Source organism: Glycine soja, chromosome 3 (genome assembly GCF_004193775.1).
Source record: "Glycine soja cultivar W05 chromosome 3, ASM419377v2, whole genome shotgun sequence".
Classification (NCBI taxonomy): domain Eukaryota; kingdom Viridiplantae; phylum Streptophyta; class Magnoliopsida; order Fabales; family Fabaceae; genus Glycine; species Glycine soja.
In genome coordinates, this window is record NC_041004.1 from 30,750,812 (window position 1) to 30,894,527 (window position 143,716).

The 143,716-nt window shown below is 35.6% G+C and overlaps 9 protein-coding genes, 1 long non-coding RNA gene, 4 other non-coding genes and 2 pseudogenes across 22 annotated transcripts; 12 read left to right on the plus strand and 4 right to left on the minus strand.

Moving 5' to 3' along the window:
- The first annotated feature begins 17,807 nt into the window (after positions 1 to 17,807).
- Positions 17,808 to 21,624, plus strand: LOC114406429. Of its 2 annotated transcripts, XR_003665419.1 has the most exons (9): positions 17,808 to 18,105; positions 18,203 to 18,415; positions 18,510 to 19,613; positions 19,712 to 19,965; positions 20,055 to 20,222; positions 20,300 to 20,403; positions 20,501 to 20,573; positions 20,659 to 20,754; positions 20,852 to 21,624. It is a non-coding gene; the product is annotated as an uncharacterized LOC114406429 (long non-coding RNA). The 2 variants fall into 2 exon arrangements; XR_003665420.1 differs by lacking the exon at positions 20,300 to 20,403.
- A 10,169-nt stretch (positions 21,625 to 31,793) lies between these two features.
- Positions 31,794 to 34,033, plus strand: LOC114405119 (aspartic proteinase-like). Its single transcript, XM_028367780.1, has 6 exons — positions 31,794 to 31,812; positions 32,463 to 32,557; positions 32,655 to 32,737; positions 32,924 to 33,092; positions 33,647 to 33,760; positions 33,950 to 34,033. Exons 1-6 carry the CDS (start codon positions 31,794 to 31,796, stop codon positions 34,031 to 34,033), a joined length of 564 nt encoding a protein of 187 aa, XP_028223581.1.
- A 3,782-nt stretch (positions 34,034 to 37,815) lies between these two features.
- On the plus strand, positions 37,816 to 41,314 carry LOC114406430 (protein qua-1-like). Of its 2 annotated transcripts, XM_028369130.1 has the most exons (3): positions 37,816 to 39,959; positions 41,080 to 41,138; positions 41,241 to 41,314. In XM_028369130.1, exon 1 carries the CDS (start codon positions 38,121 to 38,123, stop codon positions 39,897 to 39,899), a length of 1,779 nt encoding a protein of 592 aa, XP_028224931.1. In that variant the 5' UTR covers positions 37,816 to 38,120; the 3' UTR covers positions 39,900 to 39,959; positions 41,080 to 41,138; positions 41,241 to 41,314. The 2 variants fall into 2 exon arrangements, with proteins under 2 accessions (XP_028224931.1, XP_028224930.1); XM_028369129.1 differs by lacking the exon at positions 41,241 to 41,314 and having other exon boundaries at positions 41,073 to 41,138.
- Positions 40,648 to 42,955, plus strand: LOC114405120 (microtubule-associated protein 70-1-like). Its single transcript, XM_028367781.1, has 8 exons — positions 40,648 to 40,665; positions 41,073 to 41,138; positions 41,241 to 41,411; positions 41,571 to 41,741; positions 41,864 to 42,019; positions 42,129 to 42,275; positions 42,675 to 42,769; positions 42,874 to 42,955. The coding sequence occupies exons 1-8, from the start codon at positions 40,648 to 40,650 to the stop codon at positions 42,953 to 42,955; spliced, it is 906 nt and encodes a 301-aa protein (XP_028223582.1).
- A 3,119-nt stretch (positions 42,956 to 46,074) lies between these two features.
- On the plus strand, positions 46,075 to 46,976 carry LOC114405121. Its single transcript, XM_028367782.1, has 3 exons — positions 46,075 to 46,429; positions 46,514 to 46,632; positions 46,755 to 46,976. The coding sequence occupies exons 1-3, from the start codon at positions 46,075 to 46,077 to the stop codon at positions 46,974 to 46,976; spliced, it is 696 nt and encodes a 231-aa protein (XP_028223583.1).
- Positions 46,977 to 55,292: 8,316 nt separating this feature from the next.
- LOC114405122 lies at positions 55,293 to 66,511 on the minus strand (annotated as a pseudogene).
- On the plus strand, positions 59,210 to 59,370 carry LOC114407978. Its single transcript, XR_003665781.1, has one exon. It is a non-coding gene; the product is annotated as a U1 spliceosomal RNA (small nuclear RNA).
- On the plus strand, positions 60,309 to 60,504 carry LOC114407896. Its single transcript, XR_003665708.1, has one exon. It is a non-coding gene; the product is annotated as a U2 spliceosomal RNA (small nuclear RNA).
- On the plus strand, positions 65,418 to 65,524 carry LOC114407958 (annotated as a pseudogene).
- Positions 66,512 to 67,050: 539 nt separating the features above from the next.
- LOC114407956 lies at positions 67,051 to 67,201 on the plus strand. The gene has a single exon (XR_003665762.1). It is a non-coding gene; the product is annotated as a U4 spliceosomal RNA (small nuclear RNA).
- A 35-nt stretch (positions 67,202 to 67,236) lies between these two features.
- On the minus strand, positions 67,237 to 71,132 carry LOC114406431 (glycine-rich protein A3-like). 3 transcript variants are annotated; one of them, XM_028369132.1, is made up of 3 exons: positions 71,025 to 71,132; positions 68,732 to 69,067; positions 67,237 to 67,600 (listed from the first exon to the last, which is right to left on the minus strand). In XM_028369132.1, the coding sequence occupies exons 2-3, from the start codon at positions 69,054 to 69,056 to the stop codon at positions 67,386 to 67,388; spliced, it is 540 nt and encodes a 179-aa protein (XP_028224933.1). In that variant the 5' UTR covers positions 69,057 to 69,067; positions 71,025 to 71,132; the 3' UTR covers positions 67,237 to 67,385. The 3 variants fall into 3 exon arrangements, with proteins under 3 accessions (XP_028224933.1, XP_028224932.1, XP_028224934.1); XM_028369131.1 differs by lacking the exon at positions 71,025 to 71,132 and adding an exon at positions 70,922 to 71,017; XM_028369133.1 differs by lacking the exon at positions 71,025 to 71,132 and adding an exon at positions 70,792 to 70,813.
- LOC114407884 lies at positions 68,287 to 68,447 on the plus strand. The gene has a single exon (XR_003665697.1). It is a non-coding gene; the product is annotated as a U1 spliceosomal RNA (small nuclear RNA).
- Positions 71,133 to 73,152: 2,020 nt separating the features above from the next.
- LOC114406432 (tRNA (guanine-N(7)-)-methyltransferase-like) lies at positions 73,153 to 78,082 on the minus strand. The gene is made up of 8 exons (XM_028369134.1): positions 77,778 to 78,082; positions 76,913 to 76,969; positions 76,051 to 76,126; positions 75,643 to 75,722; positions 75,439 to 75,488; positions 75,254 to 75,338; positions 74,877 to 74,975; positions 73,153 to 73,729 (listed from the first exon to the last, which is right to left on the minus strand). Exons 1-8 carry the CDS (start codon positions 78,018 to 78,020, stop codon positions 73,508 to 73,510), a joined length of 912 nt encoding a protein of 303 aa, XP_028224935.1. The 5' UTR covers positions 78,021 to 78,082; the 3' UTR covers positions 73,153 to 73,507.
- A 1,870-nt stretch (positions 78,083 to 79,952) lies between these two features.
- LOC114406433 (NADH dehydrogenase [ubiquinone] 1 alpha subcomplex assembly factor 3) lies at positions 79,953 to 90,189 on the plus strand. Its single transcript, XM_028369135.1, has 5 exons — positions 79,953 to 80,227; positions 80,736 to 80,852; positions 82,154 to 82,188; positions 88,772 to 88,872; positions 89,816 to 90,189. Exons 1-5 carry the CDS (start codon positions 80,043 to 80,045, stop codon positions 89,900 to 89,902), a joined length of 525 nt encoding a protein of 174 aa, XP_028224936.1. The 5' UTR covers positions 79,953 to 80,042; the 3' UTR covers positions 89,903 to 90,189.
- Positions 90,190 to 93,185: 2,996 nt separating this feature from the next.
- On the plus strand, positions 93,186 to 102,547 carry LOC114406434 (ribose-phosphate pyrophosphokinase 1-like). 3 transcript variants are annotated; one of them, XM_028369136.1, is made up of 9 exons: positions 93,186 to 93,328; positions 93,437 to 93,628; positions 95,084 to 95,332; positions 96,728 to 96,871; positions 98,016 to 98,183; positions 98,796 to 98,865; positions 99,925 to 100,006; positions 100,455 to 100,614; positions 102,236 to 102,547. In XM_028369136.1, exons 1-9 carry the CDS (start codon positions 93,218 to 93,220, stop codon positions 102,476 to 102,478), a joined length of 1,419 nt encoding a protein of 472 aa, XP_028224937.1. In that variant the 5' UTR covers positions 93,186 to 93,217; the 3' UTR covers positions 102,479 to 102,547. The 3 variants fall into 3 exon arrangements, with proteins under 3 accessions (XP_028224937.1, XP_028224938.1, XP_028224939.1); XM_028369137.1 differs by lacking the exon at positions 102,236 to 102,547 and adding an exon at positions 100,993 to 101,392; XM_028369138.1 differs by lacking the exon at positions 102,236 to 102,547 and adding an exon at positions 101,063 to 101,392.
- Positions 102,548 to 105,550: 3,003 nt separating this feature from the next.
- On the minus strand, positions 105,551 to 118,393 carry LOC114406436 (putative ABC transporter C family member 15). Of its 3 annotated transcripts, none has more exons than XM_028369141.1 (12): positions 118,370 to 118,393; positions 116,693 to 116,772; positions 110,689 to 113,039; positions 110,496 to 110,582; positions 109,572 to 110,225; positions 108,990 to 109,154; positions 108,367 to 108,661; positions 107,998 to 108,212; positions 107,313 to 107,618; positions 106,830 to 106,893; positions 106,496 to 106,735; positions 105,551 to 106,201 (listed from the first exon to the last, which is right to left on the minus strand). In XM_028369141.1, the coding sequence occupies exons 2-12, from the start codon at positions 116,730 to 116,732 to the stop codon at positions 106,056 to 106,058; spliced, it is 4,563 nt and encodes a 1,520-aa protein (XP_028224942.1). In that variant the 5' UTR covers positions 116,733 to 116,772; positions 118,370 to 118,393; the 3' UTR covers positions 105,551 to 106,055. The 3 variants fall into 3 exon arrangements, with proteins under 3 accessions (XP_028224942.1, XP_028224941.1, XP_028224940.1); XM_028369140.1 differs by lacking the exon at positions 118,370 to 118,393 and adding an exon at positions 116,885 to 117,024; XM_028369139.1 differs by lacking the exon at positions 118,370 to 118,393 and adding an exon at positions 116,878 to 117,023.
- Between the last annotated feature and the right edge of the window lie 25,323 nt (positions 118,394 to 143,716).

Here is a 143,716-nt window from a genome sequence, read left to right on the forward strand (position 1 = left end):
TCCCTAACACACCGTCAACACCCAAGATGATCTTAATCTCTCCCACATACACCGTCCTGAAGGGAAAACTACTCGTCGATACCTTTTTGTCGACCACATCATGGAAGATGACATACCCTTAGGTTGGAAACCACTCAACCTAGAGCGGTACGATGGAACCACTGATCCAGATGAACATCTAGATGTATTCCTCACCCAGGCAAATCTCTACACCAACGACAATGCAATTTTGTGTCGTGTCTTTCCAACGTCCCTTAAAGGGGCGACATTAACTTGGTACGGAAGACTCCCTCCAAGGTCCATTGACAGATTCAACACCCTTGTCAAACGCTTCAGTTCTTAGTATGTGGTCAACCATTCACACCGTATGACATCCTCCGCTTTGGCCACTCTATAGCAAGCAGATGATGAATCTCTCGAATGTTCATGGACTGGTTTGGATGAGTTGTTGTCCAGATCTGAAACCTCAACCCAAAAGTAGCTTGGATGAGTTACGTGAACGAGCCAAATACATTCAAATGGAGGAGATGTCAAGGTTGAGAAACGAGGTTCGACAAGCTAGACAAAAGTGTGACAAGAGAGAAAGAGGTACCAAGACTGACTCATACAAGTCAGACAAAAGGCAAATGCTGGACAAGCGCTAACCTCTCTTAAAAGGACCTAGGTATGAGTGTTACACACTCCCTAACAGCCAATCAAACTATTATCCTGGAAAAGGTCTTCAACACAAAGGTATGAGCACTGCTACCTCTGCCACTTCCTCCCAGGCCAAGGTTAGACAAAACCAAATACTACAGATACCATCATAATTACTCTCACAATACAAAAGATCGATGGGCCTTGAAAGACAAAATAGAAGAACTCATACAGACTAAAGGACACCAAGAGGACCAACATAGAAATCATGATGTTGAAAAAAGAAGGGACAAAGCAAATGATCGAGGGAGACAGAGGCACCACTAGCAAAGACGCGAGCGACAACCTCCACAAGAACAGGAAAACGAGAACACTCAACAATTCAGAGGTGTAATCAACACCATTGCTGGTGGATTTTCCTATGGAGGGCAGTCTAGTCAGTCCCGCAAGCATCACCTCAATGCCATTTGGAATATCGACATCAATTGTGTTGATATGCCATCACTATGAAGTTCCCCTCCTATCACTTTTACTGATAGAGACTTCAAGGGTATCAACCAAGATGACATCATGATTATCTCTATTGTAATCGCCAATTTCATGGTGTCCAAGGTCCTCATTGACCAAGGCAGCTCCACAAACATCCTTTACTGGAAGATGTTCTAGAGGCTTAAAGTCTCGCATGATATTGTCCAGCCTCACTCTGGTCCACTCCTCAGCTTTGCAAAAGAAAGAGTAGAGATAAGAGGCTATGTCAACCTAATGACCACCTTTGATCAAGGCCAACTCTTAAGGAGCTTCACAATCAAGTATTTTATCATTGATGCAGATACCTCCTACTTTGCTTTGATTGGCAAGAAAACGCTGAACAAACTTGGAGTCATCGTCTCCACACCGCGTCTCAAGATGAAATTTCTAACCTTGACCGAAGAGATTGTGGCTGTTAAGGCAGATCAATAGCAGCCCTGATAGTGCTATGCTGAAAGCTTGAAGGTGATACCTTATCCTCCCACCAAGGAGCTTTGCATGCCTCACTCCATAGCGGGTGGTGGCACTCAAGTCATGAGTGTGGATGAAAGGTCTCCAGTCTGAGTGCTAACCATCTACAAAGCGAGCCTGGATGACGCTTTTGATGTAGATCCGCGCGACAACACTGTTGATAAAGGCCCAAAGCTTATTGAAGAACTTGTCAAGCTGCAGCTCAGACCCAAACCCGAGCAATGCACATAGCTCAGTCGGGACCTTACTAGACATGACCATCCTTATGTCGGACAACTCCAAATTTTGGTAAATACAATAAGTTTATTTAATTGATTTTAATATAATTTTTTTGTTTTGGTAAAAAAAACTAATTTTTGGTAAAATAATAAACATTTCACAAACAACAAATGAAATGTTACAATATACACGGCTTCCAAAAGTAATAAATCGATAATCTTTTTTAAGGATTCAAAAAAAAGTTATCAAAAATAAAATCTCCTTATATTATAAAATTGTTAAAATAATAAAGATTTAACTATATTATCTTATTTTATTTAGCAAAAATATTTCAGAATAAAAATAAAATATTGGCATAAAGAATTACTTAGTACAAATTTGCAAAGATGGCAACTAATTAAAAATTGTCAAATAATTAACCAATTTAATATTTATATATTTTTGTTTCTTATAGGTTCATATTGTTTTTAAATTTTGATCTTGATAATTTTTTTTTTAATTTTAATTTGTTTAGGTTGACATTTTTTTCTGATAAGGTTTTCACTTTTATCTTCTGCTTAAATATGTTTTTGGTCTTTGTAATTTTTTTTATCATTTTAAGTTTATTTTTAATTTTAGTCCTCCTAAGTTTGTACATTTTCAATTTTGATTCCTATAAAATATTTTATTTCTTTTTAGTCTCATAAGTTTATATTTTTTCAATTTTGATCCTTGTACGTGTGAACTTATAGAGACTATAAATGAAAAAAAATAAAATCTTATAAAGATCAATTGAAAAATAAATTTACAAGAACTAAAAATGAACAAAATATCTTATGAAGACCAAAATTGAAAAAAAATTAGAGACTAAAATTAGAAAAATAAACTTACATAGACCAAAAATAAAAACATGTTAACTTACAGACACCAAAACATATTTAAGCCTTCATTTTTAGTCATTATAAATTTGTATTTTTCAATTTTAATCCCTTAAAGATTTCATTTTTTTCTATTTATAATCTTTATAAGTTCGTAGTTATAGAACCAAAATTAAAAAACATAAATTTACAGTATTAACAATGAACAAAATATCTTAAATGGACAAAAATTAAAAAAAAAACATAAACTTACAAAAATTAACCAAATATAAAAAATCAGTTGAAAAAAATGTCAAAATAATATAATGTGAAATTAAATTAAATTAATTTAAAAGTCAAAATTATTGTTTTTCAAACATTGATGTCAGATTAATTACATATTTACTATTCTCACTGTGATTTATTTATGGTTATTAAATAAAATTAAAAGAAAATAATTAAGTTCTCAAATGATAAAATTTCAATAAAAGAATTTCTCTATAACTTCTCAACTGATCAAATTTCAATAAAAGGATTTCTCTATCAGAAAAAATATCTTATAGTACCTAAAACTTTTATTAGTTATTATATATTGATATGCCTATTGAATTATAGCCCTAATGAATTTTAAATATTTGCCAATATTATAGTATTCTAGACTTAAAAATTAAAAACATAACAGCTGTCTTTGGAAAAAGAAAAATTCATTGAATATTTCAAAGTATTGCGACCATATGAATATGAACACGAATAACTGGGAACTTGGAATTTGTGAAAGAGTCAGACACTATGGCTGGATGGACTCATAAATAATAAATATAAAACATTATCTTAAATAACTATAGAGAATTGAAAGTATTTATTTGTGGAAAAAAGAAGAGAGAGATTGAGAATTGGAAGGCAAAAGAAGAACTAAGAAGAAGAAGAATGAGTAATCAAAAGGATAGAAATAAGAAGGTTGTGAATACAGCTGTAATCAAAAGAGAGTGTAAGAAATCAAGTTAGGAATCGCTATCAGACACATGTGCCTGACTTCATCCCTATGCTCATCTTTTTTTTAAATAATTTTTTTACACCATATATACGCAAAGTGTTTTTTATTTATTTATTAAATAGTATAAAATCTACTATTGGCTATTGCAATGTTATATAACATATATTTACGTACATATTTATGACCATACAGCCTGTAAGTTAAGTTCCATGCATTGATTTTCAAAATATTTGGTTGTAGGGAACCTGAGAAAGCTGGCACATTTGTTGCGTGTGTAAATATTTAATTCGTTTTCATTATTATTATTTTTATATGAATAAAAATTATAACTGAACACGTTGATCAATTAAGGTGACATATTGCTCGAGTTTAAGCGGTAAATATTTGTGGTTTTAAAAAAAATTGTGAATAATTTTTTTTTTTTACAATATGTAGATTTTATGCTAAAAAAACAATATGTAGATGTAGATCTTAACGTGATGAAAGTGTTCTTTTAAAATTCAAATGTAACGTCTCATTTTGACTTTGCTTACAATGAAATAAATAACTAGTTTCAATAAATTTGTTTTAGAATACGAAATGTGATTCAATAAATTAAACCTAACGTAACGCCCTCGTATACAAGAAAGCATGAATAATACAAACAACAAAAAGAAACTAAGAATAGAATTAGAGTTTAATATTTATTAACTGGTTATGTCATTAAATTATAAATTATTATTTAAATTATTTTAAGATAATTATTGAAAAAAATTAATAAATTTACTATACATGTGAATTGCCACGGGATGATTTATGTAAAACTTTATAGTCTGTCTATAACCTTTTTTCTGATAGAATTAAGAATTCTATATAAAAAAATATACACATCATTAAATTTAATTATGATTCGTATCCAAATTAATTTGGATTTTCACAAATTTACATTTAAATATGTTATATGGTGTAAGACATTAATTCTCTTGCGACATGAACATTTAATCTTTTAAAAAATGAGTTAATGGTGTGCAGGTTTTTAGTCCTTAAAAGATTTTTAAAATTTGGTTTTTTTCTTCCACTTTTAAAATATTACTTTTAGTTATTATATTTTAAAAACACTCAAATTTTGGTCTCTGCACGGAGAAAAATATATGGAAAAAAAAACTATCAGTTTCAAAAGTCGGAAATAAAATCCAAAAAATTAAAGTACTAAAAAACTGTTTTTTAATCCTTAAAAAATTGTTGATCGTTTAAAAATTAATTAGTTTGATAAACTTGGAGTGAATATATATGATCAAGCATGCTACTATATGCTAGCTAGTGCTAAGGATTAAGTTAAATATATAAAAACTTCTATATGAAGGAAACTCTAGAGCATCTAGATACGATTAGTTGATTTTTTTATCATATATAATTTTATATCACCAATTAGATACATATACATGCAATTTTGAAATGCTTTACTATTAACGTTGGGGATGTACTCCAACAACGACGGCTTTAATTTGTAGCTCAATAATTTCCTTAACATTTTTCAAAGAATCCTTGCTTCTTGCTAGCAATCCAGTTATTTTCCTGCACGATGTTATTACTACCATAAATGAACAGTAATAAGAAAAGATAAAGAAGCAAATGGGTTATCTCTTACATAATGTAATTTCCGAAAACAACTTGTGTGTAGACAAAGTTTATGTGTCATGTTAAACACTTAATCCTTCCCATTATCCCATTGTTTAATTAAAATCTCCAAATTAACGATTCCTTCTTGCTCTTCACTCTTGGACACTTTTTCTGTATAGTTGACTACGACTAAAAAACTAAAAAAATGGTTTTGGTAGGTATAGACTTGAAGGAGAGAGAGTATGGTCTTGACTTCTGTAAATGATCATAGAAAAAATCTTTAAAATATAATTTGCAAGTTGTTCACATGAATTTTTCCCACAAAGAATTTTGAGGAGTGCCTATTTTTTCTTTCTTTCTTGGCCAAAATCAATACCTATTCCAGAAACATGTATTCTTGTCTTATTGTATAATCCTCAAGATTAGTTAATACACCTAATCACGTGGGATTCTCAAGGTACAATGCAGAGCTTAGGAATTGGGCTAGTTTTAATTCGGCCTCATTATTGGAACATTTCTTATTTTAAATCAAGCAATTGTTATATTTATCTGTTTTTATTATTATTACTAGTTGAAAATGAGACACCTTGTGTCTCTATTTTTATTTCAAAAAAAGAAGAAGTAATTAAAGAAAATAGTGGTAGTAGTTTTTGTTAGAGAAGTGACAACAGTTATATCTTAAAAGTTTATGAAAAAAAGTAAAAATAGTTGTATATATATATATTAAAGAATAATTTAGAAATAAAAGACATCTACACCAAAAAGGATAATTACCTTTATTTATAGTTATAGATACATTCTTTTATTTTGATTTTCCAAAAATACCCTTCCTAAAATATCCATCAAGTTCAATCAAATTATTTCCCTACTAGTATAGATGGCTTGATGGGTTGGATTAACCCATATTTAAGCAAAATTTATGAATTTCAATCACTACTAGAAAAACCTAATTTTACGACACACATTCTACATTGGTCCTACAAAACCGTTGTTGAATAATATGCGGTGATAAATTTGTAATTATGTTTTAAAAAATGACGACGGTGGTGAGTAACCCGTCTTCGTACGGATGTTACAACGACAGGTCTAGTTTTGACCGTCGTTGAAATGAGAAATCCACAACATTTGTGGATAACCACCGTCGTGGTCTGGGAATTCGATTAAAAAGCATCCTCACGCCCATCAAGTCATTCGCAGACCCTACCCTCTAGAGATTATCTCAGATTCCGTCCTCTCGTCGGTCCTCCGCCCTCGTTGGTTTTTGCGCCGCTGTGTAAACGCGTTGCAATGCAGTGTAAACACACTGTACCCTCTAGAGATTATCTAACCCTAGCTACCCCTCCGCAGTTTACGCGTTTACTCTTCCCTCGACAGACATACGTGGTGATTATTCCCTCGACAGGTTTGCTCTCTAGCTACCTAACTATTATAGTTTGTTATGTTCTCAAATGGTGCTTTATTGGTTTTGTTCACCCAATTAGGTTAATTTTAGCTTTATGTCAAATGCATAACATCATCAAAAATTGGTGTGGAAACAACAAAGTATAGATGCATTCATTTCTAGTCTGCAAATCTGTAGTGTCTTATTAGTATGATGTTTTTTTTCTTTTGAAAAAAAAAATATAGAAAAATGTCTCCATCGCTACATGGTTTTGGGTATACAAGGCAAAATGTTGGGGGTATAATGCCATTGGTAAATTTGCAGACTTTTACAAGTGTTTGACATATAAGGAAATTGTAGGCCATATGTATTTCTCCTTTGTAAAGGCTATTGTCGGTTCATACTTCAAACTCTTTCAAAGCATTTTATACCTTTTGAATCATTAAGTTAATTTCAGCTGCTTGAAGTTTTCATAGTTACTTGTATTCTATTCATGTTATTACATGTCTCCTTTTAGTTTGTTCAATTGCAAATAATCCTAAATGACATTGCCCTCCAATTATAGTAAAGGCATTTTCTTAAGTTGAGAGACAACCCTTATGCATTTCCTTCATTAGTTTGCTTCAGTTACATTTTTACTTCAAAATATTTGATATATATATATATATATATATATATATATATATATATATATATATATATATATATATATATATATATATATGTTGTATGTTGCATAATGGGTTTTGTAGTAGCTACGACAACAACATTTGATAGAGGACTAGGAAGCTACAAAGGGCTTATTATGCATGTGTAATTTTTTGTTGGTTTAGTTGGTCCTTTTATTGGGACTTTGTAATTGACTTCTTAGTTTTGTTAGTTAACGGCTGTTTAGCTTGTTGGGCTCTTGTGCCAAATGGACCTTTTTAGTTAGGAATATTAATATGATGCTCTAAACATTTTGTAAAGATAGATTTCGATGAAATTTGAGATTAGCCTTTGGGATAAGTGAGAGTTTTGTCTTGGTTCTTGGATTGGAACCTTTTTATTCTTATCTCTTCTGTTATGATATTTCTTAACCCTTTTGATTCCATTTATTGAGATTTTGATGCTGAAATTTGTGATCCATGCTAATGAAGTCAATGATTAAGTAGGTCTATATTAGAAGAAAATGGGATGGGCCACAACTTAGAGATCCCTAACTGGCCCAATAATTAGTTAGAGAAGTTGTTAATCATTTAGTCTTACTGTTGTATTCTAACAGTTAGGGAAAAGGGGGCTAGTTGAGATTGTTGGTGACATAACAATTAGAATTAAGTATACTGCAAATCTCTAGTGTCTTATTAGTGTGTCCATCCATTAAATTAAGAAATACGCAATTTGTAGAGAAAATTCTAAATCACAGTTGAAAAGAATTGTAGTTAACTTGTGAAACTGAATTTGGTAATCTTGATCTTCCACCAACTAAACTCTGAAGCTACCTCAACATTTGAGGGAGGATATGGTGGGGCAACCAAACACTAACACTACACAGTCAAATATTCAGCTCACCAAAATGAAAACTTTGTACATATACATTATCTTTGGTTTTCTTGAAGCACTATAACTCAACCAAACTCTTTCCAAATCCCACACACTTGTAGAAACACAAGAGTGCACCTAGTCAAGTCCCTTGTCCAAAGTCCAAACTTTCAAACCCCATTTGCATAATTACAAAGCCTATGTTGTTGGCTTCTTTATTAGCTTAAAAACTAGCATATATGTTGTTGGAATGTAGTGTAGGGTAAATATCCCATTTTCAATTTCTAATTTGATGAAGTTTGTATTAATCCTTATGTGCTTCATCGTTTATCTTATCATGTTGAATTGTACTGTAAACTACGTAGATAGTTGACTTGCTATCACTAAAGAGCTCCATAGGTTCTTGAATTAGAATAATTAAATCATCAAGTAACCTATTCATCTAGATCAATTCCCAAACACCTTGAGCGTTTATTGTATATTCTGCCTCTACACTGCTCTTAGCCATTACAGTTTGTTTCTTTCTCCAAGTTGCCAAATTTGCCTTCACCTTTGTACAATACCCTATGGTAGACTTTGTATCCTCAAATAAACTAATGTTTGTATACAACTCAACACCTCGTTCTTCATGCTTTCTAAAATAGTATACCTTTTGCAAATGGTACCTTTTTAGATGGTAGAGAATTTGACATACAACATCAAGGTATTCCTTTCTTGGAGAGTACATGAATTGACTTACTACTCTAATATTGTAGGCAATGTCTGGTCTAGTAAGAGACAACAGATAAGTAAATCAGTTAATCTACAAGGCCTTGATACCTGCCCTTTTCAACAAATGGATCATCCATAGTGATGTTGTGCTTCTACTTTTGGACCATGGGAGTTCTGTAGGTATGCTTCCTAGTTTCCCTATTTCTTTAAGCAAATCAAGAGTGTACTTCGTTTGGGAGATGAAAATACCCTTCCTGCTTCTGGTCACTTCCATCCCAGGAAAGTGTTGTAGCTGCCCAAGGTCTTTAACTACGAATTCTGACTATAGACATTATTATTGTTCCATCCTTCAATTCCTAGGAGTAGTTTCATATAAACTTTCTCTTCTAACTTCCCGTTCAAGAAATCATTTTTTACATCCACTTGGTATAGTCTCTAATACAAGTTTGCTACAGGAGAAATTGGGATCTAATTTGGTATACCATGGCAAACGTTTCCTCATAATCTATACCATGAGTTTTGGTATAGTCTTGGGCAACTAGTCTTGTAATTATCTATTTTTCCTTCTGCACTCATCTTTGTGCTAAAAATCCATCTGCATCCAAAAACCCGCTTTCCTTTTCGAAAGAGTAATTTCCCAAGTCTTATTTTCATTTAGTTCATCCATTTCCTTTAGAACAACAACTCTCTAGTTCTGATCTTTTAGATCTTCATAAACTGAGTTAGGAATCTATATATGGTCTAGTTCTGTAACTAAAGATTTGTAACTTGGAGACAGGTTAGAATATGAAAGATAACTTGATATAGGATGTTGTGTTCACCTCCTAACTCCTTAGAGCAATGAGCAGATCAAGATCATCAATTATATATCATTACCACTTCTGTTACTTTTGGGGTTTTCTTCATATTTGGCTCCATATATGGAGATTGAATTTGCAAAGGAACACAAGATCTCCTGCTGAAAACTTCTGGAAAAAATTGAAATTTCCCTTGACTTGTTTCTTGTGTGAGAGATAATGGGAAGATCAAGATCATCAATTGTATCAATACCTTCTTTGTTACTTTTTATGACTTTCTCCCAATTTGGCTCTGTATATGGTGATTGAATTTTCAATAGAACATGAGATCTCATGTTGAAAACTTTGGGAAAAAATGAAATTCACCTTGGAGTTTTTTTTTTAATTCTCCCCCTTGACTTGTTTTTGTGTAGGTTCATGTTTTGATTGGGTAGAATTTTCTGGATCTTTGAGTTCTTCTCTTTGCATTGAGGTAGATATAGGAATATAGGAAGAGAGATGGGAGGATGAGATTTGATTATGGATGAGCTTAGATTATGCTTTCCCCCTGGTAGAGTGATTATTAGAGTTTTGAATAAGAAGCTGGATAGAAGGAGTAAGAGGCCAATGAATATTTTTTTTGGGGTGCTACATCTGTTAGCCATGGGGCTGCACCTGGTTTTCATTTATGAAGAATCAACTTTGATACCATATTAACAGAGAATGAAGAAAATGAGTTCATCTGTGTATTATTTCATATGAGCAAAGATACATTATATTGAAGAAGGAAGAAAACCAAAAGGAAATAATAAATAAGATGTTCTTATAATTTACTAGGAATCTCAAAATTACAGGAATGAAATAAAATTAGACTAGTTGACTGTAATCCTCCTTCCAATGAATGAGATACCTTGATTAGTTGATTTCCAATAGCTACTTTAGGGACTGGATACAAATCTTTAAGAAGTTACTGATATTGGATGTTAATTATGTAATGTAGGATTCAATTTCAAATGGAATCCCTGTGAAAGATTTTGGACATGGCCATCTTGATCGTAATCTAACATGAGTTTTGTGCTTTATTCATTAATATTTTGTTTTCATCCATAAGAAAATTATTTTTGATGGTAATCTTTACTGAACAGATATGCAAAGGATCTTGTCAACATTCTGTATGCTGAAAATGGACCTGATTTTGGAGCTGCCAGTGATGGTATGTGAGACCAATGCAGTAGCCAACTTTTTGTTAAGATTTTAGCTATTTTTTTAACACACACACATATAGTGCTCCTTGGCACAACAATATTGTTTCTGCCTTGTGGCCCAGGGGTTATGGGTCCACATCTTGGAAATGCTATGTTGTCCTTTTATATGTATAGCTATTTATGTTGAGCTAATTCTTAGTTTACTGATACAATTGTGATCCAGCTGTATGTTTTTGGTATTTACCTTGATTTTATAAGACTAATTGTTGATTAACACTGTAGAGGAAATAATTTAATGTCTTAATGTCATTAATTTTTTTCTTAAAAAAAGTTGTTTGTTTGCAGATATTCTAGTAAAAAATTTCTTTCTTGTTGAACTGGTTTAACAATAGCCATTGTTTGTAGATGTTGATTTTAGTTTCTTTGCTTCATTTTGCCATTTTTTGCTCTGCCCGGTTATACTTGGAAAACCAAAATTGATGTCATTCTTTTACCCTGTTTTGAAGTAGTAATTCAATTATTTCATTTTGTGTCCAGTTCTTCTCTGTTTTAAGATTCTTCATGCTTTGCAACTTTAGTCTATTTTTGATTCATTTCCTATCCTGCTTTATATATATATGTTTTATAGTTTTGTAAGAAAATCTTGTCGATCAATATTTGTGTCAATGTGGTGCAAGAAACGTAACATAGGACAATGGAATGCTTAGGATTTATACGTGTTTGGTTCAGCTTATTTTGGAAAAATAATCACTATTTATTTAGGATTTAATAGGTTTACTTTAGGTGTTTTTATTGACAGGTTTTTAAGGGTTACTTGGTGTTGAAAACTTTGGGAAAAAATGAAATTCACCTTTGAGTTTTTTTTTTAATTCTCCCCCTTGACCTGGTATGGTAGAATCTTCGTTAACATAGTTACTTGGCGGTGTGATAGTACTTAAGATGAAATTATAAACCCTTGGTCAAGAGTAATGTAACACTTCTTATACTTCTGTCTCAGTTGTTTCTAGGAACATGCCATGGTTGTTTTTCAATCATTATGTGTATAATAAGGCCCTTCTAAAATTTAATTCAAAGGTTTACTATTGGCAAGCTGATGATGTTTTTTTAATGAATAGACAACACAATCAAAGTACCAAGAATAGACACACCCTCTATCCTTCATTGCCTTGCACTATGCACACTTCATTTGTTATAACCTAAGGCCCTTTATTAATTTCGTTGCTTCCACTCTTATGTTTTTTTTCCAAACAACTTCAATCGAAGTTGAATTACTGAGAATGTGTTTGAATCTCTGAGAATGTGTTTTTTGGTTTTAGGTACTACCTTGACATAAAAACTTTCGAAGTAAATTCTTGTCCCACATACTTAGGACTTCAATCTAGACTGCTTTGTTTGGTTTGCTACTACTTTGATCCCAGTTGTAGCTGTTGTTATTGACCGTATTTTTGAGGTATGTATCTGTTTTACTCACAACAATGATAATTGCATGGTTCTTTATATATGATGTGATGTAATATATAATGAATTATGAGCATTGTGAGTGAATCTTAGTTTCCCGTTTGAGATTCTATACAACGATTAATATGGAAAATTTGCATTAATCGATGTATTGAATCTTGAATTGTCCATTTGGACAGTTTGGGAAGACTCATTTTTTATAGTAGATTAATACGTATAGGTTAATTTCCTTTTCTTAAATTTGTCAAGATTTCGGTATAGTTCATTTCATTTTGTTCTCTGAGTGCATACTTGAATGTGGTGGATGATGATATGTCACCGCTTTCATCTCGTGTACTTGGAGACTTAGACGAAATGCTGCCAAAATTTTGAAAAATTTAGAAAAGACAATTAACTTGTAGTATTGAATCTACTATAAAAAGAAAATCTTCCTGAATAGGATAAGGCCACACCTTTAATGAAAAAAGTGAGGTTTACATTGTAGAAGCAAAGCTTCATGGTGAATCAAAGGTGATTCAAAGATATTTTGATGATAACAATGATGATAACAAAAGATGATGACAAAGGTGATGACTAAAAGCTCAAAGATCAATCAAAGAACAACTCAAGTGACTCAAAGATCAATCAAAGAACAACTCAAGTGAATCAAGAACAATTCAAGAGTTCAAGATAAGAATCAAGAAGAATTGAAGAGTCAAGAAGAAAGCTAAGAGTCAAGAATCAAGATTCAAGGTTCAAGATCTCAAAAATCAAGATCAAGATTCAAGACTCAAGATTCAAGAATCAAGAGAAGGCTTAATCAAGATAAGTATAAAAAGTTTTTCTCAAAAATTGAGTAGCACATGATTTTTCTCAAAACATGTTTACCAAAGAGTTTTTACTTTCTGGTAATCGATTACCAGTAGTAAAATTGTTTTGAAAAAGTTTTCAAATTGAATTTACAATGTTCCAATTAATTTCAAAAAGCTGTAATCGATTACAATGTTTTGGTAATCGATTACCAGTCCCTTTGAACGTTGAAATTCAAATTCAAATGTGAAGAGTCACATCTTTTCACATAAAAGCCTTGTGTAACCGATTACACTGATTTGGTAATCGATTACCTGTGACTGTTTCTGAATAAATCAAAAGATGTAACTCTTCATAAAGGTTTTTTATCTTTTCAAATTGGTTTTAAGTTTTTCTAAAAGTTATAACTCTTCTAAATGGTTGTCTTGACCAGACATGAAGAGTCTATAAAAGCAAGGCTTTGTTTTGCATTTCAAGAATCTTGAACACTTATTCATACAATCATTTACAAGCCTTGAATCTCTTTGAACGTCTTCTTCTTCTTTGTACCAAAAGTTTTCTGATGTTTTCTGGTTTTCCAAACCTTAAAAACTTGTCCTATTCATCTTTTTTATTCTCTTCTCCCTTTGCCAATAAGAATTCGCCAAGGACTAACCGCCTAAATGCTTTTTGTGTCTCTCTTCTCCCTTTTCCAAAAGAACAAAGGACTAACCGCCTGAATTCTTTTGTGTCTCCCTTCTCCCTTGTCAAAGAATTCAAAACGACACAGTATGAGAATTCTTTTGATTCTTCCCATTCCCTAATACAAAAGTGTTCAAAGGACTAACTGCTTGAGAATTCTTTTGTATCCCCATTCACAAAGTATCAAAGGTTTAACAACCTGAGATCTTTGTCTTAACACATTGGAGGGTACATCCTTTGTGGTACAAGTAGAGGGTACATCTACTTGGGTTTGACTGAGAACAAGAGAGGGTACATCTCTTGTGGATCAGTTCTAGTGGAGGGTACATCCACTAGGGTTTCAAAGAGAACAAGGGAGGGTACATCCCTTGTGGATCTTTGCTTGTAAAAGGATTTTTACAAGGTTGAAAGAAATCTCAAGGACCACAGGTCGCTTGGGGACTGGATGTAGGCACGGGTTGTTGCCGAACCAGTATAAAAACTCTTGTGTGTTTGTTTCCTTCTTCCCTACTCTTTTACTTTCCGCTGTGCATTTAATTTCCACTTTTACTTTCTGTTAAGTTTCTCTTCTACTCCTCATTCTCTTAACAATTTAGTAAAAGCCTTAGAAGATTAATTTTTTAATTAGTAAAGGTTTAGGAATAATTAATTCAACCCCCCTTCTTAATTATTCTGAGACCACTCGATCCAACATACATGCATGTTAGATAACTTGATAAATTCTTACAGCAATGGGAAAACATGGATCGAAGTTAGATGAAAGTATCACGCATTAGCGATGAGTATGGGAATGGGGTTGAAGAATTCCTCTATTTTACTGAACAGAATGCACCATGTTTGCTTGGAAATTTTTTTTGTCCATGTATGAAATGTGGAAATGGTAGACACCAGTCGATAAATGACATAAGGTCATATCTAATATGCCACGGGATCATTCCAAATTACACAAAGTGGATATGGTATGAGGAATTTCCAGACAAGTCATCAGTCTCTCACACTGAGTCGGTCAATATTTTCTTGGGCTGTCGAATAGAAGACATGATTAGCGACCTAAGGCAGGACGATTTTTAGCAAGCACATGCACATTTGTATGAGAAAATAGAGAATGATTCAAAGAAGCCTTTGTATTCTGGGTGCACAGCTTTCACAAGGTTGTCTGCGGTGTTAGCTTTGGTTAACTTGAAGGCACGATTTGGTTGGAGTGACAAGAGCTTTACCGAATTGCTTGTGTTATTGAAGAAATTGCTTCCTGAAGATAACACATTGCCGAAGAATCAATAGGAGGCAAGGAAGATATTATGTCCAGTGGGAATGGAGTACCACAAAATTCATGCATGTCAAAATAATTGCATATTGTATAGAAATCAGTTTGCAGAAATACGTAGTTGCCCAACATGTGGTGTATCACGCTACAAGGTTAACAACCATGAATCAAGTGATGATGCAACCACAAATAACAGTTGTCCAACAAAGGTTTGTTGGTATCTTCCAATAATAACAAGGTTTAAGCAATTGTTTGCTAATGGACATGATGCAAAACAATTGATGTGGCATGTTGAAGGCAAAAAAACTGGTGGATTGCTCCGACATCCGGCTGATAGTTCGCAATGGAAGGCATTTGATTCTTTGTATCTTGATTTTGGGAATGAGGCAAGAAATCTAAGGCTTGGTCTTGCTTCGGATGGAATGAATCCATTTGGTAACTTAAGCAGCAATCACAGTGCATGACCTGTTTTGCTAATGATTTACAACCTTCCTCCTTGGTTGTGCATGAAGCGAAAGTACATAATACTTTGCATGATGATAACAGGTCCAAGACAGACAGGGAATGATATTGACGTCTACTTGACTTTGTTGATCGAAGACCTGACAAAATTGTGGGAACACAGGGTAGATGTGTGGGATGGGAATCTGCGGGAGACCTTAAGGCTGCGTGCAATGGTTTTTTGTACCATTAATGACTATCCAACATATGGAAATTTAAGTGTCTATAGTGTCAAAGGCCATCACGCATGTCCTATATGTGAGAAAAATATGAGCTTCTTCCAACTAAAACATGGAAAGAAAACAATATACACAAGGCATCGAAGATTTCTCAAACATTATCATCCATATCGATGATTGAAGAAAGCTTTTAATGGATCTCCAGAAAATGAAACTGTGCCCAAACCATTAAATGGCAAAGAAGTTTATGATCATGTGAAGGACATCATAACTATCTTTGGGAAGATACAAAAAAAATCTGCAACTGAGACAAACATATGGAAGAAAAGGTTCATATTCTTTGATCTTCCTTACTGGTCTGACCTTGATGTTAGACATTGTATAGACGTGATGCATGTGGAGAAAAATGTTTGTGATAGTTTAATTGACACCCTTCTTAACATTAAAGGCAAGACAAAGGATGGTTTGAAGTGTTGTCAAGACTTGGTTGAGATGGCTATGCGAGAGCAGTTGCATCCAATATCACAAGGTCCGCGAACGTATCTATCCCCGGCATGTCACACAATGTTAACAAACGAGAAGAGGAGTTTTTGTCATTGTCTGCGGAATTTCAAAGTCCCACAAGGATACTCTTCAAATATCAAGAGCCTTGTATCCATTAATGATTTGAAATTGGTTGGCTTGAAATCTCATGATTGTCATGTATTAATTCGGGGAATCTTGCGTGAGAAAGTTCGGGTTGCCATAACTCATCTATGCTTTGTTTTTAATGCTATCTATAACAAAGTCAATGACCTTGGAAGATTGGATGAATTGGAGAATGAGGCTGCCATTGTCCTTTGTCAAATGGAGATGTACTTTCCTTCATCATTTTTGACATAATGGTTCACTTAATTGTTCATCTAGTGACGGAGATCCGGTTGTGTGGTCCTATTTTTTTTATAGTGGATACATCCAGTCGAGCGGTACATGAAGGTGTTAAAGGGGTATACCAAGAATCAACACCGACCAGAAGCTTCAATTGTTGAAAGGTATGTTGCTGAAGAATGTATCGAGTTTTGCTCCTAGTACATTGAAGGTGGTAAATCTGTCGGGCTTCCTGAAACTCGTCATGGTAGGACACTGGGGGGTAAGGGTACACGAGGATACAATGTTGTCACAATGACTCGTCGTGAGATCTCACAAGCGCATCTATATATATTAAATATATAGCAGAGATCATTCCATACATTGATGCTTACAAAAAAAAGGTCACATCAATGAACCCAAAAATGAACATGATGAGGGTTTTGCAAGAGCACAATATTTGTTGATGACGATGCTTCCAAAACATTACGATTGTTAGCTGTTGGGCCAAATCTAAATGTACCGACTTGGAAAAGGTATGATATAAATAATTATTCCTTCAACACCGAGTCCCAAGATGACAAAAGCTTGATGCAAAACAGTGGTGTGACTGTTGATGCTGATTCCAATCACTTTTGTAGTGCATCAGACAACAATCCCATTCGAGCATCCATGCCTTACTTTGGAGTGATTGAACAAATCTGGGAGCTTGACTATACTGAATTTAGAGTGCCTGTGTTTAAGTGTAAGTGGGTCAATACCAATACCGGTGTCCACCAAGATGAATTGGGATTTACCTTAATAGACCTCAATAAGATGGCTTACATGGACGAACCTTTCATTATGGCCCAACAAGCAAGACAAGTGTTTTACGTCGAAGATCCTTGCGATTCAAGATATTCAGTGATTCTACAAGGAAGACTGAGTGGTTTAAATGATGCACATGATGGTTCAACGCTTGACATTTGTGAGACACCACCTTTTTTGACAAGAATGCCTAATATCAATGAGTCACACTACATTGATGATGTACACGTAAATTGTAATGATCATGATGAAGGACAATGGGAGAACATTGATACGTAACTAATTCTTAGGAAGGACATGTAAAAACCTTATTCCTTTTGTGTTTTGTAATTTATTAATGTTCATATTTCCATTTATGTAAGTACATAAAATTTGTACGTCGTTGTTTATAACATATTTGTTTTATTTTCACAGGGTCATGGGAACACCACCACCATCCCCTCCGCAGTCAGATGTTTAGTTAGAGGGTATGTCTAGGAATACTAGACAATCCAAACAGCTAAGGAGGTAGACTTTACGAGCCTTGCATCAGCCAAGACCAACTGTAAACATCGATGCCACAACTGGTCAAGGATCGAGCCCACATAAAGAGAAATTCCACAGCTGTTTAGGGGTCATAGCTAGAGAAAAAATTCCAATTCTACATAACAACTAGAAAGATGTACCAGACTCGCTAAAGGACCTAGTATGAGATGACATTTTGGTAAGTCACATTATCATTGAGTAGTATTTTATTTATCTCGTACAAAAATTGAATGCTTTGAAATTATGCAACTAAAACAAAACAATTTGTAATGTAGGCGAAATTTGAGATCCTAGAAGCGGCGAATGCAAAGAAAAAGGTGATGTCCACCATGGCCACTAGATGGAGGCAATTTAAATCAACCCTGACCACTAAATATGTCTATGCTAACTTTGAGGGACAAAATAAACATGATCCTTCGGTAAAATATGGCCTAGATACATAAACTTGGGAGGAATTTGCCGTAAGCCGCAAAACCCCTAACTGGCAGGTTAGATGTTCATGAGTTTGATTTTTAGTGTGTATTTGTCATTATAAAGGCAAGTTAATTTGTTTGATTCGAATAATATTTGCTAGATGACAAGGAATCAAGAAGAAGATGCAGGAGATCCAAAACTACAATGACTGCCCCCATTTACTTTCTCGTGGGGGGTATGATTTGCTTGAAAAGAAGATATTGGACGAGAAAATGAAGAAAAGACAACATGAAGCAATGATGACTGAGAATACACCACACCTTGAAGACCCCCTATCTCCCATTGAAAGACATGTTAAGTGGAAGTTGGCACGCACAAAGCGATATGGGCAGATGACATCTCAGGCGGCACAAGAAATATTTGATAAAATTGTGAGTTGGTTGTTCAATTTTTATTACAATTATTTGAATTTTGGATTAATTGTTTGTTTGTGTTTTACATATAATTAGTATTACTTGTTATTTAATCAACAATTATACCTAAATTTGTTGTGTGTTTATTTTGTGCTTCATGAATGACTCATTGGAAGAACAGACGACATAGGGTACGTTTGTCCCACATGGTCATGACGACATACTTAACATTGCCATTGGGCGACTGGATCATGGAGGTCCTGTTCATGCAATAGCCTTTGGGGTCACAATAAGTCAATACTATGGAAGGACATCACGTGCCTCTAGTAGCTCATCCACATCCATCAGCCAACAACAGTTGGTTGAAATCATAGGAAGCCTTAAGGAAGAATGGAGGAATGAATTTAAAGAAGAAAACAAATGAAGTCTATAGATATTGAAACAAGAGTTGAAGGAACAAATCATAATTGAGTTGTCGCAAAGGGGATCACAGTTCTCAACACCTATTAAGGGAGATATACATGTGTTAGGTGCACGAGTGAGAACAAAGGGGAGCAATGTTGAAACTGCTGTCAACCCATCTGGGGAAGAACATGTTGCTTATGTGATACTGACTATGGGGTTGTAAGTCCATCGTCAAGATGCTACAAAGTTGGTGGCCTTGGGAAAAATATATGACAGAGCCCCTACCATACACAGTGTGGCTTATGCAGATGATGTCGTAAGGGTTAGTGTTGATAAAGTTATTAACGGTGACGCTGAAGTCCCATTGTCGACATCAGAAATTAAGTATGTTAGGTAGGCCCTTGACACATTCATTGCATGGCCAACACTCCTTGTAAAACTGGTATCAAATGAGGTATTTTAGTTTTTCTATTTTCCAAATGTATACATACGTACATTTATAAAAATTACTTACTAACATTAGCTTAATTATTGGTTTCCTTAATGATATAGGTTTCAGCCATTGCTCCAAATAAAGTGACTGAAGATGTTCAACCAGTGAATGATGTTGCTGTAGATGACCCCTTGGGTGAGTTGATAAAGAGCCTGGTTGACATTTATGAGAAGACTGTTCAGTTGGTGTGGGATGTTAGTAAATTTGGAATTCCAAATGTAGATGCATCCTTGTTCGTAACATGTGTTTATGTCAACAAAATAATATCAGACGTACAATGTTGGAACATAGCTATACTACAGTTGTGGACCATGTAAGTAAAATTAATGTCGTTGACTATTAAATCCATATTGGTGCGCTATATACATGATGTTAACTGAATTTTTGAAATGTTCAAAATAGGTATATGGATGAATGGAGCAATAGCTTGGGTCATGGATCGGTGTATGGATTCCTTGAGCCGCAGTCAATACTCAATGCAAAGGATAGATGTGGCTAATGTCAAGATTACATCAAGAAATGGCTTAAGGAATCTCATTGAGAGGTGTATCTAGGAGCTTATTTGAATTAGTAAGTAAAATATATTTATGGTATCCCTGTAAAGGATGTTTGTGTTATTCATGCATCACTGTTGTGTCAATTGCAAGGCCCATTGGCAGCTGGTTGTTTTGTGTCCTACAAACAATATTGTTGTGTGGTTTTGTTCATTGCGTAAAAAGCCAGTTGTTCAAATAAAAGCTGCAATTAACAAGTTAAGTAACATATTTTAAGTCATTCAATGTATTTTAAACATGGGTACTTAAATAGTGTTGTCCACATTAGCTTACGATTTTAATCTTTCCATGCAGTGCATTTAAGACATTAAAGACCACTTGTGACGGGAAAATTGATCAAAGTACACCCTAGTGGATTGAAGTGAAGGTTAGTCATACAATTAAACAATGTTTGCAAATGATAATGTTATTAAATATCTGAATCGCTAAATGAATTATCCCGTTCAATGTAGAGTCACGTTCAAAGCGGAGGCTATGAGTGTGGCTATTATGTCATGCATTGGATGTGGAACATAATCAGAGGGGAGTTGAAGACTGATTGGACCATGGTAAATTTTCTATCCCCAAAAGGTTGACAGGAAATCTTAATTTTTTATTCCTTTTTTACTATAAAATCTCTAATTACTTGTTTTTTATAATGTGTAGTGGTTTGGTGATGGCACGCCACTAGACATCGAGACCATGACAACATTACAGAAAAAATGGGCAGCATGCTTTTTAAGAGTTAGAAGCATCGAATGTAGAAAGCTTTAGATGACATGCCAACAACCACTTTGGTGTTTTTCATGTATTTGTTTAAGTTTTAGAAACAATTTTACTGCTGTAATGACTATTATTTGCGGGGAAAATAGATATTTGTTCATTTCATTTTGGTATGCACTCAAACATTGAGACAATGCATTGTATTTGCATTCGGTATTTGCGTGGGTAGGATATGTGTTTGTTGTGCAACCAAGCTGCCCATTTTTGCAGGTCTTTGCAAAGGTGTGGATTTCAAAACTGCTAATGATTCAAAAACTTTAGAATATTCATTATGAGGTGTGGAGTCATCATGGGCAAGTGTAATGTTGTAAAGTGTAAGGCCCCTTAAAAAGGTAACTAATAATCATTTTTGCTTTTGTTTTGAATTTTTCATTGTTGGTGCCTAAATGTGTTTCTTCATTAGTACTCGAGTCTACAATGTGTACACAGGCATTGGTTACATCAGGTGATGTGGAGCATGAGGCAACAATTTCCAACAAGCCTTTCATAACTACAAATCTCGTAGTCACCGATATTAAGATACGTAATGTTGACCCAATGGACGGTGTATTATTGATTGTTAATATTCTTTGATCTTATAATCTTATATGTTGACAAGCTTTTATTTGTATTGTATCTTATAATTTGTTTTTGCTTTTATCTATCAATGACCAGATTGGAATAGGCCATATGGTCTGCCAGCAGTTTGGGGGAATCAATGGAATTTGATTTTATACCAGTAGTTTGGTTTAAAGTCTGCATTCGAAGTCTATGACATCATCATAATGTCTTCCACATCACCATTTCCATATAACCTATACCTCACAACTAGAAATGGCAAGAAAACCCGTACCCGTGGGTACCCGTTTGAATATGTTCTGACTTTGACAGGTAATACCCGAGTTGATCGGGTATGGGTTTGGGTTCAGGTTTTCCCCGATAACCAAAATCGGGTACGGGTGTGAGTATGAGATTACTACATTCGAAATCTATAGATTTTTTGCATAATTTAATCAAAAGGCCTGAAATTTTTATTACTAGTTAATTTTATTTTAGAATTTTTATATAATTTAATATTCCTTTCTTAACGATTTTTGTAGACACATGCGCTATAATAAATTTATTGATATATAAGTAGTTAAAAATAAATGTTTAACAATCAATTTATTTTTTCTAAAATCAAATTTTTAATATTTTCTTTACCAAAAAATATTTTTCTAATTTGAATTTAGTACGGCACGGGTGTAACATCCTGGAAATTTCTACCCGGAGTTTACGGAAACGATGTATTTTGAATGATTATATATATATATATATAAGTATTGTTCCGTGTATATGTATAGATATGTTCTTGGTAGAAATAGGAATAGTGGGGGCAAGATATGCGGGCTGGACTAATTAAGGGAGAGAAATCCATAACTGGGAGGTTATGGGTTAATTCCTAATTAATTAGTTAAAAATCATCGTTTTGCGTGTAACTTAAAATTTAACGAAACCAACCTCTGAACCACGCTCGGGGTTTTATTCTGAGCGTTTTGATATATATATTGTTTGCTTTCGAAAACTGGCCCCGACGGACGCAGAGAAACGCGAGAAACTGGAATCAGAGAAACGGCACGCAAACCGAGGCAGGATTTTAGCGTTTCAAAGGTCAGATTTTTTCTCACTTTTGTGACTGAGTATGGGTCACAGTCAAAAAGAGAAAGTGGGCCCTTTTTGCTCCAATCAAATAGGGACATGTGGCGGAGCTTGAATAAAATAATAAAAAAAGAGGAAAACCCTTTTTATTTAAAAACCACAAAGCTTTTCTCTCTCTTCACTCAGCCCCCACACTTTTTCAGACAGCTCTCTCTCTCCCTCACGTTGCCATTTTCTCCTCCCTCATTCTCCATTGAAACCCCAACAAAGCTCCAACCTTTGGTACTAATTTCTGCTCCAAATCGCGAAAGGAGGGCATTTTCGGGGTCGTGAAGTGCGTGGCTACGAGTGAGACTTCGAAAATTCAGGTTTGGGTGGACTTCTTTCTCTCTTAAATTTCGTGGGTATGGGGTTTTGGGAGATATGATGGGTGGTTTTATCAGTTTTCTGCTGTGTGATGATTATTTGTGAAGGAACTTGTTGAAGGCTTGTTGAAATTGCCATGTTTGGATGAGCTAGACATACCCATTCTGTTTTAGGGTTTTGTGATGATGTTTATATGCTGAAATTGCCTATGGAAACTGTTAGAGATGAAGGGTAGAGTTAACCTAGGGTTAGGAAGTGAGAATGTGGTGTTATGAGTGGAAAAAGAGTGAGACTTTGAGAGTTGGAAGGCTAAGTCTGAATTCTGTGGTAAATGGAGGTTAAAGTGAGTTAATACTAGCTTGAAATGTCATTTAGAACATGTGAGAAAGGTTAGGCTGTGCTAGAGGGAAAAACAAATGACCAAAGTGAACCAAGAGCCATTTCTAGGGCAAAAATTGGGTGTTGAAGAGTCAAATTTTGATTCGGTGGAAATTTAGGTGTAAATCCAGTTTGAGCAAGTTTAGATTGATGTTATAGACTTGTGTGAGGTGAGAGTTTGCTCCAAATTAACCCCATTCTCAATTTCACTTTTCAAACCTTGAAAATCCATTAAAATGAGGAGTTTTGGACACCTAGATTTTGTGTTGTTGTGGTTTAAAGCTTGGCTTTGGTTTAGACATGTTTGATACATGATTTGAGACTTGTAGGATTTGATTTGAGAAAGATTGGATGAGGGGAAGTGTGATTTTCGAAATCTGCACTTATGCAGAATTTTGCTGTCAAATAGGTGCAGCAGGATGTTAGCTTGGTGCAGAAAATGCTTGTGTGTGGTTGGCTGTGGAAAGTCTAGTGCAGAATGAGTTCTGGATGTTTGCTAGTAGATCCCAACGGTCACAATGTAGGCTTATGCACTATAGACTTCCAGTAAAATTTTGGAGTCGATCCAACGGTTAACGAATTGGATCGAAGGAATTGTTACTGGGGTCTTTGAGTGAGAAAAGCTGTGATTTTGGTTGGTGTTTGAGCAGAGTTTTCTGCCTTTGCTCTGTTTTGCTTGGCTGTGATAGCTTGTGCTGTTTGAATGTTGTTTTGCTTGGATGTTGTGGAAGCTTGGGAGGATTGATGGGGACCCGGTGTTGAGAGAAACGAGGATATGGGCTACGTGGGAGTACGTGAGCTCAGTTGGAGGTGGGCAACAGGGGATGGTGGGTTTATGCGCGCATTGTGGATGTGGAAAACTTGTTGTGCACCATCGCCCGACCGCCACCTAGTACCACATGTGATGGGTACCCCATAATCCTACAAGCTTGAGATGAGGAAGTGTTGAAGGGTGAAACTTCCTGCTTTTATTGTTGACCACAGAGTGGTACCTGGAGATATGTCGCGGGGGTCAGGAGACCTTGGGGACGTCAGGTGGGGTGCTATTGCCCAAAACCAAGCTTGACCAATCCCGACCCAACCCGGGCATAGTCGGTCAGTGAGAACCTGTGATGTACCTAAGCAGGCGAGCTCCTGGCAGTCAACAGATAAAAGGAACAAAGACCACAAAGCAAGGAGGCTTGTGGTGGCTGGCCAGCTGTGAATTTTGTGTAATATGTGGATTGTGGCCTCTGGTAATCGATTACCAAGGGTGGGTAATCGATTACAAGGCTTAAAATTGAAGACAGGAGGCTAAGATGGTCTCTGGTAATCGATTACCACGGGGTGTAATCGATTACCAGGCTTGAAAACGAGGTCAGGAAGCTAGGGAAGCCTCTGGTAATCGATTACCAAGGGGTGTAATCGATTACCAGGCTTAAAAAGGGAACTGGGAGATGGTGGAAGCCTCTGGTAATTGATTACCAGCCTGTGTAATCGATTACACAGAGGAATGGGTCACTGGTAATCGATTACCAGGCATGTGTAATTGATTACACAGTGCATTATTGCATATTTCATGTCCTGAGGCTGTGTAATTCAAGTTTAGCCTCTGGTAATCGATTACCAAGGCTGTGTAATCGATTACCAGAGATGGAAAGCCTTAAAATACCCCTTTTACTTGCATGTAGTGGTTATGAGACAAATGGTGTGCAGTGCAGTTAGATTCTTGTGAAAGAGTCTACCCCTTTCTCTTCTTTCTTGTAGATCGTGATGGCGGCGCAGCTAATCCGTGATCGAGTAGAGATGGAGTGCCTAGAGGGAGCTTGGGAGACCCTCGAAGGCAACACGAGGTGCCGATTTCGGGGCACCATTCGATTCACGGCTACTTCTTTGGTGCATCCAGATGAACCTGCACGGACGCTTCAGCGCACGGTGGAGTGGATACTACCCACGCCTACACCATATCGTCTAGTGGAGCCCGTCCAAGTGATCGAGGTAACGTCATCCGAGGAAGACCCCGAGGAGGATCTGGAGGAGCTACCTCCTGAGCTTGCTGTGGATGCCCTTGACTTTCTAGAGGGTGATGAGGATCCACTTCTTGAGGTGGATTCTCCCGAGGAAGTCATGTCGGCATTTGAGGCAGACTCTACGGAGGATAGTGGCCCGGGGGAAATGGCGATCAGCGGAGGCTCTTCGTCCTAGTGGACAACTTTTTGGATTCGTTTTGTATATTTTTTTAGGGTGGGTGTATCTAGGACTGACTGTTAGGTTTACTCTTTTGTTTTGTATGGGTAGACTTGATGTATAGGAATTTGATTATTGTATACATGTGGCTGAAGCCACCAATATGGACACCTTTGCTCTGGTTGACACTGTATTTTGTAAAACTCCCATATTTTGAACAGCCTTAAATGATGAATGTATTTATGATCAATCTTGTTACTCGAAAAGAAAGCATTTGCAACTTTATTTGTAAAAGAGTTTACTGACCGTATTTTATTCTTTTATTTTCATGTGACGACCTAAAGTAATGGCTGGTACATTCTTCCTTTTGAAACAGCAAAATAGTTTAGAGATTATGAGTGGTAAGAAAGAAATGACTCCGAATAGAGTTGTGAACTGGCCATTCAGGACTCTGTAGTGAGGATTTTCCTTCTAAACCTAGTTATGGTGAAAAGAGAAAGATATGAAAAGGAAAAAGAAGAAAAAAAAATTTACCATGGTTTTTGTTATTTAAATTATTACTATTAAACCAGTCATTAATTTAGGGATGCCACAAATGGTGGTATCAGAGCAAAAGTTGGATTCTAGTGAACCTGTTATGGTCTTGCTGTGTGAATGTTGTGTATCTCTGAAACTTGGGAGTAGGTTTCGGGGAGTGACGTTAAGTCACACATTGTGTGTATTTCTGCTTTCTTGTCTTGAGCATGGATGTGTGACTGATTCATAGGGTTGTTGTGTGTATAAGTATGTATAAGGAGAAAGGTGTTGTTATAACTGTCATAGCCGGTGTGGTACACTCTCTCATTAGGATTTCTTGGGTGCTAATAGTTTCCCTACACGATAGGTATGGCAGGACGTGGTAGGGATCAGAACCGTGATGTCCTTGACCGCATCACCGCTGTGCTGGAAACTCTAGTGCAGGAACGTGATGTGGAGCCGGCAGAGTATCGGGGACTCATGGCTTTCCGTAAGAACCACCCGCCAAAGTTCAGTGGAGACTATGATCCGGAAGGTGCTAGGTTATGGTTAGCTGAGACGGAAAAGATTTTCGAGGCGATGTGTTGCCTTGAGGAGCATAAGGTTCTTTATGCGACATTTATGCTCCAAGGAGAGGCCGAGAATTGGTGGAAGTTCGTGAAGCCTTCATTTGTTGCACCTGGAGGCGTAATTCCTTGGAATGCCTTCAAGGACAAATTCCTGGAGAATTACTTCCCGCGAGATCTCAGGAAGCGGAAGGCGAGGGAATTTCTGGATTTGAAGCAAGGAAACATGTCTGTTGGGGAGTACACGGCTAAGTTTAATGAGCTTCTGCAGTATTGGCCTCAATACCAAGATGCTCGGAATGAGGAAGATTTATGTGCTCAGTTTGAGAATGGGCTTCGGTTGGAGATCCAACAGGCGGTTAGTTATATGCAGATTACGGATTTTAATCAGTTGGTGACAAAGTGCAGGATTTTTGAGGACAAGATGAAGGAGAGGCAAGCTAGAGGTGTTGGAGGACCTCAGAGAAACCATCCTTTTAGGGGGAATAGTAATAAGAGGATGAAGTCGTATGCTAGCAACAAGGGGAAACAACCTATGGCTACCTCCAACATCAGCTAGTCAAGGGGAACTGGGGTACAATGCTTTCAGTGTGGAGGACCGCATCTTAAGAGGAATTGCCCACAGCTTCAGCAGACACAGGAGAGCCGTTGCTATGTTTGTGGCAAGGTGGGCCATTATGCTCGGGAATGTAGGGTGACAAGGAGACCAACAGTGACGGCCAATTCTAACACCGTCAATCGTGGACCCACTAATTCCACAAGGAGCGGTAATGTTAGCAACAACAACATTAGTGGTGGAAGACCAAAAGTACCCTCTCGGGTGTTTGCTATGAGTGGTTCAGAAGCGGCTGCCTCCGACGATTTGATACGGGGTAAGTGTTTGATTGCTGATAAACTACTAGATGTACTTTATGATTCAGGTGCCACACATTCTTTCATATCTCATGCATGTGTAGAGAGGTTGGGGTTATGTGCGATGGAGTTACCATATGATATGGTGGTGTCTACTCCGACAAGCGAGCCTGTAACCACCTCTCGGGTGTGTTCGAAGTGTCCCATGATTGTTGAGGGTCGATCTTTTATGGCGGACTTGATTTGCCTACCTTTAGCTCACCTAGATGTGATCTTGGGGATGGATTGGTTATCTACTAACCATATCTTTCTAGACTGTAAGGAGAAGATGCTAGTGTAGGTGGAGATGTAGTTCCAAGTGAATCTTTGAAAGGGGATGCAGCCAACGAAGGAACGGAGGATGTTCGAACTTACATGGTGTTGTTCTCTATGTATGTGGAAGAGGGCCCTGAAGTTAGTAGTATACCGGTAGTGGCAGAATTTTCGGAAGTTTTTCCTGATGATATTTGTGAATTGCCACCTGAGAGAGAAGTGGAATTCATTATTGACTTGGTGCCTGGGGCGAATCCAGTGTCGATTGCGCCTTATAGAATGTCTCCGGTGGAACTAGCAGAGGTGAAGGCACAAGTGCAGGATCTTTTGAGCAAACAATTTGTTCGTCCAAGCGCCTCACCGTGGGGAGCGCCGGTCTTGTTGGTTAAAAAGAAGGATGGCAGTATGAGGATGTGTGTAGACTACCGGCAGTTAAACAAGGTCACTATCAACCTTAATCGGGTACGGGTATGGGGAGATGTTGGGGAGTCGGAGTCGGGGATTGGGGAGACAATACCCGTTCCTGCCCTACCTCATTGCCATGTCTACTCACAGCCACACTTACCCTTGAAGTATGTTCAAAAGTTTAATAAACTTCATGAAGCAACCTTAATTTTAGGTGCTTTTTAGGATAACCAATCAGTTCATGTGGTTATGGAGCTGTGTGCTGGTGGTGAACTTTTTGACAGGATTATTGCCAAGGGCCACTACAGTGAAAGGGCTACTGCTTCAATATGTAGCCAGGTTGTTAAGCTTGTTAACACCTGCCATTTTATGGGTGTCATTCATGGGATCTCAAGCCAGAGAATTTCTTGCTATCTAGTAAGGATGATAAGGGACTTCTCAAGGCCATAGATTTTGGCTTGTCAGTCTTCATTGAAGAAGGTGAATTTTGTTATCCATTTGTTGGCCTTTTGCTATCAATTTTTAATTGTTGTGTGGATTCCTGAAAGATAAGTATGTGAACTGTAGCATACTTGTGAATAAACTTCTAATGTTTTTGAGGAAAATTTTGTACAATTTCCATCCAGAACTTTTTCTTTTTTGTAGGGAATTGGACGCAAAAGTCATGTAAGATTGAAAATAATTTTTCTAATAAGTTCTAATAGTGCATTGCCAATGCTTGACATCAGTGGCTTGATTGTTAAGACTTGCAAAGTTTTAGAAGCTTTTAATTTGTTTCATGGAATTGTTTTTGTCTCAAGATCTTGATTTGAATAAACTTCTGCCAACTAATTTTTTAAAGGTTTATGTCCTTTTTCTTTTTCACCATATGTATGCATGCAATTTATCACATTTCACTAGATGGACATCTTTGCCACTCAATCTGTGCCCTGATTTATGAATTAAATTTTCTGCAAGTATGGAGATGGAAATTGTAAAGTGATGGTTTGTTAGAAAGGTTTATCTACTGTTAATTTAAAGTGAATTAAGTTTATGAAATTGAAGATTGATAAACCTCGCTTACTTATTTTACACATTCTCACTTGTGTAAAATATACTAAATTTTTTTACTTCACAGGAAAGGTGTATTGAGATATAGTTGGCAGTGCTTACTATGTTGCTCCAGAAGTTCTACATCGTAGCCATGGGAAGGAAGCAAATATATGGAGTGCGGGAGTTATATTATATATCTTACTTAGTGGTGTACCTCCATTTTGGGCAGGTAAACTCTAACTTTGATATGTTGATAATAGGATAATTTCCTTGTATTAGAGGTTAGCTTCCCCCTGTTTTACAGTTGACTAATTTCTTATAAAATATGTGTTGTAGAGACGGAAAAGGGAATATTTGATGCCATATTGCAAGGTCATATTGATTTTGAAAGTATTCCATGACCAAGCATATCAAACAGTGCTAAGGACCTTGTTGGCAAAATGCTTATAAAGGATCCAAAGAAACACATTATTGCTGTTCAGGTTCTAGGTGGGCGACTTTTATTGTGTTTTCTCCTCATTGAAACTTATTAAACTTTGCCGGTATGGTGTTTGATAGTTTGACTTTCTTTCCCATTTGATCATTTTATGTGTGTACTTGGGTGAGGTTGAGAAGATAGATCACTATAGGGGCTTAGATATATTCCAGTTTTGTTTGCAACCCAAAGAATGATTTTATTTATTGAATGAACACGAACAGAAACATGGATTCTCCCCTAAGGATTCCCCCGTTCTTACAAGCTTGTTAATTCTATGAATGAATATTTTCACTCTTTCCCCTTCACTTCTATGCAACACGTAACAAGGCTAGTTGTTATAGTTACTACTAATAATGTTGCATATAGAAACTGAATTTAGGGCTTAATAACTTATACGTGCCAAGTTCTTTCCATCTGTATAGATTATTGTATAGGTGTGACAACAACAACCAATGTTGCATTTGAACATGTTAGTTGCTAAGACTAGGGACTTTTCAGAAACAATATTTTCATAAATATATTGTTTCTTCTATTATGCATCCTTTAAACATGTCAGCTGTTTAGTTACAGGACATTCTGTATTTGATAGAAAAAGAAATATTAGTAAACACAAGGAAGCCAGTAACAGTGTGTCTGTGTTTTGATGCCCAGAGTATGAAGAACCTCAAGATTTGAGGTCAAATCCTTTCCAAGGTGGAGGGAATGATGTAATCCTACCCCGCAAGGGCATTGGATAGAAGACTCCAAGTAGATTGGGCCAGAGATCCAAGGGAAGGCCCTAGGGTTCTCATGAGCCTTAGGGTAGATTTCGAGCCCATGGGCTAAGTATGAGCCCGCTTATCTTTGTAAATATTAGAATAGTTTTTTCCTTCATTTGGGCCTTGTATTTTGGCCATTCTAGTAGTATAGGGTTTTAGCCTTGTATTTCAAGGCATTTTGAGTAGTCTTTGTAGTAGGGATTTTTTTTGTATTTTCATGTATTTTATCATGGGGGTGAGTTTAGCTATTATAGGGGGTGTGTAGCTAAGCTCTAGCTTCTCATCTCAAGGAGGTGAGCTTAGCTATTAGAGAGGTATGTGTAGCTAAGCTCTAACTTCTTTAGGAATCTTCTTAAGGAAGCTTCTCAAGGAGGTGAGGTTAGTTATGAGAGGGGTGTGTGTAGCTAAGCTCTAGCTTCTCAAGGAAGTTTTCTAAAAGAAGCTTCTCAAGGAAGTTTTCTCAAGAAAGCTTCTCAAGGAAGCTACCTAGTCTATAAATAGAAGCATGTGTAACACTTGTTGTAACTTTGATGAATGAGAGTCTTGTGAGACACACTTCAAAGTTCCACTTCTCTCCCTCTTTTATTCCTTCAATTTCGTGCTCCTCCCTCTCTCTTTCTCTCCCTCTTTCTTTTCCTCCATTGAAGCATCCTTCCAAGCTTCTTATCCAAGGCCCATCTTGGTGGTGAAGCTCCTTCTTCCATGGCTTATTCCCTAGTGGATGGCGCCTCCTCTCACCTCTTCTCCTTTGTCTTCCGTTGCATCTCCATGGTGGAAAATCACCATTAAAAGACCTCATTGAAGCTCAAAGATCCAGCCTCCATAGAAGCCCCACAAGCAAGCTTCCATCACTTATATTTTTTTAAAAAGATGTGTTTTCTTTGGCAGTTTTGTCATTGGCCACTGATACATACGTAGTTTAGAATAATTACATTACAAAGAGAATCATATTAAGGGAATCATGCATAATAACGACACCTTATATTCTACTAATGTAAGCCTATTTTTCTTTTGGCTTGCTACAATTTTGTATTCTAGTTCCATCCATAGTTGACACTCAATTTTGTGATTTCTCATAATGGTAGAATCAACTATGATGAATTTTGTACAATGATGAGGAGTGGAACCCAACAACAAGGCAAGCTATTCTAATGTGTCTAGATTGAGTGTCCTGCAGCCAAGATGGGGTGCTTGCTTCAGAGAAAGGCTTCCAAAAGTTAATATTCATCTTATGCATGTAAAGCTTGTAGTTTAGATTTGTTTTGAGTTACATGTTCCGCATGATTTGTTGTCAACTCTTATTTCTCTTTATGGTTTCCATTTCACTTTGAATTTTATTATTGAGTCCTCATGTAATTTATTAGGTACACTAATAATAAATGGACTTGCATAGGGAAGGTGATTTTCCAAGTTAGATTCTACAATTGTATTCTTTATCATCAGTTCATCACCAATTACAAGCAAACATAATTATAACTTGTATCTATATCATCAGTTCATCACCAATTTGTATCTATATCCTTATGCAAGTTTCTGTTTTCTTTTGATAAGTTCAGGTCACTATCATCAAATCAGTTAAATGGAATCATTCCAGATGCCTTATCCTTGTTAACTCAATTGTCAGACTTGTGAGTTTATAGCATTGCCTCATCTCAATACTAAGTTGTTATATTTTTCCATATTATGTTTCTTCATTTTGAATGAGAATATGTTGCCACCTTTTAGGTCATTAAAAGATAACCATATGAATGGACAAATCCCAAATGCATTTCTAGAACTCACTGGTATAGAGTTCCACCTCTGTGGATGATTTACCCGTTCTAACTCTGGCTCATTTGACCAGGGGCAAGTGTTCATCTCCATGTTGAAGGGACTATTATTATTTTGGCCCTTCTCCGCTAGGGAAGTTGGATTAAAAAAGAAAAACTTTAATCAAAGGAAAATGCTCAAAAGAAATACTGATTCAGAAGGAGCAACATTGACAGAGGCCAGACCTTTTGGTGGCTATGAAAATTCTGATGACACAAGTTAAAAATATTTTTATGCAGGGTCATCAGCTAAAATCCATTATGGAACTGAGCATATTTCAGGTTTCTTTACCCTGGACCATGTGAAGGTTAGAGATTTGGTTGTTTATGACCAAGTAAATGTTGTTCAATACACGCTTCTATATTATTCTTCAATATAGTAAATGTTTCATGAGTCTGTCTTTATTTAGTTTACTTGGGACTTGACTTTAGGATTTTATTGAGGCAATTAGAGAGCCTAGCATCACATTTTTGGGAGCCAAATTTGATGGCATTTTGGGGATAGGATTTCAAGTGTTAGGAATGTTGCTCTAATCTAGTAAGTTAACAGATGCTTACTGTCATGCAATTGAGAATAAGCAAAGTTTGAAATATACAAATGAAATTTTCAACTATCACCTAATGGATTCATTATAAGTTGTTCTCTATTTCTCTCTAAATTGAAAAAATTGCTTTGTTTGTGTTATTGATGGTTATCATAGGTATAACATGCTTAATCAACATGTTCTCGCACAACCAATATTTTCATTCTGGTTAAATCGTAATACTAATGAGGAAAAAAGCGGTGAGATTGTATTTGGTGGAATTGATTCAGATCATTACAAGGGTGAGCACACATATGTTCCAGTTACTCAGAAAGGCTATTGGCAAGTAACGCATAATGCAACTTTAGTAATAATATTTTTCAACATGCTATACGACTCAATGTTTTTATTTTTTCTCTGTAACTATTTTCCCTTTCGATTACAGATCGAAATAGTAGATGTACTAATTAATGGTAAAACAACTGGTATCCATGATCTATGAACATACCTAGTTAATAATATTGTTGAATGGTTTTTCATTCTTGAGAATGGAAACTATTCATTGTTAATTACTGGTTTAGCCTTAGTTATTGATAAATCATACAAGATGTATACATTTTTCGGGATTATGTGTTGCCAAGTGCTCGACAATTGTTGATTCTGGAACCTCTTTGTTAGCTGGCCAAACAGTATGAAAAGAAATTCCTTTTAATGTGTCAAACAAAATCAAGTGTGTTTTATCTCATTTAGAGAGCCAATAGTAATTTATTGGAATCTATAGTTATCTCATTGATCTATTTGACTATTTCTGATCAATACATCAGTTGCTAGATATATACATCAGCCACTGGTGTGTAATGAGATAAAACTGATTCAACTTTAAACCGTTGTATATTTAAGGATGCCATTGCTCAAATCAATCATGCAATTGAAGCAGTTGGTGTTATGAGCCAAGAATGCAAGGCGGTGGTGTGTCAATATGGAAAAACCATATTGGATAAGCTGATAAATGAGGTATTTATTATTAATTTTCATATCTTTTCCATAATGAGAATGAAGAATCATTATTAATCAACCCAATATGTCTTCATCTTAGGTTACCTACTTACCTTGGGTCTGTATATCAAATATATGATTGCATTATAAACTTAAGGACATTTGATTTCTAGCATAATATATAGTCTTTTTTTTTTGTTTTTTCAGGTTCTCTCTGTGTCTGCCATTAGGGATAATATCTTGGAGGCTGTCAAAGTTTTAATTGGTACTCTTAATTTTTCTTTAAAATGATTATTTAATTTAGGAGCTACTTTTTAATATAAAAAATTTGATAACTTTTTTTTCTATGAAAATGTGTTAGGAATTTTTAATTTCTCAACCTCTTATTTTTATTTAATCTATCATTTCAATCTTTATTTTTTAAATAAATTTTAATATTCTTTCAAAAAAATATCAATAATTAAAAATAATCTTTATTTCAAGGACGGTACCTACGTAAGCATCGTCTTAGAAAGTAAACTTTCAAAGACGGTGCTTATATAGACACTATCTTAGAAAACTTGTTGTTTTCTAAGACAGTGTGTTCTTACCCGTCGTTGAAAATGTTAACTTTTAACGACGTTAACTTTTACGACGATCGACAACTGTCTTTGTATGTTGTTTTGGACCGTCGTAAAAAATCATTTTTTTTAGCCGTGAATGTTATGTATAATTCATGGACCAACTATATATATATATATATATATATATATATATATATATATATATCATTTTTATACAAAATATTCATAATCAAAACATGGAACTATATGTCACAAAAATATATAATTTAATATATATTAAATTTCATTTCAATGCATACTAACAAACATTCAATTAAAAATTCATCTTTATATTAATTCATAATTGAGAAAGATCGTTTTGTAGCAATTGTAGATATAGGAAGTGTGAGAAAAATAGGGTTTACTTTATTTTATTTTATGTCTTCAATTATAATTAAATTAATGATCATAAGAGAGAATCACAATTAAAGTTTAAAAAAGTCCAAGAAAAAGAAAATTTGATTGAGTAATAATTTAAGTTTGATTAAAAAATACAATATTTTAGACAAGATTTCTTTTAAAAAATTGCAAATAATTTTATATTTTAGTAAAAAAAATAGGGGAAAAACTTATTGTATAATTATTAAAGTTTAATCAAATATAAAATTTAAATAATATTTCTTAAAAAAATTACTATTAGTAAAAATTGGATGGAAATTGATTATTTAATAAATTAAAATTTGATAAAATATAGTACTCACATTAGAGATAAATCTTATGATTTGATTAAACATAAAAAACAACTAAACAATTAATGATGGAGAGAGATGACAACATCGAAACTTGTAAATGGATCTTATCTTAGCTTCCATTTTTTGACAGTGATGAAACAACTTATAATCTAGCACAAAACATAAAATAACTAACAATAGTCAATTAACTATGTGATAGGAAAAAAATCAAGGGAACTAAGGCTCCCTACCTTAACACATGAGTCTATTTTTGTTTATAGCTTGCTAATATGTACATACTTATTTTTTTTAATATAAGTGTGTTAATAAACTATATTATTAGCATATATTAAGACAATTTCAAGTTATAGCTTATGAAAACACTTATACTAAAAATAAATGTGCGTACCTTAATAAATTCCAAGAAAATATTAGTAGTCATTGTATCATAAATCTTACATTGCAAATTTTCCAAAAATTATGGATTACCTAATCGTGAAGAAGAGAATTAACCATTATCTAAACCTTAAACAAATATACTAATTTGTAAGAGTCAAAGGTGACTTGGTATTGAGAATTAGCTTAGATAGGCTAGTGCAAAGCTACTTGGGTGAAGCTAGAAGTAGATTGTAAAAATAATACTTGTATCTTTGTGAAAGATAGTAAAATTAGGTGGATTATCAAGAATTGGACATGGTCTTGATAGTTGAGACAAACTAATATAATTTTTTGTGTTTTCTTCTCACTTTTATATGTAATCTAACCTTGAACTGTGAAGTTTAAATCATTTTGTTTTTATAAAGGTTTTTTGTATATATAAAATAGTAACATTTTAAGACCATTGTCTACTTTTTCTTGTTAAGCTTTTCTTCAAAATCTATTAGATAGATGATAAATTGTGCTTGCAAAAAGGTTTGTGAAAATTTTATAAATCACAATTCAATCCCTTGTTATTTTTGTCTTTAGAGTTATCTCTCCCGATCTCAATTGCATACGTTAAGGATGATTTGGTGGAAATGAAGGAAACCTTAGTGATGTAATTGGGGTTCCATACGACGTGTCAAAATTATGTTAATGTGAAATCTAATTAGTCATTGTGTCGCCTAACACCAATTGATTCCCATTTACATGATAGACTCAAGAAAGAGATTTTATTCTTTGATTAGGTTCCTGGTATTCTCCAAATAGTTTTCTAGTAGTTTTCAATCGAAGTTTTCTATGATACACTACTCCTATGTGAAATTGCATCAAAGAAGAGTTCTAAACAGATAATGTAAAGCACATAGTAAATGAAAGCACTAAGAACATTGAAAACAGTAAAGGAAATATAAAATTTTGGTATAATAAGATAAGTTTGATTGATTATGGTCATAGACCTCATTACATTGTATTTTTTCCTATTTATAAGACAAAAAATGGTTACATGCCATTACCCATTCTTGATACACCACTAACTACTATCCCAATTTTTGGGGAAATTATGTATTACATGATCTTAACCTTCTACACAATTATCTTGTGTGCAAACAGTATCCCCACGCTCCATAAAATAGTTATACCTTTTCTCCCAACGACTAAAATAGTCATTCTACCATTGACTATCTATTAGTCGTTCAACGTTGATTGCCATGCTTATGTGGGAAAACAATTTTGGTGCCAACAAATTCTAATGAAGTATTGTGTACCAGTGTACTGCCTTGTTAACATGTGAGGCTTCTTATCTGATCATCCAACTTAAAGTCATCCAACAATGTTAAATTAATGTGCACTTATCAAATTAATTTTGGTCTACGATGAATGTTCATTTAAGTTGTGTAAGTATACTATGTAACCCTTAGTTAGTTAGCTCAAAATGTAAGAGAGCAGTTCTAAATTGGCTCTCAGTTAGTTAGTTATAATGGTATAGGGCTATCACAAGTTCCTCTATAAATACACGTGTGTAATCCTAACATCATAGAGTGAAATGAAATAAAAAAAAAACACTTCATCTTTTAGTTTCTCTTTGAATATTAACAATGTATTAGAGCTTGGAAGGTCTTGTTATGACATATTCGATTCCTTCTCTTCCTCCTCCACCACCTTATTCTTCCTCTTCTTCTACGTGACCTAATGCTCCTTGGCTTCATTCTTCATTATTGAGCTCGATTTTGTATCGTGTTCTTGGATTTGCTCACTCCTATCAAGTATTGGATAACATTCATGATCATTACTTAAACATTCAGTGCCAAGTTTATTTTAAGTCCAGTGACATTGGTGCATTCTGCTATAACAAATTTGATCAACAAATCAGCATTCTGCTCATTCTCGACCTACTTCCATAACTCTTGGTATCCTAACTCAGAAGTTTCCTTTCATTTTGCTGAAAATGGTTTCTGCTCGAGGTGGAGACTACCATGTAGAAGAGACTCACATTTGAGGGGAAGATTGTTGGAATGCAACCATCAGTGGATTGAAAATGGTTTCCGTTCAAGGGGAAGACTACTATGTAGAAGAGACTCATACCGGAGAGACAGATTATTGGAATACAAGTGTGAGGTGAAGTCTCACATCGAATAAAAATGAAAAAGTTGAGCACCATATAAAAATAAAACTCATAAACCTAAGTCAGGACTTGAACAAATTTTCATTGGCGATGAACTACATGTGTCTTTGATCACAAATACTAAAAATAAAAGTTTAAAAATATTATAATAAAATAATTTTTCTTAATACTAAAAAAATATATTACAAATATAAAAACACCTTAACCCTATTAGTATATTGATTGGCATTGAAATGTAACGATATGGCTTAGCAATAACATAAGCCATATATCACCTGACCTCAGCTCAGTCAAGCAGCGAACAACACAACACGTGAAAAAACGAATGGATGAAGATTAGGGACTTGCCCTTCTCCTCTCAGTTGACTCCAAAAACTCCTTCCTAATTCGTTCCTTCTTTTTCAACACTCCAAAGTTTCGTAATTCCTTCTTTCTTCGTCCATTTTCTTCTCCACTGCACTTGAACCAACACTTCCACTTCCACACATCACGTTCTGTTCAATCTTGTCCCTCTCTTCAGACAAAAAAAGAAGTGAGGCATTTCAAACCAAACCCCCCAAAAAATGAACCTGTTACTCCCACTCCCTCATCACCATAACCATCTCTCATTCTCCCAAAGCCCATTTCTCCACAACCCCATCAAACCCCTCCATTTCCTCCCCAACCCTCCCGCACGTGCGAGCACAATAATCCGCATGGGCGGGGGTCCCCGCACGTACCCCGGAGGCGTGTCGAAGTGGGTGTGGAAGCGCATGCAGGCGAAGAAGGCCAAGCAGCTTATGAAGGCGCGCCTCTGCCGGGAGCGGCAGATATACGAGATGCGGAAGCGGGCGGAGCTCAAGGCGGCGGTGTCGGAGCTGGAGCGGCCGTGGGAGGTTGTCGAGAGAGAGGCGTCGGCGTCGGCGCCGAACTTGTTCTCAATTGGGGCGGATGAGCAGGTGAAGGTGCTTGCTGACAGGTTCCAGAGGCCAGGCGGGTTTGACTTGTGGAGTGAGAGGGATGGGCCGGTGCTGTTTGAGAGCCCTGATGAGCTGCCCTCTGCTAGGTTTTTCCCCAAAGGGGTTGTGCATAGTGTGAAGCCTTATAGGAGGGTTGATGGGTATGGATTGGTGAAGGATGCTGATGGAGATGGGGAGATGGGTTTGTTGAAGGGAAATGATTTTGGTGGAGGTTTGAGGGAATTGGGTGATGGGGGTTTGAGTGGATTGGAGGATGTTGATAGGCTTGAATTGGAAGATGATGATGATGGAGAATGTTCATCTTCTGATGTGAGTTATGGGAGTGATGGTGGATTGAGAAGGAATGAGAATGGGGGGAGGTTTTTGTCTGATGATGTTGGTAGGTCTAGCAATCGAGGGCGAGGGCAAGGGCAATCTTCTCGAACGAATTATGGGAGGAATGGAGCGGATGGTGATGGCAGAATGAGGAAGAATGGGAATGGGAGAAGGTTTTTGTCCAATAATGTTGATCGGTCTAGCGGTGGAGAACAGTCTTCTCCTTTGAATTATGGCGGGGATGGAATGGATGGTGATGGTAGATTGAGGAGGAATGGGAATGGGAGGAGGGTTTTGTCTGATGAGGATAGTAGCGATGGAAAGCGGTCTTCTCATTTGAGTTATGGGAGGAATGGAGTGGATGGTGATGGTGATGGTGGATTGAGAAGGAATGGGAGAGGGAGAAGGTTAATGTCATCTGGTGATGGAGGGCAATCTTCTCGTTTGAATTATGGGAGGAATGGAGCGGATGGCAATGGTAGATTGAGAAGGAATGGGAATGAGAATGGAAGGAGGATTTTGTCTGATGATGATGGTAGGTCTAGTGATGGAGGGCGATCTTCTCGTGTGCATTATGGGAGGAGGAATGGATTGAATTTTGATGGAAGAATGAGAAGGAATGAGAATGGAAGTAAGTATGTTGTGCAGGGTGTTGACGGGGCTGATGGTGGAGAAAGTTTGCCCCATTCTTCAAGCTCTGGAAGGTATGGAGCAAGTTTTGATGGCAGATTGAGGAATAGTGGGAGTGGAAGGAGGGTTTTATCCAAGGATGTTGATGGGTCTGGTGATGGCGGATTGAGGAGTAAGGAGAATGGAAGGAGGTTTATGTCAAAGAATGTTGATGGGTCTAATGGGTTGTATTCAGGGGGAGCTAGTTCTGTCAGGAAACAGAGAGGGGGTAATTCCATTGGAGGCAGAAGTCGAGGAAAGTATACTAATAGGACTTCAGAGTATGCCTCACCAAGAGGTAGAGATGCAAATTCTGAAGTTTATGACATGGATTTGCAACAAGATGGGAGTTATGGGTTCAGGAAGAAGCGTGAGCAACCTGATTCTACAAGTTGGTAGAACCATGGAGTCTTAGCCTAGCCATTCTAGCAGATCAACAAGTTTTGCTATTGGCAAAAGGTTTGCACGAGGAAGATGAATGATGATTTGTCTCAAGGGTGCATGTCATTTTGGTTGCCCTTTCCTAGTCAGCTTAATTTTATGTCTGATCTGCATAATGTGGCAAATTGAAATTGGGCTTGGCTAGGACTAGTCAAATATCATTTTGTAAAAGTATATGTTGTATATATTACTATTGAATCTCAAAAGAAAACATTGATTTTCAAGTCAAAGGCTTTTGCTTATTATTTATTTTTTTGAGCTTAGCTGATGCATTTTTAATTTTTATGTATAGGTCTTGTTGTAATTAACTAGAGCCGATAGGAATTATATTTTTGATGACAAGTATATCATAAAATGTAGGATGCACTTTTGAGGTGATTTCTATTTTAAGTGTTGTGTTTGAAATCATAATGTTTTCAAATTTAAAAAAGTTTTTTGACATTCCTTTCCACTCTTGGTCCAGCAACATCAGGGCTGAGTTCTGTGTTCAGGGGGGGATTAGATTATATATTTTTGTGGTTGGGATCCTAGTTTAGATACAGATCTATGGCTGCCTAATACCTGCACTAAAGCTTGTATTAGGACACCATAGCTCCGCACATCATGACTCTAGAATGTATATACAACTGTACCACTTGTATTGATTTTATTATTATATATAATATATACATATTTTTGCTGATAAAAAAAATCTCCGAAAACTGAGATGATATATGAGGAAACTGTATTATTAGTTGTGTGACAATTTTGTATTATTTGTTTGTCCTTGACTGTTTTGTTACAAGGTCCTGACATTGATATTTGCTTTAATATTTTTCTAGTTGTATTTTTCTTCACAAGGAACCTTGGTATTATGTGGAATGAACAAGTATTCCATTGAAGCAATGAGCTGCCACATTCTGTTTTCCTTGTTATCTTTGACAAAGCAAAACAATGCTCTACCGTAAACATTCACTTCAGAATATTGTCATCTCTCTAGAACTTCATGCTTTTAGTAATTCTTTGAATTGAAGTATAAATGTTCAGAGGTTTTTGCTATGTGAATTCTGTGTGTAATGAAGATTTTGATAGTTAAAAATTTCAAATTTCAATATTGTGACACCTGTGTTTTCATTTGTTTAATCATCTCAGCTAACAGATGAGCTGATCAAGGTGGATGAAAAGCTAAAAGCAGCTGAAGCTCTTCTGGAAAGCAAGGTAGTACTAGCAGTTACACAAGATATTTCCTCATTGAATTTTTTCTTCGCTTCTCACAATAACCGTTATTCCAGTGCCACTTATTACTTATATGTTTGACAGAACCTTGAAATAAAAAAAATCAATGAGGAGAAAAGGGCAGCACTGGCTGCACAATTTGCTGCAGAAGCCACACTTCGAAGGGTTCATGCTGCACAGAAAGACGATGAAATGCCTCCTATTGAAGCTATTATTGCATCCCTGGAGGCAGAACTCAAGCTTGCTAGGATGGAGGTACATTTTGATGGCTATGTCATGCATTGAATTGGCTTTTAGCTGGGACCGGATGGTAGTTTATTCAGTTATTCAATGTCCCATGGATGTCTCATTCCATGATCAGAATCAAGACCAAAGGGGTATATATTATTTATCCTTGCTGCTATATTTGTTTAGGTGGCAAAGCTGCAGGATGACAACAGAGCACTGGATCGGCTAACCAAATCGAAGGAGGCTGCTCTTCTTGAGGCTGAGAGAACTGTTCAGATTGCTTTGGCAAAAGCATCCTTGGTTGATGATCTGCAAAACAAAAATCAAGAGTTAATGAAACAGATTGAAATATGCCAGGTTTGTGATTCTTTTTTTAGAATAAAATTATTTGTGCTTATACTTGCTAGTAAGGCACATATTTTACATACTCAATTTGTGGAATGCAAAATTTAATGAAGCATGTTACACTCTTATGTTAGGAGGAGAACAAAATCTTGGACAAAATCCTTCGGCAAAAGGTTGCTGAAGTTGAAAAACTAACTCAAACTGTTCGTGAGCTTGAAGAGGCTGTCTTGGCTGGTGGGGCTGCTGCTAATGCTGTCCGTGATTACCAGCGTAAAGTGCAAGAGATGAATGTAAATATTAACATTCTTTGGATAATCATCATATATACTGGTTGTTGTTTTGAGTCTGTTGCAGATGCTCTTGGCTGCTTATAAGTTCTAACGATCAAAGTTGACATAGGAGGAAAGGAAGATTTTGGAGCGGGAAGTAGCTCGTGCCAAAGTTACTGCAAACAGGGTTGCGACTGTAGTTGCAAATGAGTGGAAAGATGCTAATGATAAAGTGATGCCAGTGAAGCAGTGGCTAGAAGAAAGAAATTTTTTTCAGGCATGTGAACAGCTCAGAAATTGCTTTTGCTTTGTCTTTTGCAAGTTACTTGGATGTTTCTTGCAGCAGATGTTCACAAAATACTCCTGTTGATTGATGTTTTCACTAAAAAAGTAACTAACAACAATTATGCATCATTGAATTTTATGAAATAAATTTTGTTCTGGATTGGTGAAGAGGCTTGCAGACTACATATAATTCTGAGAAATTAATGTGGTATTTGTAATTGTATGGTAGAATCTAATCAAGCCGAATTGATGAACAGGGGCTTCTTCTGAATCAGTTTTTGAGCATAGCTGTTGTAGAGACTTAAAATGTTTGGTGTTATTAGGGGTGACATTTGGGGATCTGTATATAAGATGTTCATCTTAATATGGTTGATATTCAGTGTTTATTCAGTCATTCCATAAAACAGAAATCATATGTAAAATTGATAATAGAGAAAATGTGTATTTGGTAGTTGGAACTTCAGTAGGACTTGATCTGACAATCAGGTTCATGTCTTGTTAATGCAGTCGCATCCCACCTTTTAATTTTGTTTGCACATACTATGAAGTTATCTGCTGTTTACTTTTTATGTTGTTAATTATGATTTCAGAGCTCAGTATCATTTACTTTTCACTGAGGCCGCTATCTTATTTTCCAACATAGATAATACTCAGCCTCAGCGCATACCCTGAATGCTTTTTTGTTCTCAAGTTGTTTCGGTTGTCAGTAAATTTGGTCAGAGTGAATAGGATGTTGGAAAGTTTTAGCGCAAGTACTCTTTCTACTCCTAGGTGTATAAACAAACTGCTTCTACCTACCTGTTCATGAGTGAGGGAAGTGTGATCTGAACCCATTCCTTTTTTTTTTTTTAGTTTTTGCACATTCTCTTTTATGCAGAGCACTAGAAAAAAAAAGGACAGTTATTTAGGTTAGAGAGACACGATATTGCATAATATAGTAAGTGATTGCGGCAGTTGAACCTCTGTTTGTGTCATTCCCATGGAACAGCTGCATTGGATTCTGCTTGTGCCTCTAAATTCAGTGGTATACTGGTATTGAGAATATTTACTTTTGGGATGTTGTTAATCCATATATCAATGTATTAAAAGCTAGTATTTTCCTGGATTTTTAAGTAATTGACAAGGCTGCATGGCATGGTCAGGAGGTCTTTTAATGGAAAATTTGAATTCCATTATATGTGTGTGATATGAGATCTATGGATATTTCAGTATGTTGTGTGCTCTCAAAACTGATAGGGACAATGTGAATGAAGTTCCCTTGTAGTTATTAATAATTTTGTGAACCTGGTCAAAACTGTTTGATGGGAAGTTTAATGCTTCTCAACAGTAATTTATTTACCCATTACCATTTTCTCCTCCCTATTCATAATTTGCTCCATGCTCGTGGGAATTTTGTAATTTGACTTGGCTTCAATTTCATTTTCTCACTCTTTTTCTCAGTGGCTTCTTGCATTTTTGTCTCTGATATTACAGGTTTTCCCCTCTTTGCATTTTCTATCATTTCAGGGGAGGTCAGTATACTTATATCCTGTTTTTAAATACTATCATGTTTTGAATGGTTTATTTATAATTTAAAATTAAAATATATCGTAGTTAGAAATCATAAAAAAATGTGCATCTTGCCTTAAGGGTAGGTTATACATGTGACTACTGGAGTGGCTATTAATAGCAACATTTTCCTCATTACCGTTTTTAGTTCACTAGTTCAAATTCTTTCCACCTTGCTTGAGTTGCTTCTTTAATTAAGCCCATTTTTTTCCCGTTTATCTGCCTTGTTGGCTTAGTACCCTTACCAAAGACCTATGTAGTCAATAGAGGTCGTAGCGGCCCCCATCTGCGATGGGCACCTCTGTAGCAGAGCGGTTTCATGTCGCGGTGGCGCAGGGCGGAGCGGCGCAGGTTCTGGAGCGGTTTTTCGCGCCGCTACTTTGAAGCACTGGAATTTCCGAAAATACCCTCACTTAATGAGGGTAAGTGAGAGTATTTTAGGTTTTTCGAATTTTTCCTATAAGCTGCGAAGACTCTCACGATTGGGGCTCCATCATCTTCAACCCTAGCGCCGTTGCTGCTCTGCACACTTGCGACGCCTGCATCCTCCGTTTCGTTCTGGTGACGTCGTTCCGACTCTGTTCCGTTCTGGCGACGGCTTCTGTTCCGACGACCCTAGTTAAGGACTTCAGGTTTTAAATAATTTGTGCTTACTGCTGAGTTATTGTGCTTACTGCCTAGCAAAAGCAAAACCATGGCATCCTCTGATCAACAAAAGAATACCAATTTAGAGGGGTCTTCAACTGGATGTTCAAGCCTACAGGTGATAAGGTAGATGTCTCTTGGAATTGGAACAACTTAAAGGATAAAAATAACAGGAAGAGTGTGACATGTGATTTTTGTCAAAAAACATCTACTGGAGGAATTTCTGGAGCTAGAAGACATCAACTTCAAATAAAAGGAGATGTGGGTTCTTGTAAGAAAGTATCAGAGGATGTTAAATTAGAAATGATTTATGCTTATGAGAAAAAAATAGCTGAAATTGCAGCATACACGGAGGCAACGCAAGAAGAAGACGACGAAGAGGAAGATGGGATCCAAGAGATTGCAAGACTTAAAAGTGGAAAAAGGCCTCTAACAACATCAAATGAAACCTCCTCAACTGCTTCCAAGAAAAGGACCACAAATAAAAAAGGCCCTCTTGATTTTTTGTTCTCCAAACAACCTGAAGAAAGTATCAAATTGGGAAAAACCATGAGACAAACAAGTGTAAATGAATCTTATAACAAGGCATCAAGAGACAGGGCAATTCAGTACATTGCTCGTTTCTTTTTTAGGAATGGAATAACATTCAATGTTGCTAAATAAAAAAGTTTCAAGTTGATGATTCAGGCGATTGGAACCTATGGTCCTCATTTAAAGCCTCCAAGCTATCATGAATTGAGAGTTCCACTCTTTAAAAAAGAGTTGGAATACACGAAGGGCTTATTGACGGGTCATGAGGAGAAGCGAATCAAATATGGATGTTCAATTATGTCAGATGGTTGGACAGATAGGAAGAATAGAACTTTGATTGACTTTTTGGCAAATTGTTCTTTGGGAACACAGTTTGTGAGGAGTGTGGATGCTTCTGAATACATGAAGACTGGTTAGAAGATCTTTGAGCTTTTTGATAGCTTTGCTGAGGAGATTGGAGAAAAGAATGTTATTCAAGTGGTGACGGACAATGGAAGTAATTATGTGTTGGTGGGTGAGAATTCAATCATGCTTAATGAAGTTTTTTATTTTATAGTTATAACTTTTAATTTACACTACTCATACAAGTTTATTGATTTTGGTCTTTTTAGGTAAAATTTTACAAGTCACGAGACCAAAAATATTTTGGACTCCATGTGCTGCACATTGTCTTGACTTGATGCTAGAAGATATTGGAAAGATCCCAAAAGTAAAAAAGGGTTATACAAAGAGGCATCAAGCTTGTAGGCTACATTTACAACCATACACTGGCTTTGAACACCATGAGGAAATTCACAAAAAAAACTGAATTGGTGAGACAAGGAGTTACAAGATTTGCTACCACTTTCTTAACTTTGCAAAGATTGCATAAGCAAAAGGCCAATCTTAGAAGGATGTTTACTTCAGATGGATGGTTGAAGTCTAAGGCAGCTAAAGAGCCCAAGGGAAAGAAAGCAACAGATGTTGTTCTGATGCCATCATTTTGGAATGATGTGTCTACACTTTAAAGGCTATGGGGCCTCTTGTAAGTGTGTTGAGGTTGGTGGATAATGAAAAAAAATCCTGTAATGGGTTTCATTTATGAAGCAATGGATAAGGCCAAAGAGGTAATTCAAAGAGCTTTCAATAACAATGAAGGGAAGTATAAGGATATCCTTGCAATCATTGATAAAAGATGGGATTGCCAACTTCACCACCCTTTGCATGCAGCGGATTATTATCTAAATCCGAAGTTCTTTTACACCAATCCAAACATTTACAATGATAATGAAGTGGTGGATGGCCTCTACAAATGTATTGATAGGCTTAGTGAAGATGATAATTTTGTAATTGAAGTTCACAAACAATTGCTAGTGTATAAAAGGGCTAGAGAGAGGTTTGGTATGACTGTAGCAATGAAAGCAAGGACTGAAATATCTCCTAGTAAGTGGGAAAGTTCACTTATAAATTTGAATGATTAATTAATAATCTGTGTAAATGCTAATGCATATGAATTGCATTTTACAGTTGAGTGGTGGAAATTGTGTGGAGGGAAAACACCACACTTGCAAACCATTGCCATTAAAATTTTAAGTTTGACCTGTAGCTCATCAGGATGTGAGCGTAATTGGAGTACCTTTGAGCATGTAAGTTAATCACTTAATCTATAGTATTATATGAAAGTGAACATTTTTAATTTGATTATGAAACATTAGAAGCTGAAATTGAAACTAAGTAACTAACATTCATGTTTTTTAAATTATTATAGATTCACTCAAAGAAGAGAAGTAGGCTTGAGCACCAAAAGCTTCAAGACTTGGTTTATGTTAAGTATAACCAAACTCTTCTAGATCGCTTTGAGTGTCATGATGTGATTCATCCTATTGCTTTAAATGATATTGATGATAACAATGAGTGGTTATTGGGAGAATTGGAAGGAGAAGAAGCTGTTAATGATTTGGTTTTTGATGATGATGATGATTTGAATTAGTTAGATGTTGCTGAGGCAATTGGGGCTGGTGAACCTTTAAAAAACACAAGGAGTCAAACACAAGGAAACAAGGCAGCAACTGACCTGCACCTACAAATGAACAAGGAAAAAAGTGGTGGAAGTGGAAGAAGAGAATGGAGATGAGGGGGAAGAAGAGTACAATTTTAATGCTAGTTACTTTAGGCTTTAGCTTAGAGGGATTAAGGCTTTAAGCCCTTTATTTGCTTGACTTCCTACTTTATGTTTTGTAACTTTTGTTTAAGTAACTATGTTTTGAGTTATTTTTCTGTTTTTGAACTTATATATATATATATATATATATATATATATATATATATACATATTATTAATTATTTAACATATATAAAAAACATTAGAATAGCGGTCATCCCGCTATCCCACTTTTGGGGTTGGTCGCTCCGCTCTGCTACGCCGGTATTGACTACTATGCCAAAGACAATACCGCAATTAGTTTCTTATCTTCTCTAAATTTATATATACTACTTTCTGTATACTGTGGTTTCTGATTCATCCATTGAATTTTAGCAGTGGCCACACCACTAGTGATCAATCTATGTGTGTCAGTGTCAGACTGTGACCAAATTAGTTCTGTTACCACAGGTTGTGTATTTGGGGTAGGCAGTGTTTATCTTTGATGTCCCTATGTTAATTGAAACTAGACATGTCTACTCTCCAAGAATTATAATCAGCCTACAGTATGCACCATCTGTGGTCAAGTACGCAAAAAATCTTGAGAAGCCTACTGCCAGCATCAATTTCAGCAAAATTTGTGAAATAAATTTTAGCAGGTCAAAAGTCAAAACCTATCTCTGAAAACACATTTTTGAAGGTGGTTCTTGATTATTTTGGCAATTATCCAGTGGAATTGATAACTTTCATTCTTCTTCTGCTTCCTCTTTCTGAGGCTGGGTTCTTTTACTCCCTTTAGTAGTTAGCTATGACTGTGGATTCTATTTTTTAAGGATTGCATACTATGTGAACACTGTAATGATTGTTTTTTAATGATATGGTGCATTGATCTTGATGATTCTATGAATTGGAGTTAACATTCTACTATCAACGCATGCCCCTTTTTAGTTGAAATTACACATGCTAGAACTAAATTTGTGCTTTGTTTTTCTGTCTACTGAGGAATGGAATTGTATATTTATTACAATCACGTTGATACGCATTGATTAAAGACAATCATTGTTTATGATAGGGACATAGGTATTATGTGGTGCCTAAGTCCCACATTGAGTAGTGTGGGATGCTTGATGGAGTATTCAAGTGTCTGGTTCTCTTTCCTAGTTCTCTAAGTGCTTAGGTGCTTTTCAATTGGTATTAAAGCTGGTTGCCAATGTTTCTGAAAGGGTTACCTACGGGAGTGTGATCAGGAGCGGTACCGTGAAAGGGTTCTTCTTCCTACGGGAGTGAGTAAAATTCCATAGCTTTTGTGATGCATCTTAGTGAAGCTGGATTGATTTGCTGGATAGCTAGCAGTTCTTATTCTGCCACATTCATTCAACTGCCTCTTGGCTTTCTTTTTGCAACAATATCAAGTTTCCCAAGTTTTGTTTTCTTTGACCAACTTTTTTAGTCTCTTCTGTAAGTGTGGCTTTGTCTATAGCAATTAGCAATCATAAATGAACCAAAGCAAGTTGCCAGTTGCCACCTGTTTGCTATCAGAAACTGCTATAAATTAAGGGCATCCCTTTATTGCTTCCAAGGGCTGCAAAATTAAGTTTTCCAATTCCAAACCAAACACGGACTTAGAGCATGTCTATGTAGGCATTAGGTGTTGGATCCTGTTGGCATACATTCCAAAGCAGCGTTTTGTGAAGCTTTTGCTTGAATGCTGGTTTGAAGGCTGGGAACGGATAAACAAACATACTGTTAATAGTCTTGTCTTTTTATGCATTGGAGGTCCTTTGCCTCTTTTTTTTCTTGACCTTGTTTCTCCATTCAATTCTATCCTACACATTTCATTAACTTTGACTACTGTAATTCAGATTTAGAGAACATATGAGACACGTAGCAAATTTGTTGCAAAAGAAATACACTATATATGTTAATATAGAATGGTTCGAATTAAAATAGTTCTCTATTATTTCTATGTTGGTGTATCTCTCTTTCTGTAATAGTCACAATATTGATAAATAGTAATCAAATAATATATTGAATAATTATTTTAAGAATTTCAATCGAACAGAGTAGGACGAACCCTAATTAATGGTACATAGATAAATAATAAGGCAAAATATGTTTTTAGTTCCTACAAAATTGATAAAGTTCATTTTTCGTCCCTATAAAAAAATTTGTCTATTTTTCGTCCTTGTAAAATCAAAATATGCGATTTTTTGACCTGGAGTTAGGTGTGGTAAAATTTGATCCTACGTGTTGTCTGACTATCTTGCTAATGAGTAGACACATGTATTTTGTTTTCCATGTCATTATTGTTTTAATTTATTTTTTTGTGTAAACTAAAAACCTTGGCACTTGGTTACCCATGGCTCTTCTTCTTCTTTTTCTTATTGCCATTGTTGGTGACCATTAGTGGCAGACCTGCATATATACGAGGGTGAGCAAGTGCACCCCCTGACTTTGGTAAAATTATTATTAAGTATTTTAATTTTTTTTATTTTGCTCCCCCTAATCTTATATATTTGAACTCACTGTCCTATATATTTTAAAATTGCCCCCATTAACTTAGCGTCTTAGATCCGTCACTGGTGACCATGGAAAGATCTGGAAGTTATGAAGGTTGTCGTAGAACAAGTGATGGAAGGTGGTCGACGTCGTCATCTACAATAGGTGTTAAAAAGTGCTTTTGTGAATGTTGAACATAGAAGGCGATGAAAATGATGCTCATTTTTTATTTTTCACCAAGGTGCACTTCCACCTTTACCTCGACAATGAGTAACCAATCACCTAATTGCATGCTAAGTATTAACTTCTTAGTGTCCTTGCTTTCATTCTTGTAGCCTTTGTTAAACACCCCACTACCTATCTACAGTTGCAACATGTTGATGCAACGCAAGGCACATTTCAGAGGAGTGAACAACAAATAAAGCATCATCGTTTGTAGCAATTAGAGGAGGTTGAAAGGATGAATAAAAAATTGCGAAAGAAACTTGCTATTCGAAGAACAATTGTATATGTGTTGGTTGGTGTTCTAGTCATGGGTTGCTCATTGTTATTGGCCATGGTTCTAATTTTTCTTTTGAAGTGTCAATGTTAAGTGTTAGTGGGTTGGTGTAAGGGGGTTTAGTGTCACTATGTTGGTGGTGCAAATGATGCTAGTGTTGCTTTTGTCATAAAGTTAGGAATGTTTCTCCCATTTGAAAGGTAGATGTTTCTCCCACTTTTGATACAAATGCTTGAAATGGACACTCTTTAGTCTTGCACACTGCCCTAACCTTTACGTAATCATTTTTAGGATAGTTTACTTGATAACCATTCAACACAGAAAACTTCATTATGCCTAGTGTCATAACCAGTCTCCAAATGATACATTTCCCTAAAATTAGGATGGGTATGCACATGTGGTGGGTCGACTTCATTGTCACCAGACATCTCAAGTGGATCCTTATTAGCCACCTTCTTCTTTGCTTTCTGCTTCATGGATGATTGACCATTATCTAGACCAAAGTCCCAGTCAAAAGCATCATTTACACCATACTCTAAGTCATTATCATAACCTTCAAAATACATTTCAACAACACCCTGACCATTGATTAGCTCCTCATTAACAACATTATTGGCCTATTCATTGCAATTTTCAGAATTAGGGGTTGCTGGTGTATGTTCTAACATCTCAAATCCACTAACTTATTCATGTTGAGAAACACCAAGCACCATATAAATCTTAGCTTCATGCTTATGCTCCAAAGCATAGTTTGCCAAATTCAGTGCGTCTTGATCTGTCATCAAATCTTCTAGGGAGTCATAATCAACATCTTTTCCTTTCCACCACATTTTAATCCCTCTAGTAACACTATATTTAAGGTCCTTCATCAGAAACAAAATTTCAAAGTAGGACTATGTGTCAATATCAAGATTATGTACGATAGGCATGCTCTTTTTATACCCATGCCCCCATCGAGTGAATTACAATAGAAAACCTCATCCTCATCCATGTTCAACAAAATTATAAAGTCAAATTGCAATACACAAACTATCATGAAATCAAATGCCACAACAAAAATAAAATACAAAGGTCAAACATAGAAACAAATTTAGAACCTAACCGTACATAATTTGAACCCACACCAACACTACCCAATTCGTGCTCAAATCACTCATACTGTACAAAATTTGAACTCACACCACCATTACCCATTTCGCATTTAGAAAAACCTTAACCCCCTTAAACCGTAATGGATTTTGATCTCGCATAAGTGCACAACCCCAATTGCACTTGGAACTCGCATGAACCCCAACCCCCCTCAAAACCATGTTAACCTTAACTCCATTCGAATTCGAGAAACCATAGAAAAAATCCAAACAAACTATAAAACTAAAAAAAATACCTTCTTCGTGTTTGGGACCACCACAAAAACTACCTTCTTCATGCTTGGGACCACCATGATAACCAAGTTGAATTGCTTAGGACCACCACAAATTCACTCTTAGGAACCTCTCTCAAACATGAATCTTCATCTACTTTGGCTTACACACGAAAACGACACCGTTGTTGACTTCCAAACGACAACTATGAAGTGGTCAACGTACAACCTCAATAGAACCAATGAAAACTTAATACATGTTGATGTTCAGATGCCTAACGTAGTGGCTGAGGTGGAAACTCAGACAACACGCAAGATTGGATTTTACCACACCTAACTTTGGGCCAAAAAAATCACATATTTTTTATTTTATGAGGATGAAACACAAATGAAAATTTTTATAGGAATGAAAAACAAACTTTACCAATTTTGTAGGGACTAAAAACATATTTTGGCCTAAATAATACCCCTTACAAACACTAGTTATTAGGCAAAATATGGTATCCTAAATCATCAAGTGTCAGACTATTTTGTTTTCTATTTTTTCTTCTTTTTGATAAACAAAATCCACCAAACTATTCAATTAAAAATATGTTCCTTAAATAAAAAAATAAAAACATCGCTTTCATTCATTTGAGTATGCTAACAAATGTTCAATTCTAACTATGTTCATAGAAAAGACTTTAGTTGAAGATGCCAAACTCATTTCAATGTTTTCTCGCTTGAAAAGAATTAATCTTTAGCTGTTGGTGGGGAGATGTTCTTCCTCCACACTAAATAATAATAAAAGAATCATCTCTCTAATGTTTGCCTTCATTGTATATAAACTTCGACACACACCAAATGCCTAGATTTTTTTATTAAAAAAACACAAAAGATGTTTTAACCCAACAAAATAGCTTCATATACATAACACATAGTGATAATCTTTTTTAAGACTCATTAGTTTCATGGAAACTCCCTTTACAAAAGTTCAATAAGACACATATTGGGATACAAGTTACTACATGAAAAGGTCCTATTTCACAGTAAAATTTATCTTACTAATAATTGACAAATGTTTTCAAGGCTTATCTGTCAATACTTAACTGCTATCTCAATATTAAATCATTGATGAAGAGGAAAATAGTAAGCAAACAAACTAAATAACCCAAGGATGATGAATTTCTTTTGTTTGCAGAAGTCACACACAAAATGATAATAACGACCAATAATGATAAGAAATATTAAAGTAATCATTGCAAACATGCAATATGTTGTTGGAGCACACATTATTCATCCCATACCTAAGCTTTCATGATCTTGTTCAGAGTTACTTATTTAATTATTTCCCATGCTTGAACTTTCCTAGACCAAAGTAAGCTCCATCTCCATAACAATGATATCCATGCACATATGGTGAGCACCTAGGATGCACCAAAACTGGGACAAAGACATATACGGGTACGAGGACAAGGACGAAAAATGGTAAGTCTAAAATCTCAAGATATAGGTACGACTAGGAAACTGTTTTTTTAATATTTTTTATTATTTTAAATAAACTGAAAAATAAAAAAAAACCATGAGAAATAAGTAGCAATGCTAGTATATTATAAAATTTAAGATAATCCAATGGCCTACCAAAATAAAGCATTAAGGTGCAAAGTGCAAAATTAACATTAAAAAGTCCTACAAGCAAGTTAGTTCAATGTCTAAAAAAACAAATAAAATACAACATCAAGCATTGTCAACATTCTCGGTATTAACCCGTTCTCCAATTCTGGCTTATAGAGTGAGAGTTCGGCAAACTCTAAAAATTCCACATCCTCCATTGAATCAAATGTATCACAACCAACATCCCACATTTTGGTCTTCTCATTCTCATATTGATTGGAATTTCTTGATAGGAGACAGAGGTTGTTGTGAATGTAAACCAAATCTTCGACATGACTAGGATTCAACCTATTCCTCCTAAGTGACTGAATGAAAGAGTAGGTACTACAATTCTACTCACAACAAGAGGAAGAAGTCGATTGTCCAAGTAACTTGAAAGCCAAAGATTGAATGAAGAGTCTCGACACCAAAGTTAGCCCACCAATTTATAGGATCCGAAGAGTATCTCTTTGAAAGAGAAGTTGGATCTTCAAATGGATCCGTCATAAGTGAGAATTGATCATACTCATCATAAACTTTATCAAAATTATCACTACTTGGAAATAGTCTCCGAAAGCACTTCATTCTTTCACGAGAGATTTCAGCATCTCTATGAGGAGTAACTCTAAAGTGATCCTCATGAAGCCATCCATCACTATAATACCTTCATTAAGTATCAAACAACAATAAGCATTACACATTTATCAAAAGGAATTATTTTTATTAACATAGAAAACTAACTTTAAAGAATATATACCTTGGATTCAATGAGTGGGCCAAACAATGAAGAGAAGTATAGCTTTTTGTCCAACAAGCTATTAAGACTTGATATACCGCATCATAAAATGGACAATTCTCCGAGTGAGAGAGTTTTTCTTTCTTGTAAATCTCAAGTTTGACCTTCTCAATCATGGAATCCCACATCTCATACACCAAGTGAAGGCATGGCCTATTGGTATCACAAACCTGAATCATGTCATAGATTGGTTTTGTGAAATCAATGATGTAGTCTACCTTATCCAAACAATCATCATTCACAATATTCTCTTTCACAAAGTTTGCCTTCCCCGTGTCATCCTCTCTATAAGAACTCCATTCTTGACTAATGACCATCGCTCCAAGACCTCTCTAGATTAGCTTAAACCTCTTTAGCATCACGATAATGGAGGCAAAACGACTATCGGCAACCGAAAGCAATCTAAGAGGAGTAAATTGATTGAAGATTGCCAATCTCATGTCATGGTTCATGATGAAATTCTTGATTTGTATGGCATCTCCATGAATGTCGGTGATCCAATTATGCAATTCAAATGTTTCCTCATTGCCCTCCATATTCTTAGAAGCACAAATGTTTTTCAAAGCAAGTTTAAGCACATGGTGTCCAATATATGTGAGTATACATGCTCTCAATTATCTCTCCCGCCCCCTTAGAATTAGCTGCATTGTCAATTACAATTTGCACCATATTTTGATGACCCACCTCATCAATCACTTCTTTCATCAAATTGGCAATGAAAAATTTATCTTTCACTTGCCTAAAATAATTCACAGCTTTAAGAAACATTAGACCTTTTCCACAAGTTGCCATGAAATTAATGAGAGACTTTCGAGTAGGATCCCTCCAACCATCTGTCACAATTGTAACCCTTTTATCTTTCCAAGTTGCTTTGATTGGTTGTAACAACAACTCAACATTGGTTTTTTCTTGATGAAGTAATGTGGTGCACAATTTATTGTAACCAGGACGAATATAACTTGACAAACTATTGTTAGCAGCAAAAGAATAAGACCTCAAATAATGTGGATTTCTTGTAAGATTAAATGGCAAATCACCTGTAAAAAACATTCTTGCAATTTCTTGATCTAATTGATTCCTTATAGGAATGTCAAATGATCTCAAAATAGGTGAAAAATCATATTTTCATTTTTTAGAGGAGGAATCAAGTTTCGATTGAGATTGAGATTGACATGGTAAAAGAACATCTTTAGCTCTCGACTCCTTCTTTTTCCTTTCAAACTCTTCTTCCACCCTTGTCATTTCAATTCTATCTTGTCGGTCACTTTTTTACAAATAGCAATTTCCTGACCTTTAACTTGAAGTAAATGAACCTTCACCTTAGAATAACTTCCATTTCTAGATTCACCACAAAATTACATTTAAAATTCAAAGTTCCTCCTACTTCTCCCCTTTTATCCAATTTTGTAACATAATTCCATAAGGAGCTACATTTTCATTTGGTATTGAGGAAGACACTGACCCACTTCCATTCCTATTGGCAACAACATCACCACCAAAATTATCACTTCCACTACCAACATTAGAATTATTGGAAGCCATGTTTACTGTTAATAAAAAAACAAAAAAAAAGCATGTAGAAAGTATGTTATTTGGAAATTTACAGTGGGAGAGAAACTATTAGCTAAGTGCACTTGGGTCAGCATGAAAAATAAGGTTAATCTATAATATTAAATTAAATAAAGACTAGTAAGGCCGATTCCTTCTGCTCTCTCCTTAGACCCCCCCCCCCCACTAGGTGGGAACCATTTGCACTGGGTCACCCTTTTTTTAAATGTTTACCATATTGATTATTGATCAAATAAACCATAAAGTTTTATAAAAAGATGATTAAATATTTGAACATACCTTTATTGAAATAACAAAATGACCTTCTGTTTTCAGATAATATGAAGCATTCGACCCCAAAATCCTAGCCTACAATGGTCACCAAAAAATCATAAAGAAACCAATACATAGATTATAGAATATAACTAGAGTTTCAAAAAGGATTTTATCTTCAAATAGAATATAATTCATTTTCAAAAAATGTATAATATAGAATATACAATATAGAATATAACTGGAGTTTAAAAAAAGGATTTTATCTTCAATGTGGCAGGGCAAGTAATCGTCGTACGAGGCCTTTCTAGTTTGGTAATGTATATTGTCACTATCATTTGAATAATTTTATTCATAACATTCTTCATTGAACAAACCAATAATATAAAAAAATTATAAAATTTGATAAAATAAGAATAGCAATAGACACATGGAGTCACAACGGATCACTTCCATAGTTTCTCATAGGCCATCCATCATTCCATTATTTCATCATGAAAGGTTGAATTTTGAAAAGTGGAACTTGATGCCCATCAACCAATTAAGCCTATGCAAGTGTTAGTCATCATTTATGACTAACTTTTGTATTAAAAAGTTTTATGAAATTTATGTTTTTTTCCAATTTATGGTTCTTTTTGTAGGACTGTACATATTTTTTATGTTTAGTTTAATTTTACTCAGTAGATACTCCCAATATTGTGAATTAAGGTGGTTTAACTTCAGTTTCAGGTCAAAGGATGGAAAAAGAAGAAGGTTAAAACAGCTGGTGTCTCGCTAAGCGAGGCATACGCGCTTAGTGAGGATCATCCGCTAAGCGAGGCACTTAGCTCGCTTAGCGAGTTGAGAGGATCTGGAAGAGAATCTGTCATTCATGCACGTGCCCAGTGCGCCATCAGCTCGCTTAGCGAGTCATTTGTCTCTTCTGGCACTCAGTGCGCCCAGCTCGCTAAGCCAAAAGTCACTAACTCGTGCTTAACGAGAAAATGACGCTAAGTGAGCCTTCAGGATCAGAAAGCCCTTAAAAGACTGAAGTTGGCGAAAAAGAGTGTGCAGTAGACGAGAGACGTAATAGAGCTAAAAAATAGAGCGAGAGAGAAGAGCTTGGACGAAAAGCTTCAGCCTTTGAGAGATTTTGAGTGATTGTTAGGTTTTTAGAGGTGGAGGAGACATCCCCACAACTTTGTAATCTTACTTATCCTTCCAAAACCTGTTCTTGGGCTGAAAGGTGCTAACTTGCAATGGAAGGCTAACTCTCTTGTTGGGGGTTTCTGTTGAACTTTGATATAAAATCCTTTACTATATATTTAAAGTTGTTATTATGTGTTCATTGCTTCTATCTGCACTTAATTCTTGCATGCTTGTGGCTTGATCACCCATTTGTATGTAAAGTTAAGATTTTTGGCATTGGAAAGTGTTTTAAATCCTTAGAACTGGATAGAGCAGGCTAGAGAACTATATGTCTGGACACGGAGTGCAGAAATTTAGTTTATATTATGTCGTATTCTTAATGCAACTCGTTTAGGCTAAGTTCGACGAGGGATCTAGAATGAAGTTTATTCACTCGAGGAATCGTGGTTTGGGAGAGTTGTTTTCGGCATAGAACGCTAAAACGGTCTTAAATAGAGAAAAATACTTAGTAACATCAAGTAGATTCAGTAGGAAGACCCAACGTTTTAATCATCTGTTTATCTCTCACATTTAGATAGTTAATTTTGTAGTTAAATTAGAACTATAGACTCAATTTCTTTTTATATTTATTGGCTTTATACAAATGTTTACCTACTGAATGAATGCTCTCTGAATGAAACAAATTCCATGTGATTCGATACTCGGTTCTTATCGTTTTATACTATTTATGACTCAGTACACTTGCTGATTAGTATTGCAGTTAGGTGAGTGCGGAGCAAACAACAAGCCATAACAAAATTACTGATTACGACTAACGCTAGAATTTTATAAATAAAAAATAGCAAAATTAAATGAGATCTCATAGGACTCAACATATTCAAGGCCAAGAACGACGTCGAATAACACCCATTGAATACAGAAAGAGAGAGAGAGAGAGAGAGTGAAACGCAAATAACAATGAATGAAAATGAAAATGAAAAATTGGAACAGAAAAAGATAATCTTTTCCAAGTACACAAATAGCAACAAATGAAGAGTTTGAATGAAAATGAAAAATTGGAACGATAGAGGAAAGGGAGATAGTACCTGTTTTTCAAGTTTCAGGCTTGTTTCGAGTATGTGTAGTTGGTGAGCCATGTGATGGTTCACCTTCGTCGTTGGTGGTTTGCTGGTGGTTCGTCGGTGGTGGCCGCCCAACGAGGAGACAAAGCGAAAGAGAGGAGTGAGAAAGCCCTAATTTTTTTGTCGATTCTCGTCTTTTCTCATTTTTTAATTTTAATTTTGGACTATAGGGATGTGCATGCTGGCCACCACCGTCCCCAATACGTCCTCGCTATATACCACCGCCATCCCCGTCTTGGCCAACCATACCCAAGAAATTATCGTCGTCCCTGGGACGTCCCCGTCCTCATGCAGTACTAGAAACAGGGGATGCCAACTACCAAGTGTCCTCGTGCTTCATAGGTGAGCATCATAGGTAGCGGTAGTTTGAATTAATCTTCCCATGCCAGCCCCACACCCTACATAGCAATAGTTATCACTACAGAGAATACCAACAACAACAATAAAAATAGTCATCACCCTACATGCTTGAACTTTTATTGTTGTTGTATCCTACTAACCGAGATTAGCTACATATATCATATACAATACCATTTGGCTTACTTAAAGACCAAGTCACCACTACAGGCAAATTCTAGAATTATTATAAAGTATGAGAAGCCAATTGCTTTCTAATACAAAGATGTAATATCAAGTATGACTTGGATGTAACCCATGCAAGAAAACATTCGGAGAAATCCTTAACAAGAACTTTACCAATCAAAAATGGTTGAACTATAATTTTTATTTTGGTACCATAAAAAAGTTTTTCCACTTGGAGAATGGATTAGTGGCACATGGAATAATTTCATTATATCTTGTCATCATTTAGTGGAAAAGACAAGTTTCACTCTATATATTCTTTTCATAATTCATTACCTATGCTTGTTTTTCAACAACTTAATAATCATATTGATTTTTTTATTATAAGCATTAGTCATATTTGAACTAATTAATCATGTATTTCACAACAAAGTTCTCAAATATTTAGAGTTTATAATCCCACAAGTTGAACTTTGTTGCTGATGTTTGTCCTATACGAACAAATCATGAGTTAAGAAAGATTACATTTGTACTTGTGTTCACTGGTGTATTCTGTTGTCAGAGGATGACGTGAATGAACAAACACTTGTTAAAAAATCCTTGCATGCAGTGACATATGTAGTGTGATAAGTCCCACATTGACAAGTTTAGGCGATGTAGTAAGGAGCGTTAGCTATAAAAGAAGTGCGTGTAGGATTGAGTAACATACTTACCTGGATGGGGTCAATGGGTGATCAAGAAGGCCCATGGTTTAGGGCAGTGACGTCCATTGCACTTTGGAGGGGTGTTGTTCTAAGGTCTGCCCAAGTGGCAGAGCCTACATCATAATTTGTGGTAGAGGGGACCTGTGTTCGCGCAGCCCCTACAAATTTAGTGCAAATTTAATGCTAATTCAACTTCATTTTTTGTTGATTGTGGTCCTTTTCCCCCTGCCTTCTCAATTTTGATCCTCAAGAATTAAATGAGTTGATTGATTGATTCATACACTAAAACATATCTAATTATCTTACATAACTTAGTACTTCTAACAAACAACAAGAAAAGGAGATCCTCAAATGCTTATCTTATTCTATGTTTCTATTTTGCAATGGTCAAGTTTTGCAATCATGACTTAGCTCAGCAGGAGCATGAATTCCACCTTCCAAATTCCAGCTCAGCATTATAATTACCTTTCCAAAAGATATATATATATATATATATATATATATATATATATATATATAATGAATACCAACATCCCAATTTGAAAAAGTTGACAAATATCCATCAAGATAGCACTACAAGTATGAGTATAATAGTTGTATGCTCAATCAAGTTAATGAATTTTTACAGAATATTGTCTAGCACAATTCTTTCATAATGTAGTTGTACAGGAGGTTTCATTTATTAGTTAGTAAATTTAGATTCAGCCGGTCCAAAGATTTTTTTCTGGAAAACTTGAAGATTCAAAGCAACTATAATTTTATGGTCCTCGTCACAATTGAGAGATAAATTTCTGGTCTTTGCAGGAGTGGCTTTGTTCCTGTCTACTATGCCAAAGCTAGAATATACCAGTCTTAGGACTCAATATGTTGTGATGCAGTAAGCAACAAGCTTAAACCAAGTAGTTATCTGGTTTCGTTAATTGTGGTTGAAGCCTGAAGGCATCCATTATCCCTAACTATCCTGGATGGTTGCAAATACTGTCCTAAGTACTACAGAAACAAGAAGACTGACAGTGTAACGAAGTACCACGTCTCTCAAGAGAAATAACAAGCGTTGAAGACTAAACTATAAATAAAAACATTATTTCATTGTACAAAGCATACCTTTCTCGGCCTTTTGGCTAAGATCAAGTGTAGTATCTGTTCTTATCAGTTTAATATTTGATATGTGGACCATTGGTTCACACGATATTAAATTAATTTTTTGAGGGGGAGGGTCCATTATAGTAGCTTGCTACTGGGGCTCTCACGTGTTGCCCTTGCGTTGCACTACTGCACGGGCCTGGCACACCCCACCAAACCAATTTCTAATAGTTGGTCAAAGTTTGGATACCTTGAATAAATTATTCTTACGAGATTGAACACAAACTCTCTTAGTTGGTCAAGGTTTGGATCATACCTGGACCTCCCATCAGGGTTAGATGTGACAATTTTGGTATCCTCTTCAGAGTCATCTCCAGTTCCTCTAACCTTGATGTCTTTGTTGGTGTCAAAGTTTGGTTAAACATAGTTTAGTTGTCTTGTTATCTTGATGAACAGCTGCTCGTGTTGATTAACTTTTCATCTTATCATCTCCATTGACTTTGTTAGGCGGTTCATAATTGTTTATAGAAACTACACACAACAAATATTCAGTTGAATACATATTAGAGTTTAAAAATATTTCGATGGATTTAAAACTTTTTAAACATAAAAAAAAAAACATGAAAGAAGTGAACATGAAATTCCCTGTAAATAGTGCTTCTTTATTTGCCAATTCAATAAAACTCTATTAAAAGAAAAAAAATGAGAATTTGCATAAGATCTGCTAGAACTCTTTCATTTACAATGGCTAGTCTTTCACTGTGATGAGAAAGAATAGTTTCTTTTTGTTCATCTTCATCAATATCACAAACCACACATTTTTTATCCGGCTGGTAACCAACATCTCTTAACCAGATATTTAACTCTGATTGATGTTTTGAGTAAATAAGGCCTGACAAAGGATTTGATGAATCACCGGCAAGGAATGTGTATGTCTTGTTTTTCTCCTCAATCAAACTGTAACCAGGTTCTTTTTTCTCTTTTCACTTTTCCATATTAGTTTTATCATATTGACCCTCTTCCTGCTGCAGCATACATATTAGCTAATAGGACATAGGCAGCTGAGTCTTGTGGAACAAGTGAGACAACTTTTTTAGTAGCAAGTTTTCCAAGCTCTATATTGTAGTGTACTCGAAAACCTGCCAAGATAATGCGCCATGGAGTTGCATCCAGGGGGAATGGCATCTCATTTATGATATCCATGGCTTTTTCTAGCATCCCTGCATGGCTATATAGATCAATAATACAATGGTAGTGCTCCATTGTTGGATTAATGTGATGATCATTGAGTTCCATGAAACTACACATTGATGACTAGCCTCATGCCTCAAGGAGAATAGACTAAAGGCATATCTCTTATCATCCCTGACTTTGAAAGCATTGTAATTAGAGGGATGCATACACGTCCTTTCACCTCAAAACTGTGCTTTACGACCAACGCATGGATTTGCATTCCTACAACAATCTTGCACTGATTGGCCAAAGCTATAATTACAGTAGATAAAGTATAGCAGTTAGGCTTGCATCTTACAGAACAACTCCCACACCTGATCATTAAACCCATTCGACGAATAACCCGCGAGCAAGGAAGTCCAAAACACCACATCTCTGTCACCCTTTTCATCAAAAACTCTCCTCTCATCTCTAACATTCCCAGTTTTCATGTACATATCAACAAGAGTGCTTCCTACCAAAACATGGCGCACAAGTCCAGACTTGACACACTGAAAATGCTCATGTGCACTAGTTGTTCCATCGACGGAACAAGCACAAACATTCAAAATACAAGGGATGGTGTTCTTGTCAGGGGATAAACCCGAACGATATTGGGAGACAAAGAGATGGAGGGCTTCTTGGGTTTGGTCACTGCGAGAGTAATGGAGGAGCAAGTTGTTATGTTGTTTCACCACTTTAAAGGTGGTTTGTGCTCATGTGGGGACTACTGGTGATGTTTAGGCTAATATGCTTTTGTTTTTGTTGTTGAGATACAAAGTATATTTTGGAAATGTGATAGGAGATGCAATTCAGAGATATGAAGTAGATTTGGATCACTTTGTTTTGGTTTATATTTGATTTGATTTGATTTGATTTGTATTTATGATAATAGCATGTGTTTAGGGGATTTGCTCTGTATATATCATGCAATTGGAATCATACCTTTAGATTTAGTTTAATTCTTTTCTTTTGTTTAGCCCATCCTTGTATCTACATACTTTCCTTGTTTGAAACTGATTTTAGTGGGTTGTTTTCACCCACTTCAGGATCAGACTTGGACGTCACAACAATCTAAGATTTTCCATTTGCATCGGAGTTAGATGTCACAATTTTGGTATCCTCTTCAGAGTCATCTCTATTTCCTCTAACCTTGATGTCTGTATTGGTGTCAAAGTTCGGTTCTCATAGTTAATTGTCTTGTTATCTTGATGAACAACTGCTCTTATTGATTGACTTTTCATCTTATCATCTCCGTTGACTTTGTAAGGTGGATCATAATTGTTTGTAGAAACTGCACACGACAAACATTCAACCGAACACATATTAGAGTTTAAAAAAGTCTCGAAGGATTTGAGAAAATTTAAACAAAAAAAAAAAAAACCACAAAAGAGGTGAACTTGAAATTCCCTGAAAATAGTGCTTCTTTATCTACCAATTCAATAAAACTCAATTAAAATAAATAATGAAAATAATACTTCCATAAGATATGCTAGAATTCTTTCATTAACATATCTTTAAAGTTCCACGTGTTCTACTAGTAAAACAACTAACATGAAGGGTGTATCCGACGTCAAAATAACTTTTCATACATCTTAGGGATTTCAGAAGTGAAATGCTGAGAGCATAACGTAAATATTTAATGACTAGGTGGAAATTCTATCGTTTTAAAATTAGATCATCACAGACACCAAGAGAACAATTTTTTCCCCCTTTTTTCATGCAGTCCTTCTCTTTTTTAAGACTATAAATGCTCCGATTCAGCTTGTCATATCCACTATATTGGAATTCTGTTAAGTCTTTTAATTAATATATAAGTTTGATTAATCTAAGGCTTTGTTCTCACCTGCTGACTCAAGGAGCACAGACAATTTGAATCCAAGGGGTAGTACTTTCAATTTGCAAAAGCAGAAAATGAATTTACTAACAAGTAACATCTTTTACAGGAGTCATTTAAAGAAATAATTTAAACTATGTTCAGCAAAACTAATTGAAAAGTTAGTTGATAGTGATAGTTGAAAGTTAAAAAATTATTTTATTAAATTAGAAGTGTTTAAAAAAATTAACTGTTAAAATAATTAAAAAGTTTAAAATGACAAAAATAGATATATTTATATTCTATTATTTTATGTTATATTTTTTTCATGTTAAGTATTCTACTATTAATTTTATACTATTTTTTAAAATATCTTTAATCAAGTTTAAAATAAGATAAGAAAATACACTAAACATTATATTTTTATTATATTAATTAGTATAATAGTTAAAATAAATCATCTAATATAAAATTATTCAAAAAATAATAGATAAAATATAATGTTAAAATAATAAATTAAATATTATAAGTGATACAATGGTTAAAATAAATATTGTAACATAAAAATTGTGGTTTGGTTTACTGTATGAATTGTGGATGAGTTTGTTTCCCTTAGCAGGTAAACAGGCTGGGATTTTAACAGGATTTTTACTATACCGTGTTTGGATATACATCAAAGCAATTGGATCCACGTCTAAACTAACGCTCTCCTTTGTCGCTTCTGTGTCCTTAATCAAATTGGACGTAGAAATAGGTAAATATGTATGTTCTTTATGCGAAAGCAAACACGAACTTAGTAGTTTAAATTCATGACAGATCAAGGTGATGATGTAATATGGACCTGGAAATTAGTTAATCAAGATGGTGACATGAAATATTTATAATATATTCTGCATTGGTCCAATCAATTGTTTTGGATGGCAAACCCGGTGAAGGGTTCTATAAGGTATTTGTGCAATGCAAATCAGAAGAACTATGGTAAGTTCTACTTCTTGATAAGATAAAAAGAATACATCAATCGAATGAATGTGTTTAATAAGGACAAGGACTAACACCTTGATTTTTAGGTTCGAGATGCAGGATTTGCACGTTTCTGAAACACTTTGTCATCATTTCGTTGCACTTTCAGAAGCTTATATGCAGATTAATGAGCAATAGCGGTTTGGCTGAGTTCGAATCCTTTGCTATGAACCATAACCTGTGAATCACATTGTGTGCTGAAGGATTGAGAATATGAGAGAATTCACGTGCACATTTAGCGAAAAAACAAATCCGTGTTTGTGATTATTGGAGATGTCTAAACAGATATGAGTATATAAGAACTTTAGTGTTCAACTTTGGATTATAAGCTGCGTGAACATAAAGGAGCCATGGATAAATACCTTGTACGCTGCGTGAACATAAAGGAGCCATGGATAAATACCTTGTACGCATACATTGAGTATAGAAACCATTCGGTAACAAAATTCTAAGCAAAGCATCTTGTTTGCTTAGTAAGAAACACCATGATATTAAAAAGTTAAATGAATTATAGTTATTACAACAGAACTAAGTTCCACTTTTGTTACTTATTTACTAATCAGTACCATTGAAAAACAAGGAGTGGAAATTTTATTACTTGAAACCACAGAAAAAACTAAGAAATGAGAAAAAGGCCAACAAAAGCACAAACTGGTGTCATCAGTTTGCCACATTATTGACCCTTACACCTTCTTAGCTAAGTATCTGACGTAAAGCTGGAATCAAATGTGAATACACTTCTAACAATAAATCTCTTCTTCCCAAGTACAGGCTATTGTTAAAGTAAAAATCACATATATTAGCAGAGTTAGCCAAGTTTAATAAAACTAATGTCCAGTTTCTTAAACCTCGTTTGCTTTGAGATATTGAGATATAAAATAATGTAATAGAAAAATTAAATGACAGTTGAATTATTTCTAATATACGAATGAGGAAGAAGGAAAGACTATACCAATCAGATGGCCGAAGTTGGAGTATCATGCCATGGGTGTTTGTTTTGTGAAAAGAACCCACATCGAGCAGCTTACTATGTTGAAGTACTATGCTATAAAACGAGTTACTACCTGAGTAATGTACGGAGTCGTGTGGTAAGTACAAAGTGAACTTTTAGCTTTTACTAAAGAATGCCGTGTACTTGTCACATAAAACTGGCATACGCTAATTTTTATTTTTTTTTCAAAAGGGTTTTCTTATGAGGATCCTGCCATTCAGTTGAAGTTTCTGGCATTCCTTCTATAATAATTAGACCTTGGAAATAATGCAGTTTTGAGTTGAATTTTTTTTAGAAATTTTTGTTGTGTGGACAGTGTGGTTATCTATTCTATATGTAATTGACAGATTGGCTTTATAGTATTTTTTATCTTTAACGAAACTGTGTTAAGTTTCCATTGGTTTGGTTTGATATGAACTCTTTTACGGTCACTGTTTTTTCTTTTCAATACCCTTTTAGTTTTGCTTTTGATAAATTGATTCTTAATCTTCGGTTACAATTTCAATGCTGCATCATGCTCTTCGATCACATTTTTTTATAAAACAAAACCAAAGCCATTGAAAAGATATTATTACATGATTCAGTTTGTTTTTGCAGTCGGGTGGAAATTAGTCTTCTGTATGCAATGCCTTCTGTTTGTTTGATGTGCCATCTCAGTCTTTGGCGTTACAAGACATTATCTAATTGAAAGACATTGGCAGTTTACGAATTCAGATACTATTTTATTATTTAGATGGTAGGTATCAAGTTAACTGACCCCGTATAATTTTGACCAAATTTCACATTTTATTTATTTAGTGTTAAGAGGATAAATAGGAGGATATTATTGGAAGATAAAAGCTAATCAAAGGACATTGAACAAAACTGAGAATCAAGAGCATAGTGCTGCTAAATCTTTAGTGCTGCTAAATCCCTGAACTGCACAAGAATTTAAACTAAACCAGAAACAAACACAACAATAGCTATTTATTTGTTTGCTCTTAATTTTCTATACACTATAAGTCAATATTATCTTAATTTCACTACTTCTATACATTGGTGTTCTATTAGCTTAAACTCCTCTCTAACAGATAACAGGTTGTTGTGCTAAGTCTTTATGTATCTGCACAAAGAGGCATACCCCTCAATCCTGCCAAAGGGCATGTGGTTCCGTTCCACCACGCTGCTTCCAAAGCCTTCATGCTTTCCCCGTTGGCTTTTCCTCTCTTAGTCTTCCAAGAGCCAATTAACAAAATGGAAAGCATATGAAGTCAATCTTCTGTTCAGATGCTCAGTGTTCTCAGTTCTCTTTCGTGCTCTTGAAACCAGTCACTATTTTTCTTACTTCAACCATATATACTCACGAGGATTCAACAAAGCAACAACTCTGATGCAAAAGTATAAGGTCATGTCAAGCAAAACAATGGAATGACTGAGGTAGTATAAGCTTTTTGATAAAGTGTCCAGAAGGAAGATGTGGCAACCAAATATTTCCAGCATGATCTCGACGATGCTCTCTAAAAAGAAAGAGAGCACTTTGAAGTTTCAGATTTTGGTAGGATCACATTGTTGGAATCCAGAAACTGCTGTTTGTTTCAATAATGATTTTGATTATGATCACACAAGAAGGACAAGGTAAATGGCAAATAAAAACACAAACTTTAGTCCCACATCCGGAGCGTATGCTTCAATAGACTTAGAAGTTGTCCTATATAAAAGTACACATCAGATAGCTTGAGTTATCTTTGCGCTTGGGGCAATGACGCAGCTAGTGAGGTTCTAACTGAGGCGCGTCTATTGCTGGTTGAAAACTATTTCCAAACCCCCTCTTAGGCCTGGGTTTGGCTCAGGCCTTTGAGAATTTCTGGAAGGGCTCCCTTTGGGGTAATGCCCTGCTATTGTAGTTTTGAATTTTGAAAAAAAAAAATTCCTTACAAATTTCTTTTATGTAAAATGATAGTAAGTCATAAATAAAGTAGTCATTACAAACATGCAATATGTTGTTGTAGCATACATTATTCATCCCATAACTAAAACCTCCATGACCTTGCTCAAAATTACATATTTAACACTTTATCACTTCCACCTTTTCCAACCATGCTTATGCTTGCCAAATCCAAACCTGCCATGCTTCCAACGCTTGCCATATTTCCCATGCTTGAACTTTCCATGACCATAGTAGGCTCCGTGTCCAAAACGATGATATCCATGAGCCATATGGTGAGCACCATAGGCAGCGGCAGCAGCAGCAACACCCCCTGCCAACAATCCTCCCATGCCAGCCCCACGCCCTACATATCAGTAAGTCAGCACTACACATCATACCAATAACTGTAAATGCAAGCACACATTCGAAGTTATGAGTTTAAGTACAACAATTCTGCTAGAGGCTTTTACTGGTTTTGCATATAGCTAATGAACAATAATTGAGTCAGTAGTGACCTTGCTTACTTGGTTAAACCATTCTCATTTTGTCTGGTTGTTTATTGGTTCGAGGGAAAATACTAGTTTTTCCAGGGAAGGAAAAAACACAGTATAATAATAACATGGATTCCACTCTATTTTTATTTCATAATTCACAACTAATACTTGATTCTCAACAACTTAGTAGTCATATTGAATTATTTAATTACATATTCCACAATAAAGTACAGTTATCTTTTTTCTCAAATAATTTAACTTGAGTTTATAATCCCACAAATTGAACTCTGCTGATATATGAACACTCATTCTGTCACAATTCAAGAACAACCTACTTGGGTTAAGAAGGGTTGGCATTTGTGCTTCCTTGTTTCACTGTTGTATTTTGTTGTTAGAAGTCAGAAGGACTGAGAGGTATTTTCTCAAACCTAGCTGGAGAGACATTTCTTTTAAAGCGCTTGCAGTTGCATAGATAGGGGTGTGAAAAGCCCCACATTGGGAAGTTTAGGCGAAGTAAGCTCGAGTTATAAAAGAAATGTGTATGGGATTGAACAACATACTTACCTGGATGGGGTCAATGGGTAACCATGAAGGCCTATGGCCTAGAATAGTGACCTCCATTGCACTTAGGAGGGGTGCTGTACTAAGGTCTGTTCAAGAGACAGAGCCTATGTCATAATTTGTGGCAGAGGGAGCCTGTGTTCGCGCGGCCCCTACCAATTCAGTTATAACATTTTAATTATTCAATTTTGTTTTGAACCTTGTATTTTGCTCAAATTCAGCCCCTACCAATTCAGTTTGTTTGTACCTTGTATTTGCTGTAAGTGTGTAATGGTGTGAAAGTTAATGTTTTGAGTATTTTCTGATTGTTGATTGAAATTTGAAATGATTTATTGTCATGTCAACACCATCACCAACAACAATAAATTGGTGTTACATGACAAAGGAGGATAATTGGGTGGTGGTAATTCAATTTCAAGCATAACAAATTAGTATTGTACCTCCAGGATATGGAGGTGCAGCAGGTGGATAGCCATGTGGGGCAGGATAAGCTGGTGGATGATATCCTGAATGAGGATAAGCAGTGGGTGGATACCCTCCCGGAGGCGGATATGCTGGTGGATATTCTGAAGGATAGTAACCGGAATGTGGATATCCTCCCAGCGGCGGATAGGCTGTTGGGGGATACCCTCCTGGAGGTGGATAGCCTGATGGTGGGTATCCATGTGGAGGAGGGTAGGGGGGTGGTGCACTTGGATATCCTAGATGTGAAAATATACCTCTCTCACTAGACTCATCATCATTCTTGTCTTTTCTGTTGCTCATGTTGGTTCAACCTATAACCAAAAAAGAAAGAAAAGGATTCTCAATAAATTAAGTCTCATCAATCAAAATATCATAACATCATTCATTGAAAGAGTACACAATCAAATGAAATCAGTTCCTTGTTAGTCTTGAAGATTTTCATTTTTAAACTAGTAAGTATAACAGAAGCAGAATAAGAACTAATTGGGAAATTCAACAACTTAAGTTCAATTTATCATCTTTCCTGAATATAAAACAATGTAAATTAGAAGGAATGAAAGTTATCAGCATTAAATCTGTCCCAACCAGTTGATGCCAGTAAGAATATAACAAGTATCACCATTTTGTGATTTTCTACACAGGACATAATCATCATTGCATTATAAAAAATAAAAAATAAAAATAAACATGTTACAAATCTAAAAGATCAATTTCCCTACAGCATGGAACTCATTTTCAAGTACAAAGTAGGAGATTTTTATAATAGTTCAACACTAATTATGTCTTCATAACTTTGAAAACTAGATGTTCCAATCAGCTCTTCTATCAGAATGGCAGAGATTACACCGTTGGTCTATGGAAATGTGCAAGGATGATGGAAACAGTTATCGCTAATCAAACAACCGAATAAAAATGGGGAGACCATTAGGGTGTGTTTGGTTCTGTTTTTATTTTCTGAAAACTATTTTCATTTTCAAACAATTAGAATTCTAAAAATATGTTTGATTTGACTTTTTATTTTCTGTTTTTAGAAAATAAAAATACTGAAAATTTATGATATATTGACTTCTTGTATTTTTAGATTTGCTTAAAATTACATTTCTTTTCATCGCATTTTCATTTCACCCAAAATGAGATTCCTGTTTCCAACTAAAAACACTGAAAACGAAATTTTATTGTTTTCATTTTTTGGTTATTTTCTGTTTTCATTTTCACTAAAAATGTTTTCAAAAATCCAATCAAACACATTTTCATCACTATTTTCTACTTTTAGTGAACATGAAAATAGAAAACAACCAAACCAAACACCCCCTTATTTATTAGTTCTTAGTCTTTTATCTGAACTCATAAAATACAAGAACAACATAGAATAAATTATTCAAATAATTATACTAAGAAAAAAGTATCATAGAAATGAAAAAAAAAATGTCATGGCATATTGTAATATAGAACAATTTCTAGAAACAGTTCAGAAATAAGATACAAAAATGGAGTTTGCACCAACGTGTTCAAGGATGGAATCAAGTTATTCCTTAACTTTCACATGCAACAGCATACATATGATCCAGTAAATCGATAAAGAAAAGATCATGGACACACAAATAGTTATTAGATGAGCACTGGTTAGTATAGTGTCCTTGCAGAAGAAAAAAAAAATTGCGAAAAGATCATAGTTCATCCTAAACAGCATCAAGAAAATATTAAAAAACCAAAAAAGTATAACAAAACTCATTTCTCATCCCCTCATATCTCGTAGTCCTTCCTATTTGAAACAAGTACAACCAATACATCAATATCTAGCACACCCTTAAAGGGCAATGAAGAAAAAGGTTCATCTCAACATTCAGAATCTATCAAAGTTTAATCAAGATGCAGCAGGGGAAAAAATTGATTAAACCCATGTTAATTTCATCATGATCAAGCCAAAGGGTAAATGAGAATCTTAGAAAAACAGCAAAACAAACACCAAGATTGGCACAATCCAAAAACCATGGAGAACCCTGTTGATCATTATACCACAGATATTGAAATTTACCAAAGAAAGAAAGAAGAATCATAACATGCCAATCAAACCAAACTGAAAACAGAATCAATTGCCACACAAAATATTTGGTTGCAAACAATGGAAAAAAAAGAAGACAAAATCATTGTTGCTTCATGCTTACGCAAATGGAAATTGTAAATGCTTTCTCCAAAATCTTCCAAAGGTGATGAAAGAAAATGCTTGTTGCCAAAAGAATAATAAAAATGCATAAATTGAAACTTTACCTATTCTTATACTTATCGTTTCTCTTGATTTTAAAAAGCACACGAAGCTATGACGCGTTTGCTTTTTGTTGAAGACTGCTATGAACTGCAAGTAATAGCATGGCATATATACATCTTTTATTACAAAACATAAAAATATCATATTTTTCTCTTCCAATGGAAACTTATGTATCTACATCACCTTATTCTTGAATCTCATCAAATCAACTTATAATTTCTCTTTCCATGTCTTTTTTATATCATAAATTTTCACATTAAATTAAATTATTAAATCAAATCACATTAATATTAAGTTATTTTTTAATTAATTATTCAAATAGAAGAAATTTTACTTCCGATAATTTCAATAATCAATATTTAAACTTCTTGAATCAACATTATAAAAAAACATTAATTATAATAAAACATTTATAAATTATTATTAAAAATATAAGTTCAAATAATTTTTGAAATTATAAAAATTATATTTATTATCATTAAAATAACTATTTATCAATTAAATTAGTTTTATATAATATTTTTAATTTTTTATATTTTATAAATATACTCGTGCATTACACGATACGTACGTACTAAATTAATTTATTATTAGTTATGAATAAAATAACAGAGAATAAGGGGGAAAAAAAAACAGAAGGTTGCAACTTGCATGGACACTCCCCTAAAAAAAATAAAAATGAAAAACCTTGCATGGACGCGAGTGTTAGAGATACACCTAAATACCAATTACCAACTCTGGCTGTTAATTAAGGTTTACTGTCGTTTTCTTTTTGATACATCAATGATGGTGCGTAATGTTAGGTATGGAATTGCATTAAATTTTACCAACTCTTAAAAAGTTTCTACAGTTTAAACATTGAAAATTATTTGTTAAATAGAATATAGAAAGAGGACAAAGGACGTGCAAAAAGAAGCAAGCTTTACTTTCTAAATTATATTTTTAGAAAAATGAATTTTAAATTTGTTGAATTGTCACCCATCATTTATCAACTACAATAACATTCTAACATAGAACCCATCATGGATATTTAAAGCGTAAAATTTGAAAGAAATTTCCTTTCTCAATTTAATCAAAATATCATTTGAAGTATCACAACAAATTTCTGATGTAGCCTAGACGGTCAAACCATCAATTTGAAATATGATTCATCTTAATAAATATGTTCGGTAATTTCCAAACAAATGAGAACTATGAAAAATCTAAGCTCATAAGAAAATATAAACAAGTGTGATCAAAATTTATGATTTTCAATAAATTTCAATCAATATTAAAGTGTGTTCCAAAAAATATATTAAAGAATGTGTTATTAACATTTTTCTATAACAGAAATATAATCACCAACAATCTCCAATAGTTTGTCCCCACTGGCTCTAAGTCCTCCATCCGCCACTGATTAAGTTAGTTTTACAAATTTACTAAGGTTGTGTTTGCTGCAAAGTATCACAAATTATTCCAAGAAATGTAAACACGGAAATATCACATTCCCATGTTTATTACACAAGTTTTAACAATATATTCTTAGGCATTGTTGATTCCCAAGAATATAAAATACTCACCTTTGTTTCTCTTCTTATGTTATTCCCATGATGAAGAATGGGTATCTAGATTCCCATCAAAATGTAAGTTCCTTCACCTTTGTTTCTCTTCTTATGTTATTCCCATGATGAAGAATGGGTATCTAGATTCCCATCAAAATGTAAGTTACTTCCTATAATAGCTATTCATGTCCACTATCTTCTCTCCCATATCTTTTTTTTAATTAAATAATTTTCTAAAATGATCAAATATCAATTCATGGGAATAATATTTTCTGACATAATATTCCAACATGTAATTCCTAGGAATTAATATTAAACCTCGAAACAAATACTCTCTAATATAATAAAATAATATTAATCAAATAAGGAAATAAATTAAAAACATAATATGTTAGAGATCTCACATCAACTAATGATATGACTAAACTAAAGTACATAACTAGAGGACAACTCTCACTTTACAAGCCGATTTTGTAAGGTTGAATTAAGTTTCAAATTCTAAAATGATATCAAAGTCTATTTTTTAACCATTGTTGACGGGCTTATCGGGTCATCATCAGACCACTTATAGATGTCCAATCCAACAAACTTCAAACTAGAGATGATCAATCCTTCATGTAAAAATTACTTTTATCAATTATGATACTAGTTGGTAAAACAATACATTATAAAAATGAATAATTACACAAACCCCTAAACCTTAACCAACTAGGTATGATATGTGCAACATGTGAATTTCATGGGATAGTACACATCTAAGGCCAAAACACAACCCACCAGAAAGAGAAACACAATAAAATGCTAAACATATTGTTAGGATTTGAAGTGTTGTGGACTGCAATGTGTCTGATATGAGTGTTCCATTCCATTTATGTCTGGCATGGACAAGGTTCCCCTTGTGCTCATAGTAGGAGTGAATCAGCAAACAAGTCAAGCTTGAGAACTCACATCTGTTTCTGGTACAATCTTCTATAGATTTTTGCACCTTCATGTTCTGCATGAATCTCTCTCTCAGTCCTTATTGCCATGGGGTTGCTTAACAACCACCCTTCACTGTCACACAACATAGCCGGGTCCAAAACTTCTATGTGTTTGAGTGTTTTAACTTCATCAAACTGATTTCTCATGTCAAGTGCCATTTCAATCACATCAGACTGTATGAATACCTGCCATAACACAATAACAAACGTGAATTTCAGCAAAGTTGATTCAAGTACATGCATTTAAGATGCCCTTGGATGTTTCTCATGCACATTTCCTGGAGATCTCTTGCATTATGTAAGACTTATGAGTGCATTTGAAGATAGAAAGATTATTTATAAACCTTGATATTTGAATTAAAATAGATAGTTGGAAGACGTTAATTATTAGTTAGGTCTCCAAGAGATGATGAAGTAACCTTAGAACTTAGAAGGAACATTGGGATACTAAAAGTCATATTGCACAGGAGCAAAGGGCATATTTCAAACAGAAAGTTTTACAATTTTATTTTGCTCATTCCGTCTAATCCCTACATGCCAAAGTAATAGTTTAACTCATCTCCAAAAAGCATGAATGAATGAAAAACATTGGGTTAGTCACTTGGGAAGCTAATGCAGACATCAAAGTCAAAAGACCAGTCATGTTTCCCATCATCAATGAAAAAAGCAATACTGTACGCATTGTGGCAGTTTGGTATTGACTTTTGAGCATATTGCTCAACTCCTCAATCCCCAACCTTATTTTGGTTTTTCTCAATGCTTTTGTTGCAAATTGTGTACGGGGGTACATTTGCATTGATATAATGAATGAGATTCATCTTCCAATGTTATCACAGAGGTAGAAAATCTAATTCCATGCATTATTACCCCATAAAGGATAATGCACAATGGAAAAATCCCAAGCATATTGCTGATAGTCGTCTTCAAACTGGAAGAGTCAATTAGTATATAATCACAAGTCGACCAATATGTCAAGTATACACTCATATTTATCTTTCTCAAAACTTGAAGCTTTTCTTCTCCTTCGTTATTAGCTCCTTCAAAAATCATTAAAGAGTAACATATCTCTCAGTCCCTGGTATCAACAATTATAAATGCTCATAGCATTACACCACTTCAGTCTTACTTTATTTTATAGGAAAAGGAAGACAGATAGGATATGGAGTATGGCTCTTATACAATGAATACTAGCAAGAAACTTCTAATTCATACAAATTCAAGTAAGACAGTATAAGAAGGTAATCTCAAAGGAGAATATTTACCAACCCACTAGGAGAACACACATGACATTTACAATCGATTAAAAATGTATAAGAGTGAGTAGAAATTATACCTGTCCCCCAGGCATTAAATTATCTACTATAGCACCAACCAAAGGCTTCTGCAGAACTCTTCTTTTATGATGTTTTTTCTTGAAATGTGGGTCTGGACACTGCATGTATAGAATGAAATCATTTAACCAGAAAAAAAAGGCCATTAGATGTAAAACCTTTTTAAGTAATAGCATTTTAGTCAACAAGCCCTTCTTGCCTTGCAATGCTCCATAGGGGTCTCAATTGCCCCAGAAAGCACTCCCCCTCCTGTTGAACAGCCTTAGGTTGCTCAATGGGGCCTACCAGCTTAGTACTATAAAAATGTAGATGACATCCTATATAGAACATAGATACAAAAGTACGTCATAGAATTCCTAGTACATGGAGATAAACTCACCAATACTGAAACTAAGACCAAGGGCCCGGGATATGATTCTACCAACTGCTTGAAAGAAATTGTCGCGTTTGCAAACAAGAAAAGTCTGCATTTTAGTGTAACAACAGTCATCACTCTAGCATTGAAAAAAATAAGCATGTATATATTTTACTCCACCATCTATATATGTAGTTTTAGGATAGTACATGTTATCAAGAGCCAGATCCTTTGCCCATGACTCAGCACGCTTGACTATCTGCACAACGAAGTATAACATTATCACTCAAGATATCCCCTATATTCAAAGCTTAATGTGCCACAACACATAAGAAATCAAAACTATTTGAAAGAAAGAAATTATCAAGGGCATTTGAAACCAAAAGTGGCAGAAAGAAAAAAGGGTTCCATACCCTTTCCCGTATTTCCAATCCCAAAAAGTTTCTCTCTTTAGGAGTTCTTTTAGCCAGCCACATTAGAAACCTGCCACTGCCTGACATTGTTTACAACAACAGATAAGCTGGAATAAGTAAGTGCACTTATAGGTTTCTCAGGTAGTGAAATGATTAATCGATCCTTGTCCTAGACGTAATAGAATTTTGATGTCAAAAGAAAAAAAATAATGAAAATAATTGGAATATCAATTTCAACAACATATTTTGGTTACATAAATTAAAAGGGTCAACTACTCAACTCCAACCTCAGTACTATTACGTAAGAAACAAATTTCATCATTGTCAACTTCCACATACATGATCTGTGCCAGTCCTTAACAGACACACTAAATGCATCAAATAAATTATCATTGAGATTCAGGTTACCACATCCAATGTCCACCATGAGCGGCAATGTTGGGTCTGCAAAGGCATGGTTCCAGTCTGGTACTTGTGCAGGAACCTACAAAGAAAAAGAATCACATTTAGTGGAAAGCAAAAGGCTCCTTCAATTCATGGTAAATTGATTCATCGAACCAATATCCTAACCCCATGCCACAAAAGCTATTTATGTCTTGTTTCTATATCTGCCTCTGGTTCTCCAAATCAATATACCACGAGTTTAGTTTTTGATATACTAATACTATCGTGTAAAGACTTTTGTACAGTCAACTAATTAGAAATCACTATAGATATGACTTTTAAATTAACAAAAGTCAGCAATCTTATCATACATGACAATTCATGATTGGATACAACAACAATAACAAAGCCTTATCCCATTAGGTGAGATCGGCTACATAGATACATGAAACCATTCAACTTGGTTAAAGACCAAAATTTCAAAGACGTTTAACTCTGGCTATGGTCTCATAGCGAGTCCCCAAGCCCGGATAAAGGATGAGGGTTGTGTTAGGCATTTGGCAACAAATGTAAAACTCGCTGATATAATGACCATGACAATCCATGACTGGATAACAGTGTAAAAAAGAGAACTTTTACACTGTCAGTGCATTCTAATTAATTTCTTAGTTCCAATACCTCACTGTATAACAACTTGAATAGACGCGGACAAACAGACTAAATTGAAAACAAACATCATTAGCATAGAGACCAAAATTACATTTTATCCATATATAATATCACACATAATATATGATGAAAATTAAGCTCTGACTAATAAAATGAACATGAACAACAAGCTAAAACAATGGAATGGAGAAATTGAATTTATAGAGGAACATATTACCGAGAAAGAAGAGCTTAGGGGATTAACATGCTGCCTTATCCTGACGTGACCCAGATCCTGAAATTGGATACACAACAGCATAAAATGGTTAAGCAAACAAACAAATATAAATCAGGAAAACCAAAAATAAAAAAACTAACACTCAAACTCAAAACATAATAGTTCTTCTTACATTAGGTTGTGCATCACATCATATAATATTAGTGGGTTATAAGTTTTTTTTATTGGCAAATGTAATGTTAATTCATTAGAATGTTAGTTTTGTCAGCAAGAGAGAATCAAACTCATGACATTTCCCCTCTTCCCTTCCCCCCTAACCATCCAATCAACCTTATAACTCCCTAGGGGATTACAAGGTTGGTTCAATGATTGATGAGAGGAGGGAAAGAAAAAAGTCGTAAGTTTGAATCCTTCAACTAACAAAACTAACAACTAACATTGGTAAACAAAATATCTATGAACTTTTTCTTTTTTATCATCAAATGTTAGTTTTGTTGGAAATGTCAATTGGGGGATTCCAATCCGCAACTCTCTCCCTCCCTTCTCTCTTCACCATTTTCCAATCTCATTGGGACAACCTTATATCTATAAAAAAAGCATCATATGAATATAAAAAGGCAAAATTGTATTTTTTTATCATCTAGTTGTCTCTAATTTCGATTTTTGTCCCCTTTTAAATTTATTCACGAATTTTATTCCCTAATTATGTCTAAATATGGTTTCCAAGCCTAAATTTAAACGTTGACTTTCACTTTCACATGTCAGGTTTTGATTGGACGTTGAACATGACAGTCAAAAGAAGACTAAAATGAAAATTGGAAACAACTGGGGGATAAAAATGCAATTTTGCCTAAAAAAAAGTTACCAAGTTGTAAGAGAGGTTGAGGTCAGCATATTCCAATGCCACCAGCTGTGAGCTTTGCGGAAGGGGCTGTTGTTCATGTTGTTGTTGTAGTGTTGCTTGAGCGGAAGAGGACACGTGGCAGTTGGAGGAGAAAGAGAGGGAAGAAGGAGTAGGGGGAGTAGCGAGAAAAGGTGAGAATCGTAACATTAGTCGCGAACTCTGTGATTGCAACAACAAACGGGAACAACAGTAAGAAGAAGCCATCGAGCCTTATCTATTGTTGTAATTCCTTGTTCTTGCTCGGTTGTTTTGTTACTTTACTTACTCCCCTTCAATTTTAATTAGTTTTTTCGCCTGGTAAAATGGGCCACCTTCCGAGCCCATTTAGCATCAACTTATCTCATCTTTAAAACTACGTTAATTACAATATAATTCTAGTTTTTCCTTATCTTATTTTTGGTTTCTCTGTTTTTTTTTTTTTAATTTTAATTTTTTCACTTTAATTTTTATCTCTTAATTTTTTTGTTTGGCTTATTGACCCTATGTTTTGTGTAACGATAATATATTAAGTATTTTTTTTGCTTTTTTGTTTTTTTTTCCGATTATGATATTCATAAGAAGTTGAGGTTGGATGACAAATTTTTATTGAAAATCATGAGAGCAAATAAGGTGGGTATTTTCCTTCAAACACCATTTATTTCATATCCAATTATCAATTAAGATTTGAGCTATAAATCACTTAATTAAAGAATACAAATAAGTGTCGGTTGTTGTTAATGATATATTAAGTTTTAACTTTTGTCATTGAGAGTGTAAATTAACTGATGCAAAAAATTTTCATTTTAACTTATGATCTATAATAAACTGAATTTAATAATCATATATTGATAATATAAAATAATTTTATAATATAATTTAATCACAAATTATTATTAAGACTTTTAAAATAATTATCATAAAAGTTAATAAATTTACTATACATACATTATGAATTATAATTAAATGACAATGTAAAATATTTATTGTATGATTATTAAACTTTTTTTAATAATATTAATGAAACAAAAATTATTTTAATTTATAAAATAATTAAATAATTATTTAAAAAAAAACCAATTATTAGCTTAAGTCCGAGTATTAACCATGTAGTTTTCTTATACTGGGGGGGGGGGGGATCCTCATAAGAATTTTACAATTTTACTTGCGCAAAATTGTCTCCTACAAAATTGCATATAGATTAATTTAGGTGAGATTCATTTAATTTTATTAAAGAATAAAATATGATTTTCCATCTAAATAAATATAAAAATATTCCAAATTTGTTGTTGTAAAAGTTTTAGTCTGTTTTGGTTAGGATGTAGGTTCAATAAATCTAAACCTATAATGATGATTTTTTTTTTTATATTAATTATGCATATGAATTATGTAAAAAAACAAATCAATACATGCAAGTTCAAATATTTGAGCCTAAAATAATATATTTCAATTTTATAAGGACAAAAAATGTGCCAAAAATTTTACAAGACAAATTCTAAATATTTGTATAAATTGGACCAAAAATATATTTTAACTAAAGGTGTTCAAATTTAGATCAATTCAAAATAAAAATCAAAAATTGCTAAAAAAAAATAAAAACTGAACCAAATCCATTTTTTTTATGTTTGGATGTTTTTTTCTCAAATTGATTGGTTCATTTCGATTTGTGTTTTTGAAATTGAACTAAATAGTAACACTTATACTAATTTAGTGTTATGCATTTTATGTTGCACCACTTGAGTTTCACAGTAGTTTTGTATTGTTATGTATATGAAACTTATACAATATTTATTATTTTATATTTGAGGTGATTTTTTAAGATGTGATTTAAAATAGATAAAATTTTATAAATTTTTACTATATCAGATTTAACATATTAATAAGTTTCATAAATTGTTATCAATAATTTTTTACTGAAATTTTATTTAAAATATGAAAAGAAAATATATAAATTTTAATGAAATAATATTTTAACAAAAATAAAAAAATTGAAGTTAATTAAACTATAAAATATTAGTTTGATTTAGAATTTTATTTTAAATGAAAATTAAAATGAATCACACATATTTTTTAAATTTGATTTGAATGACTTTTTTTTTTATGAAAAATTAAATTAGACCGAGTTGCAAACAACCCTAGTTTTAGCCTTAATTAAAGTAAACATATGCATTGTTGAGTTGGGGGGAATAGGAGGGGGCAAATTGAGTTGGGTGTTGGAAAGGCAGAGCAAGAGGAGTAACATAATCAAACATGGCGGTTAGGCAAAGAGCCGTGTCTGCACTTCCAACTCTTCTACGCACTCTCCGCAAAGAACCTTTGAAGCCTCGCAACCACGCACACGTCAATGCCTTGCCCTCTCTTCGACGCGCTTTCTCTTTGTACGATCAGATCAACCTCATCGATCAAGTCCCCGAAGACCAGCTCCGATTTCAAGGGTTCCTACCAACCCATCATCTCCCCCCCCCCCCCCCTCCCTTTTCAATTCTCAAGTTTTAAATTTTAAATCCCATGACATGACATAGTATAGCAAATGTTTGATGCTGGGACTTAACTTTATTGCAGTTTTTTGGGGTTTTCTACTCATTCTGGAAAATGAGGTGTTTTAAATTTTGATTTTTTTAATATGGGGTTCAAGGAGGAGAGTTGAATGTGAAATGGGTTTTGTAGAATAGTCTTAAATAACATCGTGATATGTTTTTATGTTATAGCAAAAGATTGATGCAGGAACTTAACTTAGTTTCAATTTCTTTGTTCCCTTCTGTCTTTTGGGGTTTTTCTTCTCATTCTGGAAAGTAGGGTGTTTTAAATTTTTATTTTGTCAATATGGGGTTCATGTTACAGAAATGTAGTAGAATTGATAGTGAAATGGCATGTAGCATATAATTTCTGCAGGGACTTAACATGGTTTTAATTTTTTTATTTTTTTTATTTCAATTTTTGTAGGTATAATGATACGGGGTTTACTGTAAATGGGGTTGAATACGAAGGAAGCTTGCTTTGTGTTGGAAATTTGCTCATGTCTTGGAAACCTAAGAAGTTTTCAGAGATCACTGCCGATAGGTTTGTTTGTTCTATTCCCCTTGTTTCTTCTCCCTATTCATTGTTAGTAACATTTTTATTTAAATAAGCACTTTTTGCATTGTCCTGATCCTTACAACTTCTCAATTCCTTTCACGAATGAAACTGTGGTAATTTTGTCTTTTTGGTGTATTTAGTGTTTGTCCTGAAACTGATTCTTTATATCTAAAGTTGAAGGAGTGCAGTGGTAACTGTGCTGCCTTAGTAATCCAAGTTCAAAGTTTCGAATTTACTTTTGAAGCTTGAAGAAAAATAGAAAAAAAAGAAGAAGAAAATTTAACTTACGTTAACGCATAATATTTTTGAATATATTTGTACACCAGTAACATTATCTATCAGCAGAAAATAAAGAAACAACATAGAATATTAACCCGATTTCGAACTTAGGCAACTTGCACTCTCTTACTGTAACAAAGTTGATGTGGTATATTAAGCAGATAGCTACCAGCCTTTGACCTTTCTAGTTGCTTCACCTTAGAGGAAAATAAAGTGAGCTTGACCCAGGACACTGGACACCATTCCAATCAAAGGAAGAACTGTGAAATACTTATATTTTCAAAGAAACAACCAAATCTGCAATAGCTATCGGCCAAAAAATAGCCACTTGTGTGGAACACACATAAATGATGCTGAAAACAACTTTTAGGTCTGAACTTGAAAACCAAGCAAACACCAATGGAAAAGTTAGTATGCAAATAACATAGGTTAGCTTGAGATACAGCTGCCCAAATCAGGAATGAGTGAAGAACTTGGCAGGCAAGCACTTGTCTCAAAATCTATTCAACACCAAGTGATGTGACATGACATGCTCTCCCATGTTTTGGCATGTGAACACGTGAGCAAATGGTGGCTTTTGCAAAGTTACTCATGCTTCTGATTCTCTGTGGTTCTTTATTTTCTCCTATTTACTCTGTTTTGCAGGAGATCTTATTCATCCACTTGTATTATTTGCATTTCTCTCATTAAGTTCCTTTCTTTAATCTTTTGATTACCACTGCCACTTTCTAAGTTGTGTTAAATTCTTAAATTCCTTTGGGGAGGGAGAGTATTTATAATGTGTTTATTTTCTCTTAATATTTATTTTTTTATCCTCAGAATTAAGAATACGAGAAATGGAATGTGTGCATCATATCCGTTATAGTTATGATGTGAAACAGGCAAAGAAACAACAAGAAATGGATAAATTATAACATTCTACTTCCATCTCTGCTTCTTTTAGGGGAATATGCATTAATTGTCTCGCTTTAATATCTTATTTATTGTCAACTTGTTCCTTGATGCAGCTTGTCAATCTTCCAAATAGTTCGCCCTATTCCAGGTTGGTTTTTTTAGTTGACATTCTTTTCTTTCCTTGACTTTCTCTTTTCCCATTTTTTGGTACAGGTCTACTTTTCCTTTTATATTTTGGGATTAGGCAGGGATACTTTATAACCTGTTATTATATGGATGAAAAAAAATATTGAATTCATGGATTACTTTCTAATGCACTTCAAAATGCAATTGACGTTTTTAAGTGTTAAGTTAGGAACTTAAACTAAAGTGGATACATTTTTTTTTTGGTCAGCAAAAGTAATATATATTGATAATGAAGTACCAGAGGTACTAAGGATACAAAAAAACATGGTATCTCAGTGAGCTGGTTCCAGAATCAGACTTAAATCAGTCTTGATGGGAACCAGATACTAAGAGCAGAAAAAAGAGGAAGATTGCTGCCAGTGCAGCTATATCTAACCCCCCCCCCCCCCCCCCCCCCCCCACTATTATACAAAAACTGATGATAAATTTGACGACCAATAGCTGAAGGGTATAGAAAAGTTCTCCTCCAAGTTCCTCAGCCATGTCCACAATATAAATAATGCTTCCTCCAGTAATTTGTTGCTGTCAAAAGTCTCATTAGAGAAAATAATCTTGTTCCTCTGCTGCCAGACTGACCATGTAAGGGCCATCCACCAACTATTCCACCTATTAACCCTACCTCCTCTACCCAACGATTCGGCGTGTTGGGAAAAATGCTGCCTTGGGTGCTGCGGAGAAGCACCCAAGATGTTGACCCACGACATAGATTCCCACCAAAGAGGCAGAATCTTATGGCAGTGTAGGAACAGATGGGCAGCGTCCTCCTCAAAGCTTCTGCAAAACGGACAAGCTGAATCGATGATTTCGACATGCCTCCTTATCAGATTTGACTTAGTTGGCAGCCTATCCCTAAACAATCTCCATGCAAAGACTGCAACTTTAGGAGGTATCTTCAGCTTCCATATATCTTTGAACTCCTGCAGCTGACTGTCTTCTGTATCAGCTCCCCACATCTCCTCATAAGCGCTTTTTGTGGAGTATTGGCCACTAGCTTCTGCTGGCCAAATCCACTCATCTCTTCTATTAAATTGAATTTGAGTGCGATCCACCTCAACTAGAAAGTTGGCAGCCGTATCAATCTCGTTGTCGAATAGGTGCCTCCTCCAAATAAAGTTCCATTCCCAACCCGTATCCTTCCAATCTCCCATCTCCTCAATTCTGTGATTTTGTTGGCATGAATTGAGATATAACCTAGGGTATTTTGCCAGCAAGGTTGTCTCACCATCAAGCCATCTATCCTCCCAAAACTTTATTTTGTCTCCACTTCCCACCTTCCAAACTATTCCTTCCTGAAAAACAGATTGGTGTTGCGGATGGTGAAGAGCTAGTTTTATGTCCCTCCACCATATGGAAGCGGTATTATCACTTGCTGTATCCAAACCCCTCCAACCCCCATATTTCGATTCTAAAACCTTAACCCATAAATCTCCATGGTGCTGGAATAACTCCCACTTCCATTTACCAAGCAGTGCCAAGTTAAATTTGTTGATGTCCTTGATTCCCAACCCGCCCCTTTCTTTAGGAAGGCAAACCGTCTCCCAATTAACCCACGCAATCTTGTTGTGAACATCTCCACCGCCCCAAAGGAATCTACGTTGTATACGCACCAATTTGTCCACCACCCTTGCGGGTACCCTGAAAAAAGAAAGGAAATAAATCGGAATAGAGGTTAGGATTGATTTTATAAGGGTGACTCTCCCCCCAAACGATATGTGTCTTTGTTTCCACTTTGCTAGCTTCCTCTCACACTTATTGATTAGTGGGTCCCACAACTGACATCTCCTAGGGTTTGCCCCAATGGGCATCCCCAAGTAAACAAAAGGGATGGACAGCAGGCTACAATTCAAGTAGCTGGCTGCATTTTGCTTCCACGGCTCCGACATACCGATAGATCCAAATTTGCTTTTGGCAAAGTTTATTTTGAGACCTGACACCAATTCAAAGGTCCTCAAGATGGCTTTGATCACCCTTATGTTCTCCATAGACGCCTCACCAAAAAAAATGGTGTCATCCGCATATTGTAAAATGCTAATGTCCACTTTGTCTCTCCCAACCGGATAAGCTGTATACATTCTTTTCTGAATAGCTTCTCTCATCAAACCATTTATACCTTCAGCGACAATATTGAATAGGAGGGGTGCCAAAGGATCTCCTTGTCTTAGACCCCTTTTTGGGGTAAATTCAGCCGTAGGGCTCCCATTTACCAAGACTGATATGGTCGCAGATGAAAGGCATCCCTCAATCCATCTAATCCATCTGGGATAGAAGCCCATCCTTCTCATCATGTATAAAAGGAAATTCCATGACACTGAATCATAGGCCTTCTCATAGTCTACTTTGAAGACAATGCACGGTTTTCCTGTTGTCTTAGCTTCCTCCACCACCTCATTTGCAATTAAAACACCATGTAATATGTGCCTGCCCTGTATGAAGGCAGATTGTCTTTCATCTATAATGTGCGCCACCACCTTCTTCAGTCTGTTGGCCAAGAGCTTACTAACAATCTTATAGATGCAGCCAATTAAAGAAATGGGTCTGTAATCCGCTAGTCCCTGTGGATCATCCACCTTAGGGATTAATGCTATGAAAGATGCATTAGAACCCTTTGGGAATATCCCATTTACATAAAACTCATCAAGGAAACGGAGGATGTCCGGCTTCATGATCTCCCAGAACTTCTTAATAAACTTGAAATTCAGCCCATCAGGACCTGGGCTTTTTTCGCTCCCACACTCCCAAACAGCGACCTTTACCTCCATCTCCTGAAATCTTGCTGTCAACATCTCATTTTGGTGATGATTCAGTGACTGGAATTGGATTCCATCAAGAGATGGTCTACGGGTCTCAGTCTCTTGAAATCTTTGTAAAAAGTACTCTCTAGCTGCCTCCTTCACCTTTTGAGGTTCATCAACCCACATACCATCAATCATAACTCCTTTCAGCAGATTGTTTCTTCGCGCCGAATTCATCAACAAGTGGAAATACCTTGAGTTACAATCTCCTTCTTTGATCCATCTGGATCTGGACTTCTGTCTTAGTAATATCTCATGGGATTGGGCAGCCACCCACAAAGCTTCTTGCAGCTGCTTCTTAGATGTCACCTCCTGTGAAGATAACTGTCTGTCCATGGTTTCCACTTCTAGTTTGTTGAGCTGATCCTGCAACTGTTTAACCTTCTTGTGAGTATCCCCAAAATGCTCCTTGTTCCAAACTTTCAGCCTACTTTTGAGGCTCTTTATTTTTTCTTTGAGAACATATCCCCCCCACCCACTGTGTTGAGAAGAAGACCAGCATTCTTGCACGATTCTGGTTAATGATCTGTCCAGCAGCCAGCTATCAAGGACCCTAAAAGGTTTGGGTCCCCAATCTATGCATTTAGATCTGAGCATGATCGGGCAATGATCTGAGAAATTCCTATCTAGAGTGACCTGAGTGGTTGCAGGCCATTTGCTGGACCATTCTGAGGAAATTAAGAATCTGTCAAGCTTGCTTTTTGCTGATCCATTCGGTCTGTACCAAGTAAATTTTCTTCCCCGCCATGGTGCATCCTCCAATTCCAATTCTGCAATCCAATCGTTAAATTCCTTTATGCTGCTGTCCCTCTCCAAACTATGGCTGTTCCCAAGCCTCTCAGCTGGGTCTCTGACATTATTGAAGTCGCCTAAAATGCACCACAAACCCCCGTTGACTGAAGACTTAAGCTGCTTGATGTTGCCCCATAGAGTTCTCTTATTCTGAATATCACAAGGTGAGTAAACAGTGACAATGTAAACTTGTTGATTCTCCTTTATCCATTGACCAGACAGCATAATGAAGCCTGTGCCAATGACTTTACTTTGAAGCTTGAAAGATTTTTCATTCCATAACACTAAAATCCCACCAGCTGTGTTAGAAGCTGGTTGCATTTCCCATTGGACGTCGATATCACCCCACAAAGCTCGACATAAGCTCTTGTCACAATTCTCCTTCTTTGTTTCTTGAATACATAGCATATCAGCTTGTTCCTTCCTAACCATTCTCCTTATTGCAGCCCACTTCACCCCCCTCCCTAGACCCCTTACATTGTAAGAAATAATATTCATGGGGTAGTTCTTCTTATACCCAATCTCTCCGCCTCTTTAACATCTCTTTCCTCCATATCTTTAAATTTGTTTATGATCTCCTTGCTGTTTGACCCCCATGTTGCCCCCAACTCATTAGCCAAGTTCAAGATATCTGCTGCCTCCTGCATCTGAGTCTTCTCAGTTTTTTCGGCCTCCTCATCATGCATGCCTTGACCACTTTGATGTTCATCGTTTAGCTTTCTGTGGTTTATCTGATCCTTGCAGGGAGGGGTATTATTGGCCTTCTCGGAAGCTTGAAGATGTTGTGTGGCTGAATGGTTTAGTTGTTTTACTGAATCCTGATGGGCCTCATATAAACTACCCGTCTGAATTCGTCTTTTGTACCCCCTTAAGCGTGAATATACCTTCCAGTTATTGGTTGGTAAGGATTTTGTTCTGTTTGGGCTGCTGTTAGTGATGGGCTTGGCATTTTTGGGGGTGTGACTAGAAGGGCCCAGCACCTTAATATCCACACCAGCTTCCACATGTCTGTCACGTGCATAACTTTGATCCTCTTCCACCACTACTGCCCTGCCCCCATCAATATTACCTTTTTTGTGCAAGCCCTCATCCTCCTCGAAAAGCTCCCTGCTTCCACCGCACTCCTTTTCCTTCTGCTTCTGGTTTTTCATTTTGAAATTTTGGTTGCTGCTGTTTGTCAATGGTCCCAAACTTACCACGTCATCAACACTTTTCAGGGCACATGTATCCGTTCTGCTGCATGCCTGAGAATCGGGAATTATCCTCTGGTCCAAGTGATTTACCCAGAGGGTTAACGAACCCAGAGGAACCAATGGGTATGTCGTCGGTCCTTGCTCCGTCGGGCCCAGCAATTTGCGCGGTTGAATGCAGGCTGAGGTCCGCCATGTTTCGTGACCTCGGGCACCGGAAGTTGCCGGCGTCGTCGAGTGGCATAGGTGATGAAACCGCCGTCGGTGTGTCAAAACAACTGTCGTCGGAATCGATCTCCTCCGACGACCAGGTGTCCCTCCTTCGCCGGCAGGTGCAACTTTCGATACCTCTTTGGATTTCCTCCACCACATGCACCGTGTATTCTTCCCCTCCTATGTTAACATATACTGTGTGTTGTATGCCAGGGCTCCATGTGGTGCGAATGAGCACCCTAGCTCTGTCCACCCTTCGAGATTCATCAACATCATCATCAACGTCCACCACGTCCCCCATGACTGCCACGATTTGCTGAATATATCTCTTCTCCCACGCTATAATTGGAATGCCCCAACATTGAACCCAAGTTAACCTTTGACCCGCTTGCATCTTCGGACTCCACTTTTCCATGGAATAGAACATTGATTCTACTCCCTCCATCGTCGCCTGCTTCATTTGTTCAGCTCTGTCATCCGAAAGACCAAGAAGTAGCACCATGTCATCCCCTAGGTATATCGGGGTTATATTTGCTCCGAAATCCCATAGTGGGTCTTCCTCAAGCTTGTCAAACCATACCAGGTTTTTCAAACGGCCCACCCAAGCTCCACTGAACCATTTCTTATCTTCCAGTGGAATGTCGATAGACACCGACGATCGTGACAGAGCACGATTATGATTCCCCCTGGTTGTTTCTTTCCCATGATCGCCGGAGTGCTTGTTTCGAACCACCACTTCCGCGTACGATGTCGAAACTTTAGGTAGGCAGTGATCTCCCCCATGTCTTGCTGTGTGGTGCTGGTTGTTAGTTGGTTCTGGTCGTACCACTTCTTTCCCCTTGGTGTCTCTCCCATATTTGGGAATGTTGACATACAGCTTAAGCCCTCCAATGACAATTTGGTCCAGCTGCCTGGCTAGATGGTGCTCGTCTCTCACACCTTTGAATCTAACGAAGCCAAATCGTCTTCCATTTCTGTTTTTTATCTTGGGTACGAAAATCTCCCTCACGTCGCCCCATTTCTTGAAATGGTGCCAAAGCTCCAACTCCGAAACATCATCAGAAAATCGCGTGAAATAATATGTCGTTATGTCGTTCCTGTCTCGCCAGTTTACTCGTCTGTTGCCTTGCTGTTTATCCCCCTTGTCTCCGTCGTTTGTCAGTCGTGAATGGTTGTGGAACCCCGCTCTGTCTCTCTCTGTTCTCCTCACTCTATTCCTAGCACTCTCCCACCCACCTTTTCTCTCTCTAGACATTTCTCTCTATAACTCTGACTAACTAAAGTGGATACATATCTCACTGTCACAATTCATGCAATTAGTTGAAGTAATATCATTTTGCTATCTTGTGAATTTATCTAATTCTCTTTTATACTGTTCTATCTCTCTCTCTCTCTGTATATCTCTGATATATTGTTCCCTACCTAGCTAATTAGTAATTACTTTAAGTTAATTACAAGACATTGCCTTTTCTTATTATATTATTTATTAAATGCCATGATTACCTATCAAATTGCTTCTCATCTATATTAACTGACACTGGGAAGAATTATTTGCCAGAGATTTTGATTATTGGCTGTGGAAAGAACATTCAACATGTAGATCCTGAACTTAGACGGTTTATTCGGTCTACTGGCATTAAGCTAGAAGCTGTTGATTCGGTATGTATGATTTGGTTTTATTTATGAGATCTGTGCTTGGCTTTAGTTCGTGTAACATTGTTGGTAGTATTCATTATGTTTTAACTATTAAGTAATCTAAGTAAAATAGCAGATAGATCCTTAGTTGTGGGTACAAAAGGGTACATGGGAACTACTAAACGTGCCTAAGATTTTGAAAGGAAATGGATTTGAAGAAGATGGAGAGAAGAACCTGATGGCTGAGGCCCATCTTTCTTCCCCTAAATCCCAAAATTCTTATCACCTGATTTCTTAGGTTTCCTTTTTTGGGGGTGTGGGGGAGGAAGGGATGGATAAGTGTGCGCCTTTCTTATTTTATTTCTTCATTATCAATTTTTAAGTGATCCCTATTGCCTTTTTCCTTGTTTAGTTGGAACATAATACATGAGGGCTATATTGGGTTTTTTAAACTATATAGCCAAACAATGGAGTGTTGCTTATTGTTCCTACCCTTTTGATTCAATGCTTTTATGTTTATCCCTTCTCATTTTCTCCAAAGCTTACAATCATAAGTAGTAAGTACATTTTAAAAATAGGTGTTTATGGTTATTTTATTAAAGTGCAATTGATATTTGCATAGTTCAATGCCAACTCAATGCTAATTAAGGAGAAAATGCTTTGGGACACATGTTACAGTATAAGAGGCAAGTTAACATGGTTTTGTGAGTTGTGTCAACATACCTGTCTACAATTATGTACCATCATTTTTCTGAACTTATCCTTTTAGGTGTATTGTGAGAGTTCTGTCAGTTTAAAACTTTTACACCTCAACTACTTAGAAATTACCCCAAGTTATGATTTTTAAAGTAATTCTTATAATAATAAACTATTTTACCATACCTGACAATCCATAACAGGATGACTTAGTAAAAGATCTTTATACTCTTGAGTGTATTCTAATTAAATTCTTCTTACTATTACTTAGAGAAACGCAGCATCAACTTACAACATACTGAATGAAGAAGGTCGAATTGTGGCTGCTGCACTTCTTCCACACGGAGTTTCTTCATGAAGCTTGGACTTGTATTCTTAGTAGCCAACAATTGCTCCAAAGATGTTCACCTCAATGCCACAAAATTTTTTAGCCCAAGTCCTTGGGACATGCTTTGATTTTCCATTTAGAAAGTTTTGACATAGTAATAGGACAATGTGAATTAAACTCAAGTGAGTCCTTTGACGTCTGCTGAAGTTTTCAAATGTAATAAGGAGAATTAAAATGTACAGAGTGCAGTAAATCCCTGCAAATTTGGACTCTAATGACTGGCTGTTTGGTTTTAATGCTATCTTACTTTGTTAGAGTTGAAAAGAAAACTGTATAATTTTACTATTCTTCAATCAACCCTTTATTTGGATGAGAAAAAAAGGAAATGGAGAAGAGAGAAAATATGAACAATGTGTTTTTTTTTTTGTTGAAGAGAAAATAAAGAGAAAACAAAACAAAAAACTTTTAGAAATAAAGATTCACATTTTTCTTTTTTTCCTCATTTTCTCTTTATTTCAAAATTCAAGATTTTCTAGCTTTCATCGTTTTTTTCCTCTGAAACATACAGAGGGTTAACGTTAACTTTATTCTACTGGTTTTTGAAATAAAAATTTAATTTTGATTGGAGTATAATATAAAAAATTCTTGTGATATTATTCTTAAGCTGTATCCATTCCTTAAAGAGCTTGAAGTTCATATAGCAACTGATGATTAAAATTGGTAGACTTTGTGGTTTGAGCACAGCTACTTGGTTGAGTCGTAATTTAATGATCCTCCAATCTAAATCCTTGACTATTTAAAGTAAGAAAACTTGGACATAACATGATAAAGAGGTCCTCCTTTTCATTTATAGAGTTACTACTACAACTTAACTTATGTACATATTATTTAATTAATTGAACTAGATCGTTTTACTGTAATAAATATGTGTTTTATGATGAGGTGGTCCTTCTATCTAGAGTTGTGCAACTTAAAACAAAAATATATTTCAACAATATTTATTATAATAGTCTAAATTATAACTATTTATTATAAACTAATTTCTTATAATAATTTTTACTGCAATTAAATTTGTTACACCTAAATTTGTTGTAATTAGATTTGTTGAAACAAATAAATATAATATGATTCATTAATATTATAAACATGACAGAAAAAATAAATATGAAAAAAGGTGAAATAAATAACAATATATCAAACAATTTTAAATTTTTTCATTGATTTTGATCGATTCGGTTCGATTTTGATTTAAATATATAAATGACTCAACTCAAACTGTTCATGGAATCAATTTGGATTCCCGGATTACCCATACCCACAAACACCCTTTCTTACATTTGGATAGAGAATTTTAATTGAGGAAAATAATTTATTAGGGAATTTGAATTTCTATAATTTAAAATTCAATGTTTGAATGTTTTTTATGAAGAATTTAAAATTTTGAATTTTAAAACAGAATTTTAAACTACTAAAAATCTAGAATTTCAATTTCTTTCTAAGAGGTGAGAAATTGAAATTCTCTTCTTACAATCTTCTTCAAGAAACACCGTCTGAGCTCCTAAAATATCGATCGGGTGTGAGCATAGAGGAACACGTATAACTAGCACACCAACCATATCTTCTCTTTTTTCATTCATTTTTTTCATCCTCATAATTTTAATTTTTTTATCCAAACACAAAATTTTGAAAATAAAAGAATTTCAATTGAAGTATTTGAAATTCTTAGAATTTAAAATTTCTCATAATTTTAAATTTCTCCATCCAAACACACTTCAATTGAAATTTTTTTATTTTCAAAATTTTGTGTTTGGATATAAAAAATTAAAATTATGAGAGTGAAAGAAAATGAATGCAAAGAGAAGAGAAGATATGGTTGATGTGCTTCCAAAGAGAAGAATATTGATGCTGCATGGGAAGTCGCATGGGAACCGGGACACAACGGCGTACACCACCATACCCAACCACAACATTTCGTCAACGACGCAAGGCATGATCCAAGTCCTCTGCACCGGCGAGCACCTCCACCGCATGATAGACAACGATGACTACTCCCCTGACTGACGGGTGCAATTCTATATGTTCCCCTACGCCTGCACCCGATCGACGCTCCGCGAACTCAGACAGTGTTTCTTGAAGAAAAGGATCATTGACGTGTGGAAAGAATCGCGAGTTTGAGAACGAGATTTCAGGAACTTTCAGGTAAAAGAGATGATGAAGGTTATAAAAGAAATAAACAAACGTTTTGGAAGGTTCTTCTATCAAGGAAAGAATTTCAACTTCTCACCTTTTAGAAGGAAATTAAAATTTCATATTTTTAGTTGTTTAAAACTCTATTTTAAAATTCTAAAAATTTAAATTCTTCGTAAAAATTTCGAAACACACTCTTATCTCATAGTATTTAGAGAATTCTTCATTGATGGTTGAGATGAGCTTCTTTTTACATGCTGAATGGCGTCAAATTCTTCGATTTGATGTCTATAATTGAAGATCTCATGGGTTCTGTCAACAAAATACCTTTCTTTCATCTTCATATTCACATACACTTCTTTCCTTATAGGTTTACTATATCAGTATAAATTAAAAAATATAATTGAGTTCTTGATTTTTTTTTAATTTTGTAATTAGGTCCTAAAATCACTGTAAATTGTTATTTTTCTAGCAATTTTAAGTTGTGTTAAACTAAACTTCAAGAAATCAATTATAAAATTATAGAAGATCAAAGACCAAAATTATATATCTTTATAGATTTAATTAAAAGTTTTCAAAAAAGTATAGGAATAATATATTACAAATTTCCAAAAAAACATATTTCATCCAAAATGACATATTTTCTTTATGTCACACCATTTATTATACATCCTAGTTATACTTGCTTCTTTCTCAGAGTGGTAAAATTTTATGGCAGAAAAATAATATTTCTCAAAAATCTTATTTTTTTCTATTTCAAAATAATAGTAATTTTAGATTATTTTACATAGGAAAAAAATAATAAATAGATAAAGGAAAAGGATATTTTTATAAAATTAATTTTATATTATCATTAGTTCTTTTATATATTTTGTTGTTTGTCATTAATATTATAAAAAATATAAATAAAATAATATAATTAATGTTATCTTAAAAAATTAAAATAATAATTATTTTAGGATATTTTTTTCTCTTACATCATGATTACAACGGAGGAAATATGATTTTTAATAAATTTTTGGGAATGTCTTGTGAAGAAAAACTTAAGCAGGCAAATGCAGTAAAAAATAAATGAAATGAAATGAAAAAAAAATATATACATATAAATAAGAAACCCAATCTGAAATTGAGCATCGAGTCCAAAGGTTTCGAAACGCAATGTCCACTCTGCTTCACTCCGCTCCCACTTCTTCTCCTTCCTTCTCTCGGATCATCACTCCTCGTTTCGCTTTCGCTCCAATCACTCGCATCTCTCTCCGAAACGGCGTCGTAAGTAACAAAACCTTTCATTCCTCTTCGTTTCATTGATTTGTTATTCACTCGGAAGTGTTTGACGAAACGCGCGTTTGATAACCGAACGAAGAATTTTGGTTTCAGCGTAGCAAGGCGATCGAAGCAGTGAAGTTGGAGAATGGAAGGCCGAGCGCGAGCGAGTTCGTAGTCAGCGGAAGCGGAAACGCAATTCCGAGTTACGTCGTGGCGCCAAACGCGCGTGTTCAGGATTTGGTTAACCGAAACGACACTCGCCTCCGGATATTCTCCGGCACTGCCAATCCGGCTCTTGCTCAGGTCGCGGTTCTTAAAACGATTCGTGTTTTTGCTGTTGGAAATTTGGAGCAGTGAAATTAGTGTTTAGTTTTGATCGTAGGCTGTGTTTGGATATACGAAGTGTGATGACTGAATGAAATTATAGTTCATACTTCACATCATTGTAACTTTGGAATATAGGAGGCTTTTAGTGTTGTTCGTTAGGTGCTTATCAGAATTAGTCCTGTTTGGATAAACTTTTCTAGCAGAACTTAGGTAAGAAGAAAATAATAAGATAAAATGGATTAAGCTTCTCTTGTAAGTTAAAATCAATTTATGTATCTCAGCCTTTAGATAAGTTAGATGAGAGAACTTCTATAAAAGTCAAAGTACGTAAGTTGAATTTTTTGATCATTTACATAAGTTGAATTTAAGTTATAGGAGAAGTTTAATTCATTTTATTTTCTTGTTTTCTTTTATCAAATAGGAAATTTTATCCGAACAGAGTCTTAGAGTACTTAGAGTTTTACCTCAGTAGTCCATGTAATAAAATTTTGCATTGAAGAGTTGGTTATTGAGGTGACGCACCAAAAGCACATAAGGAACTCTATCTAAGTTTGTTTGGGAAGTGAATAAAATGGTAAGGCATAAGCACGTGTATGTTTAGTAGTTGGCTGGATGTGCATGCTCTACGAGACAAAGAACAATGGGCTTGATTTGTGTGGTATGATTTCCCAAACATGTGGAAATTTGTTGCTTTCATGAACTGTGTTCTGAACTCAATACAAATGGAGCATAAGGAGATTAGTAAATAATAAATTGATTTAATCCCATGCCTCCCATATTGGGCAATAAAAAGAGGTATTGGATGGAAAGAGATGGAAATGGAATAGATACCTTTAGACCATCGATAGGTTTCATTTCATTCCATCTTATATATGGAAATTTGTGTGCAAACTATTTCCTAAAGTTTTTGTACCTTTTTTAAGGGTAAACTACTCTGCAGTTCTGATTAGCATGCTATTTGATAGAAATTACAATTGTTTTTTGGCTAGCTTAGGGTGAATAGAATTTCTTTTTTGTTTTTTCATTTTCATCTGATGTATTTTTGTTAATGAATGATTGCAAAAAGATCAACTTGTTTTCTGTTTCCAAGATTTTGTTGTGGTTTAACATTTTTTTTGCAAATTATTTAAGCTAGAAACAATGTGAAAATAAGGTGATATTTTCGTAATTATTAGTGAAAACATGTTAGTTAAAATTGAAAATGGAAGCTAAACCAAACACCACTCTTTTTTATTTTCCATTTCTTGTTGTGCTCTATTTTTGTGTTTTATGTAAAATGGAAGTAATCTTTTTGGTCTGTAATGAATGCATATACTGTATAGTACTCCTTTAATATACTTTTGTTGTTTATTAATATTTGAAGTCTTATGTTATACACCAGATAGTCTCTAATTATTTCTGAAATGTTTGATTTTGCATGTATTTAAGTAGGAAATTGCATGCTACCTGGGCCTGGAGCTAGGAAAAATTAAGATAAAGCGTTTTGCTGATGGTGAGATATATGTCCAGCTGCAAGAGAGTGTCAGGGGGTGTGATGTGTTTCTTGTGCAGCCCACATGTCCTCCTGCAAATGAGAATCTTATGGAGCTTCTCATAATGATTGATGCCTGCAGGAGGGCTTCAGCCAAAAATATTACTGCTGTCATTCCATATTTTGGATATGCCAGAGCTGATAGAAAGGTCTGTTTGTCAGCTTACATATGCATTTATATTTATTATTTCTGATGAAGTTTTGTCCTTCTTATTCCACCATATTCTCCCCAGGCTTGTCTTGTAATTGTGTTTTTGTTACTAAGTTACATAAATTCTGATACAATTATCCATTAACCAGAATATGTCAGTTTTCTAAAAACATAAGATACAGGTATGATAGAATAGAACATATCAATAACAAGATGTAAAAAACAGATTTATTACATAAAACTCATATCTGAAGCTTCTTAACCTTTGAATGTGATCCATTTTATTAGTTATTGCAGTTTGTAACATTTCTAACACTGATTATGATTAGTGCTTCCTCCCATTTCATTAGTTTCTATCTCAATTGGTAATAAGCCCAAAGAGGAGACTTTTTGTCAATCATCATTCATCAAATGTTTTGAAAACCGGACCGGACTGGCCGGTTCCACCAGGAACCCCGAACACTCATAAAAAAAGGGACACATTTCATAACTGTTTAAACTGGTGAAAACCAAAGTTGAACCAGCACAGAGAACTAGTATCGAACCGGTCTTAATTTTTTTTTTATTTTTAAGTTTTTATTTAATCTAATTTCTTTTTTAAAAATAAATAAAAATATATAAGTTAAATATTTCACATATGTATCAATTATTTTGTTTACTATTATTAATTTTATCAATATAACATATAATTTAGTCATTTCTACTAATTTATAATTTTTTAGATCCTAATTTTTTACAAGTTTAAATTTTTTTATTACTTAAAATATTATATAATATTAAAAAATATGAAAACGGTTCAATCACGGTTCAACTACGGTTGAACCATTGAACCTTTAGCCAGTACCTTCATTGATTCAGTCATGGTCCAGTTTTAAAAACCTTGATTTTTAAAAGCATTTTTAGAATGGTGGCTAAAATAAGTAATTATTTCCTTAAAATAAGCTGAATCGGACACATACAAAGGCTCATGTATGACTTCGTATCTAATAATTTCCTTTGAGAGTTGATGAGAAAATATGCAAAACATACATTGGGCAATTGTGCCTTCAAGAAGAAAATGAAAAAATTGCTAAAATACATTGAGAGCCAACTCAGCAATGAGTATCTGTATCATAGGTGCTTATAATATGAATATACTAGTCATTTTGGTGTATTTGTGCATCGTTGCTTGGTTGTAATGATGTTATCTAAGTCACTAGAACCACCACATTCTATTTGTAACTGCAAAAATGCAATGGCTGAATTTATAAAATTGTTAGCTCTAAATATGTTACCTAGCATTATTTGTATAGTGCTATAGAAAAATTGTCACAACTAAGGTTCATTATTTACTTAAAATATCCAACATCCAAATTAAGTTGAGTTTAATCATTATCTGCATCTACTGTTTCAGACCCAAGGACGTGAATCCATTGCTGCCAAGCTTGTAGCAAATTTAATTACAGAAGCAGGTGCAAATCGTGTACTTGCTTGTGACCTCCATTCTGGGCAGTCCATGGGCTATTTTGATATTCCAGTTGATCATGTGTATGGCCAGGTAACGGATTATTATGTCACTAGCATATAGTAATAGCATGGAAGAATAAAAAGCATTTAATCTATTAAACTCAAACAAACATGGCTTGGATGTGTTGTATATTTGTAATTTGTAATTGATAGTCCATCCAATAATTTGTTAATTTATTGTATTTATGCATCTCAAGTCTGAATTGAAATGAAGGGACAACCTTCTGGAAACATGCTTATTTTACTGTTTATAGTTATATGATCATTTAAATTTACGATTTCTGTAGTAAAGAAACTTCAAATCTAGTTTTCTTTAGACGTGCTAAAATCTTCTATTGTTTTATTTTTCCCAGTTCAGTCACACATGGACTCTAATGTTTTGCTTGACATCGCTCTCTTATTAATAGACCTTTGAGCTACCCATATGGTATCTTTTTGATTGGTTATTTGCTGTTGAGCTACCCATATGGTATCATTTAAATTTACGATTTCTGTAGTAAAGAAACTTCAAATCTAGTTTTCTTTAGACGTGCTAAAATCTTCTATTGTTTTATTTTTCCCAGTTCAGTCACACATGGACTCTAATGTTTTGCTTGACATCGCTCTCTTATTAATAGACCTTTGAGCTACCCATATGGTATCTTTTTGATTGGTTATTTGCTGTTGAGCTACATAAATTTTGGGATGGAGACCCTTGCAATTTTATTATATCAAATGTTGTTTTGGGGGCGGGTTAGATTAAACAAATGTTGATCTTATTGCTAATGCGTAATTGTAACAATGATTGTGATTAGTGGCAATATGAGAAGTATCTGGCCTGTGCTGCTGTTCAGTTTGTCTAAGAAAATAGAATGTTTAACTGCAAGATGTATGTTGAAGTCTAAGCTTGTATGGTTCTTGAGAAGGTGGATTTGTTAATATTTGGGGTTAGCAAATTGATGTTCTTGGAGGATTTCCAGTACTCCTGTGTAACACTATTATAGGAAAACATATAATATAGTATTCCAATTGGTACCTGTCATTTTCTATAAAAGTAGTTGAGATCTGCTAGTGCTAATGATATTCACTTTGTATTGAATTTTATTAATGATAGATTGACCAGAAGTTCTCACCTTGAAACTGTCAATGTAATTTGCTTCAGTGGTTATTTATATGTTCTTTTGTGCCACTGCCAGCCTGTTATACTTGATTACCTTGCCAGCAAGACTATTTGTTCAGATGATTTGGTAGTTGTCTCGCCAGATGTTGGTGGTGTTGCCAGAGCACGTGCTTTTGCCAAAAAATTATCTGATGCTCCTTTAGCTATTGTTGATAAAAGGCGCCATGGGCATAATGTTGCTGAGGTATGATTCTTCGTAAGTTTGAGTTTAGACGTCTCAATTATAATGGTTCAGATTCAATTACTCAAAATAAGACTCTTGGTTGTATGAAATTGAAATATACAGAATTTGATGATTAGAATTTTTATGATATACAAATAATTTAGTATGAAATAAGACTCTTGGTAGAATGAAATATACAAATAAGACTTTTGGTAGTGTGTTAATTTTCCCATTTGCAAAGAGTGGTACCTTTGTTATTTTTGAGATCATATCAAATTGTCACATCTGTTAAGACCAACAACAATTTAAAATCAGGCTTGGGCAATATATAATCAACTAGACCAATGGTTGAACTAAATGACATCATATTTATTAAATTATTTCAGTTCTTTCACCCACCCAGCCAAACATATATACATCTAGATGCTTAGAATTGTACCATTGTTATAAAGATTCAGGTATCAGTGGAATATGTAAGCAATTCATATACAACATCTTTTTCGATTATCAAGGGTTCTCTGAGGGTCGACCACTGACCAATGTTGTTCCCTTAAAACTGATGATAAATCATATCTTATAGTTCTAAATTAAAGAATCTATAGGCTTTGTAATTAGGTGAATCTCATCTTGCAGGTGATGAATTTGATTGGTGATGTAAGGGGAAAGGTAGCAGTTATGGTTGATGACATGATTGATACTGCTGGTAAGTTTGTTTAAAACTCTTGATGTGTGAGTGCAATAATGATAGTTTGTCTCTGACCATATAATCACTTTGATTAGTCCCTCAAGACTTGTGCATTTGCTTTTTCCTTCCTCTCTCATTATCATTACATTCTTTCAAGTAAAATGGATAATTTTTTCTTTCTTTCTTGGTAAATGGTACGTAGTAAACTTCTGCCGAATTATATCCAAAGTGATAATTCATGTTGTTGAGAAACTGACAAACTGTATCATTATAGATTAGCAAGATTCTTTATTTTAGCTTCAGCAAAGGTAATTTTAAGTTTGAGTAGTAAAGTTGGAGGTCTGTTGCTCTTGGTTTTCAGTCACTTAATCAATAAATGTGCTTTATGTGATACATTTCCTATTTACTTTGTCTTTTGAAGTAGTTGTACACAAATTAAGAAATGTAATTGATATTCTTGTTTACATTAAAATTATATTTAACTTCCTAATATATTCTTGTCGATTTAGGAGAGAGATGACACAACTGTGAAATCCTACTCAGGAATGTTGAACCTATGCTACCTCTCTTCTAAAATTACATTGCCATGGTTGGAGTTAGAATGAGAGAATCCAAATTCAGTTGTATTTGCTGTTGTGACATCCTCTTTTTATTTCTCATTCCTTGACATAGCGCCAATACATATATGAACTATTGACCAAGTGTAAAGAGTTTGATTCTTGCTCCTGTCTTCACATTTAGTTAAATTATTACACAATTATTCTGAGCTTGCACTTTGTCCAAAGTTGAGTGCTATGGGCTTTTGCTTGAGAGAGCATGTTAGAAATTAAAGTCATTTACTGCCACTGGTTCTATACCTAACAGCTTAAACTTCAAAAAGAGTTAGTTCCTTGGCAGTATACCTACCAGTCTATTCCTTCATTGTAATTGTTTTAGCTAAAAATTTTATGCCACAAGGGACAGCGTTCACTTCTAAGAGTCTTGTTTGCTTATTTCAATTCTTTGTCCTACTTCAGCATGTATGACTAGCAAAGTCTTATCAATGGTCCTCTCAATAAAATTTGATTTTGTCTTTAGGGACTATTGCCAAAGGTGCAGCTCTGTTGCATCAAGAAGGGGCAAGAGAAGTCTATGCATGCACTACACATGCTGTTTTCAGGTATAAGGGCTGATATATTTATAAATCTCTTATTTCAACTTATGGTATATAGCAAAACACTTTTATGGTGGCATTTTGTGGTGAATCTGCTACTATGGCCAATTATCATCAGATTGTTCTTGATGTTTATATTTGAGTTATTTGTTCATTATTTTGGCATATATCAGTTGACACAAGTTGTTTTGGTACAGAACTCAAGTTCTTTGATTCCTATTTACTTTGTTCATTTCCTTTCTGGCCTCTACACCTCCGACCCCAAATAAGGATTTTGTATTTGTGAAGATAGATAAGATTTCTAATGTTTGTTCTCTTCTTTTCGAGTGACATTGATGTATATATTATGTATGTATTGGAGTGATGGTTAACAGTACAAATGTAAAATGATGTCTTTTGAAGTTTTGATGCAAGGTATTTTACTCCTGACTTGTGCTCATTCTTGCCTTTGCAGTCCTCCTGCTATTGAGAGGTTGTCAAGTGGTTTGTTCCAAGAAGTTATCATAACTAATACAATTCCAGTGGCAGAACAGAACTATTTCCCTCAATTAACTGTCTTGTCGGTGGCAAACCTTCTGGGCGAGACTGTTTGGCGTGTTCATGATGATTGCTCAGTGAGTAGCATATTTCTGTAGAATAAGTTTAGTTAGTTATTTTTCATTCATGATATAGAGAAAACGAAACCACACTCAATACTCTTGCACATGCATGCTTGCGTACATATATTTATCTATTTTTTTTTCTAACAAAATAATAAAAAAATTCGTTATGTTATACAGAATTGTGTCTTCCTGTTCATCACTAAATTGTATTGATAATTGCATGTTTAGTGTTAGATTTGATTTCTATTCAGAGTAGTATGTCGCCCTTTGCTCTTTTGTTAAACAAAATTTCAGTTAAGCTAGAACTTGTACTTTTGTATGGGATAGAGTGGGTGCCAAGACTAGATTTATATTGCAAACTTTTTTTCTTCTTTCTTTTATGTTTGTCAGGGTGGAATTGAACCTTATTCAAGTTTGGGCATTGATTGAACAATTTGTATCATTGGTATGCTCGTTCCAGCTTATGACACTGTGGTAACAAGCGGCAGAATTGTAAAGTCCATTCATAGTGAAAGCTTTTGTTTAAGTACGCCTTATAGAGGGCTGTCTCAGGAGATTTTTGTACGTACAAGATACATTTTATAGGGTATTGCAAATCCACACTGGAAGTAGCGTGGCGTCTCACTTTTTCCTTTACTACAGATTTAAGTAAAAATGGTGAATTTTACCACATGAATGGTATTGAATTGTGTGGCTATGTTCTCAGACATTTAATTCCTTGTCCTTGTGTATTCATAGCAAACAGTTTATTCAAAATTAAACCTGCTCAAGCATATATATGTTTTGCATACTTTGAAGTTTTGAATTATTTATTTATTTAAATGCAAACTAAAACGAACAATTTAACGTTAGTAAAATTGATTCTAATTATGCAAAGGGAAAATTATCGGGACCTCTAATTCCTTCGTTTCCCTTCAAACGGACAGGCATGTTGGTATGCATAGTTGTTTCTCGGGACTGAGTGGACTGCATGCAGTATTTTATACAATTGTTAAATACTTTATGTTTTTTGTTGAATTGTTTACTGTTAGGTATAATTGCAGGCTTAAATGTTTTTTTTTTCTTCAAATTTGGGCAAGTTAGATTTTTTATTTCTCATATTAAAACTTAATTTTTTTTAGAAAGACACTTTTAATCCTCATCATAAAAAGCATTACAAAACCTTGCTTATATGGCTAAAGGTGTACAATCCTGCATGTGCCACGTGTATCTCCATGACTTGGTTTAATAGACACATGTTTTACTATGTAAGCATCATTTTGTTAAAAACCCTAATTTATTCAAAAAGAGAGATCACCTGGGCATGATATCTAGAGAGAGCAAGGAAGGTCAATGTTCATCACACAAGGGGTCTAGTCGTGCTTCACGAGTTTCAATCATGGTGTTTTCAACTCTTGATGTTAGTAGAGTATTGAGGTCTTTTGCCACAATGGTTTTGTTTTCGTTAAGGAGAAGATGAAGGTACTTTTTGTGTGGAGAATTTCGATAGTGAAGCAAACCATGGAAGAAGCTTTTGGAGATGTCTTAAATGAAATGTTTACATTTTGTTTTTTGATTTACATGACCAATATGTTTGTTTTTTGTCGGTGAAATTTGTATTAAAATAACCAAAATTCTTTCTTTGGATTTGTAGAAACCCAACTCGTGCAAGCTTTTTAAATGGGTAGATGAAGATGTAAAGGAGGATGAGGATGTAGAAGAGGAAGAGAAATGTAGGGATGAGACTCAGAAGCAACTTGAAGAGGCAAGAAAAGAAAATCATAAACTACATAAGAAGCTTGATGTTAAGAGAAGAAAAAGATCGATTCTGCTTTGTGTCGTAGGACTGTGTTTGGTAATCACATTATTCTCCTGTGTTGTGCGCGTGTGGAACTAAGTAGGGAGTTCCATAATGTGAGGATATACCAAGGGAAGGAAGTCTATTGGATTAGGATTTAAAAAAAAATTATAAAAAAAATTGTGTTATTTAATCAGAATTTTTAAATGTTATAAATAAGTTTTGTGATATTCAATTAAAATTTTTAAGATTTTTTTAAAAAAGACAATAAAATCCGATGATATTCAATTAGGATTTTTTTTATAACTTATAAAAAGTCTTTTGGTATTAAAAAATATACAAACTTTGATGGATTGTTTTTTAAGAAGGATTTCATCAGATTTTTTAATATAAAACATCTATCAAATAATTTCATCAAAATCCTTGAAATTGTTAGATTTTTTTATTGATTTCCAAACTTTATTTTCCTCTCATTACCCATATCTTCTTCTCTCTTTAATATTTTTGAAGATACGTGTGACGTATATATTTCTCTTTTTGGAATAAAATAAATATCAAATTAAATTAATGTTTGTCTTATATGCTAAGACTAATCATGCTTTCTTATACCGATTATACCCATCACATGTCTGATTCAATGTTTTTGTGAGTGTCACCCTTAATTTCGTCATCCATATAACTTAATAACCCTTATACTAAATTTTCACCCTCACTACTCTCTTCTAGTATATGCCAATTATTGCATTTCCTTTGAACATGTCATTAGATTTATCATTGTAGTAATTAAAAAAAATAGAAAATCAACATATAATTTTAAATTTATTGTTCAAATTCAAAAGTGAGAAAGAGAGAATGTTATTGAAAGAAATGCTAGTATAAGAAGACATAAAGTTACAATTAAAATAACTATTAAAAGATGAAAAAAATATATATTGACTTTACTTTTTTTTATCCAAACTTCATAATTCCTTATTATTTTTTCACCAACTCTTGTAATTTTGAATATGTTTTTAAAAATTCATTTAATCCTTTCAAATCTTATAAATCTATAAAGTTCTTTGAAATCCTTTTAATTTTTATGATATAAATTCATTAAAATCCAAAACTATCATAAAAATCTTGTAAATAAATCTGATAAGTTATAATATTCCTACATAATCTTTAAAATCCACAACACTTTTTATGCTAATATAGTCTTTTAAAATCCTAATCTAATACACCCCAAAATCTAGAATAATAGATTTTGTATAAGGAGAATTCGGGAATTAGGCTAGGACATTGTGTTTTTCTATTAGGGGTAATAATATTTTAGTGTTATTTTAACATGTGTTGTCCAATTTTTTTTTTTTGGTACAATTTTACTGTCATTGTTGAAAGTATTTTGTAATTTTTATAAGATTTTATAATAAAATATATTTGATAAATTAATTACAATATATTTATGTAAAAAAATTAGAATTATCATCTAAATATTCATCAACATATGTTATTCAAAATATATAATAAATTATATAATATATTTATTATATATGTGAAATTTTACAATAGACTCAAAATATTATCTTGTAATAAATATATTATTTAAATTATTATAGTATAAAAATTTCAACCACATAAAATAACTTTTATTGAACAAAATATTTATAAATTTATTTAAAATTATTTTATACAATTTCTAAAAGATTTTATAGGATTTAAAAGTAAAAACAAAAATGTTGTTGAGTTTTATGTGTGAGGTTGTGTTAAATACTGGAGAAACAAATTTGTTGCCCGATTGTAGAATCTTTCATAAAAAAATAAAAACTAACTCAATTTATGATATTACTAATGAATTAATTTAAAAATATTTGTAAAAAATATTTAATAAATTGATTATATATTATGTGAAAAAATAATATTTTATGTAAATATTAATCTACAACTTTTTCATATTTGAAGTTGTTAAACATATTATTTTATAATAAATATATGAATTAATTATATTTAAATTAATATTTATTATAAAAATTTAACTTCATTATAAGCATTCTTTAAAAATAATTTATATAATTTCTTAGTAAAATAATTTTATAGGATTTCAAATTAAAATAAATATGGTTGAATCTTATATATGTAGTTGTGTTAAATATTTAGAGAGTTTTATAGCATATAATAATTTTATCTGATTCAAGGAAGATGGTCTCCTGTAAATGATATTTGTGATTTTTATCATAAAAATTTAATGTAGTTTATCATATTATTTATGAAATAATTTAAACATATTTTGTAATGAAAATATGTTTAATAAATTAATTATAATATAATTATTATATATTTATATAAAAATTTACATTATTATATATATGTTAATCAATAGAATTTTCATAAACGAAATCATTAAACATAGATCAAGCTTTTAGTTTTTAAGAAATATATTAAATAATTAAATTTAAATTAATTTTTCATATATATTTTTTAACATCATAATATAAAAAATTATATTTATAATACTATTAGAAATAAATTAATTTATGTATCATTAATATAAATAAATAAAATTAATATTAAGTTAAATTGTTTTAGTATAGTTATTACACAAATAGTCTATAAGTTTAAATATGAAGGAAGAAAACACGTAAAATAAAGGAAAGAAACGAAAAAGGAAATGTAAAAATGGATACGATGAAACATAAAAATAAAAAAAAGAAAAAATTAAAATAATAAAAGAATGAAACAAATTAAAAGGAGAAAAATAGAAGAAAACGTAAAATGAAAGAAAAACATAAAAATTAAAAATGACACATATAAGAAAAAAGAAAAAATGTAAAAAAAAATAAAAGTGTTCAAAACTGAAAAGTCAGAAAGAGAAAGTTGGGAGGAAATTTTTTCTCTCCATAAATGACACCTGTTCAATAGGGATTGATTTTCTCAGATTATATATTTCATTCCATTATAATTGTGAGAAATGTTTGAAAATAATTTACATTTTAATTTAACGTATCATTAATTATCTTTTTTTAGTTATATCTTTTATAATATTAATGGACAACAAAACCTATAAATGAATTAATAATAATATAAGGTTGATTTTATAAAATTATTAGTCTTTTTTATTTATTTATTATTATTTTTACTTTATATAAAATAATCTAAGACGATAATTATTTTGAGATGCCCTGAGTAAAGTGTATATACACGTCAACCCAAATTCCAAAGCCTGTGATAAAATTTTAATTCTATTGTACAATATGGCCAATGCCAATTAAAAGTACACTTTCTTAGCAGATTCTAGGGAACTGATTATTACAATTTACTAGTCATCATAACTAAATGCATATAATATTAATCCTACTCATGTTCAATGTCACTAGCTATTTGCTATCTTATGCTCTGATGAACTCCGTCTGGATTTGTAGATGGTCTTTCTCATCTCTCCTAGTTTACTCTTTCATGCTCAAAACTAGTGCCTATGCATCATTATCATATATCTAATGAAGAGCCACTTGAAGATTTCCCTTTTTTGCTGTGGAAAAGTTCCACAACAGTGCTATGTTATTTCACATCACATTTGGGGCCTGAAACCCCTTTATATGTATCATTGGTGGTTTTATTGAAGCTGTGGTTGAAATAGTTTAGATGGAGCCTTTGTTTTCCCAAGAATTACCTCTCCAATATATTAATTAATATCATTGAAGTCCTATAATAGCTCCTTGCTTTGGACATGTTGAGTTGCCAAGTTGCTGAAGTTATGTGATCTTCCAGAATACTCCTTTATAAGTTTAAAGAAGAAGGAATCTTCTCTCTCAAGTAACTTTGATGGTTCATCATACTCAGCAACTCTTCCTGTAATATAAGATTGCATTAGGCACTCTCTTGGCAGTCCTAACATATCAAATTTTTACTTCCATTATCATGTTTACATTTTTGTCATTGCATGCCTTTGTGCATGATATGTTTGTGACTTTATTTGGAAGTTAAGCATTCATCAATGCCATACATACATACACACACAGACAAACAGATACATAAATATATAGACAGAAACATGTACCATTACTGAGCACCAAAACCAAATACGTACATGCATGCATACGTACATACATACATACAGATAGATGGATAGACAGAAACACGTACCATCACTGAGAACCAAAACCAAATCGCTATCAATAACTGTGTGGATTCTATGAGCTATTGTGACAACAGTCCTATCTTTGAACTCTTGGCTTATGATGTTCTGTATCACCCCATCAGTTGCAGAATCCACTGAGGCTGTTGCTTCATCTAGTACTAATATGCTGCTTCTCTTCAGCAAGGCTCTTCCAAGGCAAAATAATTGCCTTTGGCCCACACTCCAGTTATCACCATTTTCAACCACTGAGAAAAAGCATTCAAGTCAGTTTATTTAGTAATGATTTCTAGTACCACAAGCATCATCAAACTATGCAAGTTCAAAGATGATGAATTCAACCCGGGGAATCCAGCTTCTCTTCCTTGGCCCTTACTAGGTGACCTAGCTGACATTTATCTAGAGCCTGAAAATAAAAAAGTCATTGGTAAATGATGATAATCCTTGAGAAAAAATTTCACACTTCATTTTGGCCTTAAATGAAAAAACTCTTACACCATTATAACTTAGCATATGCTGAGAACTAATTTGTATATAGTTTTTCATGTAGGACTAAAATGTAGTTTTTTTTTTTATACATAGGGACTATAACAACAAATAATGTCAAGCATAGGAATCCAATTTTTACTTTAACCTGATCTTTTTTTTCTTGAGAGAGAGATTCTTTTTCATCTGAAATTGTATTGTATGTAATCAATGAATAATGGATATTTTTTTCCGGTTAATTTTTTATGAGTAGATATTTTTTACTGTGCTCATTATGATAGAGATATATTGGCTTCCATTTTCATGTGCTTGATCTAACTGTTTGATGAAATTATTTACCTCCCACACTTCAATGTCAGAGTATTTCTGTAGTGGATCCAGGTTTCCTCTAACAGTGCCTTCAAACAAGGCAGGGTCTTGTGGGATAATGCTAAGCCTTGACCTTAAGTCATGGAGACCAATCTTGCATATGTCCACATTGTCAATTATAATGCTTCCTTCTCTTGGTTCAACAATCCTGAAAATGGCTTGTATGAGTGTTGATTTTCCACTACCGGTACGTCCTACAACACCAACTTTCTTCCTTCCAGGAAATGTGCAAGTGATGTTTTTCAATACAGATGGTAGATGTTCGGCATAACGTATCTGCACACATTTTATTACATAGTAGAATATAAGTAAGGAAAAACTTATGGACATAAAAAGCAAATTGTAATTGAAAGAAATACATTATGAGTAAATAGTCAATGCACCGAAAGTGTAAAGACTTTTTACACTGTCATCCAATTAGAAATTGTCAGTGGTGAATTTGTTGACTTTTATAATAATTATCTTCAAAATTTAAAAGTTATATGCATCACAATTTCTGATTGGTTGATAGTGTAAAACATTTTACACATAGAAATTAAACTCATGTTATTGTATGCATGTATGTTAATACATATAATAACATATTCCTTATGTGTGTGAACATACATAAATTAATATGTATGTTATTATGTCCTAAATTGTTGCTATCTTTAACCTGCAAATTTTTGAAACATATTGTTCCAGTATCTGGCCAGTTGCTTGGCGGCCTGCTGTCTTCAATCACAAGAGGTGCTTCACTTGTTATATTTGTATATTGAAGGATCCTTTCAACTGATATCATCTTGTTTTCTGCATTGCATATGTTCCATATAACTGAAGCTTGCAACACATTCAGATTGATCCCATATGTTACTGCCAACCCGGCAATACCTGCAACAAATCCAATGCAGAAAAATTTAATCTTTAATTCATGAGAGGTGCGTTATCTGATGATCACTTTGTATGTTTTAGTTAAACATGAATGATTGTGATTTATATTTGTTTCCAAATAAAGACTCAGTAGTCAGTACGACTTAGTACTTACTTGGATTGATTATTCCTTCAGGGAGGCTCACTAGCATGACCAGTGAGAAGGCAAAAACAAAATTTGAAAGTAAATTCAACCTGAAAGAAAGCCATTCCATTGCAGACACATTATGAAACCATGGCCTTGAGAAGCCATCAACAAGGAGAAGATTTGTGTATATGAAACGGCCCTCTTGATCGAAAGCTCGTATTGATGCTGCTCCTGCTAGAGATTCTGAAAAATGGTGGAGAATTGGAGTAATTTGTATCTGTGCAAGGCGAGCCAGTTCTCTTGCTGTTGGCGTATAATATCTCTGAAATAAACATCAATCAACTTCTGTTAGGATGAGACAGTGAGAAAGAAAGACTAATTTCATAGTCATTTTTTGTCTCAGTTTCAGACGAGTACTATTACTTCCTTATTCTGTATTAAATGTTAGATTTAAAATTTAAATATACTTCACATAGTTTGTAACACCCAATTCCTATAACTTAGGTTTAACTTTGTTACATTATTGATATGTTTATATGATAAACTTCAGAAATTGTATTACATCTTGTGTAAATTTTGAAACTAGGAATGTTTCTCACTTTTTTTTTGTCCTGTCATAGATAGATCAAGAAGGAAAGAGGATCACATACTTGATACCATATGCAGACTCCAGTTACTGGAATGAAGATGACAAATACTTGCCATGCCACCTGACACATCACTGCAATAGTTCCTAGAATCTGTATTATTGAGAAAGCACACCATCCTATTTTGTTTGCCATCTCCAAGTCTAGCACACTTTGATCTGTGGAGGCCTGAAATAAAAGTTTTCAAGTGTTGGAATCATTGTAAAAAGAACAATTCAAGGAATATCCAGAGAGAAATCCAATTGTTTTAAAGTATATAACAATAAACATCCCAATAACCATGGATGAACTCTTACATTACTTTTTGGCACTCTACAATGAAAATCATTAGTCCATTTCATTGTGTTAGAGAATATACAAGTCCCACATTGGTGAGAATGAAGAAAAAATGTATATAAGTTAGGGGCGCTTTAGTCTAAAATGTCTCAAGCGTGCTCTACTTTTTGGTTCTTTTTGTTCTGGTTAATGTGAGACTTCTATATTCTCCAACATATTGAAACCCTTTTATGGTCAAAATTGGGTGTGTCGAGAAATACTATTATAGTAGTAATAATAAACATAAATAGAATTGATATGAATGCTCACCCTGTTCAAGATTCTTCCAGTTGGTGTAGAATCAAAAAATGCCATGGGGGCGCGGAGCACGCTATGCAACATCTTTGTGAAAAATGTTTGTGCTGTCCAAAGTCCGGCATTTAACACCATCATGGCTCGGAGCAAAACACAAAATGAACCAGCAACTGAGAGGGCCATATAAATAAGTAGTATGAAATTCATGTCAAATATAGGCTTAGCATCACTACTTGTGGGACAAACCCAAGCCATCCAATAGTTACTAGCAATCTGAAGTATTTGGAATGAAGACTGTGCCAAGAGAATGAGAGGAACCAAAATCCCCCCTTTGACAGTGGTCAAATATTCCCAGTAAACTTCTTTTGCTATGCTTCCTGTTTCTCTTTCCTCTTCTTGCACCAACTTTCCATCATTTCCTTTGCCCTCTGGAGGATTGTCTTGCACTGTGTCATGTTGTGTGTGGTCATGTTGATGACTTGACTTGGAGCTGAAGTTAGATTCCCCTTCTTCAGCTATTGAGTTTAAATTTGTTCTACTTGAATTTTCAGCCACAATAATTGACTCTAGAGCTTTGCTGTGAGCACCAACTAAAACTTCAAATCCTATATTTTGCTTTAGAAGATCTTTAAATTTTCCAGCTTGTGCTATCCTTCCATTTTGCATCACCTGGTTTTCATTTGAGTCAGTTGTTGTTATATAGTAAGCCACAATGACAATGTGATACAATCACAATCCTACTTAAAATTGCTATAATATATACTTGTTGATAAAAAAATGGAAAAAAGTAAATACATATTAAAAAATCTAGTATCAAACATTTAGCTCCCTTAAACAATATGAATAGTTTAACAGATTTTGATGTCTTTTACTAACATAATTTGATTTACTTTCCAGTGATTAAAGAAAGAAATAAACAAACTTTCACACTTCATTTACCAGAATGAGGTCTGCTGCTGGAAGAAACTCAACTTGGTGTGTAACAAAAATTATAGTTTTCTCTTTGAGAATCCCCATAAGGCACTCCTGCAGAAAACAAATGGAACAATTAGTAAAGCAATTGTTTCTTTAACCTGTACTGATACCATGAAACAATTACATATAGTTGAAGTATAAAGAAAATCTAACTGACCTTAAAGAGGTGAGTGCCAGTGTGAGCATCAACAGCACTGAAAGGGTCATCAAAAAGGTATATGTCAGCATCCTGGTAAACTGCTCTAGCAATCTGAATCCTTTGCTTCTGTCCCCCACTCATGTTAATCCCTCTCTCTCCAATCTCTGTCATGTCACCACATGAGAATAGCTCAAAGTCCTTTTTCAATGCACAAGCCTCAATAGTCTTCTCATACTTATCACCGTTGTACTCTTTTCCAAAGGTAATGTTGTCCCTTATGTTTCCAGTCAGTATCCATGCTGATTGTGGCACATAAGCCTTTGTTCCACTGATCTTCACTGTCCCAGATTGTTTATATATTTCTCCCAAAATTCCTGATAGCAAACTAGACTTTCCAGAACCTACAGATCCACAAACTGCCACCTTCATTCCCCTCTTAACATTCAACTCTATTTCATCAATGGTTGGAGTTTTTGACTCGGGATCCCAGCTGAATCTCCCTTTCTGAATAACTATGTCAAATTCTGTTTTGTCCTTTGCAACATTCTCAATGACATCATGCTGGATTTCTTCCTCGCGGAGGAATGAAGCGATCCTATCGACGGAAACTTTTCCTTGAGCAATGACATTGAGCAAATCAGGCAGGCTAAATATAGGATCCTGCAACATTCGGAACGTGGCAAATGCCGACAGGACCCTTCCTGCTGTCAGCTCAATCCCCATGAACATGCATGCCCAAAAAGTTATCACAGAAATGAATGTAGGTGATCCCCAAAAGATGAAGGCAGTAAATGCTGCTTGCCTCAGTGACTTCGTTAACCAATTGTACTCTATTTGCCTAAGTCCTTCTATCCTTTGAGAAAATTGTCTGTCCCATGCTTGAAGTTTCAAAGTCCTCATGTTTCTGAGGATTTCTGAAGTGGCCTTCATTCTGTTGTCCTTGGCGTCCATGATCTTGGCTTGGTATCTTTTCTGTATCTTTGTTAGAGGAATGTTCAAAGTCATCACTGCCAATGTAGCAGCTAGTGCAGCCAATGAACCTAGTCCTAGATTTGTATGCAAAATGAACACTGCTAAAGAAATTTGAATAGGCAGCATCCATATCACATTCACATACCAAACAAAATCTGTGATTCTCTGCACATCCACACTCATGTAGTTCATTATCTCACCGCCGGTGTGGCTTTGGCGCGATCTACTTGAAAGATGCAGGCCCTTCTGATATATATGCGATATCAACGCTGCTCTGAGGCGAAGGCCTAATTGCCTTGCACCAAAAATCCACTGCCTCTGAGCTATGGTCTCAACCATTTTGGCACACAGAAAAGCCAGTGACAGAAGGTATCCACTCTTCAAGCCGTGTGATCCCTTTTCTCCAAGGAAATCCACAAAGTCAGTTATCAGGTATGGACCGACATATGAAGCTGAAGCATTTACCACTGCAAACAATGCATTGATTGCTGCTTTCTTCCTTGCAAACAAGTAGATTGCCTTGTAGATAGATGGATTAGCAGTGGCATCTTTCTCCTTGACTTGCCTAAGGCTCTCATCAAAGGAGCATGTTAGAAACTCAGCAGAGTCATTGATGTCAACATCAGGAATGTCAATCTGCTCAAGGGGTTTCTTATACCCTACTGCAAACAAAGGGTTGAGCCATGAGAAGTTTATGAGTTGGAGAAGAGTGGCTTTTCCATATGGAGATTCCTTTTGACACTCTGAATGTTTTTCTTTCTCAGCTTTCTCTCCTAGAAGTGGTTCAGATGCTGCACCATTTGTGGCAAGCAACACTGTGCCTGTCTTCCCTCTTGTGGAAATAACCAAAAGGCATGTTGAAGCAAGAAAACCAAGGAAATCTGCACATTCTCTAAGGCCAATTTGACCATTGTTGGTGACACTGAAGTGGACTTGAAGGGCTGTGCTTATGATACACAAAATGAAATTGCAAAGCCACCAAGCCCTCAGAACCCAAGGGAAATAGGTGTTTGATTTTGATGTCTTCCATATTGCTACAAGAGTAATTGCCCATGATAGCACTTGAACTATCTCTGATGTGAAGGCCTGAAGTTTCGAGGTGCATTGAGTCTCATGATTGAGAATCAGTGATAGCAGTGATGAATGAACAACCAACAACAACGTGGTGCAAACAAAGCTGAGTTTGTAAGCAAAACCAAATTTGATTGCAGTTGGATGCACAATCTCTTTGGCACTATCAGTGACCTTGTTTTGCTTGCTGATAAGGTTTATGTATTTTCTTAGGAGTTGGACTAACAAGATCACAAAGAACCCAAGTTCCACTGGTAAAGTTACATGCTCCAACAAGCATGGTGATTCGAAGGGCTGCCATGAAGTCCAAAACGGACTTTTGAGCTCTGTCAAAGTCAAACAATCATCGATGTCAATGTCATAAAGATACATGTCACATAGTATAATCAAAAGTTAATGTTAAATGCTATACCTGAACCCAGACTAAACTTTGAATAATAAACAAGTTAAATGGACAAATTAGAGTTGACATTGTACATGAAAAAATATTCCAAAGACCATCTAAACAGGTTGTTAATAACATTGTTATAAACTTGCAAGATATAACTCTTCTCAATAGTGTCGAAAAAGAAACAGAATATCGATCAAAGATGTTGATAAACTTCTCTACAACCATTTCTAAGAAATAAAATTAAGAAGGTAAAATATTTTGAGTTTTTTCTTGTAAGTTAAAATTATTTTATGCATAAGTGAAAATCAACTTTTGGAAAAGTTAAATAAGAGAGCTTTTACAAAAATTGGAGTGCATAAATTGATTTTATCGAAAAATAATAATTCATGTTACCTTTTTTATAAGAGGCACTTATTATATTAATTAACAATATAAGTTTATCCAAACATAACCATAATCTATATCAGTAAAAAAAAAAAAACCATAATCTATAGTACTCTTAGAAAATAGCTGAGTTATGAGCTTAGAGTTTTCTATTTTTTTATTTTTTTAAGGAAAAGAATTAAGAACTAACGTTTATGTAATGGTAACTAACTAACTCTTGATTGGAAAACATAATTATTTATTTTTAATTTCTTTTTACTATAAAGCTAATAAAAATAAGTGATTATTTCTTTAAGATAAATCAAACAAAACTCCTACTAACTTAACTCAAAATTTTTATACAACAAAGAGGGTGAGAGAAGAAGGAAAAAAATGTGTGATAAAATAATTGATGTGATATAGTAAAATAAAAATAAAAAATATTTTAAAATTTTAATAAAAATATTATACAAATAATATAATATATTAATATAACTCTTAGTGAAACTTATTTGAAAGTGGCCTTAATTTTAATATTTCTTTGATAAATCACAATACTTAGCTATGCATAATTATACTCATAAATTAAACATACCAAACCAAATAAATCCAAATTGAACATCATTATAATCGACCCTAGCCTACGACTACGAGTTAAACACATGTCTTTCAGCATAACTTCATATACTCACCTATACTTAATGAATAAAAAAATACTCACATTTACTTATCTGTATGAATTTTTTTAATTGTCATCAAAACTTAAATAAATTTGCTGCTATTTGAAAAGAAAAACAATTATGAATATCTAATATGCTATATGACACCTAGTGAGAGAGTAAAATAAAAGAAAAATATTAGTAGATTTTATAGGTTATATAATATGATAATAAAAGAGATAAAAAGAAATAATGAATGTTAATCGACTGTTTTTAAAAAATAAATCTCAATTTATTGTTTATTTAAAAAATTAAAAGACCAGACTTTTATAAGAAAACAGTGTCTTATTAGTTGTTTGTTTTCTTTTCTTTGAATAAAAGACTAGACTTTTATAGCCGGTAATAGTCATTTTTAAATAATTTAGACTTAGGTCTGCAAGAATGCAGTGTATCTACACTCTGAGCATCAATTTTAATATTATTTAAACTGTTTCTGTCAAAATTGAAAGCACTCGTACGAAATTACGCAGTAATGATTGTGAAAAAGACTTTGTCCGATCCGATTCCTAACTTTAATTAATTTATGTCCTATATTTAAGTCATCGTTGTCCTTTAGTCATTAATTAGCAAAGTTTATTTTTACAACATTAATTAACTAAGTTAAAATTGACAATCACCGGTTTTTACAATAAACAAATAATGATACAGCTTTGGAATCACCGCTCAGTGCATACAGTTGTCAAAATGCCTACCACACACAGAACGTACAAACAAACAAAATATAGTTTTTTTTTTTTTTGTGTCCACAAACAAAATAAAGCAAAGGATGTTTGTATTGTCTCCTCGAAAACACATTGAAATTGAAAAAAAATATTCAAGCAATCAAGCCTAGAGGCTGGAACAACTAGGAGTAATTTTAAATGAAAATTATTTTTTATTTAAATAATTCACATAACAAAAACCAATATTAAAAATTGGTGTTAATTAACTACTAACATGAAATTTCTCTACCTAACTTTTGTAACTTCAAAATCCAATTGTTTAGGTGTTGTTTCCTTCCCTCCTTCCAAGGTGATGGAAAAATGAAAATTTGTTTTTTGGAACAAGATAAGGTCACCATGTGGAAAATTATTTGAGGACTTAGATCAATGAATCCACCCTATTACTACATACGAAGACAACATCGTTGCTGACAGCTACAACATGCGGTTCGTCACTTCAATGTCAAACCAATCAATTTCTAGTATGTGGATCCTACTAGGAAAGCAATTCAGTGGGAGACATGAGTTTAATAATTCACATATGTAAGTGTTACACTTCACTTTGGATACGTAAGACAATAACCAGCTTAAGCATATTATTGTTGAAAAATATTATTTTAATCACCAGGAAAAGTTACTAATACATAATACATATGCGTCAGAAAATCTGAACTTTTATTTAAAAAAATAAGGTGAGTTGAATGATTAAGGATATGTTGGACAGAGTAAAAAGAAAAATAATAAAAGTTTTAAATTAAATCAGGGAGTAAAAATATAAGTTTCGCATAATTTTATTGTTAATTTTATTTCTTTTACATTCTCTTTTGCTTTTACCAAATGAAGCATAAGAAATAAGGAAAAGGAGAAAAATTATAATTTAATTTTTTTTACTAACAAAATAAAATGGATAAAAAAAAAATCTCCTATACGTACTGAAGAGACATTGAGAGTGGAATATGTTTTGTAAAATAATTATACTGAGATCAAAATATATAATCTCATATTACTTTTTTCATTCTTATATAAAAATAGTTTTCACATTTTATAATATATATATATATATATATATATATATAAAGAACATAACTATAAAAGTTAATGATATACTTAATGAATGATCATTAGAGAGTAGCATTCATATCACTCATTAAGTAAGAAGTACATCATTAACTTAAAGAATGTTTTAAAGATTATATTACTAGAATTCTAATTTTTTACCCTCAAACTAAAAGCATATAGAACGGGATTGTTGTGTTGCTAGCATGTACTTCTACAGAAATTTGGACCCATTATTGTTTATTTTATCAGCATGAACCGATTATTGTGTTGCTAGCATGTATTTCTATTTTTTTATATATAAAAAACACACTACATATTTGCATGTTATGCATCAGTAACATGTATTTCCTTAAAATGTTTTAAATATTTGAGAGAAGTTAGCTATCTACCCTCTCCCCAACTCACAAAAATCCTCTGTTTATCAAATCTTAAAATCTCTCGTAACTAAGAAAAATCCTTCAAAACTTTTTGTAGAGAACAAGGAGTAGTCATTCAGGCAAGTGAAGAACAAAAACACAATTAGAATAAAACATGTGAAGTAAAATGCTCACACATAATGCATTCCGTGATAACAAGAACTTGAAAACTACTTTTGCTTCAAATAATTTCTCTCTGTTTGAACTTATATATATACTATTAAAATGAATTACTCTCTTTCTATCAATTTCAAACTTTTTTTGTGTGTTTCATGTAATGATGTGAGGAAAAGGTGCATGAAACTTGTGAAAGTAATGGTTAGAACTTACTTGTGGCACCAAATATCCTGTAGAAGTCCTCCAAAGGCATACTTGCTTCTCAACGTGAAGCTCAAATTCTACTTTTAGTTCTGCAGGAAAGTGTTACATATGATTGGCCTTAGATTCATCATGTTATTATAATAATAATAGTAATAATAACAACAATATATACACACATGAATATATGTACTAACCACTAACATATAATGGATATAGAGCTTTTGAGAGCAGAGGAAGCAAGCATGGGAAGTAGAGAAAAAGGGAAGGGTGCCATAGAGAGAGAGAGAGAGAGAAGTAGGGGAGATTCAAAAGAGTACTATAGTGCTTTTCACCAATAGAAAGAGGGAAGGAACAACTTTTATTAAAGGGAAAATTATTAGACCAAAATATATATTGTTTATTTTTCTAGTCAATTTTCGTGGTGAGAAAGGAAATTGGACTGTTAGACGTCACGTGCGTGTCTACATAATTGGATTTTGTCATGTTATGTTTGATGGATAGTTCGTGGTCTTCTGCATTCAAAGAAAGACAGCAAAAGCTGAGAAGCATATTACAACTTTACAAGAAACAGATCTGATGGACCCATGAATGTTAAAAGCAAATCCTGATGTAGAGATGAGTGTACTAGAGTTTAATTAATAACTTCAATGACTAATCTCATAATTGATCTAATAAATCTAAACTTGTAAAAATATCTTCAAATTCCACAAAGAAACCAAACGTCATAATGATCAAGTACACGAGATTGTTTCTTGAATTTGAACATGTGACCCTCATGTAATCACAGAATAGCAATGCTATTTTTTACCCAAAAAAGTTGTAGGGATTTAGTACAAAAGATAAAATTGGCCTGTGACAAAAATCAGCGGATTAATTAGTAAACATAAATGGAACAGCATAAATGTTCCTCTCATTTAGGAATGAATTTGAAGTGGAAGCCAATAGAGATAGGAAGAAATTAAAAGGTGGAAAAGGAAAATAATAGATATAATGAGTGTGTTTGTGTATCCGTTGAATTGGATAAACACACAAATATTCTCTTTCTTTTTCTTGTATGTTTCTGTCTCAGAATGAAATAACAGTCCCTTCAATGAAAGCAAAACGGAAATCCAAACACACCTTTAAGTAATACAATAGGAAAACAACAGAAAATGAAATAGAAGAGAAACTTGATTGACCCAAATACTTCTTTACAATGCAACTAAAAAGAAAAACAGTGTATGTTCATAATTTCTCAACATAAAAACCTCGAGAACCCACATTTTTTTTCCTCTTGTACAACTTGTTAACCCTTTTACAAATGAGTTTTTCTCATCATAGAAACTAAAGATAGTTAAATAATTTAACGAGCATTTGGTAATATATGAAGAATATATCCCACATTTTGAGTTACCTGGGTATCAAATATTTGGGAATCATAGAAGTATTTAAAAAGCAACATTTCTTTTTGTTGGGTTCATTTATGAATCTATTAATCTATATGCACGTGGTATTCAACTATTAATCCTTACCCGTAATGCAGCAACAACAACAACAAATAGTTCTTGCCCATGCCATACTTGGTTAAAAAGATAATATTTCTTCAATCATATCTCAAATTGCGTATCCAAGTACAACATTATGGTACGATTGTTTCACACATACGAACAAACAAAATTGTGAAGGAAATCAATAGTTTTAACATACCTAGATGTCAACATCTCGAGCACAATCTTTGAATTTGTGGTTGGCGAATGATTCATAAGGGTGCTTGAGATTGGATTAAAGATCAGAAATTCAGAATTGTGTGAGAGGTTCTGAATTAATCCTTCCAAAACACACCAAGCCAGAATCTAATTTGATTGATGCTGTGTTTTTTTGTCACGGCGTGGGTAAGGTGTTTATATGGACATTGTATATAAAGTAATAGTCTAATTTGATCACATTTTACCTAGAAGGGAAAAAAACTTTACTAAAAGGTTGCTTTTGGAATTTTTAAAAAGGGGATTTTGAAAAGTAATTATGAATGCATACATGTAGATGGGCAGCTATTAACAACGAGCACACTTGCATATTATTTATCTTATCGGATCCTAAATTGGAAATTTGCATCCGAATAGATCTAAATATTTGAGTTTAGATTGTCAGCGGGGTAGTCGAGATTCATTTTATTTACAACTGGAGCGTATTCTGATATTAAACTAAGCTTACCATCTAGATTCGAATATTTATAGTTAGGGACTGAATGTTGGTGTTTATTTCATGCTTAATTATAAATTTTATCATACTTTTTTTTTAAAATTTTATCACTTAATTTTATTTTCCTGAATTTTATCATTTTATTTTCATAATTTCACAAATTTTATCACTCAAATTATTTTTCACGAATTTTATCATTCAACTTTCAATACTTTACAAATTTTACCATCCAAAATTTTAATATTGTGTATTTTACCTTCAAGTTGGTAACAGAATGACGTAAAAAGTCATTTTTTTTGTATTTTTGTAAATTAGTTGTAGTTATAATTGATGTAGTGAAGTATCTTTTTACATTGGTTGTGGTTAATCATTGTAAAATTTTATTTTTCTACATCGGTTATAATGACTATTGATGTCAAAAGTCAAAATTATTCATCTTTTGTTAGATGTGATAAAATGCACAAAAATAAAAAACTTAGATGGTAAAATTTAGAATTAAACCTTTATTTTATGGATTGTTATTTCAACTATTGTTCCCATTGGACTTATTTCATGATATGGGTCAAATAATAAATATTCCTTTTTGGGTTGTCTCCGAGTAGTTGCTCAATTGATTAGTAATGGAATATCATTAATTTTGTGTGTATTATTGATATTTTTATGTGCGATTAGATGAAACAAAAATTTTCTTATACTATTTTTATACCCCTTTCTCTTTATACTCCCTTCATCCCAAAATGATCAATATTATAATTAAGACTTTTACACATAGATTAAGAAACAAATTATTTCAAGAAAATTAGTATTTATTAGGGGATAATTTTACTAATATATAGATGTTTTTTTTAATCAATAAATATATTATTAAGTCTTTTAAGACAATAATATTTATTAGGGACACCATTGGAATAGATATTTGAATATCTCATTAAGAAATGAAAGTGAGAACAATAGTTAATTTGGAATTTTTTTAAAAGATTAAAATTATCATCATTTTGGGACAGGGAATAATATTTTATAGTAAAGTATGAAAATAAATTGAATATATTATTTTTCACATTCAGATGGAAGATTTTAAATTGCAGTAAAAATATTGAGTTTTATTTCCTCTGTATAAAAACTAAGAGATACTTTTGAGTAAGGATAATGATTTTTTTGGTACATAGTAAGGATAGTAATAATTTGTTTGTGAATAATTTAGCATAGTAATTCAAAGTTGAAATCAATGGGTTTATGGTAAAACTTTATTTCAAGCTTTATATGTTTCAATTTTAAAATGAAATCTAAGTTGGAAAGTGATCCACCATGTACCAAAGATTAAAATGAAGTGTGGAGTTTTATCCCAGACCATCTTCACCTAATCTCACACTTCACAATTCTCCAACCTATATTTGTCTTCTTCTATAGTCGCCACCTAAGAATGACAACTAGTAGGTCAGGGACATGTTTGAATTTTCTTATCCTCATCCCTACAAAAGGCAGGACAAATACGCGTTTAGGTATAAAAGATGTGGGTTTAAAAATTGAATACCCATCTTCATTCTCATGGAACTTAAGTATATGTGACACCCTCTACCTCGACATACATATAAATAAATAAAACATAAAAATAAAGGTAAACAAATTCACATGGGTAAAAGGTTCACATTGACTTCACTATTACCAAATAAAAATTATTAAAAGCATATCTGGCTCATAACAAGGCCGTCAAAGTTTACAAGAGAAACTTTGTTAAATCAGTGAGGTAAAATAAAATAAAATAACATCATGCAATTAAAATAAAAATTCATCCCCAATGTCACATCCTATCAGAGTATTGTGTCCCATCGTCCTCTAGCACGAGGTTCTTTAAAGTCATTCACCTAGTCATCTGCTCCCATGAACACAAGGTTCGAGATCATCACAGGATCTAAACACAAATAGCACACAGGGAGTGAGTTATCACATTTAAAAAAACAAATAAACAAAGACGTAATCAAAATAAATTATGGAAGTATTTATAACATAGCTCAACCTAATACGATCCACATCACTTCACTACTTTATCATTTAAAATTCATTTTTCAATCATCAATCACATTACACATGAATCACACACTTGAGTCAAGACGTAACAACACTCATCAATTTTATAATAAACATTTAGCAGACGTTATGCCACAATTATACTAAGACAGAAGCCTATATGCAATGTGGTACCATGTTAGTGAAAAACCATACTGGGATGCTTAGGAGTATACAACAAGAAACACCACACAATAGGTATGTCAGGTCACTCTCATTAAGTAAAATCATAAGATGACCAGTCAGGGTCACTCTGTTTTGCGAGAATGCTCCAACCATATGGGATCAACATAGGCTTAAAAGAACACTCAAACCAAGTGCCTTTACCACCAAAGCCTAGACTCCGAAGAATCCATTAGGGTCTCACCTTCCTGAGTCCAACCCCTAAAACAACTTTTGCATGCAGACATTGCATATGAATTATACAATATCCATGACCTCACACTTGTGTTTCAAACACGTTTAACATATTATGCTAAAATTTAACACTTTAGGTTCCTAACTAGGAATCCTACACTTTCCCTTTAACATTGCGCATAAACACTTTTCTCAAGATGAACACCAGTCGGGTTATTGTATAATTCACAACTCACAATACAAGTATTGTCACATCAAGTGTTAACCATACACTTATTCACAACCAAATCTCATGTTCACAATTTAATATCTCATAACGTCACAATCCACCATCACATGTGTACGTGTATCTCATAAATTAACACATGTTTAACTTTGCACTTATACTCAATGTCAATAACAATATTATGATCTCAATGCAACATGTTATCTCACAATTCATCACATATTCAATTTATCGCTTACATACAATTTCAATCACAATTTCATGATCCCAATATAACAATCTCGCAATTATAATCATACATGAAGAATTACAATACAATAAACATCCCAAAATAAAGCCCAATTTGATCCCCTAAGGATCCCTACAGGCATTATCATTAGATAAAGATCAAGTGAAGAATCCAACTATTGTGAGACAATGACTACTGAAGGATGAATACTATAAATACTAGAAACTTTGAAGAAGAAAAAGAAGACACAAATCTTACGCGCATACATTCTTTTCATTCTTTATGTAAAAAGCTTTTTGTATATTGTTGTAAAGTTCAAAAGCTCTCGAAACACTTAGAACATATTAAGAGAAAAAACCTAAAGAGTTGATTGTATATCTTTCTGTAAGACGTTCATAGTTTTAGTTAGTGAGTAATCTAAATCAACAAATCCTTTTCATTTGTTTAGAGCCAACACTAGCTTGGTAGAACAAAGAATACTGTGTTGTTGTTAAGCTTGGGAAGAGCTTGATTTTGTAAGAGCCAAAAGTAACAGTGAATAATACTTGTAACTTGTGAGAAATTAGTGTAACTTGATGATTTATCAAGAATTAGACATAGTCTTAGTGGTAGAGATGGACTAGTATAAAAATTATAGTGTCTGATCTTTCTTGCTTTCCTTCAAGTTTTATCTACCCAAAGGTGTGAATTTTTTTTAATATTTTTAAATAGATATCTTGTGTTTTCTAAAAATGTTTTTACATCGTCTGATAGGATTTTTGAAAAATTGGTTATTTGCTCTTTATAAAGTTTTTATCAAATGAAAACTTTGTTTTACGTGCAAAACTGAGATTCATGATTATCCTTTTAGGATCTTTATATTGTTAGAAATGGGATGATCCACACATCTCATAAGGTTTTGATAAAAAAAGATATAAATTTGTGTTAACGGTTATATGTAAGTTAACAGGATTGATAACTGGAAGCAACACGAGGTAAGACTTGCCCATATATGCATACTCGTCCACTAGAAGTAAGATGTACTCATCCAATCAATTCAAACACATTTAAATATGAACACTTACTAAAATAAATCAGTTTATGCCATGTTATATGACACCATTAAAAGGAACGTATCTATAAGTCTATTTTATCATTCATTTCATATGTCTAACAACTATGTTCAACTATGAAGGACAAATTTAGAAAGTGCTAATCTAGAATCAATCAAAGATGCGCATCAATTGTCCATAACTGGAAACAAGAATCAAAGATCAACAACGGTCATATTTTCAATGCTGAAGATCCTCTCCATATTTACAAATCTCTCACTATAAAGAGGACATCAAGGACTTGAAGAAAAACGGCAAACAAGTAAAGAAAAGTGATAAAGTTGTGCAATTACAAAAGAAACACATGAACATCATTTTCGAGAGAAACACTGAACTTAAAGAGTCTATTCTTTGTATTCACAAAAGCTTTGTTTTTTAGAATAAGATCTTCATTTTAAACACATTATATGAGTGTTAAAGAATATCTGATTCTATATCAAACTTTTGTTTGTGAAATCCAGGAGTGACTAAATAATATTGGGGTGTTCTTAGATTCAGGGGGAGTTTAAAGATTGTGCCAATAATGACCTAAAGAATACTTGTAAGTAGGGGTGACAAGATATAATACTTGTTGTAATCAAGTTTAATTAATGAAACTTTTTACTAGTTAGTAAAGGAGAACTAAATGTAACTCAGGTTGAGTGAACCAGTATAAAACTAAATGTTTCTACTATTCCTTTGGTTTGTCATAATATTTTTCTAAGCATATTATTGACACATCTTTGCACACAAGTTTTACATCAAGAACAGTCTTTTGTTTACCACTGGACGACAATCTACCTTTGCTTAAGAAAACCTATTTCCTATTACTAGATGATAGTACTATGAAAATAGTTTTAATCACAAATCACTTTCATTACTAAAAATCTATTAAAGTTTATTTTAACACACTATTCAACCTCCCATTCTAGTGTTTTTTTTTATTGTATTTCATATATTGCTAAAAAAATAACAATCACAAAAAACTAGAATTTCCTCATTTACTTATTTTGACCCCAAAGTAGGCATAACTTAAGGCATAGAATGAATTATTATTAATAAGAGACATACTAGATTTTGATGAAATCAAAGGGTGTGAAATTGAATTTGGAATGGGAAGGAGAGAAAAGATGACTATGGGAGGAACCATACCTGGAGGTGATAGAGTTGATGTGTGTAGATGATAAAAAACACAAAAAGATATTGTGGAGAGGAATGCATAACCACGAGGGTGATTATGAACCATGGGGGCGTAGACTTGAAAGTCCGTAGTTTTCATTGCTACCGCAAATAACTGGTGTCATAATCTAGAAAGGGGGAAGTTGGACTCACGATCGGGAATAGGGAAAAGTAGGGTTCAAACCTTCTTTAAATGAAATACTGACATTTGAGAGGCTTTAGTGAAACAGGTGTTTAATTGAACAAATATTTGCTAGGTATTTGATCCAACAACGTGTCTTTATCAAATTAGAGATTCTCCAATTATTTTTAATGGGAGAGGATTTTTTCCTGTTGTATGTTGGTTCATTAACAACCATTAGTTAGTTCTCTTAGACTTTACCAACTTAGTATTTTTTCTGTTTTCTGTTATAGCATGTAACAGTTAAGTAGTTTTAAGTTGGTTGGGTTAGTTAGGCTTGAAATAGTGCTTCTATTTCTTCTTCTTGTATAGCCTAGATCATAAGATAATTTTTCTGTAACTAGAGAAAAAAAATGCAGAATTGAATAAAAGTGGATGCTGAGTTCTGTGCAGTTTTTTGGTTCATTTTTTTGCATTTTGCTTATTCTTGTTCATACAAGAAACTCATTCTTTTGTGAAGTAAAATCTGATCTTGGCACAACAAATTAGTGCGGTGAACGTGGAGCGACTTTGAGTTCGATTCAAGAAATGGGCTCGACCAAGTATGAGGTTGAAAAATTCACAGGGCAAAATGATTTTGGGCTATGGCGATTGAAGATGAGAGCTCTTCTTGGTCAGCAGGGCCTGGTGGAAGCACTTGATGGAGAAACCAAACTTGAAAAGATGATGGCTGATGGGGATAAGAAGCAATACTGTAGAAGGCACACACTGCAATTATCCTCAGTCTCGGAGACAAGGTGCTGAGGCAAGTCTCTAAGGAAACAACTGCTGCTGGGGTTTGGTCAAAACTTGAAGGTTTGTACATGACCAAATCTTTAGTTAATCATCTTTACCTAAAACAGTCTTTGTATTCGTTTAAAATGCATGAAGATAGATCAGTAGGAGAACAATTGGATTTGTTTAATAAACTGATTCTAGATCTTGAAAATATCGATGTCACTATTGATGATGAAGATCAAGCTTTGTTATTGCTGTGCTCTTTGCCTAAGAGTTAATCTCATTTCAAAGAGACTTTATTGTTTGGAAGAGACTCTGTTTCTCTTGATGAAGTGCAGGCTACTCTGAATTCAAAGGAATTGAATGAAAGAAAGGAAAAAAAGTCCTCTACAAGTGGTGAAGGGCTGACAGCAAGAGGCAGGACCTTCAAAAAAGATAGTAAATTTGATAAGAAGAAGCAAAAGCCAGAAAATTAGAAGAATGGTGAAGGAAGCATCTTCAAAATCAGATTTTATCACTGTAAAAATGAGGGTCATACAAGGAAAGTTTGTCCTGAAAGACAGAAAAATGGTAGCAGTAACAATAGGAAGAAGGACTCAGGAAATGCTGCAATTGTTCAAGATGATGGCTATGAATCTGCAGAGGCATTGATGGTGTCTGAAAAGAATCCAGAAACTAAATGGATAATGGATTCAGGGTGTTCATGGCATATGACACCAAACAGATCATGGTTTGAACAATTTTCTGATCAAGCAGATGGGTTAGTACTCCTTGGAGATAACAAGCCTTGCAAAATTGAAGGAATTGGGTCTATAAGGTTCAAGTTTCATGATGGGGCTGAAAGAATTCTCGCAGAGGTCAGATATGTACCTGAGTTAAAGAGAAATTTAATCTCTCTTGGTGAATTTGATAAAAGAGGGTATGTGTTCAAGGGTGAAAAAGGAATACTGAATGTAGTTAAAGACTCCATGGTTGTCATGAGGGGAATTATGGAGAATGACCTCTATTCCTTAGATGGTGAAGTTGTAATTGGCTCTGCAGCCACTGCAACCGAAAGAGTTTTATCAAAAACTGAGTTATGGCACATGAGGTTGGGCCATGTAAGTGAGAAGGGGTTGATTGAATTGGCAAAACAGGAACTGCTATGTGGGGACAGAATGGAAAGATTAAAGTTCTGTGAATATTGTGTCTATGGAAAAGCCTGCAGAGCCAAATTCAATGCTAGACAGCAGAGAACAAAATGTACCCTTGATTATGTTCATGCTGATCTTTGGGGTCCAACCAAGACTCCTTCTCATTCTAGAGCAAGGTATTTCTTGAGCATTGTGGATGACTACTCAAGGAAGTTGTGGATCTACATTCAGAAAACAAAAGATGAGGCTTTTGATAACTTCAAAAGCTGGAAAACACTTGTGGAAAACCAAACAGGCAGAAAGATCAAGAGGCTCCATACTGATAATGGTCTTGAGTTCTGTTCTGAACCTTTCAACGATTTCTGTAAAGAGAATGGCATTGCAAGGCACATGAAAGTTGCGGGCACCCCTCAACAAAATGGTTCAGCTGAAAGATTCAATAGGACCATTTTGGAGAGAGTGAGATGTATGTTGTTGAGTGCAGGATTACCCAAGATTTTTTGGGCTGAAGCAACAATGATTGTTGTATATCTCATCAACAAGTGTCCTTCAACAGCTTTGAATTTCAAAACCCCTGAGGAGATTTGGTTTGGCCATCCACTGAGTCTAAAACAGCTAAAGGTATTTGGCTGTGTTGCCTATGCTTACATCAAGCAAGACAAATTGGAACCTAGAGCTGTCAAGTGCATTTTTCTAGGATATCTTGAGGGAGTGAAAGGGTATAAGCTGTGGTGTTTGGAGGCTGATTTTAAGAGGTGTTTAGTGAGTCGTGATGTTGTCTTCAATGAAGCTGAGATGGCCTACAAGACCAATCCCAGCATGGTTCAGTCCAGCACTGGTCAGAGTAAGGAAACTGATTCTGAAAAATTAAATTTTGAGGTGGAGACTGAGGATAAACATGCTGAAACACAAGCTGTTAATTGGCCTCTTGATGAAGAGAAATCTGAAGAAGAGGAACAAGAAGAAGTTGACTATGTGCTGGCTCGAGATAGAACCAGAAGGGAAATCAAACAAGCTAAGAGGTATGGATATGCTGATCTAATAGCATTTGCTCTGGTAGCTGCTAGTGAAGTTTTGGAAGAAGATCCAAAAACTGTTAAAGCTGTCTTATCTAGTAAGGATAAAGAAAAATGGTTAAGTGCCATGAATGAAGAGATTAAGTCTCTCCATGACAACCATACATGGGAATTGATTAAAAAAAACCCTGGTTCTAGAGTGGTCAACTGCAAATGGATCTTCAAGAAAAAAGAAGGCATCCAAGGAGTTGAACCAGACAAATTTAAAGTTAGACTTGTTGCTTGAGGATTCACTCAAAAGAAGGGAATTGACTTCAATGAAGTTTTCTCTCCTGTAGTGAAACACAGGTCAATCAGAATTCTTATGGCTATGGTGGCAGAATTTGATCTTGTGTTAGAACAAATGGATGTGAAGACAACATTTTTGTATGGAAAGCTTGATGAGGTGATATTGATGAAACAACCCGAGGGGTTTGAAATCAAAGGTAAAGAGGATTATGTTTGCAAATTAAACAAATTCCTGTATGGTCTAAAGCAATCCCCAGGCAGTGGAACAGGAGATTTGATGAATTTATGGCTCACATACAGTTTCATAGAAGTCACTATGATAACTGTGTTTACTTCAAATTTCCTTCTAAAGCTGAGTTTGTGATATTGCTATTATATGTTGATGATATTTTGATAGCAAGTAACAACAAGAGTGAGGTTGAAAAATTGAAATCTGAGCTAAGCAGAGAATTTGAAATGAAGGATTTGGGAGCAGCCAAGAGAATATTGGGAATAGAAATCAAACGGGACATAAAAAGGAAATTGTTGTATCTGTCCCAAGAGTTATATCTCAGAAAAGTACTTGAAAGGTTTGGAATGTCAAATTCCAAATCTGTAACTACTCGTATATCACAACAGTTTAAGCTCAGTACAAGTCAAGCACCTAAGACACATGATGATATAATTTACATGGAAGGTATTCCATATGCTAATGTTGTAGGGTCACTGATGTATGCTATGGTATGTACTCGCCCTAACATAGCTCATGCAATGAGCCTAGTAAGTAGGTTCATTGCAAATCCAGGCAAAGCACATTGGCAAGCCCTAAAATGGATACTCAGATATATCAGAAGATCACTTGGAAGAGTTCTGGTTTATGGTGTGTCGCAACGTGCCCTTCGCGGGCGAGCGAAGGCGAGGCTCACGGGTGTGCTTTCCAAAGGAGGAAAGATGCGCGGAGTCGCCACCAACGTTTATTTGTGGGAAACGTCGGAAAAACCGAAGGAAACCGGTCAAAATGAAAATTCTAAGTTTGGGAGTTGTATTTACGTTTGAGAAAGGTATTAGCACCTCTCACGTTTGTCTCAAAGGACAACAACCTATTTTTTAGAATTGTGGAAATTGTATTACCTTTACTTTTATTTCTTTTTATTTTTTGAGGTCGACAAAAGCGGGGCTTTTGCTCCTACGTACCCTCCTTTGGAGAGGAAATCAGACCTACGTAGTTCTTTCTTAAGTGTGAATCAAGCGATTCTTTTACTTTGAAAGGTGATCATTTTAAGGCGTTGGACCTTAAAAATGATCCATTTTACTTGGTAAGAAACTGAAATGATAAATTTTCAAAACCCTATTTTTTGTGGACAAGCTTGACTAGGCGAGTTGATTTTAGCCTTAGTTTCACTTTAGTTATTAGTCAATTCAATTAAGAATGAGAAATCCCAAAGAGAAAACGTCCGATTGATTTTTCGCTTTATTTTACTCCAAGGTATTTTTTTGATTATTATATTATTATTTTACCTCTTTTTTTTTATTTCCAACTTGGTTACGGCATGACCGAACGGTCGGAATTCATTTTAACCGAAATTAACGGATGATACAATTCAAACGATCGGTGGAAATTTATTTTATTTTTAGATTAGGCGAGAAATGACTTAAATAAATGACTTAAGCACGTCAAAAGGGGGTATAGAAAGTGAATGAAAACGAGAATAAAAATACATGAAACAAAATGTGGACCACCACGGGTACATAGAATGAATTGAAAAGCTCGGTTTGAGGTACTTACCCGTTGAAGACTGAAGAAAACGAAGAACGAACGATGAATGTCGAAGAACGTGTTAAACCTTGTGGCCTCAATAATCTTAAGAGGGATAGGCTTAGAATGTAGAAGAAGCAACAACAATCAATTTAACAAGGTTCTTTAAACATGCAAGACACAATTGATTGCAACAAAATAAATAAGATAAGGGAAGAGAGAATACAAACACAGTTTTATACTGGTTCGGCCACAACCCGTGCCTACGTCCAGTACTCAAGCAACCCACTTGAGATTTCCACTATCTTTGTAAAATTCATTACAAAGTCTGAACCACACAGGAACAACCCATCCCTTGTGTTCAGGAATCCTTTGTTTGTTGAAACAATCTTGTATTAATCTTGAAGCAAAATGAGCCTTGTTTGATTCTTCTTTTGACATCATCAAAATCATGTATACATACATTCACAGAACGGTCGAGAATCTTCGCGTAATTACTCACGGAAACGTTACGGAAGCGCCTCGGCTTGGATTTTCTTCACGGAAATAATTTTCCTCAGCAATTTCGAGAGAATGAGAAGTGCCAAGAAGGCTGAACCCCTTCTCCCTTCACTCCTCCCCCTATTTATAGCAAAATAGGGGAGGAGCTTGCCACCCAGCTCGCCCAGGCGAGCAAGGTTGCTTCCTCCAGAAGCAACAGCCTTCTGGAGGAAGAATCTGGAAGGCCCAAGTGGGCCTGATTGCTATTTGTACCCCCTTTTTACTAAATGCACCCCCTCTACCTTTTTTGGTAATTCTTTTTCCGTAACGTTACGAAAGTTTACGAATTTCGTAACGATACTTATTTTCCTTCCGTAAGGTTACGAGTCCTTACGAATTATGTATTTACTCTTTTTTTAGCTTTCGAAGAAGTTACGAAAACTCACGGATTGCGAAAAATACCTCCTTTCGATTTCCGTCACATCACGGAATTTTCACGGATCGCGTAAGCCTGCTTCCTTTTGATTTTCGGCACGTCTCGGGACTTCACATATTGTGCAACAAAGGGTGCCAAATATCTCGAAGCGGCCAATCAATGGTTGTATATCATCAAATTATAATCCCCGGACGAAATTAGGGTATGACAGTTGCCCCTCTTTACTTACCTCTCATCGGAGATAAGAGGAAAGCAAAGATAAGACACTGATTTCGTCCATCCTGCCCTTTCCGTGATGACGATTCTCGTCTCTGCTTCTTCTTTTTTGCTGTACAACACAAAACAAAATACAAACAACAACAAGAACAACGAATATAATATACATATACACATATACACATGTTTGGCGAAGGAACCGATCCGGAAAACAACAGAAGAACATATTTCCCAGTCACCAGAGGTTTCGCGCTTGATAATGGAGGACACATGAATAGCGCTAGGCAATGACATTCATGGGGCTCCGAAAAAGGTGGAGAATGGAGGATTGCCTTGAGGGTCCGCACTTAGGCAATCATGAAACATAGCTCCAAACTCGAAGGTGGAGGACACATGAACAGCGCTAGACAATAACATTAATGAGGCTCCGAAAAAAGGGGGGGAGAATGGAGGATTGCCTTGAGGGTTCGCACTTAGGCAATCATGAAACATAGCTCCAAACTCGAAGGTGGAGGAAACATGAACAGCGCTAGGCAATAACATTCATGGGGCTCCGAAAAAGGGGGAGCATGGAGGATTGCCTTGAGGGTCCGCACTTAGGCAATCATGAAACATAGCTCCAAACTCGAAGGTTGAGGACACATGAATAGCGCTAGGCAATAACATTCATGGGGCTCCGAAAAAGGGAGAGAATGGAGGATTGCCTTGAGGGTCCGCACTTAGGCAATCATGAAACATAGCTCCAAACTCGAATGTGGAGGACACATGAACAGCGCTAGGCAATAACATTCATGGGGCTCCGAAAAAGGGGGAGAATGGAGAATTGCACTAAGCAATCACTACGAATGCTCCAAACTCGTGGGTGGAGGACGCATGAACGAAAACGCAATTCATGGGGCTCCGAAAAAGGGTTGAGAATGGAGAATTGCACTAAGCAATCACTACGAATGCTCCAAACTCGTGGGTGGAGGACGCATGAACGAAAACGCAATTCATGGGGCTCCGAAAAAGGGTCGAGAATGGAGAATTGCACTAAGCAATCACTATGCATGGCTCCAAACTCGTGGGTGGAGGATGCATGAACGAAAACGCAATTCATGGGGCTCCGAAAAAGGGTTGAGAATGGAGAATTGCACTAAGCAGTCACTACGCATGGCTCCAAACTCGTGGGTGGAGGACACATGAACGAAAACGCAATTCATGGGGCTCCGAAAAAGGGTTGAGAATGGAGAATTGCACTAAGCAATCACTACGCATGGCTCCAAACTCGTGGGTGAAGGACGCATGAACGAAAACGCAATTCATGGGGCTCCGAAAAAGGGTTGAGAATGGAGAATTGCACTAAGCAATCACTACGCATGGCTCTAAACTCGTGGGTGGAGGACGCATGAACGAAAACGCAAATCATGGAGCTCCGAAAAAGGGTTGAGAAAGGAGAATTGCACTAAGCAATCACTACGCATGGCTCCAAACTCGTGGGTGGAGGACGCATGAACAAAAACACAATTCATGGGGGCTCCGAAAAAGCGTTGAGAATGGAGAATTGCAGTAAGCAATCACTACGCATGGCTCCAAACTCGTGGGTGGAGGACGCATGAACGAAAACGCAATTCATGGGGCTCCGAAAAAGGGTTGAGAATGGAGAATTGCACTAAGCAATCACTACGCATGGCTCCAAACTCGTGGGTGGAGGACACATGAACAAAAACACAATTCATGGGGGCTCCGAAAAAGGGTTGAGAATGGAGAATTGCACTAAGCAATCACTACGCATGTCTCTAAACTCGTGGGTGGAGGACGCATGAACGAAAACGTAATTCATGGGGCTCCGAAAAAGGGTTGAGAAAGGAGAATTGCACTAAGCAATCACTACGCATGGCTGCAAGCTCGTGGGTGGAGGACGCATGAACGAAAACGCAATTCGTGGGGCTCCGAAAAAGGGTTGAGAATGGAGAATTGCACTAAGCAATCACTACGCATGGCTCCAAACTCGTGGGTGGAGGACGCATGAACGAAAACGCAATTCATGGGGCTCCGAAAAAGGGTTGAGAATGGAGAATTGCACTAAGCAATCACTACGCATGGCTCCAAACTCGTGGGTGGAGGACGCATGAACGAAAACGCAATTCATGGAGCTCCGAAAAAGGGTTGAGAAAGGAGAATTGCACTAAGCAATCACTACACATGGCTCCAAACTCGTGGGTGGAGGACGCATGAACAAAAACACATTTCATGGGGGCTCCGAAAAAGCGTTGAGAATGGAGAATTGCACTAAGCAATCACTACGCATGGCTCCAAGCTCGTGGGTGGAGGACGCATGAACGAAAACGCAATTCATGGGGCTCCGAAAAAGGGTTGTTGGCAGGACCGAACGGTCCACCGGGTTTTTCCACCTAAAGGCAAACATGCTTTTTGCAAAGAAAAATAAATCATTCGCGAGAGCACCATATCTTGGAGAAACAATATACTTGTGCTAAGGGTAATCTTCCTTGTAACCGAGAATGAAGGGCAGGATGTCAACTTTTAGCTTTTAAATGAACATGCAGGGGAAACATCGGGCTAGGCTGAAAATAAATCACTCATAGTGTATAAAACTCACACAGACAAGTGTTTTATCCTATTCCCAAACCATAACTGCACCATGACTTTATTTTGCACACGACTTCCTATCGAATCAAAGATCAAACGTACGATCACGTACCAATAGGATTTTCTCGAGGGTAGTGTTTTTGGAGAGGAAGCTGGGTGTTTCGGTCTTTTCCTCTTTGTTCATGTGGGGTGGGATATTGCCAGTCGAGAATGATTTTGAGTGGCAATTTGGCTTGAAGAATTTCTGTCCTCTTTCTTTCATTAATCGAGAATTGCTTCTTTTCCCTTTTCACTTCTTTTCGATCTTTGATCGGGAATCCTTCTTTCCTTTCTTCTGTTCTTTTCTTTATTTTCATCTCTTTTTTTTTTCTTTTTTCTTTCTTTCCATTTCTTCCTTTTCTTTCTTTTCACTTTTCCTCCCCCATCCCTTTCTTTGGGAAATCGGGTTTTAGCATTCTATTTGCTCTCCCTTGAGGAGATTCCGCTGTTCTTTGCTTCGGGGGAAAGGATGAGGATTCCTTTTTTATAGGCCAAGGTTCAAAGAGGTCTAAGGTTGTGTTTCAATGGGGTCTTTTATCGTGGGAACCCCAATCTTGATATCTGGGGCGAAACAAATTTGGGTGTCAAGGCGTCGATTTCGGGCCGAACTTCCATATTATTCCATAAGGCACGCGTGACAATGATGATTTGAAAACAATGTGCAAAATTAGTCATGGCTACAGCCAGGTGGGCACTCAAGCATCCCATTTATGGCATTGTGATACTACGGTTGGGAATTTACACAGATAGACCCAACGTTTCCAAGTTATGTTCTTTCATCAGTTCAATGAATTCATCCATCCTTATCTCGGTTCATTCCAGAAAATAAACTCTTAGCATCAGTCCCTTGTTTCCAGAAGATACGTTTGCTCTTTACGAATGATTTATACTTCTTAACTATAACATGCCGACCTTCGCGGTCTTTCTTTCTTTTTCCTTTTTGTTTTATTTTTTCACTAAAATTATACACCTGTGGTCCTTTATGAGGAAAACTTTTCTTTGTACATCTACATTCTTATATATGACAAACTTTTTCTGTACACGCATTAGAACTCTTTCTCTTTACGTCACACGGTCTATATACAAACCCTATTTACATTCAAAGATTTTTCATTTTTCCCAACACACACTTATGGTTCATACAAAAGTTTCTTCATATACACTCGTTGCTCACACACACAAGAATTCCTTTCCACACATCATTTACACATAAGAATCCTTTTATACACACTTTCCTTTTACACATATATATAAATAAAAACCTTTTTCTTTTCTTTACGAACACGACTTTTATTCACAACGCTTCTTTCATTTTATTAGGATTTTTGGTTCATTTTATTTTTTAGGACGACGTTCCTAAATGAAAAACTCTACACGGTTCCGGAATTTCAACAAACATTATTGACAACAACAAAGTAAATACTAATGTAACAATTCAAACGACATGTATGCACAAAACAAAGGTCAATCAAAACGAAACAAACGTTAGTCCCTCAGTCAAACAAAAATAAGATGATATATAACAAAAAAAAATGGAAACAAAAAGAAATATGGACCAAGGGATCTCCCAATCAGGTGGCCCCGCTCCCTCCTAAGAAATCCAGTAAATCGGTCATCTCCTCGTCCTCGCGGGCCTCATCTGCCTCGTCGGGAGCCTCTGCTGGTGCCTCTGCTGGCACCTCTCCTGCCCGGGCCTCAGGCCAATCTCCAGGCCATGCGACCTCTGCCCTGAACTGGTCCGGAGTAGGGCACGAAAAAGAAGTAAAACCCTGGCTTTGCAGGCTGAGGCTCATCTGGTAAAGACAATCATGGGTTTGTACATGAGCCCGGTGGTTGGCCGCCTGCTGGCGAACCAAATGCCGCAAATACTGCTCCGTATCAAACGATCCGGCTGGACCGGCCTGATGAGGTGGCGGCGCGTCTACGGCCTACGGAGCATCCCCCTGGGCCTGTCTCTGTGTGCAATACTTCTCAATAAAAGCTCGGGTGATGGGCGGCCGAATCACCTTGCTAGGTGCGACAGGGACTCCGAACGACTGGCAGAGTCCTGTGATCAAGGCGGGAAATCCCAGGGCCCTGTTGGACTTATCCGGGTCCAGAGGGTGCCTGGTAGGCGCCATACCTGCAAATAGATAGATGGCATCAGCGATTAACTGAGCCACGTGAATGCTCATCCATGTTAGGATGGCGTACACCAGCTGACACTTCGGCAGGGGGAGGTCGGAATTACGATCGCTGGGCTGGATGTTGCTGAGCAGCAAAGTCATCCAGATCTGAGTCAGGGTGGTCATGTTGGTGCGCATGATCCGCACCCGTCTCCCGGCAGCAGTCTGGGCAAAATCTTGCCCCGGTATACATAGCAAATGGGCGATGGCCTCCTCATCGAACCCATCGGACCGATTCCTCCTTTGGCCATACTCGCACTCCTGGCCCTCTTCCAACACTAAAGGGTATCCCAGGAACTGGCTGATAACATCTGCATCAAACGGGATCCACTGACCCCTCACCCAGGACCTCATATCTCGCACGCCCTCCTCTGTAGGCCAAGCATTGGCATAAAATTCGAGGACTATGTCTGGATCGAACTTGGCCATGGGGGTAACCAGTGATGCCCACTGCCAGTGAACTATCTCCTCTTGGAAATCAGTATACTCATCGTCCCTGAGCTGGACGCATCGCTCTCGGAGAAATGACCATCCCTTGATGGCCTCGAAGCGCTGCTGGTGTTCAGCGCTCCTAAAGCGGTGACTGTCATACTCGGGAGCGGAACTGGTGCCTTCGGCCGCTTTATCTTTCCTGGATCTCTTTGAGGCAAGTTTCCTCGGGGCCATCTCCTGCGAGAACAAACATTTGGAAGTTAGTTTTACAAGATAATGCTTATCTTAACGCAAAAATGTCGTGCTAACCCCTCTGATTTAGACCAAACTCATGTAATCCATTTATGCACACGCGCATGTGTAGAAAATATCCTATTACTCATGTCAACATACAAGAACATCTAACATATTCTAATTGCCATACACCTATATACATTCTGAAAAAAGAAAACACACTTTCATGCTCAAAGTGTTGCGTCAAACTTTACACCTAATTTATATCCTAAACATTTTGCTATCACAAACTACTTACATACATTTGAAGTACACCATACAAATTTTTATTGTTTCACTCATATTTATTTATATGCATATTGGAAAGCTAATTACATCCTGCACACATTTGCATTCAAAAGGGCATTCCATGCTATCATACATTCATTTAGGAAAACAATTTATTCATACTTGGCGAGGAATTTTATGCCCCTTATATTTACACATATATCTACACACCATTGAAAAGCATTTCCCACGTTTCTTAGGTGCAAAGTACCAATCATGGGGCAGCCCAAATTCTTACAAGCAAGTCCCTATTTTCATGCTTTTCTAATTCTAAAACCAAATTTTGGGTTCCTAGTCATGAGTATGTTTTCTTGCATTGAAGCTAAAAAGTTTGGGTTCCTAAGCTTGGGATTGCATTTGGGCATCTATTTTGACTTTCCTATGCTATCTCTACATACATAAAACAGCCCCACCATCCCAATTTTGCAAAATCATATTCATATATCATTGGGGCATTTCACCGAGCACTTGATGGGCGCATGTTTGGACATAAATTGCAAGAGAATGGGGGCAATGTGGCATGCCCCATTGCTTCATAATACAACATAGGCCTAAGGCCTTCTCATTCAAATCCTCAACTCCAAAAAATCAAGCATAAAAACAACCCAAAACTGCCCCACAAATATAAGCACATTCTCACCAAAAGATGAAGAAAATATACCAATGGGAAGCTAAAAACATCAAGGATTGAATACTTACTTGTTGGAGTGAATAGCAACACCAAAAACGAAAGCAAAACACGATCAAAAGTTGCTTAGGGGAGCAAGAAGCGCAAGCCTTCGTGTTCTTTATCTTTTGAATGAGGGGGGGGGGGTAGTTTTTGGATACAAAAACGTTCCCCTCCCTTGTTTTTATAATTTGGGTGCAGGGGTTGCTCGCCCAGGTGAGCTCAGCTCACCCAGGCGAGCTAACCTGCCATTTTTTTTTAGGGGAACCTTAACCATGTCTCCTCCTTCCTTATGGGTTAGCGTTTGCCTACTTGAACCTACTTAAATTAGAATTAGGTGTCGATTACTTATTTAAAACAAACAATAGTAAAAGAAACTACGAATGCAAAGGATACTGGGCTGCCTTGCAACGACGTTCTCTGCTTGTTTAGCGCCGGGAAGGGGCAACGATCGGTCGGTCGTGACCCTATCCCCATTTGCATCCGTCCCTATGTACCTGCAAGTAGGAAACAAAAAAAATCCAATGGCCAATCGTGTCCAGTCATCGTCTTACCTTGGTTGATTTCCGCAGTCAACTTGTCTCGACTTCTAACCGTGACCTAAGAAGGCCCTGCCCCTGTTACCACAAAATATGCATGTGTATGTGCATGTATGAATGTTCCTTATGCGATGACTTTCTTAGTGAATGCTGGTTAGATTCAATTTTAGATAAGCGTTTGGGGCACCCCATGAACCGAGCGAAGAGGGCTCAGGTTATAACAAACTAAAACACAAGGTTTGAAACCAAAGGGAGGACTGAAACCTCGCCCATCTTTTCTTTTCAAAGAAGCGAGACAAATACAGTGAATGGGAATCCCTAGAGGAAACCAAGAAGAACGAGAAAAACTCGGAAATAAAAACATGCAGTGGTCCTCTCGATTGCCCCAGACTTCAAGCGTAATATCGTTTAACTACATCGGAGTTCACGGGCGAGGGCAGCTCCTCGCCATCCATGTTGGTGAGTATCAGAGCACCCCCAGAAAAAGCTCTTTTCACCATGAAAGGTCCTTCATAATTCGGGGCCCACTTGCCTCGATTATCTTTAACAGCATGGGACATTTTCTTCAGCACAAGGTCCCCCTCGTTGAACTTGTGCGGGTGTACCTTCTTGTCGAATGCGTTCTTTACTCTTCGTTGATACAGACGCCCATGGCTCATGGCTGTCAAATGCTTACCTTCAATGTGGTTGAGTTGGTCGTAGCGTGCTTGAGCCTATTCCGACTCTTCTAGGCCGGATTCTGCTATTATCCTCTGAGAAGGAACTTCTACCTCAAATGGGAGTACTGCCTCCATCCCATAAACCAAGGAATACGGCGTTGCCCCAGTAGAAGTTCGCATCGAGGTTCTGTATCCGTACAGGGCGAAAGGCAACATCTCATGCCAATATTTGTATGACACTGTCATCTTTTGAACAATCTTCTTAATATTCTTATTCGCAGCCTCTACAGCTCCATTCATCTTTGGCCAATAAGGGGTAGAGTTATGATGCTGGATCTTGAAGTCTTCGCACATCTCCTGCATCATCTTATTGTTCAGATTGGTGCCATTGTCAGTAATGATCTTCCTGGGGAGTCCGTATCGACAAATCAACTCCTTCTTTATGAATCTAACTACCACATTCCTTGTGACATTAGTATAAGAAGCTGCTTCGACCCATTTGGTGAAGTAATCTATCGCCACAAGAATGAAGCGGTGACCATTCGACGCTTTGGGTTCGATGGCCCCAATGACATCTATTCCCCACATGGAAAAAGGCCAAGGGGCGGACATAACATTCAGAGGATGTGGCGGAACATTGACATTGTCCGCGTATGCCTGACATTTATGGCATTTCCTTACATGAGCGCAACAATCGCTTTCCATGGTGAGCCAATAATAACCGGCCCTAAGGATTTTTCTGGCCATAGCATGCCCATTGGCATGTGTCCCAAAGGAACCCTCGTGGATCTCCTCAATCATGAAGTTCGCCTCTTTGGCATCTATGCATCGTAGGAGGGTCATGTCGTGGTTTCGTTTGTACAGGATGGTACCACTTACAAAGAAACCAATAGCCAATCTCCTCAACGTCCTTTTGTCATTGTTAGAAATCCCTGGTGGGTATTCTTTGTTCTCGACATACTGTTTGAGGTCGAAATACCACGGTTTCCCATCCCGCTCTTCCTCTATTGCATAACAATATGCCGGCCTGCCTTGAGATTTGAATTCGATGTACGGCAGATCCCCGTGTGGGGCAAGTTGAAACATGGATGCTAGGGTGGCTAATGCATCAGCCATTTGATTCTCTTCCCGAGGTATGTGGTGGAAGGAAATGTCGTCAAAGTACTTGGCTAACCTCAAGATGTGAGTTTGATAGGGTATCAACTTTGGATCCCTAGTTTCCCATTCTCCTTTCAACTGGCGTATCACCAAAGCTGAGTCTCCATACACCTTGAGTAGTTTTACATCAAAATCAATAGCCGCCTGAACCTCGAGGGCGCATGCTTCGTACTCGGCCATATTGTTGGTACAATCAAAACCTAGCCTAGCCGTGAAAGGAATACACTAATCATCCGGGGATACAAGGACTGCCCCTACTCCGTGGCCCAAAGCATTAGATGCCCCATCGAAGCAAACAATCCATTTGTCTATGTCCTCATGCGTCCGCTTCTCTTCAAACAGGGCCATGATATCTTCATCTGGGAACTCGGGGTGCATCGGCCTATAATCCTGGAGGGGTTGCTGGGCCAAATAATCCGCTAAGGCACTTCCCTTTACCGCCTTTTGGGTGACGTAAACGATATCGAATTCAGATAATAGTACCTGCCACCTAGCGATTCGTCCCGTGAGGGCCGGTTTTTCAAAGATGTATTTCACGGGATCCATTTTGGAAATAAGCCACGTGGTATGGCTGAGCATGTACTGCCTAAGCCGATGTGATGCCCATACCAGAGCACAACACGTCCTTTCCAGCATTGAGTAATTCATCTCACATGCGGTAAACTTCTTGCTCAGATAGTAGATGGCTTGCTCCTTTTTCCCAGAATCATCATGCTGACCCAACACGCACCCCATAGACTCGTCCAACACGGTCATGTACAGGAAAAGAGGTCTTCCTATTACAGGTGGCATGAGCACCAGGGGATTTGCGAGACTCTGTTTGATCTTCTCGAAGGCCTCTTGGCAGTCACTGACCGCCTGGTTCTTACGTAATAGCTTAAGAATGGGCTCACAGGTAGGGGTGAGTTGCGAGATAAATCTCGCGATATAATTCAACCTGCCTAAAAACCCCCGAACCTGCTTCTCCGTGCGTGGTTCCGGCATTTCAAGGATGGCCTTCACTTTCTCGGGATCTATCTCTATCCCTTTCTGACTTACGATAAATCCTAGCAGCTTCCCCGACTTCACCCCAAAGGTGCATTTGGTTGGGTTTAGTTTTAATTGGTATTTCTGCAACCTTCCAAACAGCTTACGCAGATTGATAAGGTGTTCGGCCTCAGTCCGAGACTTGGCAATCATGTCATCTACGTAGACCTCGATTTCCTTATGCATCATATCATGGAACAACGCCACCATGGCACGCTGATAGGTTGCCCCAACATTTTTCAGCCCGAAGGCCATCACTTTATAGTAGAATGTCCCCCATAGGGTGACAAAAGTGGTCTTCTCTACATCTTCGGGTGCCATCTTTATTTGATTATACCCCGAGAAACCATCCATAAATGAGAAAAGGGCGAATTTGGCTGTATTATCTACCAATATGTCAATGTGTGGAAGGGGAAAATTGTCTTTTGGACTGGCCCGGTTCAAGTCCCGGTAGTCTACACACATTCAAACCTTGCCGTCCTTTTTCGGGACTGGGACAATATTGGCCACCCATTCTGGGTACCGAGCCACAGCTAAAAACCCTGCGTCAAATTGCTTCCTCACTTCTTTAATTTTTAAAGACATCGCGGGTCTCATTCTTCATAACTTTTGCTTAACCGGGGAAGACCCAGGATTCAAAGGCAACTTATGCTGCACAATGTCGGAATCCAGACCGGGCATGTCTTGATATGACCACGCGAAGATATCTTGATACTCTTCAAGAAGGGTTATCAAGCCTTGGCGGATAGGCGCGGTCATACCGGTTCCTACCTTCACTTCTTTCTTTTTCTCCGTGGTCCCCAAGTTTACCAATTCGGTTTCTTCTTGGTGAGGCTTCATTTCACGTTCTTCTTGAGCGACCAACCTCTCTAACTCTGGTGACAGGACGTCCTCTTCCTCTTCCTCGTTTATTGTTTGGCTTATATCTCGATCGAAATCGATTGTCAAACCCTCGTTGTTAGGATCCTCAAAGAATCAACCCTCATATCTATACCAAACAAGACAAGAAACAAAAACATGCAAAATGATATGAGAAAAGGTGGAACTGCAAGAACAGATGAAACAAGATCTCTTTGTTTATTTAATAAGGTAGGTTTCACAAAACAAAAGAGAAAGGAAATCTATAGGCTCTAATTACATTGAATCAGCGGTATAGACTTCTGACTGGCTTATCACGCGCCAGTTCCCCACTTGGGAATCGGGGTGGCATGGTTGCACAAAACTTGGTGGGTCTTGAGGGAACTCCTCTTCTATTGCGGCCACCTCCTCCTCAGACACCATTCCAGTGCTGGTGAAACACTGGCTAATACGGCCGGGCCATACCCTATCCGCCCGAAATCTTGACGGCACGTTCCTCCTCCCCGGCATCCCGGGTTCATACCCTAATCCATACTTGTATGGATTTCCCTTGATATCAACCACATCGGCATTCCCGAGGCAGTCCTTGCCTAGACCCATTCCGGGCTCAAATCCGTTCCTGAGCATAACACGCGCCACCATTATGGCCGCGTTGGAGAGAGAAGGTAGCGACGGACTTGGTTTCACAGAGGCGCAGCTCACCACCTCAAAGGATTGGAAAGCCGTTTCCAATGATTCTTCCGCCGCTTCTACGTACGGTGCGAAGGAGGGGCAGCTCACTAACATATCCTCTTCACCCGACACTATCACTAAATGTCCACCCACTGCGAACTTCAATTTCTGGTGAAGCGTTGAAGGGACCACTCCCAGGGCATGAATCCAAGGTCTTCCCAAGAGGCAGCTATAGGCGGGATTTATATCCATTACTTGAAACACCACATTGCAAGTGTGGGGGCCTACCTGAATGGGAATGTCGATTTCCCCCATCACTTCCCGCCGAGTACCATCAAAGGCTCGCACCACCATCGAGCTCGGTTTTAAACGTGACGCACTAAAAGGAAGCTTTTCCAAAGTGGTCTTCGGCATTACATTTAAACTCGATCCATTGTCGATAAGTACCTTTGTGACAACGTGGTCCATACATCTCACCGACACATGTAGAGCCTTGTTGTGTCCTCTCCCCTCAACGGGAATCTCTTCTTCCGCAAACACGATATAATTGTTAGTGGTTATATGATTAACGATGCCTTCGAAACCCTCCACTGAGATATCATGTGCTACATGGGCATCGTTAAGGACCTTTATCAACAGCGCACGATGAGGCTCGGAGTTTATGAGTAGTTCAAGCAAAGAGATCCTTGCTGCAATTTTATTCAGTTGTTCGACTACCTTAAACTCGCTTTGTTGGATGAGGCGGAGGAACTCATGGGCCTCTTCCAAAGTCACTGTTTTTCCTTGAAGACCTTCTTTCTTTTCAGCCCCTCTTACCACTGGAGGATCTACTTCTTTCGAGGGGGTGGCTATGTCTGTGGGCTCTTGGACCATGGGCGCTTTCCCTTTGGAGGGCAATTCTGCCGGGTGAGGGGAAGCGAACACCCGACCACTGCGGGTTACGCCACTGAGGCCGGTGATGTTGGTTACCTTAGCTAACAGGGAGTCAACTTCGGTTGCAACTCTTTCGCTGGACGCGGGAGGGGTATACTTCCACGGAACGGCTTTATTACTTTGATATGCAAATGGCGTTGGCTTGGGCGCCGTTCGGGGGTATATGGGTGTGGAGCCGGTCCTTTTCCTAGTAAAACATATCACTAGGGCCTTGGGGGTTAGAGGAACCTTCTTTTCTTCCGACTGCATGCAAATTTGTAGTTCTTCCCTCCTTCCTATGGACACTTCAAGCTGCCCGCAATCCATGAGCCGCTGAAGCAATTCTTCCACCGCGGGACAGGTTTCCATGTCATGCGACTCCCCGAGGTGAAACAAACATTCATCCCTTTCGTCTCCACCACGGGAGACCATGCATGCCGCTTGCAGTGATTGATAGATGAAGCATCTAGAAGTAGCCACCTCTCTTAATCTCTTTGCCCGCGATGACCCATCCTCTTTGACAGCGTTCACGCTAGCCCCTCCATGACTAGGTAGCGGGTTGGTTTTAACATTTGGGCCTTCCTCCTGAAACGATAGCCAGCCGACACTAATCAGGTGCTGCACCTTATACTTGAACGGGATGCAGGAGTCAATATTGTGTCCGGGAGCTCCACTATGGTACGCACACTTGGCACCCGGGTCGTACCACTTGGGGTAGGGTGGCTGGAAGACCTTCCCGGGTATGGCCACCACCAAATGATTCTCCAATAATGAAGGCCATAACTCAGAGTATGCCATGGGAATAGGGGAGAAGTTATCTTTCAGGGGCGGGTGCTGTGCATACTTATAGGTCACGCCGGGGGCTGTATTATTAACTGGCCGGGGAGTGGCTGGAGCCGTGCGTTGGGCTGGCGCTCTTTCTGCTGCGGGTGGTCCTTTTACTTGAGTCGGGAGGGAATTCCCGGCTCAGATTAAAAAATTTGGGGGATTGGGCTGGTATGAGCTTTGGATATTTTGGGGTGCTTTCATCCACGTCGGGGCAGTGGTGACCGCGTGGGCGTCTCCTTCCTTTTTCCTCGCGCCCACTACTGGGGCTCTTCTGTTGTTGTTGGGGGCCATATTGGCAGCATATTCGAACTTGCCTTTTCGTAGTCCGGATTCAATCCTTTCTCCGGCGAAGACGAGATCCGCAAAGTTAGCTGGCATGTAGCCTATCAGCTTTTCATAGTAGAACGTGGGTAACGTATCTAC

What these genes read in the sequence shown, in the direction of transcription:
- LOC114405119 (XM_028367780.1), top strand. An exon ending in CTCAGAAAGGCTATTGGCAA is followed by an intron (nt 33,093 to 33,646) that starts GTAACGCATAAT and finishes TGTATATTTAAG; the next exon opens with GATGCCATTGCTCAAATCAA. An exon ending in TGGATAAGCTGATAAATGAG is followed by an intron (nt 33,761 to 33,949) that starts GTATTTATTATT and finishes TTGTTTTTTCAG; the next exon opens with GTTCTCTCTGTGTCTGCCAT.
- LOC114406430 (XM_028369130.1), top strand. Translation starts at nt 38,121, where the DNA reads ATGAACCTGTTACTCCCACTCCCTCATCACCATAACCATCTCTCATTC.
- LOC114405120 (XM_028367781.1), top strand. An exon ending in AACAGATTGAAATATGCCAG is followed by an intron (nt 41,742 to 41,863) that starts GTTTGTGATTCT and finishes CTCTTATGTTAG; the next exon opens with GAGGAGAACAAAATCTTGGA. An exon ending in GTAAAGTGCAAGAGATGAAT is followed by an intron (nt 42,020 to 42,128) that starts GTAAATATTAAC and finishes AAGTTGACATAG; the next exon opens with GAGGAAAGGAAGATTTTGGA.
- LOC114405121 (XM_028367782.1), top strand. Translation starts at nt 46,075, where the DNA reads ATGGGTTTCATTTATGAAGCAATGGATAAGGCCAAAGAGGTAATTCAA. An exon ending in AAGGACTGAAATATCTCCTA is followed by an intron (nt 46,430 to 46,513) that starts GTAAGTGGGAAA and finishes TGCATTTTACAG; the next exon opens with TTGAGTGGTGGAAATTGTGT. An exon ending in ATTGGAGTACCTTTGAGCAT is followed by an intron (nt 46,633 to 46,754) that starts GTAAGTTAATCA and finishes AAATTATTATAG; the next exon opens with ATTCACTCAAAGAAGAGAAG.
- LOC114406431 (XM_028369132.1), bottom strand. Translation starts at nt 69,056, where the DNA reads ATGAGCAACAGAAAAGACAAGAATGATGATGAGTCTAGTGAGAGAGGT. An exon ending in TGCACCTCCATATCCTGGAG is followed by an intron (nt 67,601 to 68,731) that starts GTACAATACTAA and finishes ACTGATATGTAG; the next exon opens with GGCGTGGGGCTGGCATGGGA.
- LOC114406432 (XM_028369134.1), bottom strand. Translation starts at nt 78,020, where the DNA reads ATGGCTTCTTCTTACTGTTGTTCCCGTTTGTTGTTGCAATCACAGAGT. An exon ending in GATCTGGCTCTTGATAACAT is followed by an intron (nt 75,339 to 75,438) that starts GTACTATCCTAA and finishes ACTAAAATGCAG; the next exon opens with ACTTTTCTTGTTTGCAAACG. An exon ending in TGGTCTTAGTTTCAGTATTG is followed by an intron (nt 74,976 to 75,253) that starts GTGAGTTTATCT and finishes CTATACATGCAG; the next exon opens with TGTCCAGACCCACATTTCAA.
- LOC114406433 (XM_028369135.1), top strand. Translation starts at nt 80,043, where the DNA reads ATGGCGGTTAGGCAAAGAGCCGTGTCTGCACTTCCAACTCTTCTACGC. An exon ending in GACCAGCTCCGATTTCAAGG is followed by an intron (nt 80,228 to 80,735) that starts GTTCCTACCAAC and finishes CAATTTTTGTAG; the next exon opens with GTATAATGATACGGGGTTTA. An exon ending in TCAGAGATCACTGCCGATAG is followed by an intron (nt 80,853 to 82,153) that starts GTTTGTTTGTTC and finishes TCCTTGATGCAG; the next exon opens with CTTGTCAATCTTCCAAATAG.
- LOC114406434 (XM_028369136.1), top strand. Translation starts at nt 93,218, where the DNA reads ATGTCCACTCTGCTTCACTCCGCTCCCACTTCTTCTCCTTCCTTCTCT. An exon ending in CCAATCCGGCTCTTGCTCAG is followed by an intron (nt 93,629 to 95,083) that starts GTCGCGGTTCTT and finishes GTATTTAAGTAG; the next exon opens with GAAATTGCATGCTACCTGGG. An exon ending in ATGCCAGAGCTGATAGAAAG is followed by an intron (nt 95,333 to 96,727) that starts GTCTGTTTGTCA and finishes CTACTGTTTCAG; the next exon opens with ACCCAAGGACGTGAATCCAT.
- LOC114406436 (XM_028369141.1), bottom strand. Translation starts at nt 116,732, where the DNA reads ATGCCTTTGGAGGACTTCTACAGGATATTTGGTGCCACAA. An exon ending in GAGTCTGCATATGGTATCAA is followed by an intron (nt 108,662 to 108,989) that starts GTATGTGATCCT and finishes TGTTTATTTCAG; the next exon opens with AGATATTATACGCCAACAGC. An exon ending in TGAAGGAATAATCAATCCAA is followed by an intron (nt 108,213 to 108,366) that starts GTAAGTACTAAG and finishes GATTTGTTGCAG; the next exon opens with GTATTGCCGGGTTGGCAGTA.